At 48.8% G+C, this 141,509-nt stretch overlaps 4 protein-coding genes across 17 annotated transcripts in view; 2 read left to right on the plus strand and 2 right to left on the minus strand.

Moving 5' to 3' along the window:
- The first annotated feature begins 27,032 nt into the window (after positions 1-27,032).
- Positions 27,033-46,679, plus strand: CRBN (cereblon). 2 transcript variants are annotated; one of them, XM_079122200.1, is made up of 11 exons: positions 27,033-27,161; positions 30,875-30,987; positions 31,573-31,775; positions 32,544-32,693; positions 36,512-36,671; positions 43,358-43,420; positions 44,433-44,517; positions 44,912-45,027; positions 45,404-45,468; positions 45,816-45,947; positions 46,184-46,679. In XM_079122200.1, the coding sequence occupies exons 1-11, from the start codon at positions 27,095-27,097 to the stop codon at positions 46,362-46,364; spliced, it is 1,335 nt and encodes a 444-aa protein (XP_078978326.1). In that variant the 5' UTR covers positions 27,033-27,094; the 3' UTR covers positions 46,365-46,679. The 2 variants fall into 2 exon arrangements, with proteins under 2 accessions (XP_078978326.1, XP_078978327.1); XM_079122201.1 differs by having other exon boundaries at positions 27,072-27,161; positions 30,878-30,987.
- Positions 45,858-61,441, minus strand: TRNT1 (tRNA nucleotidyl transferase 1). 8 transcript variants are annotated; one of them, XR_013760854.1, is made up of 9 exons: positions 60,853-61,138; positions 60,336-60,511; positions 56,037-56,230; positions 53,258-53,396; positions 51,364-51,490; positions 49,045-49,238; positions 48,023-48,276; positions 47,617-47,904; positions 45,858-45,977 (listed from the first exon to the last, which is right to left on the minus strand). XR_013760854.1 is itself a non-coding variant. In XM_079122207.1 (9 exons), the coding sequence occupies exons 2-8, from the start codon at positions 60,481-60,483 to the stop codon at positions 47,652-47,654; spliced, it is 1,314 nt and encodes a 437-aa protein (XP_078978333.1). In that variant the 5' UTR covers positions 60,484-60,511; positions 60,853-61,138; the 3' UTR covers positions 45,858-45,977; positions 47,617-47,651. The 8 variants fall into 8 exon arrangements, 7 of the variants coding, with proteins under 7 accessions (XP_078978333.1, XP_078978329.1, XP_078978331.1 ...); XM_079122207.1 differs by having other exon boundaries at positions 47,617-47,909; XM_079122203.1 differs by lacking the exon at positions 45,858-45,977 and adding an exon at positions 61,210-61,389 and having other exon boundaries at positions 47,416-47,909; positions 60,853-61,007.
- A 13,888-nt stretch (positions 61,442-75,329) lies between these two features.
- IL5RA (interleukin 5 receptor subunit alpha) lies at positions 75,330-118,134 on the plus strand. Of its 2 annotated transcripts, XR_013760856.1 has the most exons (12): positions 75,330-75,517; positions 81,310-81,398; positions 83,713-83,858; positions 85,264-85,402; positions 87,481-87,631; positions 87,705-87,892; positions 90,673-90,818; positions 96,076-96,214; positions 110,863-110,959; positions 112,199-112,283; positions 114,079-115,051; positions 117,834-118,134. XR_013760856.1 is itself a non-coding variant. In XM_079122210.1 (11 exons), the coding sequence occupies exons 2-11, from the start codon at positions 81,326-81,328 to the stop codon at positions 114,163-114,165; spliced, it is 1,251 nt and encodes a 416-aa protein (XP_078978336.1). In that variant the 5' UTR covers positions 75,330-75,517; positions 81,310-81,325; the 3' UTR covers positions 114,166-115,605. The 2 variants fall into 2 exon arrangements, 1 of the variants encoding a protein (XP_078978336.1); XM_079122210.1 differs by lacking the exon at positions 117,834-118,134 and having other exon boundaries at positions 114,079-115,605.
- A 7,741-nt stretch (positions 118,135-125,875) lies between these two features.
- Positions 125,876-141,509, minus strand: part of LOC306650301 (contactin-4) — a 953,963-nt gene continuing 938,329 nt past the window's right edge. For all 5 annotated transcript variants that reach the window (XM_079122191.1, XM_079122188.1, XM_079122189.1 and 2 more), the window contains 5 exons: positions 140,421-140,533; positions 139,732-139,918; positions 139,191-139,303; positions 130,115-130,283; positions 125,876-128,058 (listed from right to left, as the gene is read on the minus strand). In XM_079122191.1, the coding sequence (XP_078978317.1) occupies positions 127,958-128,058; positions 130,115-130,283; positions 139,191-139,303; positions 139,732-139,918; positions 140,421-140,533 (683 nt within the window). In that variant the 3' untranslated portion in view covers positions 125,876-127,957. The remainder of the gene's footprint in view (positions 128,059-130,114; positions 130,284-139,190; positions 139,304-139,731; positions 139,919-140,420; positions 140,534-141,509) is intronic.

The following is a 141,509-nucleotide window of genomic DNA, read 5'->3' on the forward strand; positions in this document are numbered from 1 at the left end:
AACGAGGGAGCACAATTCCTGAATCCGGTGACGCAAGATTTAGCTTTTAGGGAGCTTCCAAACTGTCTTTCAGAGTGGCTGCCCTCTTTGCCTTTCCACTCACAACGGATGGGAGTTCCAGTTGCTCCGCAGCTTTTCACCTATGTCTAGTGTCTGAAGAAACTCCCTGCACTCAGCTCGCAGCTGGACACACCCTTACCAAGTGACATGGTGCTGGAAGTCTCTGCCTCCAGGGCCTGGGCTCAGGGTACCTGAGTCCCTCTCCTATTGTTCCTGTATCTGGTTCAATTTCAGAGTCGGGCACGTTAGGGGGAAGCACCTTCTCTCAGGGGTCCATCTGCTGTGGACACCAGGCCCTCACGGCCATCTCTCCCCATTTATCCATTCCCTGGGCTGGGGCTGGGGCTCAGTGGTGGAGCACTTGCCTAGCATGCGTGAGGCACTGAGTTTGATCCTCAGTGCCACATAAAAAAAGATAAATAAAATAAAGGTCCATCTACAGCTAAAAATAATTTGTAAAAACAGGACAAAGAAATCCATTCCCCTCAACTATTTTTGGAGGAAATTGGGCAGCATAGTTTGTTAAAGATTTTCTCCCTGGGTTTTTAAAATTGCCCAAGCTCTAGCCTGAAAGCTGACAATCGGACGCCGGTAGAACCCTGGAGGAAATTCGTTTGTAAAACCTGGATGATGGCAGACTTGGCTTCTTCCCTCCTGTGACCCTTTCCTTGCACAGCTGAGCTCAGTAGTTTTGAGGGCAGAAGACAACTTGATTTCCCTACCCATTGGTGGTTCCAGTCTGTCACTCGGATGCAAACAGATCTCAGGTCTTTGAGGGTCTTTCTTAGGTAACTAGCACTTCCTCACTCCTTCCTCTTCCCCAAGGAACCTGAACTCAAGGAATCCCTAGCAATCAAACCTCCAAGCTGTCATGCAATTACAGGGCTCCTCAGCCACCGGCTCAGAGTTGTTTTTAGCATCGTTTAGCTTTGCCGACTTCTGTGGAGAGGGTGGGGAGTCCTGGGGCTGCTTCCAGTCTCCTGGTCCCCATCGGTTGGGTTACCCCACCAGGCCCGGCACAGAGATGAGGCGGGTGAAAGGTTAGTGCCACCGTGATTTGGCATCAGGACCTTCTATATTTAGAGGAGGTTTGCAAGTTGGGGCATCTTTTCTATTGCTGGATATTTCCATGTCTTTCTTAGAGATTTCCCTCTAAGAAACTGCTGCATCCCAGGGACAGTTGTCTGGATCTGATCTCCTAGGATTCCCTCCCTCAGGCTCCAGAGCCAGACCACCATGGGAATTTGTATCATTCGTCATGAATAATGTACCCAAGTGACTGTACCTTTGCTAGCTCACTCAGAAGCAGGGACAATAATACTTCACAGGGCTCCAAGAAGGCTCTCAGGAACGAATCCATGTGACATGTTTAGAACGGAACTTGCCACACAGTCAGGAGTAACAAATGCTGTTATGGTCAGTATCACGCAGCAGCAGTTCAAAGGGGGTTTGCAGAAGTTCATCACCAAGGGCACGAATTCAGAGTCAGATCACAAGACAAAGGTGGGAGCTAGCTACAGAGAGTCCTGGCATACAGGCATGAGAAGTACACCGCAAGTTAAATACAGCGTAGTGGAAAGTGGAAAGACACTAAGCTCACCTTCAGGAGAACAGGGCTCTCTTCCCGATTGCTGTGTGTTCTAAAAAGTTGCAAGCCTCTCTGTTTTGCATTTGTACTCCCTCCCTACTTTTAAGACCATGTTTTTAATTCACTTCTTCAATCTGCCGGTTTAACATAACATAATATGATGTAATTTATTTACTGACATAAAGTAATTTATTTGCTCAAGTAAGTTTATTTATTGACATTTATTGAGCAGCTAGGAGTCCCAGACACTATAAAAGTGTGCCTTATTGCTAATATCACCCTTAAGGAGCTAAGTGAATGACAATGTTTCTACCAGCTGTGAGTCTTGGAATCAAAGTGTCAAAGAAGATTTTTTTCATATCTCCGAATGAGTCACAGCTGTGAGCACAGAGAAACAGCCAAGGCAACTCTATCCAGTAGAATGTTCTGGGGCGGAAATGTTCTGTGTCTACACTTTTACAAATACAGCCTCCAGCAAACTCTCAGTGCAGCCAGTGGAAATTAGCAGGTGAATGTTTCGTTTCACTTAACTTCGTATCTATTTTAAATGGGTCATACTTGGCTAGGGGCTGCCCCGTTGGCCAATTCAGAATTCTAGGACCGGGAACAGAAAGTGGTAGAGGCAGAAAAGAGGATTGTAGACCATAAAGTCTAATTTGAAGGATATCATTGGCCACTTAGAAAAAGCATATGTTTGACGGCAGATTTGTTATTTTACTGTTTTCGATATCCAACCTTGAAACTTGGATTTTTTTTTTTTTTTTGTACTGGAGATTGAACCCAGGAGGGACACTTTGCCACTGTACTACTGAGCTACGTCTCTAGTCCTTTTTATCTTTTAGTTAGAGACAGAGGCACACCAAGTTGCTTAGTGCCTCTCTGAATTGCCAAGGCTGGCCTCAAACTTGCAATCCTCCTGCCTCAGCCTCCCCAGTCACGGGGATGACAGGCGTATGCTACCACACTCAGCTGAAACTTGGGTATTTGTGATTTGTCTACAAGAGCATTCCAGCTTCAATTGCAAAAAGATTCATCCATCGCCTCATGTTAGCATAGAGTGGGGAATGACCTCAAACCTCTGTTCTTATGCAGAGAATAGCGATGTGTGTTTCATGAACAAAGAAGATCAAGGACTTATTAGAAACTGTCCACTCCTTGGTTCTTAAATCGGGTGCAACTCAAATGGCATTAAGTGCAAACACATGCATTTCTCTGTTGCGAGGATGCTGTGGTAGGTCTATGTGGAATAGATAATCCAGTGTCTTGAATTTTTCTTGAATTCTGTAAATTCTGTCAGTCAGACATTGCAGACTGCTGCCAAGAGTGAGCGGGCTTAGGAAATCGCTCAGTGAGCAGCTGGTGAGTATGTTTTTATGAAAACGCGTATATCCTGAGAACCGTGGCATGAGCAGAAAAGGTCTATGGATCAGAAGTCCATTCTCGTGTCAGACCTGGCTTTCTCCCAAGTTCTACAAGCTGGGTGAAATTCTGCTTCTGATCAGAGAGGCAGGTCAAGTTCAGAGTGCCAAAGAAGTCTGCCTGGATCTGAAACCTGCTTTTACCATTTTTGTCTGTGTGACTTTGGGCAACTTGCTGAACCTCTCTGTGCTTCAGTTTCTTCATTGCTTCTTTCTTGCTGGGTACCTAATTGACAGCGTAACCACAAGGATGTAAATAGTTAATGTAGAGAAAGCAAGCAGAGCAGCACCAGGTCTGCATTGTGGTTAGGTTCTCCTCCAGACCCAAAAATAAGGTGAGCATAGTGGGACATTAAGATTCTGTGACCACCATCCGTTCAGAATGACCAAAACCTGTTCATAGAGGAGAATGGTGGTTGGGTTGGATTGTGGAAGACCCTGAGTCTGCAGATGGAGAGGTTCTGCCCCATTTCAGGCTTTCGATGGAAGAAGATACAGAAGGTCAAGAAAGTCGCTGACCTCTCACTGCTTCTTCCGGTTTCTGGAAGCTTCCTGCATTCCTTGGCCGGAGGCCCCTTCTCTGCCTCTTGCCAGCCTCTTTTTCATTGTCTACTCTTCTTGTTCATGTGAATCCTCTAATGTCCTCTTATGAAGATCCTTAAGATTAGATTGGGGCCAGGCAGGTTATCTTGGGTGGTCTCTCATCTTGGGATAGGTGATTTAAGGCCGCCTGCCACATGGTGCACAGCTCCAGGGGCCAAGGAAGGGGTCTGCCCCCTCCCACAGGGATCCACACAGGTTATAAGCTACGGGAAGGGTCAAGAGTGTCTGGTCGGCCCCCTGGACGCCGCCGTTCCCAGGGAGTGGGGTTCTGGGCCAACTGGATGGACATCACCCGAGAACTTGCTAGAATCGTAGATCCTTAAACTCACCTTGGCCCTGCACAACGGGAAACTAGGGGAATGAGCTTGACTGTTTCTGCTGCTGTGACTCAAAGACCGACCGGAACAACTGTAGAGGAGGGAAAGTGTGTGGGGGCTGAGGGTTCAGAGGTCTCATTCACAGGCACCTGGCTGTGCTCCTCGGGGCTCAGGTGAGGCGGGACATCATGGCGGAAGAGCGTGGCAGAGGGAAGCAGGTCACATCACCGTGATGAGGAAGCAGAGAGACTCCACGGGCCAGATACAAAATAGGTACCCCAAACAAGCCCCCAGTGCCCCTCCTCCAGCCACCCCCCACCTGCCTGGGTTACCACTCGGTCAGTCCCACCCCGGCTCATTCACTGATTGGATGAAAGCTCTCACAACCCACTCGTTCCTCCTTCTTGCATTGTCTCCCATTTGCGCTTTTGGGGGACACCCCACCTCCAAACCATAACAGCGTCTACGCATCCTCGGTTCAGACAGGAGTGATCAAGGCCCATGTTGGAGAAGCAGCATCCTCAGGAAGATGTGGGGAGCCAAGGCCGATACTCTTCCATGCTCTCTGGTGCTGCTGACTTTCATTTATTCTTTAAAGAGCAATGTCACTAAGAGACCTGTACATTTTTGAAGGTTAAATGATCGTTTTTAATATCATTCTGGACTTAGCTTGTTGATTCCCACCGTGGTTCCAAGTGGGATGCAATAGATGGCCTCCCAAAGCCAGGGTTCCACCTAAATCGGTGAAGCATTATTCCTGAATTGGTTCCTCTCTCGCAAGTTTTGCAGCTGTGACAGAATCTGGTGGGGAGGGTCATGGAGGGCCGAGCCACCCCCTCCCCAGCTGTTCTACTGTCCCCTGTGCCTCTGACCCGCCTCCCCTGCCAGAGCCCCTCTGCACACATCCGTTAGGCGTCAACAGAAACTGCCTTGGAAGCAGTTGGGTCCAGCGTGTAAGCAGCAATTTCCAAAATTATAGAATGTTGGAAGCAGAAGAGGCGACCCAGAGCACGTTTCCAAGACCCTCATTTTACAGAGGGCCCAGAGGCCCAGGCAGGTCATGCCCAAGGTCACAGGCTGCACGTTTGGAAGTCAGGACTGGCTGCTTGTCGGGCAGACTCCACCGTGCCAAATGCAAGTAGGACTCGTTTCCAACCTGACCAAAGGCAGGTGAGTGTGCCCTGCTCGAGACTGAATCCTGGTTCCACAAGGCAAGGAGAATCGGTTCAGGAAATGCGAGGGTCGAGTTATTCGCTCTCCCGTCAGGGCAGAATGAAATTGGAATTTATCTGAAGCAGGTACAGAGCAAGAGTAGCCAGGAGAAAACTCTGGAGTTCTGAAGAATGAAAATCTGCTGAAGGTCAAGGTAAGACTTTTGGAAACGGAGATCCACCGTGGCAGGTGAGGTTTATGAAGCCAGCTGGGTGGGGAGGTGGGTGGGGCGGCCTGGGGAAGGGGTTGCTGGATTATGAAGCCAACGCTAGGAGCTCGTGAAATGGACTTAGAGGAAAGGAAATGACGAGAGAAGAGGCCACAGTGTCATAGAGAATCAGTCAGAGGCTGAGCGGGGATTTTCTTTCCTTTCCTGGAGAGGATGCCAGAGAAGAAGGTTTAGACAGAGAACCACAGGGTCACGCAGGTGGGGGCAGGAAGTGAAGGGAGTGGGGATCTAGAGAAAAAGTGGAGATCTGTGTCACTCATCTCTGACGTGTGAAAACCTAAGTGCAGGGCTCTTGGCTACAGGGCAAGGTATTTTTTTGTGGTTGTTTAATTGCTTAAATATTTAAATTTTTTTTTTTTTTTTTTTTTTTTTTTTTTGGTCTTGGAAGGAGGGGATAAGACTGCCCTAGTGGCAAATAGATTTTAGGAATTGGAGAAATTCAAGCGAACAGCATCTTTAGAAGTCAGACCATCTAAAAAGTTCTGCAAACACAAGTAGCTAGAATTGTTATAGAAAACTTTAGGGAAAATTTTTTTTTTATTTTTAAAAATGCAGTCGAGTGTTTTTAAAAGTGCCTTTCTTTCCTCATCTGCTTTCCTTTACCTCCTTCAGTAAGTGCAAAACACACAGACCGAATGTATGAGGCAGACCATGCCTGGAGGCACAGCGCCACCTTGTGGCCAGTGGCTATTTCTGCACCTGGCCTAAATCTCACTGAAATATAAGAATATCATGATATTTCATTACCCTCAAAGATTAAATAAAATATGAATTCTAATGCTCCGAATATTGACTATTTTGCAAAGTGTTAATGAACGGGATAGTTGTAAAATATTTATTGTGAAATAACGGGTGATTGAAAATATAGTAGATTTGAAAAATCCTCACCAGAATTGTATGCATAAACATGAGTTTGCAAATCTGGAAGCTTCCATGTGATCACAATTACGAAGCCTTTTGTTTTTCATCGAGCTAAAGTTGTTTCGCCTCATCCTTCTCTACATCGGCCCCTGCTCTTTTCCTTCAGATTACTGATGACAGCTTTCTGGTTCTGTGTCCCAGCCCCTATCCTCTGCTTTATTTTAGGATGTAGTAAATTTCATGGAATTAAGGATTGCTTTCAAGGCACTTTTAAAAACATTCAACTGCATTTTTTAAAATGCTTAGTATTGTTCCTGGCCTGTGGTAGATACTCGATAAACATTTGGCAAATGAATGTAACCGATGGAAATACTTAATAAGTTCTTAGGTTGGAAATGAGCATTTATAGGAGCAGGCAGATTAGAACAATCTCTCTGAAGCCATCTGACATTCGTTCAAGGAATTCGATGAAAGTGGTTGACATATACGTCTCTGGTACTTGGAGAAGCTGTAGATTTCAGGGCATGCTGCTAAAGCAAGGCCCTAGGAGAGGGTGGACTTTCTTCGGGGATAGGTCATTAGTCATAGAGAACCCTCTAGAAAAGGCCGGGTCTTCTGCAGGAATTTGGTGCCTTTCAGAGTCAACGCTCAACTCAGAACAGCTGGCAATCTGCATTGGGATGTTGCCAGATTTTGTACATCTATTTGAATTTGGCATTGTGTAGATTTTGAGTTTGGGTGACTTTGTTCAATTTACAAGGTGAGTATTTGGGCTCCTGAATGCTTATCAAAGGCTATGATATGTGAGTCTCTGCAAAAGAAGGTGCAGGTGATTGCAAAACTGCTCCAGTCTTTATGGGGGGGGTATGCTTCTGTGTGCTTTTCATCCCACCCCATGACCAACCCCTTGCTGGGGAGTCCATTGAACCATGGAGACAGCGTGAAAGGAGGGATCTACCTGCTGAATTGCTTTTATTTGTTACTATAGGTTCTGAAAGTTAATGGTATTTAAATCACTTGGAAGCAGAGCCCCTCCTTCTTCCTCGATAGATGCATAGGAGCTAAGAATCTGGTAATCGATATACTCGAACCACAGATCATGCTTTGTAAAACCTTGTTGTAACAACGAGGACTCTGTTTGATCACCAGTGTGTCCCGAGTGCTACTGATGCATGATACATATGTATTGAGTGACTTGTAGGTGTGGATGGTGGATGGGTGGTTGGGTGAGTGGATAGATGGGTGGATGGGTGGGTGGATGGATAGATGGGTGGATGGGTGGGTGTATGGATGGAAGGATGGGTGGATTGGTGAATGGGTGGGTAGATGGATAGTTGGATAGATGAATGTAAGGATGGGTGGATGGTGGGTAGATAAATGGATGGGTGGATGGATGATGGATAGATGGATTGATGGAAAGAAGGATGAGTGGATGGATAGATGGCAGGATGGGTGGGTGGATGGATGGATGGAAAGATGAATGAATGGATAGATGGCAGGATGGGTGGACGGGTGGATGAATGGATAGGTGGATGGGTGGATGGATGAATGGGTGGATAATTGGAAGGATGGGTGGGGTAGATGGGTGGGTAGGTGGAAAGATATGTAGATTCAGAAATTTAAAGAGGGAGTGAACAGGCATAGATGGTAGAACTATAAAGTGTCAGAGATCCAAAGATCCTTTGAACTTACTCTTGAATTTCTTTTCCACCTCCCCCGCACACTCACCTGATTTTGTGTGACCTTTATTTAAATACCATCTCCCTTTGGCAACAGAATAAATTTGTCACTTGGAATTCAACATGATCCTTTTGGAAAATGGCAAACCATCTTGACATTTCATCTACAAATCTTTTAACAAATTTCTGTTCTCATCTGAAACTATTCTTCCAAGTAGAATAGAGACTTCAAGCTGTGATTTTATAAAACAAAAAGCTGCTTTACGGTGAGGGACCAATGCGAGAAGCCACAGGGAATGGAGGAAAGGAGACAAGGGTCTGTGCCAAGAAATCTGAATGCTCAGGTTCTGTTGCTCACTGGCTATGTGACCTTAGACACTTAGCTGGACCTCAGTTTCTATATCTGTAAAGTGAGAGATTTAACCAACTTATTTCCAAAGCTCTGCATGTTATTGTATTATTTTGAAGCTTTAAATTTCCCTATGCTTCATGCTGGGATGTGAAAACCTGGCTTTCCTGAGGGGCTCCCTCATTTATATCACGGTGAATAGAATAGTGGGTCCCCCAAAGGTGTGCACATTCTAATCCCCGGAACTCATGGTTGTTTCCCTTAGGTAGCAAGAGGGACCTTGCAGAGGTGATCAGAACAAGAACCTTGAATGCAGAATCCTGGATTTTATAGATGGGCCTAATCTCATTACAAATCCTTAAAATCAGAGAACCTTTTCCAGCCGTGGTCAGTATGAGGCAGAGAGGAGTGAAAAAGAGACAGGGAGATGCAACCGTGGTAGCTTTGAAGATGGGGGAAGAGAGCCATGGACCAAGGAATGTGGGCAAGCAGTCGAAGCTAGATCAGGAAGGATAACGGGCTGTACCCAGAGTTCCCAGAAAGGACCACGGCCCAGTGAGACCCAGACTGGACTTGTGACTTCAGAGCTATAAGATAAGATATATGTAGCATTGACTCTTACAATGAATGGGTGGATAGATGGTAATTTATTATGATAGAAGTAGAAAACCAATGGACATGTCCTAGGAATATAGGATATAATCAGGAGTCTGACGCTTCACAGCTGACGGCCGAGGAAGACAAGGCCCGTCTCAAAAAGGCTCTATCAGGGACATTGGACCAGACCTCATACCCATCAGGGTCTTCAAATATAGACATTTTGACACCAACCTTTAAATAATACATTTTCATTGTGTGTTTTATATGTGTTCCTATCTACATGTGTGTATATGCCTATATACATACACATATATTGTCACATATATTCAGTGAGATGTTTCAGTGTTCCCAGAGAAGCCATTGAATGTTCTAAAAATGCAGTTGATGACTGCTAACCAATGCGTCTCACGCTAAGGTAGTCGTGGTGGTTAAACCCAGTATACACAGCATCGCCCTCTATAGCAAGTTGCCTTTGTAATGCAGCTGTGGATCAGAAAGGTAATGAGTCTGGGCTTGAGAAACTTGGAGGCTGAATGTAACATCTGGCTGCCCTTAAAATCGTAGAGGACAGGAGACCTTGCAATCTCTCCAGCTTCCTCCTCCGTTCTACAGACCGAGACTCAGAGGGCCAAGGACTGCTCCGAAACCACACTTGAAATGTTCTTTCAGTTACCAAAGTCCTTATCATCAAAAGGAAATAACAAACGGAAAGTGAACATATGTCACCGTGTCCCAGAATCTGAATTGCAGGAGCTTATCTCGAAAGTTAGCTTTTGTGGGCTGAGGACCAAACCAGGAAGTTGATCATGATTTCAGGAGGCAGCAGATGGAAGAGAAGGCTCCAGGAATATAGGACAGACATTTATCTAAGCTCTCAACTCACGGTGGCTGGTGGTACCCACATCTCAAAGCAATAAGTACAACCACTGCTTTCCAGTGATGCAGAATCCATTTTAGCCTCAGTGATCTGGATAATTTTGGTATTATCTCTGTTTCATTTGATCATCTAACCAATATTAATTGGGCACCATCTAGAGTGTTAGAGCTGAGAAATATATTAGGAACACCTAATTTATCCCCAGAGTTATACAAATGGAAACAACCCAAGAGGTTAAGGGCTATCCTGTTGGCAAAACCAATGTTTGAGCCACATGGATTGATTTGTAGGTACTGGTTCTCTTTCCTCTGCTCTCTGGAACCTGGATGATGCCTTTTTATGGAGATACCCAAGACCCTTGGAGACCTTTTTCAACTTTTTTCAAATCTCAGTCCCATGAACTACAGTGGTCCAACTGTCAGTGTGAAAGGATGCTTCCTGGATTCTGAGTTCAAGTCCCCCAGTAGAGGAACAAATGAACTTGTCATCAACTCTTTGTGAATAAGCAAAAAAAAAAAAAAAAAAAAAAATTCCACCTCTACGCCGAGCATACAGCTTTTTCAAGGAGACTGGAATAGAAAGCCATTCATTGGCCAGCCATCTGATATTCTTATCATCCATGGTATTCATGAAAGTCTCAGATTTCTCACTTTTCCTCCTTCTACAAAGTAATACCATATTAAGAGGTTGTCAGCAATTACCCAGACATTCAGTGTAATAGAGTTAACATTAGATAAAGATAGTCAACCTAACCTGAAGATATTGTTCAAATTCTTCAAACTTCAGGAGTTCCCTCGGAGAATTTCTTAGGTCTTCATTCCTGATTTCTTTAAATTTGCCCCAGAATGAAGAGGTGTAGTAAATGCATATCTGTCAAGTGCTCCAGCCTTAGGAAAATTCATTTCACTGTGGATATTTAGGGGACAGAGAGACTTTGGACTTCAGACATCTGCATTCTATGGGGATACTTGATATCTGTGCCCTTGCTAATTTAAAATCTCATTTTAGAAATGTACAACTAAGCAGAGTCGTGTTAAATGAGTACTGTACGTGAATTATCCATTTGCAAAGATTGATAATGCAATAAAGGGCTCTGAAAATATGAGTCATAAAATGTAATTTTTCTTTGATGATTCTGAATGCACTTTAAGATCGTGTAGTGCCTTGGAGTCATCCAAGAGCATATTATTTTCTAGTAGGTCATAGAACAAAAGAACTTCAGAATTGATGTTTTGGATCTTCCCATTAAAGGTCATTAACTGGATTTTGGCTAATTGCAGACCACAGTCAACTGGTGTGGTTCTGAGAACTCTGGGGTCGCATTTGGACTCCTTGGAAAAAGAGGGTGTGATTGATTAGCGATGTCTGTCACGGCAGGAGGAAGAACTAATGCAGGTACGACAGTTATTTGCTTTTCTGTAACAAATCCAACCTCTTCTGTTTTAAGGATGAGGAGCCTCAGGTGAAACAGAGTTGAAGGTTTTGCCAGAGTCAGTCAGCTGGTCTGCGATCAAGCTGGAATTGCCACGGCTCTTTCTACCATAGCTTGCTATCCCTACAAAGATCAATAACTTGCTGGAAATAGGAAATAGCCTAGCAGTTTCTTGGGAGTCTAAAAATTGTAGCAGAAAAAAAAAACAGCTAGGCAGAAAATATATTTGGATGGCAATATGCTTTACCTAGGAAATCGGTGACAATTCACTGAATCATTGAGAAGAATTTGAAGTCAATTTTCCTGTGAGGCACCGTGGAGTTTAAACTGTAATTATGGCTTTGAATTCATTTTTACACACTCAATAAATATGTTCAAATGTCTTCTCTATACAAGGTACCATTTTGCAGTTATAAGAATAGTAATAAGATCCTTTAGGGAAACATCCTGTCGAATGCACCCAGTGGGCATTTATGGAATACTCGCTAGTCAGACAGTGTAGCAGCCCTGGGGATTCAAACCCGAGTACCATCCTGTCTTAAAGGCCTGCGTAGCCTGGTTGGCAGTAGGTAGCAGCATAACCGACAGGTCAAACCAGGTGGTTTAGATGTATAGGAGAAGATAAAGGAACAAAAATAGATGCCATATCCTAAAGAAAGGAGGGGATAGTCAGGGAGAAATGGGCGATGTTTTCAAAATAAATGCTGGACAGAGATTGGGAACTTCATACTGTAAGTGTTTTAAAAGCTCTTCCTGAAGGAGAACACGTGTTCATAAAGGAAAACTTGCTCTGTGATTGATTCCACAATGACTGGTGTTACCACCCCCATGAAACCATCAACCGGGTCAAGAAACAGAACCTTACCCAGGACCCAGGACCCCTTGCCCCAGCCCACGGTTCACTACGATACTGACTTTTTGATTCCTGATTAGTTTTTGCAAGTGTCAGCTGTATATTGATGGAATCGCTTCATTGTGTTTTTATCTGGCTGCTTTTACTTCACGATATTTTGTCAAGAGTTATCCAGGTACTGAGGAGCTGTAATTTACCCATTATTACGAATGATTATCATCCTACTGTAGTAAACATACTTCAGCATCTTCATCCATTTGTTTCAGCCAAAAGACTTGACAAGAATGATTTTAGAGGAGGAGACGTTTATCTGTAGCTCATGGTTTCAGAGGTTTCAATGGACGGCAGCCTCCATTCCTCCAAGGTGAGACCCTACATCATGGTGGAAGAGGAAATCTGCTCAGGTCATGGAACCAGAAAGCAGAGAGACGGACGGAGACAGACACCAACAGAAACTCCCCTGATCCAGGACAGAATATATACCTGAAAGGTACGCCAATGGCCCACCTCCTCCAGACCCACCCCACCTGCCTACCGTCGCCACCCAGTTAATCCCTATCAGGGGATTAACACACTGATGAGGTTAAGATGCTCAGAACCCGATCATTTCTCCTCTGAACCTTCTCCCATGGTGTCACACGTGAGCTTTTGGGGGATGCCTTACTTCTGAAGCATAACATCATTCTATTGGATATACGTGTTCCTTTTGGATTGGGATGATACACATGGTACCTCTATAAACATTCTTGCACGTGCCTTTAAGTGCACACATTTCAATTGGGGCTATTCCTGGGATCATGACTGCCGGTTATGGGGTATCCAGGGGTTGCCATATAAGTAAGTCCCAACCGCTTTCCAAAGTGGTTATAACCAATGTATACTCAGAGCCTAGGAGAGTACCAGTTGTTCTACTCTTCATCCTTATTGGGTATTTCCAGTATTTTTAGTATTATTCAGTGTAGTAAGTATCTCAGTAGAGTTTTAAATAGCATTTCCCTGATAACCAAGGAAGCTGAACACCTTCTCGTTTGCTGGGCATTTGGATGTCCTTGTTAAGAAGTACCCATTCAAGTCTCTCACTGGATTCTCCCTTTGATGGTCTCGTTTCTTCTTTGTCGCTTCCTCCGTTAAATTGGAGTATATTCAGAGTAAGAACTTGTGTTCCTGAAAAGATACCACGAAAGAGTGCCTTAGTCAGGGTGAAGTTGAGATTGAGGACCTACCCTGGTTGTGTGATAAAGTTTAATACAAGAACTGTTCGGGAGATACAGAATTCCTAACTAGGTAAGTAAGAAGGTAAAATGAGAACAGGGAGATAGCGTTTTCTAGAAACATCTGCCACCTCCCTGGGCTGGAGGAACAGAGGGAAAGACTGATGTTATTAAACCTAGAGGCTCAGAGCAAGGGCCTGCGGAGCTGAAGCCTTCCTCTGAGGAAGGATGTTGGTCAGCTGGTCCCAGGTGTCTGGTGGAATGTGTGTAGTTTTGCAAATGTTGGAAACGCTGTCCCCTGGATTTGATCGCTTGTATGACAAACACGGTCTTGAAGACGGAAAAAGCATTGGAGAGGAGGCTGCAGCCTCCTTCTCCAGCAGCCTTCTAGTTTCCGTCCAGTACCTCCTGGCGGCCCCCAACATCAAAAGCCAGACTGGCAAGGGGTGGATAGGAACCCAGAGATGTGAGCTTAGATACTGTCCAGAGATCCAAAAAGTCAACCAAAGAATTAGAGATGTCCACCCAGCCCTGGGCGTGGATCTAGACCCGAGTCATGTTGAGCCATTAATAAGAAGTGAGTTTTGAGAGCATGCACTTACGTGTCCCCCATACACTCCCATTTCCTTTTAAGATATGAACCTTCTGGGCTTGGAGGTGGAGCTCGGTGGTTCAGTGCTCAACCTGTGCGAGGTGCCGGGTTCCACCCCAGCGCCCAAACCGAAAAAGGATGAGAAGTAGCATCACTCTTCCTGCAAAGATTTGAAAGTTGGAGAAACAGGCCAGAAGTTTAAGTAAGCTGTGAGGGTCATACAGCCAAGGGTAGAGCAGAAAATATTTCGGGTAAATCTTAACTCATTTTTATGATTACACTCAAATTCAAAAATAAAGAGGACTTACTGTTAAAATAAGCTGTAAGATATCAGAGTAGATGAGAAATAAAATTTAACTGCAGGTCTTTGGAGGCAAAGGAACTCTTACAGTAATCAATACTTTCTGGTCCTAATAGCTCATTAGAGATGTAGACGAGGACATCTACCTCTTTCTTCCGTTGTCTTCTATACTTATCTGCTTTTAGTTGGTCTTTCGGGGATGCTTGTCTCTGCGATGCAAAACCGCAGATGGTATCGATGTGGGTTGTTTGAGGTTGCATTTCCTGACTCGGGTTTGTGCTCCTTGGTCTTGCAGATGACCGGCATTTGGGGAGAGAACTATTTGGTGCTGTCCCTGGAATCAAAACCTACGCCCAGACCCTTCCCAGCCCAGCAGTCCCAGGAAAGGAAGGTTTCCAGTTCAGTCCTCACCCACGTGTGATTCATTGGCTGGACCCGAACTGCGTCCAGACCCCAGCATTTTCCTTCTGGAAGGTTGTTGCTGGACGTTCTCCTCAGCCAACCATGTGCAGAAAATCTGGGAACTCATTGGTTCTCTCGTGGCTGCTCCTGTAGGGTCAGCTGAAGACTTGATTTCCTTTAAGACAGAGCAGTGTGGCGATCTAGAATTAGAGGAAGGAGCTAAGATTTACGGGGCTCCCTCTAGTCTCAGATACATCCACTGCTTCCTAGTGGATGTCTCCTCATCCATCTCAGCAGAAATGCTGCTTGGCCTTGCCACCAGGTACCCATTTGCGATGCACATCTGATCACTTGACGTATGGCTTTGGGGAAGGTAAAAATTCTCTGTCTGGTCCACAAGGTGCTAATTACCCTGCCACCTCACTTGGACCACTTTTACGATCACAGCCTGACCTCTAGCTCCACTGGCTCCCTCCTGCCCCAGGGCTCTTGCATATGCTGATCCCACTGCACTTCCCCTCCCCCATCTGCTTTCCCTTTGTCGCTCCCAAAGGAATGTGTGTTGGCTTCTCTCCCCGGGCAGGTCAGCTCTTCCTCATTGGAGGCTTCTTGCTACCTGGACTGTCTATATAGCATTCATCATGTCTGACATGACATTTAATCAATGTCTGCTTTCCCCACCAGATGACAGGTTCTGGGAGAGGGCAGGTCACGTCTGCTTTGTGTCCACTATCTGCCCGTGTTACCTCATAGGACACTGGAGCATGGAAACTGTTTGAAAAGGGGTATGATGAAGGATTAATGACCTTACCCTTCATCCCTATGATCATGGCTGGCGGGATGCAGACAGCGACTCCTTTACCAGAGAACTGGCTGGATTATTCCACCGCAAGTCAATATTCTCACATTTTCGTTTATAAGCCTCTCTGGGTAGATCACACGTTGGTGGTCCCGGCTAGGGTAGCAACAGCACACACGAGGTCACCAGGGTCCCTGTATGAGCCCTTGTCTCAAAAAGTCCTAGGTGGGGCCCAGAGATCCACCTGCCTGGAACAAGCACCCAGGACTGTGAGTACCCATGAGTCAGCCCTGTCTGTTCCCTGTGCTCCATCCCCAGCAGACCACAAATTGTCCCTCGGAGTCTTTTTTCCATTTTAAGGCCTTTGTAGTCACCCTCTGCCTGGGTTCAGTTGGCTTCTGCTGCTGGAATAAATGAACCACCAGCCTGGTGGCTCAGAATGGCACAAACTCGTCACCTCACGGGGTGGAGCTCAGAAGCCCACCTCTGTGTCCGTGAGTCAGACGGTAAGGGGTCGGCGGGCCTGGGCTCCTCCCGGAGGTTCTGAGGAGAGCCCTTTCCAAGCCTGGTCCAGCTTCTAGAGGCTGCTGCGTGCCTTGGCTTCTTCCAGCCCTGTGTCTTCACCTCCCTCTCTGACTCTGACCCCACTGCGTCCTTATCGTAAGGATGCTTCAGGCTTGATGGAACCCCCTGAGACGGTGAAGGATAATGTCATCTCAAGTTTCTTAACTGAACACATCCGTGCAGTCCCTTTTGCCATGCGTTTTGGTTTGGATATGTGATGTCCCCCTAAAGTTCATGCCTGAGAAAATGCTAGAATTTTTAGAGGTGAATGATGAGATTATGAGAGGTGTGACCTGATTAGTGGATTAATCCACTGATGTGGATTAACTGGTCAGTAACTGTAGGTAGGTGGGGTGTAGTTGGGGGAGGTAGGTCACTGGGGGTGTGCCTTTGGGGGTTTATATTTTGTCCCTGGTGAACAGGGCTCTCTGCTTCCTGACTGCCCCGTGCTGAGCTGCTTTCCTCCACCAGACCCTTCCGCCATGATGTTCTGTCTCACCTTGGGCCCAGAGATGGGGAGTTGGCCTACCGTGGACTGAACATCTGAAACCGTGAGCCAAAATAAACTCCTTCTGCACATTGTTCTCGTGCTAACGGTGATAAGATGACGTGGAAGGTAACATTCACAAGTTTCTATGGTCTCTGGAGGACCATTGTTCACCCTACAAGGTGCCACAGACCCCACTCTATTATTCTTTCCTTTTTTTTCTAGGGAACACACACCTTTGTATTTGCCAAGGGTTACGTGAAATCCTCGTTCTGCTTCTTACTGGCAGTGGTATCGTGACTGCGTGGACAGAGGCCAGACTCTGGACATCAGTTCCTCCATCCTTTGTAAACCCCCAGGGCTACACTCTTCACTGAGCATGCAGGGGAGGGAGGCAGGTCCCTGCCCTCAGTGGCTGTTCTGCAGAGGTGGGGAAGTTCACTGAAAAAAATCATTTCAACATCAAGTGGCAAATACCTTAATTTCTTGGAAAAAGCAGGAAAGATTTCTGGCTAAAGGAACAATGGAAGTGAGTGAGGCAGGAATTATTTTATTTATTTATTTATTTTTTTTGCAGGAAAAGGGTTAAATGATAACCATGTTATGCTCTTTGTATTCATTGATTAGGTCGCTGCCTGCGGCATCGGGCCAATCTCTGTCATCAGCAAGATTTATGCTTGAGTGTTTCAGAATAATAAGTTCTTCACCTCGGTTTTTTCCGGCCCAAGTCTGGCAAAGAGCGAGCTGGTGGCCAGTGGCCTGGTGAATCCCAGGATGCTCTGCTCTTCTACTGACAGGCCTGATATAAATTTAAGGCAACAGTCTGTTGGCTTGATTGGAACATGGTGACTGTCCAGGCATCTCCAGCCACCACGGAGAGATTCCTGTCCACCAGGAAATGGCCATGAGATAAAGCTCAGGATACATCCAGCTGGATTCTAGTTTGTGACTCTCTGACTATCCAGACCCTGAGTCAGTGCAATGGAGCAACAGTACCAACTCTCTGCAACCTATGCACTGGTGTTGGTAGATCAGAAGATTCTGTGCAGAACGGGAGTGAGTGCAACAGCAATGAAGTTTCTGATAATGTCTGCTATGGTTCGGATATGAGGGGTCACCCAAAAGCTCACGTGTGAGGGACGGAAGAACATTCAGAGGAGAAGTGCGCAGGTGTCGAGAGGTGTAAGCTAGCCCTCCGCTGATACGGATTAAGTGGGTGGTGGCCGTTGGCAGGACAGGTGAAGCTGGAGGAAACAGGTCACAGGGGGCCTGTCTTGGAGGTTTCTATTTTGTCCCTGATGGATAGCACTCTCTGTGCTTGGTGCCCATGTCCTGGGCTGTTTTCTCTGCCATGCCCTCTGCCAGCATGTTCTGCCTCACTATGGGCCAGAGCTCTGGACTCCTTCCACTGTGGTCTGAGCCTCTGAAATCATGAACTAAAATAAACTTTTATAAGTGTTTTTTCCAGGTCTTTTGGTCAGAGCTCCATTAAAAACTGACTAAAACAGCATCAGTGAACCCATAAAATGATCCACCAAAGCAAATCTCAAGAGTTTCTCAGCTGGAGGAAGGAAGGCAAGAGAAGCCACAGTTAGAATCCAACCCACCTTCAGGAAGCACTGATACTGTTCAAGTCAAGAGCATCCTTCCAGAAGGCTGCGGAAATGCCTTTACTTTATGTTTGGAGTTTCTCAGTAGAAGCTTTGCAACATTGCAAAAGCATTAAGTGAGTACCAGACTTTTTTTTTTTTTTTTTTTTTTTTTTTTTTTCTTTTTTTTTTTTGGTGCTGGGGATCAAACCCAGGGCCTTGTGCTTGCAAGGCAAGCCCTCTACCAACTGAGCTATCTCCCCAGCCCCAGACTTCTTAACGAAATGTAATAGTAAAGCCTATAGCAAGCTGTAGTCCAGCCCTGATTTTATTTCATGAAAACCACGTTTGGGTTACTTGTCAAGAATGGGCTACAATGGCAGGCCTGCCATCCCGGTAACTTGGGAGGCTGAGGCAGGGGAGGATCATGAATGCAAAGCCAGCCTCACCAACTTAGTGAGGCTCTGTCTCTAAATCACAATATAAAAAAGGGCCGGGGATGTGGCTTGGTGGTTAAGTGCCCCTGGGTTCATTCTCTGGTACCAAAAATTTTTAAGAATTGGCCGCGGATCTATAGTAGCAGGAGAAATCTGGAGGTCGACCAAGATAGTGGTAGACAAGAATCAAGAAACTCAGCCATTAGGATGTGAATTTGGGAGCCTCAAATTTACAAAGTCATGGGGCAATGAAGGCTGGACCTCTCCCTTCTAAGGGGAAGTGACCTGTAATCAGAGAAAGCAGAGCTAATGAGGCAGGCCTCTCCAGATCACAGTGACATTCAACGGAAGAACACGTGCCAAGCAGGGATGTCAATTCTGGATCAGAACGAGTGTCAGACCAATGTTGGCTCACTCGTGAGTGACAGAGCCAGAAGTGAGTCTTCTGATTGAGAGGCAAATGCTCCTTCAGGCTGCCAGGAATCCCAAGCACAGTCCTGTGCTGTGTGACCACATGTTGGTCCATGGCGGGCCCCTTGTCTCCTGAGATTATAACGGAGCCAAACGTTTCCTGTGACCTACTGATGGAATGTCCTAGCACAATGCATTACATTACTCACATGTTTGTGGTGATAATGGAAGAGGTCAATACTGCCGGTTTAAAGTGAAGCATCTAAAGTAGGCACAGTACTTAATACTTGATAATGGGAACAAACAGGTATTACTGGTCTAATATTTACCATATGATGCTTTTTATGGCTGCTTTAGAATATATTTCATACATATGTATATATACAGAGATAGATGTAGATATCTAGATATCCAGATAGATAGATAGATAGATGATAAATAGATTAGATAGATAGATAGATGATAAATAGATTAGATAGATAGAGGACAGGTAGATAGATGATAGATTAGATAGATAAATAGATGATAGATGATAGATAAATAGATTAGATAGATAGATGACAGGTAGATAGATGATAGATAAATAGATTAGAAAGATGATAGGTAGACAGATGATAGATAAATAGATTAGATAGATACATTGGTAGATATCATAAATAGATAGATTAATAGATGACAGGTAGGTAGATAGATGATAGATGATAGGTAGATAGATGATAGATAGATATGTACATAATAGAGTTAACTGTGGCACAGCCTCAGGCATGTCTTTGAGGAGGGATTCTAGAAGAAGACCTTGTTATCATAGAAGATGAGGGCTCACTGTATATTCATTCCCCTGAAGAGCTTGCAGTGAGAGGACATGCGATGGAAGAGTCCCGGTGAGATCCTGACCCAGGTAAGCTGTGTGTTTGAGTGTTTACAGTTAACAAAGAAGAAAGCAGTTTAAGAAATTAAAAAGAATTGCAAAAAGTTAACAGAACAAAAATTTGAAAATGGTTTGTTCAACTGTGTGATGTATTTTAAACAGAGTGTTCGTATAAAAGAGTTTTAAGAGATTAAATAGTTCATCAGGTTAAAAAAAAAAAAGTTACAGTAAGCTAAGGCTAGTTTATGATTTAAGAAAGGAAACAGTGACGGGCGCAGTGGCGCATGCCTGTCATCCCAGTGGCTGGGGAGGCTGAGGCAGGAGGATCGCAAGTTCAAAGCCAGCCTCAGCAAAAGCGAGGTGCTAAGCAACTCAGTGAGACCCAGTCTGTAAATAAAATACAAAATAGGACTGGGGATGTGGCTCAGTGGTCGAGTGCCCCTGAGTTCAATCCTCAGTAACCAAAGAGAGAGAGAGAGAGAGGAGAATTGGTGTACATGTCGTGTGTCACGTTGGTGAAGTCCACTGCAGCGGCCAGTGACTCTGCAGACCTTCACATGCATGCTTTTCCTGCCCACCGACGCTCCCACAGGTACACCCAGTCCCGAGCGCTCCATTTGTCTGTAGTATTTTTTCAGTCCTTTGTGCCTTCTTGTCCTGTATTTAGGTACCCTAAGACACACAGGTCTCCTCCCACGTGGCAGCAGCCTGGGGGATTCAGTGTACTGATGTGGTCTGCACACTGCTAGTGTATTTAGAAGCAAGAGCCTCAACCGCATCACCTACAGGTCACGTGTACTGTGCCCCCTAGGTTTGTGGAGTTATGTTCTGTGAGGTTTACACAACAACAGAATCACGCAGTGATGCCCGGCTTGGTTGTATTTCTGCCATCGAGCAGCATGTGACTGGGTATTATTCCAGGCATCTTACCCGGGGGCAGATGTCACTAATGCAGTGAAAGCCCCCTCTTCCGCGGAGCATTCGCTGTCCCTTAAGTCAGGCTGGGCCCTCAGGTTCACTTTGGCCTGTGAAACATTAGTACAGGTTCTGTGTCCCCTTCGAAAGCCACGCTCAGGGCTGCAAGCTGTTTCATTCTGCCCTGGTAACCAGCAAAGGCAGAAGCAGACACCGATGGGGACACGCCCCAGGATGGAAGCAGCCGAAAGTGGTGACCCATCGGCCGGGAAGATGGTGTCAGGACAGTCGTTCAATCCTTAGCTGACTGGAGCCAAAAATACACACCTGTTGCCTGAATCCACTGCTATGTTGCTCTCACAGCAAAGCCTTGCATGTCCTGGATGTCGCGGACCCTTAGAAAGACCAAGAATACAAGACCCCGGAGGAGGACGTGGAAGTGACTGAGTGGACATTGTGGCTGCAGGTAAGAAGTGGCCCCAACCTCAGCTGCTTGGTGCTCCTCCTCTGCAGTATAGTGCGCTCCCTTGACCGGGGTGGGAACATCTCGTGGCCTTAGGAGAAGGCACTGGGTGAGTTCTGAGAACGTTTCTGGGGCACAAGCACAAAGACCAGGAATTGCCAAGATCTGGCACAATCTTCCCCACGTGACCTGTCAGGTCAGAGACGGAGGCCGTGGCGGGAAGTCACCATGCACCACATCACTAAGTATCGTCCAGTGATCACGTTCCACAATCAACCAACCTGCTTGGGACTCCTGGAGGCCCTGGGAGATCTGAAAATTTGACAGTAGCAAATAAAGATGATTTTTCAAAGTCCAGATTTTCCACCATATTGTTGAAATAGGAATGGGAGTCATTAATGAAAATCATCGACGTGTCGAAGGGGCTAGGAAATACTCTTACAACCCCTGGTTTTATGCCTGCTCACAGAGTAGGCGTATTTTTTTTTCCTTGCTTTTGGGCTTTTGGAAAGCGGACAAGATCCGTCTTTCACGTCCTTGTCCCTGGGATTTATAAGAGGAGATGATGAAGAACACATCGCTCAGCACCCACGGCCAGACCCCCGTGCTTGCCGGCCACAGGTCGGCTCGAAAAAAGCTACATTTTTTGGTGGGCTGCAGCTTTTCTTGATATATAGGTTGCCATAAAAATCTCTGAAAGATTTCTCTATGGGGACGATCTTGGGAAATCAACTTCTGAAGCCAAGAACATTAGAACCATGAATTAATTCTAAAGATCTTTTTTATGTTGGCTGCCACACAATTGGAATAGCTCTAAGAAACTTCATAAAAATGGCCACAAATGAATAAGAGCAAAAGGGGATTTAAAGATCTCTGGCCATGGCCCTCCATTCTCCAGCGGGGTGAATGTCAACATGAATCCTCAAGCAGAAGGCTGTCTAGGGCCCCATGGCCCACACCGTGCCCAGGGTCCTCTGTCACTCTGCGTGTGGGAGGGTCATGTAATCTACTGTTCAAATGGAGCAGGGTGGGTTTGAGGGGGTGCTCTGGTAATGATTATGCTGGTAGCTGGGGTGTCCTGGGCCAATCAGGGTCTCTGTCCACACTGAGAAGAAGCAGCAGATCCAGGCTGGTAACACGCTTTCTGGTTGGGGTCTCTGCCTGTTAGGGGCTGACCATGACTATCTAAATGCCCCATCTAATCAGTTGTTGAAGACTACTGTTCTCATGCAAAAAATCTGTGATCGCCAACTCTTCCTGTTTTTAAAAAAGAGGCTGAAAAAAAATCAATGTTTCTCTTACGTTCTTCTGTTGCTAATTGCTGGTGATCATTTCATTTGAAGATTCCAGATCCAGCAGAGACCGACGCATATCCTAACTTTAGCTAGCAGGTCACCAGTTTTTATATGATTATTAGCACCTATTTGGTATGCAAAATCATGGGCATCTTTGTACCAATTTCATGCATGCCTGTGATGTTCTTTGATGGTGACCAAGCTTCCTGTGACTCTCCTCTTTCCTAGTCCCCTTCTCCTCCTTTAATTAGGTCCCACTTCAACTTTTGTGTCAACTTTTTCTTTTTCTTCTAGGTTCCACATATGAGAGAAAGTACGTGATACTTATATTCCTGAGTCTGGTTTACTTCCCTGAACATGATGATCTCTAATTCCATCCATTGTTCTCCAAAGGACAGTGATCCATTCTTCTTTATGGGTGAATAATATTCCAGTGGAGATCTACCACATTTATGCAGTGGCAAATGTTAATGGGCATCTGGGTGGAGTCCCTGAGTTGACTATCATGAACATAATGGCTAATTAGGGGTGTACAGCTATGCCCACCATATGTTGACATATATACAGGTATACACCCAGGCATGGGACAGCTGGATCGTATCTGGTAGTTCTAGTTTTAGATTGTTGAGGAAGCTCCATAGTCATTTCCTCAATGGCTGTCCTAGTTTGCATTCCCAGCAACAGCACCGGTTTGTAAACTCTGTCTCACAGAGTAGTAGCTTTCTCAAAGAGGAAAGCACTCCCGGGACAATGGACGTCCATCAGTTGTCCATGCTTTGGATCCAAAGAGGAAATAATTGGAAGATTTATGATCTTGCCATGACTTTATCCATCGATGAATTTATCTATTCGAGACGCACTGACAGAATATGCTTACCGGTCAGTTTAGGTTTGCTGTTTGGAAAGTGCATTGCTTCTTTGAAAAACTGTGTTGGCTATTTAACATAGTGTGTCAGTCAGGGTTCCCTAGAGGAGCAGAACCCACAGGAAGTGTAATTATAAAGGGGATTTATTAGATTGGCTTCTACCACCAGAAACTGGAGGGTCCACAGTGGCCTCTGCAGCGGGAGAGCTGGAAGAACCAGCAGCTGCGCAGCCCAAGAGATGGAAGCCCCAGAACAAGAGGGATCAGCAGTGCTACCCTAGTCTGAGGCCAGACTAGGAAACTCCCTGGAGAATCACTGGCAGAGTCTGCTTTGGGAGAGTGAAGAAGCAAGAGTCCCATATCCTTGGAGCATGGAGGCAGAGATCAAGAACCCTGTTCCAGAAGAGCCGAGTTGCATCTGCCTCTGCTTCCTTGTTCTTCCAGCTTTGATCCATCCTATTGGGCAGTGCCACCCAGTGAGGGAGGGGCTCCACTCCAGTTGGCTATCCCACATGCCAATCATTTCCTAGACACGCCCTCATGGACACACCCAGAAGCCTCTTTATCTTCGGCCTCTCTTAATCCAGTCAAGCTGACAGTTCACAGTAACCATTTCAGATAGGTTGGTTGGTTTTGGCCATAAACCTAGGATAGATCTTCATCTCCACTCCATGTAAGAATAAGACAGAAATGTCTACCTTTGATCCTCAAGGAAAATGTGCAGAAGGTGCCCACCCCATGTCCTCTCAAGGTCCTCAGGTAGAACTGGGCCACTGGATGTCATTTGCTGTAAGGTAGCCTGGGGAAGGGGCCTGGGCCGGCCACGGGCTTGCAGGTGTCCTGGCCCCACGGGCTGGGCTCACCATCACCCCAAAGAAAACCAGATTCTTAGCAAAATGGAAGAGATGCATTAGTGTTTTATAGGAATGAAGTTGACAGACGTAGTCTGCCACCACTGTGCGTTCATTCATTCATTCCACAAATATTCTTTTGCTTACCTACCCAACGCCAGAACCTGTCTCTGGAAGCAGACGTTATGTTCTTGAGAGGATGGGGATGACACCATTATAAAGTGTCAGTCACATAGGATTTCAGAAGTTCACGATTGCTCTGAAGGAACATGGATCAGAGAATGAGGATAGCAAGCTATGGGACCGGGAACGGGGTCGCCATTTGATGCGGAGTAGTTTAGGAAGGGCTTCCTCAGGAGGGGCGTGTGATGGAACAGGGGAAGACACCTGAGAACCAGTCATGCAGATGTGGAGAAGACCAGCCTGGGCCAAAGGAAAGGGTGGTGCCAAGGCCCTGAGGCGGGAGAGGGCCCTAGTGGTGGCTGGGTACCACGAAAGCCAGGGCGGAGAGAGCTAGGGCCCCAGAGCGGAAGTGAAGTGCGGTCAGGTGTCTGTTGTTATGTCCGCTTCCTATCACTCGACCTCATCTCCAGTTTCCACCACCTCCCAACGGTGTCACCAACTGGGGCAACACAAGAGGCTTTGGGGGACATTCCAGATGCAAACTGTAGCCCTCTGCATCGTGAAGGCCAATGCAAGGATGTGTCTCTCTCGCAGTGAAACGGGGAGACCAGGAGAGGTACCGAGCAGGTCAGTCACATGACCTGATTTGTGCTTTTAGGGAATCGCTGATTTGTTGACCGTGAACTAGAGGGCAAGGGGTAGAAGCGGAGAAGGCAGTATTGAGGCTACTGCAACGATCCCAGCAAAAGATAATCACTTGCTTACTCCAGGGTGGGAGCATTCTTTAACATACTAAATATGTATACAGAGAGAAAATACATAAAGAGGGACACAAACATGCCTCTGTCCCAGTATCTGTTTCCCTTGTGGTGAGCGTCATGTAGAAGCCAGAAGTTGCAAGAGAGATTGACTTTTCCTTCTGTGTTTTCCTCATATTGTTCTTTAATTAGTAGCAAAGTTCATCCTTGAGCAGTGAAGCAGTGGCCTGTGAACATAAATGCTTCTTTGCGTCTCTGGTTTGCAGAATTCCTTATCAATGTGCACTGCATGCACGCGAAGAGAAACCTGAGGAATATCATGTGATACCTCGTTTGGGGAGAGAGTGGCTGAAATAAAAACAAATGGTAAGTGATCATATTTTGATTTTTGGTGTTAATAACCAGGGGTTAGCCCAGGAAAACTCCTGTAGCTCTGTTAGCTGGGTGATCATCTGTTCCGATCCCTAATGAGAGGTGGCTGGGAAGACGGGGGCGGGATACAGGAAGGAGAGAGCAGATGGGAATGTGCATGGACGGGAAAGAGGAGAACCGAGGGGCAGAGGGCAGCTCTGGTGACCCCGGAGGAAGGCCCCTGGGAGCTGGAGGGAGCCGCTGCTTTTCCAGCTGCATCCACTCACTCTCCTAGGCCTACAGCTGTCCTTCGTTGTCCCCAGAGCTCTTGACTGACCCAGGGTTCCAAGGGCAGGTCGACAGATGCCACCTCTGGGGAGGATTGCCAGAAAGTCACAGCTCCCTGGCTCAGGGGCCAGGTGCTGGTGTGGAGAAACTCCTGCCCCAGGTGGGCGCGGTTTGTTGAAATCGTCCCCAGGCTGTGGGGCTGAAGATGCTGCAGCATTGTGCGGGCGTGTGTGCGCCCACGTGCGTGTCCCCGGTGTCCCGCGCTCCCCCGCCGCCGTCGCACACACTCCTCGGCCTCTCTCTCACTGGTCGTGGCACATGTTCTCCGTCGCATTCTGGAACAGAAGCGCAGTTTATCAGACTAGGCACGGTCGCCCGAACGCCATCCGCTCTTTCAAGGACGCAGTGCGCGCAACGGTGAGGTCTGATCAGAAGCCGGGGATGCGGTCCTTCCTATTCCAGACGAGCTGACCAGGGGACGCGTGGGATGTCCTCTGGTGCGTTCCCGCCGCGGGATGGGCGCACTGAGAGCTGCGGCCGGGACTTGCCAAGGCCACCTTCCAGGAGGAAGGGCGCTCGGTGGAGAAGTCCTGGTCCCGGAGGTTTTCCGCTTGTTCCGGGAGGAAAGTTTTCTGGAAACCCGTCGTGAAGCCTCAGCTGCGCTAGTTTTCCCTGGAGCAAAGCTCTCATCCTCCAAGCGCCCGGTGACCTTTAGCGGTCGGTCTCCTGTCACCTCGGGATGTTCTTCCCTTGCTAAAAACCAGATGTTCCAAAGACAACAAGGAAATTTTGTCCCAGTTTTAAAAAGAAAAGTGACTTGACAGTCACCGTCCCGCGGTGTCGCGGAATCACCGTCGCTGTTCGCGCAGTCGAGTCCCTTGCTGCTCGTTTGTACTTCGTGGCGGTCGTGATGAGAAGGCCACCCTCCATGTCCCACGTTAGGCGCCCACCAGGCCTCGCTCTGTTCTGCATGCGCGTCGTTCAGAACGCTCGAGTCATTGCCGCCCATCTGAATCCCAGAGTGACGCGTGGAAACGGCTGAGCTGGTGGGAAGAAGGTGGCGGCGCTCTCCGAGCCGCTGACGCAGGTTCCGGGTCTTGACTTGGCTGTTCCTTAACAGCTGAAGGTCACGCTGCATCGACAGGTTTCTCTCTGTTCCCTGCCTCCGTTTAAGAAGCAGGCGGAGACTCGACAACGAGCCTCGGTGTCCCCACAAGTAAAAACGTGTCCGTGTCACAAGTCGGGACGGGGCTGGGAGCTGGCCGGGGCGCTCTGCACCGCGGTCCTGGAGCGGGGCGCACAGCGGGCTGCTCGGCGGTTCTTCCCGCTGGGGCCGCCAGAGGGCGCTGTGGCCCCGGCGCGCGGCGCGTCGGCGGCGGCGGCGGCGGCGCGGAACCTCCCCCGGCGGCTCCGCCCCGTCCCGGCCTGCTTTGCGGGTAAACAGACATGGCCGACGAGGAAGACCCACAGGACGCTGCGCACGACATGGGCAACCACCTGCCGCTCCTGCCTGGTAACTCCCGGCCCGGGGCGCGGCCGCGGGTGGGGGGCGACGCCCGGAGCCGCCGGCGGCTCGCGGGATCCGGGAAGGCGCGGGCCGCGCCGGGGGGCGACGAGCTGAGGCCTCGGCCGGCGACCGCGACCCGGTGCTCCGCTCCGGGCTCGGGCGCCCGCGGTGGCGGGTGAGGCGGCGGCGGGCGGGGGTCGCGCGCGGCCGGCCCGGCCTCGCGAAAGTGCCCCGGCGTCGGGGCCCGCCGGGACCGGCCCGCGGCTGCGTTTCTGTCCTCGGCGTCGGAGCTCGAGTGAGTGACAGCGGGCCGCGCTCCGCCGCGTCTGTCCGCACCTGCCGCCACCCAGGTCCCTCTGTAGGTGAGGACGTGTGGGCGGTGAGCCGAGTGCCTGGCCCAGGGTCGCACAGTTGCAGCGTCAGGACCGGGGGCTCGGCCGGTGGCCTCTGAGCCCCTCCGCCCAGGCAGCGCTCGGTGCGTGACCCTCCCGCGCGCAGAATGGGGTCCCCTTCGGTTTCCTCTGGACGGTAGGTTCTGTGCAAACGTAGGCCGGGGGTGTGTGTCGGAAGATTGCACGAGAAGAGAAGGAGCATATGCGTAGCCGAACAAAGCGTTCACGAAATGCTGCAGAGGAGACCTGCTGTGCCCAGGTGTGTCGGCCACTGGAGCACCGGCCCTTCGCTGCAAGCCAGGCAGCGTGTGGGTGCAAAGGGTCGGTGGTGCCTGGGGAGGTCTGCAATCCCGGCGAGCGTGTTGAGAGTACAACTAGCAGGGACTGTTGATTTAAGGCCACATAAAGCCATCTGGGGTCTTCACAGGGAGCAACTGCTCGGGTAGAAGGATTGGGGGAAAACCTTATGAGGTTAATCTGGAGTCTTATCCAGGTTGTGCAAGATAAGACTCAGGAGGTAGGTTGGCTCTAAGTTGTTGGTGAATCTGCATCTCCTGCCGGGGACTTTTCTTGTAGGTTGCTGAGAATCAGTCTCAGGTTTATCAGGTAGTTGGTTAAGGGAATCTGCGCTCAGAGTACGAATCGGTCTCACCTTATAGGAAGCCCTTTTTCTGTGAAAGAGAGCACGGTCAGAGTCAGTGGTTGAAATCAAGGTGTGTCAGCCTGCAACAGAAGAGCTGAGCTGGTTTTCCGCATCATCAGCCCCTGTCGCATGTGCCAAATCCAGCGTTTCAGGGAGAATGGCGAATAAAAGAGGGAGGATACTGGTGTTCTGTTGCATTCACATGGTGCTCCTGCCTGGGATGAGTCATCAGACTTCACCCCAGTGGCTCTGAACCGCCAGCGTGTGTTTTGGGGGGCGGGGGTAATTAAAAGTGAGAGGGCACAGGGTTGTACATATAGTGATACTGCTTTTCTAAATTACCTGCAGGTTTTATTTGTTGAGAAATATTGCATTTTCCTGAAATCTTGAGATATGAGTTGTTTTGAAAAGTAATCCATTTTGAATGCTAAGGAAATAGCTTAATAATTTGATATTGGAAGAGTTTATCCTGGAGGAAATATACATTGATAAAGAGTCAGTGGGGGAGGTAGATCTTAGGCACATTTATGAGCAAAGCCACTATAATACTTGGTCATTCTTTAGATGGTAGAAGTCAGAAGAGGTAAAATGCCAAATTAAGAAAGATATTCATTGCAGCCTTTAAGCCAATAGTTTTGTTTTAAACTTTATGTAGCACAGGAAGAGAGTGGGTCTCTCCACATGCCAAGTGAAAGCCACACTTTCAGAGATACAATTGATCTAATACAATTAGATTCAGAATAATTTTCTCATCACTTTAAAGATTCGTTGTTATCTCTTGGGAAAACTTTTGTGTTCTTAGTAAAAATATGAGTGTGGTATCAAAGCCCTGACTGCACACAAGTTGAAGTCAATGGTGTTGTCTTTGACAGAGCCTTAAATCTTTCAATTCATAGGAATAAATAAAAAGCCAATAGTTATCCTATTGTGAAACATTTCGTGTGAGGAACCCTATCTAAAGTGGTTTAAATAACGATTAGCACAGAGGAAAAAGTGGCTCCTTTTAATGACAATCTAAGTATTAAGAAGTTTTCGGGGGGCATTTTAAAATGCCTGAATTGTGAGGTCAGAAACGAGGTCCAGTACATCTTTATGCATCGTGGAAGCTAATATTTCCTGGTGTCGGCACCTTTGACGTATGGGGCCCAAGAATTCTCTCGGGTGTGCTTGCGTGTTAGGATTTCCTGAGCATCTACTCTAGGTCGCTAATAGGACTCTTCTAGAGTGACTACCTTAAATGTCTTCACATGTTTCCAAATATTTCCTAAGGGGCAGAATAAGTCCTGGCTGAGACTCCTGGGGCAGGAAGTGTGCCCACAGGTGGCATGAGAAGGCTGGAGTCCCGCTTCGTAGAATACCGTCCCCATCGGTAGTGTTGCTTTTTGTGACTTTAATCCCTGTCAACTGGTAGTATCCACTTTTAAAGAATATGGTTAGTTTACATAATTTAAAAAATGTGCCTGGAGAAAGCATTCTAGGTCATTTCCTTTAAAATGTGGAATCCTTCTTACCGGTGGTATTTGTAAATTTTAAAAGTATAGAGCAAAATTTGTATGATAGTGACTGCAAAAATTTTACCTCCATTTGAGCAAGTGAAAGGCAGGGAGGTAGGTGTGTTGTGGGAAAATGCTTTGAAATGTTTGCCAGGTTTTACTGAAGCCCCTTTTCCGTTTTAGCTAGCGGATCTTTATCTTTCTTGCTTGCCCTCTTCTTTTACATTGTCATGTAGGAACTATTTGGAGTTAGGAGTTTGAAAGAATTTTAGAGGTGGTCTTGTTGGAGTCTGTCATTTTCAGATGAGGAAGCTAGGTTTAGCAAGGTAGAATGCAGTGTTAATGGTGTTAGAAGTCATTAGTAGCAAGGGAGAAAATATCCTCTACAGGAGATTTTAAAATATTTTATGTAGATATTTCCTAAAAAGGCCCTGGATCTTAGTCCTTCACCTCTGAGGAGTAGGGTGGATGTAGTGATTTGCTTCCAGAGTACCACGTGAAAAGGAGGGCACAGCGACTCCATGTGGAGAGAGCCGACAGGCTTTACTGCAGGCAGGTGGGGGAGGCTAGCCTGGGGCAGGTGCGGTGTGCACCCCTGTGTGACGTGAAGCAGTACTTCATTCCCTCCTCCGTGCCACACGGGAACCTTAGACTGACTGCCAGAATTATATCAGATGAGTCCTAATTGAGGGATAGTCTACAAAACAAACCAAGTCAAGTCTGAGACAGCACCCCCACCTCCCAAGAGGAGGGTGAAGAGCCAGGACAGGTGATTGCAGTGTGGTGTTCTGGAGGGAAATCTGCAACCAAAAAACGAGATGAGTTGAATCTAGGAAATCCAAGTAAGCAGAGAGCTTAAGTAGTGGCACCAGCACAGCGTCATTGTCCCTTAGTGTGACACGTGGGTCATGACTGAAGTCGCCGACTGCAGGGGGAGACAGTGGTGGGCCCGTGGAAACAGTGTCCCGTATTCTCTAAGCCAGAAACTATGGCGAGATCAAAGAGTTGATATAAAAAGAAAACGGCAACAGAAGGTACCTCGTGGCTGCGTCTTTGCAGTCCCAGGGTGGCCGGCAAGTGCGTATGGCATTCAGGACCCTTTTATCTGGAAGGCATGATGTGTTTGAAAAGAAGTGAATTTAACATTTTGATGCATCTAATTCTTTTTCTTATCATATTGTATTTATGCAGCAGAAAGTGAAGAAGAAGATGAAATTGAAATGGAAGTTGAAGACCAGGACAGCAAAGAAGCCAAAAAACCAAACATCATCAATTTTGACACGAGTCTGCCAACCTCACACACAGTACGTAGCGCCGTCCCGGCTCTAGTACGGTAGACGCGCGTGTGTGTCTGTAGAGAACGTTCCTCGGAACGTCACTGCCCAGCCAGTGGGGATGGGTGGTGCGCGGTGGGCAAATCGTACAGCCTCGGCTTCGTTAGCAGCCTAGCACTCTGCTGAGAGTCTGTGAGCGGGCGACCATTCTCAGCAGAGAGACGGAGCCCTACCTTTCAGGCAGGTGCTGCTATTTCCCGGCATGGTCCTTGGAGGAGCCGTGTCCGCTTTTCAGTTTTGTTAGTAACGGAGCCATTAAGGAAGTGTCGCGTTGTGCTCGGTCCCCGCGGTGGGGAGGTGTTGTTTAACGTGGTAACGTTGGTGATCGTCATCTGGGGTATTTGGACATAGGGATGTTTGATGTTTTCATATATAATTAGTCATACATGGCAGCAGACTGCACTTGATTAATTGCACACGAATGGAGCTCAGCCTCGCGTTTCTCTGGTCACATGCGATGTGGAGTCACACCGTTGGTGGCTTCGCACGAGTGCACGGGGTGATGGTGTCTTCTCATCCCACGACTTCCGTGACCCTCGGTCTCGTTCTGAGCAGTACCTGGGCGCCGACATGGAGGAGTTCCACGGCAGGACTCTGCACGACGACGACAGCTGCCAGGTGATCCCGGTGCTCCCGCAGGTGATGATGATCCTGATTCCCGGGCAGACTTTACCTCTGCAGCTTTTTCGCCCTCAAGAAGTCAGCATGGTGCGGAACTTAATTCAGAAAGACAGAACCTTTGCCGTGCTTGCATACAGGTAAAGCGTCAGGCGAACTGGCCTCACTCGTACCTGTTTGAGTACTCACGGCCACAGTCAGTGTTGAGGATGGAGAATCATCTTGCACATCCAGGAGGGAGGGATGTGCAAAATGTTGTGAAGTAACATTTGAAATAGTGGAGTATATTGGTTATTTTCATTATCATCCAAGCCAGTGTAGGTTTTGGATGCTTTAAAATTTTTTGGTCATTAATATTTACTAGAAAACCTTTATAGAATGTAAGTTTCAAGAGTTGTGTTTATTTAAAGAGAAACAGGGTTTTTACATTGTAGCATTCAGGATCCGTTTTTCTTCTTTGGATCCGTTTTTCTTCTTTGGCTCCTTCAAAACGTGCTAAGCGTTGCCAGTACAGAGCGGCAGTACGTTAGGGCTGTACCCCGGAGTCGCCTGCCAAATGGCGGAACTGTGCTCCGGAGCTGGCAGGGCAGGCGGGAGCTTCCTCCCCCGGCACCGCGCTGCTAGCACGCACCAGAAGCGACAGTCGATGAAGCACAGGGATGGTTGGTTGGGGAAAGGAGAGTTTGGAGCCTGTGAGTCACTGGTGTGCGATTTTTCTCTAAAGCGTTCTAATTGTGCAAACCGAGCCTCCTTATGAGTCCCCTAGAGGATTTCTAAAATAAAGTCATATTGTCTTTGCAAGTGAGGGTCGATGACTGTATATCGTTGGCCCATATGAATGACTTTTGTCGACTTTGCGTGTTTAAATGCCAAATGTTAAAACTCTTCCTTAAAATTTCCCTTGGAAGTAACATACAGGAAAGGGAAGCACAGTTTGGAACAACGGCAGAGATATACGCGTACCGAGAAGAACAGGACTTTGGAATCGAAATCGTGAAAGTGAAAGCAATCGGGAGACAACGGTTCAAAGTCCTGGAGCTCAGAACGCAGTCAGATGGGTAAGAAATACCGTGTCTTAAAGCTGGGAACATCTTTTAATGGAGTGGTTTGCTCATTTTTATTTTTCATTCTGTTGTACTGGCTCTGCACAGTGTATAACATTTTAAGTAGTTTATTTTCTCCCTTCTGAAGTGTTTCCCAGTCAATTCCCACTTGGTGTCCATCAGAATCACCTGGGAAGTTCTTAAAATTGTAGATGCTTGGTTCCAACCTCATCTTCCATCCCGAGAGCGTTGTTAAGGCTGAGGTGAGGCCTCAGATTAAGGTTAAGATGTCCCCTGTGAATGTATCACCCAGAAACAGCGTCCACGGGAAAACTGACGAGTAAGTCCTTGTTTCAGTGCACGTTGTGAAGGTCACAAGTTCCCCGAGTGTCCCGTTCAGCAGGACTCATCGTAGTGTGGCTGCCACGGCGAGGGTTTGTCACAGAATCTAGAATTTCCACAGTTAGGTGACAGAGATGCTGTTCACCGTCATTGTCCTCTTATTAAGAAACAGCAAAGGAATTCAAACAACACGTTTGTCCTGACCGTTGGCTGTCGCGTGAAGGAGTGCATCTGCCCCGTGGCACGTGAATCCCGTGTGAAGGTTTGCACATCGAGGTTCCCGGGTCACACCGTGTCCTAGGGAATGGGTCTTGATGTCGGCCGGAGCTTTCAGATCTTTGTGTTGTACGTGGAATATTCCGAAGGTGAAGGTGTTGTGGGTTATTTGTGGTTTTGTTTTAAAAACAATGTGAGCCGTGTGAGGTCAAGAACTTGTCTGCTTTGTTTACACACTGGACGTTCATAAACATTGAATTATGACTCTGCAGATGCCTCAGGCAGGCTTTTGGGACCAGAGGTGGTGTTGAGGAACGTGGGATGAGCGGCCAGAGTCTGTGCTCATGGCCGTTACCTCGTCATCCCGCCGTCACCGGGTCGCGAGGGAATGGTGACCCAGGCCCAGGGATGTTCTGTATGTAGGACTGAGTGTCATGTGAAGGAGTGAAAGAATGGTCTCCCGAGGGTCCAGCATTGTGGTGACTAGCCATTTGTTTTGTAATTGCGGATTTTGCTAAAGGTTCCATTTTTAATGTTCTTACGAGGCACATACTTACAATTTTTTCTTTTTCTTTTATTTTTTTAACCTCTGAACACTGTTTTCCAAAAAGCCTCAGGGAGATGGAGTAGGGAGCAAGTGTATTTCTCAGTAGATCGACCTCTGTGTTGGATTGCGGAGAGCTCTTTGAACACAAGATGGCAGCAGGTGCTCAGTGGACGGGGTCCAGGACCGTGACTGGTTCTGTTGAGGGCACCCTCACCGTGCAGGGACTGGAAGAGGCTTGGAAAGGGCGCCTCCGCTACAGTGTTCCACGGAGCTCCTCCACGGGGCCTCTCAAAAACCGGTCTGCCGCGTAGCACGGAGGGCTCGTGCGGGGTGAGACGTCTGGTCTTGCTGACCCGCTCCACTGACCGCTCTCCCTGAAGATGGTGACAGGCAAGATCCCCTTGAGGGGACATGGTGCTGTCTCCCTCTTTTGAGATAAGGGAGCCAGGTGTTGGAGAAGTTCAGTGACATGTCTAAAGTTCAGTGATGTGTCTCCTGGCTGGTTCTAGGCCCCCGACGCCCCGACTGGTGCTCTTTCTGTGATTCTAAAATTTCTCCAGGGCACATTGGAGACTCAGGCTAGTTTCCTTTTTCCCAGGCAAGCACGTAAGATTGATTTGTCTTTTATCTAAATGATAAACCTCACATATAAAAAGTAGGCTGCTGCTTTCTGCCACTAAATTCAATGTTTATTTATTTGTTGGATCTTTTCTGAACAAATGAACCTTTTCCTTTATTAATAAACACAAAGAAGGGAGTCAGTGAATCACTGCAGAACTCTTCAGAACTTATCAGAGTGGGATTAATACTGTGTCGAAGTTAGACCAGAATAGCTCCTGACTGTCATAACTGAGAGGAGTGAATCTGCATGGAAAACGGTCCGTACTCTAAATGTTTTAATCGAAAATGCAGAAATGTATAGTCATGTCGGTTTTGATGGAGAGACTTGGTATTTTCTTTGAAATGCGTTTGCCAGGGAGAGATGGCCTCAGACTTCTTTGTGGTTTCTGTGTTTAGTTTATACTTCTGGCTTTTCTAGTTTGTACTTCTGGTTTTTAAGAGGGATTTTGAGGGTGGTCAGTCCCCAGGTAATTGGATGTAAAAACCATTCAGATTTGTGCAGTGTTTTCCTACTACTGCGGTTGCATGTAGTTATATTGGAAGCCTTTTATTTTTAAGTTTTCATATTCATGGAGGTGATTTTATTTTTGTTTTCAAATTTCATTTGTTTTTATAACATTTATGTGAATCACGTTGCCATAGCATAGAACAGATGCCACCGGCAGGTTGGGAAGCAATACTCCCTCAGGGTAAAACACACTCAGCGGTGGGAGCACAGCAGGGAGCGGCCTTGGGCAGGCATGCGGAACCAGGAGGACAAGGGCAGCCCACAGTCTCTGGCTTCAGAGGAGGGGTTGCTGAGGTCACGTCTAAGCTGGTTTCACAGTCTGAATGCGTTTGTCAGAGTGAAAACGTAAAGTCTTTTATAATATTTGGGTGAAGCACGATTCTTAATTCCAGTATTTCTGACCTTCAGAGTCAGATTTCGATAAGCTTCCCAAGGATGGTATACGACTTTATGAATAAGATAACGAGCGAGGAGCTGTGTCGCATCATTAGGGCGACTCGGGAGGCTGAGGTTGGAGGAAGCTGAGTTTTAGGCCAGCTGTGCGTGGCACCTTAGTGAGACCTCATCTTGAAAAAGTTAAAGGACCAGGGATGTCGTTGAGTGGTAAAGCTCCCCCATTTCCAGTCCCCGGCATGCACACAGTCACTCACACACTCACCACAAACACACATTGAAACCCAGATCATCATGTCCACCCCCTCATCCGAGCACTGGGACCCGGAATCAAACCAGTTTCTGGGTTCAGGTCAGCTGTAGTTCTGGGGATTAAACAGGACAAATTTTAACATTCCCCAAAGGTTTTTTAAGATAAAAGTTGTATTTTAGTGAGCGTGGTAAGGCGGACCTGAAGTTGGTAGAATGAGCATGTATTTAGGTTGAAGTGGGTATTTTGAGATGTCCTTAGCTATTTCACGTAACCACTGAGAAGTACCAGATCCTACTCAGAGCAGATGACTACTTGAAGTCTCAGCCGGAGCGGAGACTGTGTGTTTGATGTCATCTTGAAACAAAATGGTTCCAGTCCTTGCTCCTAGCGACGCACGCTCATCTTTAACCCGCCTCAGGAGGGGTCTAGGGACAGCCTCTGTGCATCAGTGGGCGACAGATGAGTGGAAGACTGACACTTAGCAGCAGCACGTGACGTGAGGAAGCCTGATGGCGAGTGTGAAAGGTGACACAGTGGGGGTGTTGTTTCTCTGCGGCCACCTTAGGTTTCTGAGAATGGGAGAAGGGCGGCACGTGGACGCGCGGAGCCCGTGTCGCAGCGTTCTCCGTTCCTACGCGCCCTCCCTCGGTGAGAAAGGCCCGCACGGAGTGGGCGGTGCAGGCCGGGTGCCTGCGCCATAGGGCGCTTGCCGCAGGCACGGAGGTGAGCCGCGGGCGGGCGGGCGTCTGTGGCCGTGCAGACGCCCCTGTGCATCGCGGTCGGAGTGAAGCCGCGCACCCTGGGACGCGCGTGGTCAGAGTGCTGCGTTAGAAGACGGCTGTCTGACGCCGGCCTGCAGGAGCGGTGTTCGGCGGGGCTGGAAAGGCCGGCGTCTAGAGCCTGGTGTGAGCCGCCGCTCTCCAAGTGAGCACGGGCTCGCTTCTCTGTTTCAGAATCCAGCAGGCCAAAGTGCAGATCCTGCCCGAGTGCGTGCTGCCCTCCACCATGTCGGCCGTCCAGCTGGAGTCCCTCAACAAGTGCCAGGTGTTCCCTTGCAAGCCCGTCTCCTGGCAGGACCAGTACTCGTGTAAGTGGTGGCAGAAGTACCAGAAGGTGAGAGGCCGGCTCTTCGCACACCCTAACCCGCTCAGACCCTCGCTTTCGCCTGTGCGGCTGCCGCGCCTCCAGCCCTCCTGGGAGGCTCCCGGAGGAGCCTGGGCCAGCGGCGGGAGGCCGCGGGTGCGGGCGCGCTTGCTGGAGATGGCGGTGGAGGCGGCCGCCCGAGGCTGCAGGTCGCCTTCGGCTCTTGAGCCGCAAGGGAGGGAGAGGGTCCTCGGGGGCCCGAGTCCCGCGGCCCCGCCGGCTCGGGTGGACCTGGAACGAGGAGGCTGCGCCCCTCTGGAGAGGCGGCCTGGAGGGCCCCAGGGCGGGCCGCGGTGTGGGAGCCGAGGCCGCAGGGCTGTCCCGGTCTCCAGAGAGCCTGCCAGCCGCCCTCACCCAGCACCGCCCAGGCTTGGGTGATGGGGACGTGTCCCGTGTGACGCGAGGAGCGCGGACGTTCACGCCCAGGCCTGCGTGTGGCCTGCGACGACCTGCAGCGCCCTCTTGGCAGCTCCTCCGGCTTTCAGAGCGCCCTGGCCTTGTGACTGGCGTCGGGCTGCCGTGGTGGGAGGTGTCAGGTGAGAGTCCCCAGATGTGAACGCAGTGCTCGCACCAGACGCCCGGACCACTGTCGGACGACCTCCAAAGTCACGTCCGTGCGGTGACGAGGTCGGCCGGCTGCGCGCCGGGCTGCCTCCCGGTAGCCGCCCGCCGCGCGTCGGAGCGAGGAGCGTGCGCGGGTCCCCTGAGCGGCGGCTCCTGGCGCGGCCGTGGGAACTGAGGCTGGTCAAAGCCCTGAATTGGCCTTGGTTCCCGGCGCAGGCGGCCGCGATCGTGTGAGCGCCTGCAGGGTGCGCGAAGGGGTCCATCCCACCTGTGGCGTCTTTTGACCCCGACCCTGAATCTCACGGAAGTAGATGTGATGGCGTTTTAGAGTTTGATTTCTGTGCCCATCGCGGATTAGAGTCCCCGTTCTGTGACCGAAGCCCCTCGGCACCTCAAAGTGAAGTCAGCTTGCACTGCAGCCAGGCCCTCGCTGGGCAGCGACGGGGAGGAAAGGCGGACCCTAGGTCCGGTTTGGGGGAGGGCCGTCTGACCTTCCCCGTGGCGACCTTCCCCGTGGCGTCCGTCCCCGTGGGTCCTGGCGTGTATCTTTTGGCATCACCAGGGGCTTAAACGGAGGGCGTGGAAGTTGAGGAGATGTGAGGGTGCTTGTCCTGTGTATTTGGGGGTTTTAAGGGGGCCCCTCGTGAAACGGACTGGGGTTTCGACATTTGGGATCTGGTGACGGGGTCAAGAAGAGAGACGTTTGTGGACCCCGGGGGCCTGCAGAGCGTTCCCTTGAGAGACCTCTCAGCTCCTCCATCGCATCAGGAGGCAGCGTCTGGCCCGTGGAGCAGGCCCGCGGGTGCCACAGGTGCGACAGTGTGCCGTGCCCGCTGCACCTGTAGCTGGGCGCCCGCTCACCTGGACGCACGCCGGTCTGCGTGCCCGCGCAGACCTAGGCTTCTCTCTCTCCAAGTTCCATCCGCATCCCAGGGTGATGCGGGCGGTGCGTGTGAGTCATCTCTGCCTCCGAGGAGTTCCGGTGCTGAGGGTCTCGAGAGGCTTACGATGCTAACTGGCCTTCCTCAATTTTGCGAGAAGAGGAGGAGGACCGGGTGTGGTCTCCCTGACACGTGCTTGGGTGAACCAGGATGTCTGCACATCCTGTCTTCATGTGCTGCTGAAAACCCAGCATCCCAAATGATGGGAAGATAGTAGTGGAGCCTTCCCTTCTAACGGGAGCATTGACAGAAGGGCGTGGTGGCTCCCAGGACACTGGAGTGGAGCTGCGTGAGCAGGAGTCCACCTCCGACCCTTCCGCCTGAGGCCTTGCCGGGGTGGGGGCTCTGACGCTCCTTTCCCAGGGCAGCCCATTTCCTGACGCGGTAGGTCTACCGTAGGGACGTCCACGTTTAGAGGCGGCGTCGTTAACCCGTTGGGAACACGACCTGTCTGTAAGCTACTTTCTACTCGACGGGCCGTGCGCTCCTTCGTGTAGAGGCTCGATGCACTGATGGGAGAGAGCCAGGCGTGAGGTGCGCAGAGTTCAGCCCTGGAGTCACTGGGTAAACGCAGGCGGCGAGGGAGGCGCAGACTCCCGGTCACGGGCCCGTCGTGGGGACGGGAGGAGCTGGGCACTGAATCGGGCGGCGCCTGCAGAAGGGAGGTCCCTCGCAAGGCACTCAGTGTCCTAGAGTGGACGAAGACAGATGCAGGTATTGGTGACCTTATTCCATGTGAAAGGATGGGGTTCTCTGGATCTTCTTGCTACCTAGAGGACTCTGTGGAGACGCCTTCATGTCCGTCTCCAGAGTACCGCAGTTTTCTTTATAAATCTGCACAGGAGGCTGTCGTGTGGCAGCACTGTAACCTAGGAGACCCGTCCCTGTTGATGAGGTGTGCGGGTAGTGTCTTGAACGGATGTCTTTTTGTATGTCTGGTAAATTTTGAGGAGTGGCATGAGTGGGCTTCGGGGTAGGTGCTTTTGTAACGGTGACAGTTTCAAAGTACCTCACCAGGGAGACTGGCACCCAGGTGCGCTCTACTCATTTGTACTACAGATTCACAGATAGCACCAGATCTGGAATTTGCCGACCGGCTAGTGGAGTGTACTCTGTCGTTGGAGATCGAAGGTGAAGGTGAACAAGAGGGAGGTGTAGCATTCTGCCTCAGAAAAGTTTGCATTAGCAGTTTTCTAGTGACCGGTTGGCATCTGCCAGTGTTAATGACCTTCATAATCTCTGTAACTGATGAGTTCCAAACGTTTTCTTAGTTTGTTCTGTGTGCCAGGTTTGCTGTGAGTGCTCTATTGTATCATTTTTATTGAAGCAGTAGACTGTTTTAAGAGTGTCTGTATTTACGTGAGTCTTTCAGGTAGAGGAACGCCTCTGTGGTTTCCTGTTCCGTGCTGTGCAGCTGTCTTCTCTGTGTTCTTCATGTACCAACTGTACCTGTTGCACACAGACGTCATTTCTGTCCTGTCTGCAGCTTCTGAAAAGCTCTCTTCTGTCCCACTGATAAACTAATCTCTGCCAGTCAGTCGGCAGTGTCCCCGGCACGCGTCTTATGTACGTGTGCAGGACTGTCTGAATCTGCCCTTGGGTGAAGTCTCAGGAGTCCAGGTGTATTTCCAGGTAGGAATTTGGTAAATGAAGAAGAGAAGCAGAGAGCTGGTAATTTCTGCTGTGGATAAAGTATATTTTTATGTTGCTGATGGTGACAGGTTTTGAAAAAATGAACAAGTCGGTGCCTTTGATCACTGGACTGCTGAGGTTGGGGTCTTCCGTGTGGGCTTTTGCTCTGTCCTTCGTTGTCATTGCACCTGAGGTCTCACTGGGTAAGAGTGTTAGGTTTTGGTCATTGTGTGTCGTTGGGAGCTAAGCTGAAGCCATAGCTGTGAGGCCCGAAGGAGGCTCTGCAGGCAGAAGTCTCCTCGCGCCGGCTCTCGGTGGAGAGGCCCAGTGCTGCGGCGAAGAAGACTCCAGGGAGGACTGGTCACTTTTATGTGTGTAAACTCTCTGGCTGGCACTGAAACTTTTTGGGACTCGTTTGCAGAGTGTATCACGGTGCTGGCTTTCTTGAAGAGGCGCTACGATGTAGTAGTGTCACCCGGATGTGAGACAGCAGTGTCTCTCATTGGCGCAGATATGCGGAGGGGCCTCAGAAATCTAAGAATGTCCCAGACCTCCGTTGTGGCCACTGCTGTGCAAAAGATAGCTAATGTTTTCTGGTGTCATTCTCTTCCTGTTGCGTAATGAAGTGTATATATAAAATGTACCAGATATCCTGTGATGCATGTTTGGGTGGTTTGTAAGTAGAGCTTGTAGAATCTGTCAGTGTGACCAAGATAAAGAACCCCGGAGGACCGTCCCGCTGTGGAAAGCGGAAGTGAGAGGCTGGATCGTATGTGGCTTCCTCACGGGTGACTGGTGAATGGCAGCGTGTTGGCGGCATGTCGGAGATGCGTCAGTATGAGGCCCGGGGCTTCTCGGGTTTACCGCGTGTGCACAGGTCGCGCTGTGCTGCGCCACTCGGGGCGTTCTTCCTTAAACATGGAGATGGTACCAGCTGGAGCCCCGTGGTGTTCCTAAGGCACACAGGTTCTTTCCACAGTGTTAATGGTTGACACTGCGGCAGAGTATTTGATTCCTTGCCGTTATCGGTGGTTTGTTTTTTCGTTCCTTCTCGTCGTTGTGGTGCAGTAGTTCTCAGCCTTAGATACTCTGTCCAGCAGAGGATAGCTCAGTGGAGAGGCTTCCTGTGCCAGTCACTGCCCACGCACATGCTAGGCGGCCTTTCTGGATCATCCGTAGGTGGCCTCCAAGGTAAGGAGGACTGAGGTGAGCTGAGTGTTCGTTCATTGAAGAACTTACCGGTGGCAGTGGTAGCACGTGGCGTTTCACGGTAAGCTGACGCTGTGTGACGATGCGGTTCCTAGCACACCTGATGGGGGAGCATCATGTGCATCGAGAGCTGTCTCCCAGGTGAATACTGCACTGTAACACGTGCCCTGTGACAGTGGACAGGCCATTTAGAGTACTGTGCAACAGAGCAGCACTTTGTCCATAGCTAGGGTAAGATCGTCGGGTGAGCAGTAGGCGTGAGCTGAAGAGCGCGGCACGGCTGCCGCTAAGTCTCCTGGGCGCTTTCAGTGCGCAATGTGGACCATCCTCTCCGTCGAACTGATTCCTGAGGTCTCGTGGCTGTAGGAGCAGGACCGTTGTGTGGTGAAGCGCCCCCGGACTTTTCCGATTCTGTTAGAGGTCTTTGTGATCCTGTCTTTACCAGTTTCACGTGGCAGGCTGTGTATGAAAACATTGTAGTTTTGGTGACAGTGGACATGTACATAGAAGGGTTAATTTTTTTTTTTTTGGGGGGTGGTGCTGGGGATGGAACCCAGGGCCTTGTGCTTACAAAGCAAGCCCTCTACCGACTGAGCTCTCCCCAGCCCCCTGTTTGGTTTTGTGTGTTTCTATTTTGTCCTGTTGAGAGATAAAGGTGGCCTTTTTTCATATTCCGTGGGTTCAGTGTGCTTTCGTGCACATGCTGCAGTCCTCCTTCCTGTGAAGTTTGCACTGTCATTTCCTGAAGTTGACGTTGTCGTGTTTGCTGTGACAGTGCGATGGCAGCGTGCCCTGTAGTAGGTATAGTTTGTCATTTCCTGAAGTTGACGTTGTCGTGTTTGCTGTGACAGTGTGGTGGCAGCGTGCCCTGTAGTAGGCACAGTTTTGTGTCCTATAGAACATGTACCTGTCTTGCTGAAGCCTTTTGGTTGTCTTTATGATTTTGAGGTTTAAGTTATGAATCTAAATCCCAACTGTATTGGTATTCTGGTGAATGTATTCCTTGAGGGCTATTGATTATCATCGAGGGAAATTGTACAGTAGTTGAAGTGGAAGTCACCTTTTCAAGTGGATTAAGGTTTGTTCTGTTAGGACTTAAAACGTAGTGTGTCGCAGGAGGTATACCATGGGGTTCTGCTGTCCCTCTGTGGTCAGAGAAGAGGCCAGCAAGTTTCCGGTCTGGGGCGCACTTGCTCCTCCTCCGGCGCCTCTTTTGTAGTGTACTTTGTCACTCAGCAGAGGCCCTGGCACTTTTTACACGACAACAGATTGAATCGTCTTTGAGTCTCAGTGCACGTGCCGGATGAGTGCGAGGCTGCAGGAAGGCAGCGGCGGGCTCTTAGGGGGAGTGCACACCGTTCTCAGCCTCCCTCGGAATGCACACGTGCCGTCTCTGACGTTTCCGTGGGCGATGGGCCATGACCGTGACGCAGCTTCTTTGGGATGGTATCGCCCGACGGCTGTGGTCGGGGCACGTTAGCGTGTATCGCCTGTGGGGATGGGGACGTCAACACATCTCAGCCAGAGTCTCTGTGTCGTGTCCGGAGTGGATTTATAAGGAGTGAGGCTCAGGGCCTAAGGGTGTAAAGAAAATGACTTTGTGTCCCGATTCAATGTGTGTGTTGTTGGGAAAGTGGAAAAGTTTTTAAAGGGTCACCAGGTGGTCCAGCGAAATGGCACCGAGTTTGTGTCCATGTGTCCGTGTGAGTGAAGGCAGGTGGATGTAGCACATAGTGCTGGCCCCATCCTCAGTCAGCCACCGCTCACTGTCCCGCCGCCTGGGCAAGTTCCACGCCTGCGTGGTTGGGCCCTGACTGGTGTCCGCGTGTATTTTCTTGTCTACTGTATGGTTCCTGTACCTTTTCTGTGTAGACACCTGTATGTACACAGGTCCTAAAGTCTGTAAGAGTCATCTGCAGCATTCAGTGTGGCTACCTGCCGGACACTTGTGTGGTCTGTGAGGAATAGGCCGCGCCATGGAGGCCAGGTGTGCGGGAACCGTCTCGGTGCGTGTGGGCACGTGTTGCACAATGAGGACTCTGTCAAGGGACGCTTTCGTCAGAAACTGTTGTAGCGAGGCACAGGCACACGGGCATGTTTGCGGTAGCAATGAGGATCCAGCTGTGGTGCGTGTTTGAGGGGCAGCAAGTACCACAGTCAGACCAGAGAATCATGTGTGATAGGAGTGTCACAGAAATAGTTAGCACAGTGGACAAACTTTTTTAGGCCAAAATCCTAGGGTGCTTTTTTATCAGAGGTGTTTTAATTTGTACTTATAAGTTGTATTAAGTGGCTTCTTTCTGTTTTCAGAGAAAGTTTCATTGTGCGAACCTGACGTCGTGGCCTCGCTGGCTGTACTCTCTGTATGACGCCGTAAGTACCTCATGCGAGACTCCTCACAGTGGTCACTGAAGGGAAGCCTGTAAGCTAGCGAGTTCTCAGACTGATGCCGTGTAATGCCTGTGAGGTCAAAGTGGCCAAAGCAGCCAGGGGCCATAGGTAATGAGGGACGTCCTGTCCACATAATGGAACTGTTAGTGGCTTGTAATGGAAGGGCAAGCTATTTAGAAACCTTAGGGTCCATTCCACATGGAAGTTTATTTTGGGTAGGTGTCAGTCCCGTGTAGAAAACTGAAATGTTCTGAAACTGCGTTTAGGTCTTTTTCTCGGAGGCAGCTTGTCTTTTGACCGCTCAGGTAGTGCCTGACCTATGCACGGCGCTCCTGCCCCTTGAAGTGTGATACCGGGCAGTGCTATGTTATCTCTATCATAAAAGAAGTTTGGAAGAGGCGATGGGTGGCTCAGCATGAAGGGTCTGAGTTTTTGTCTCCTGGGGTGGTTTTAGAGTCCCGTTTTGATTGCTTACTCAAGGATCTGGGGCACAGTATTTTCCTGAGGTATCTATAGTGTGCTGTTAGTAATAGGTACTATGTGTACTTTGATGAACATATCTCAGTCATTTCCGTTCATGAATAGCTTGGCCCACAAATCTAAAGTCTTTCGAAAAGCCAAGTAGGTTTTTATGACAGTGGAACAAGCCAGTTGGAATTTTCCTTGTGCTGCTTTGGAGCCACTGTGGTACAAGGGTGTTTTGTGTTTTTGGTGCAAGCCGTAAGTGGGCATCAGAGGCCACAGGACTCACTCAGGTGAGTTGGAGACGGCTTTGTGGAAACTGGCAGCAGAGGGGCACCCCCAGGCGTATGAAATGACGTGGTGGGTCATTCTGTGACTAAGAAAACACGAGACGCTCAAAGTGGGGCTCGAGCCCCTGAGCTCTTACCACAGTAGAGAGCAGATGGGTTTCAGGGGTGCGGGGAAGATGACAGCGCTTGCTAGTCAGTAATGCTGCGCAAGTTTTATTATGGCCACTTGTATTTTACACCAGGAGACTTTAATGGACAGAATTAAGAAACAGCTACGGGAGTGGGATGAAAATCTGAAAGATGATTCTCTTCCTTCAAATCCAATAGGTAAGAAGGTAGTTAGCTTCTTTTCTGTGGTCTGTGATGTGTTCTTGACCCAAGCTTTCTGGCTGACTCAAAAATCTAAGTGTGTTGTGTAAGTGTCAAAAGAGTACATATTTAACAGGGCGCCTCTCATCTTGTGAATGCCAGTGTCGTAGGAAGCTTCTTGCACAGAGACCATGGCAGCAGGTTGCTCTCCCGAGCGCTCCTCTGGCTTAGGGTGCCCAGCAGGGGCTGTCTTTGCTGTGGGAGTGCGCAGACATCGCCTAGCAGATGCTGCCTTTTAGAATAGAACTGTGAACATGTCGTGGGGAGTGCTGTGGCGGGAAGGGTCATTTCTGACTGAGGACGTAGTCGGAATCGTCCGTGTAAATCCCAAAAGTCCTGTCCTGTGTTGAAGATTTTTCCTACAGAGTGGCTGCCTGTCTTCCCATTGACGACGTGTTAAGGATTCAGCTCCTTAAGATTGGCAGTGCCATCCAGCGGCTTCGGTGCGAGTTGGACATCATGAACAAAGTGAGTAGGGTGATAGTGTTGGACCGGGCGGCTGTGTTCTCTGTATGTACGATGTCTCGGTGACGGCAAGGCCAGACTGGGGCACCGTCAGGGTTTACGTGTGAAGCGTTTTCACTGCAGAGTGTGCACAAGGCCGTGGTGCCTCTGGGTGTTCAGGCAAGATTTGCACCGTGAGCTGCAGGCATTACACAGCGTGGAGGGCAAGTGTGTGTCAAACCTGAGTACAAGTACATGACGATTGGGGTGGTCGTGCAGTGTGTCACTTCTTGTCTGGTTCTGAGTTAAGCTTGTGGTTAGGTTGGCTTTCTTACTGCGATCACTGCATGACAAGGAATGCGATTTTATTTCACTGAGCATTTTTTTCTGTACTTTCTAGTGTACTTCGCTGTGCTGTAAACAGTGTCAAGAAACAGAGATCACAACCAAAAATGAAATTTTCAGGTATGGTGTTTAGTGTATCTGTGATGTAAATTGATCGTATATGAACATATTTTGTTTACCCTTCAGCAAAGTACACTACATAAATAAATCACTAGTGACGATTGGCGTGAGAGGAAACGGGGATTATACGCACTGAAGTAGGAGAGCTGTACTCCTTTCCCTATATTTCTGGGAAATGTCAGGAGGTGTGTGGCGGGAATGAAAACCTCAGTTGCATCATGCTGTGAGCAGGATACCTGAGGTGTTGGTGCAGTGACTGACTCAATCAGCTGGTTTATTAAGAAGGGTAGGTTTTTGTCTGCTGCGTGCATTTTCTAAATCTTTTGGTGTGTCCCTTTGCCTTTCAGCTTATCCTTATGTGGGCCGATGGCCGCGTACGTGAATCCTCACGGGTATGTGCATGAGACACTGACTGTGTACAAAGCTAGCAACCTGAACCTGATAGGGCGGCCCTCGACGGAACACAGCTGGTTTCCTGGGTAATGTAGTTGTTGCTCTTCTTGCTGCACCTGAATGGGGTAAAAAAATTGTGTAGGGGTCTGAGCAGGACCGTATTGAAATAGGGGACTTTAGGGGGAAAAAAAAAAATGAAGCAGTGGCATTTGCTTTACTCAGGAAATGTTAGTGTTGGTTCTTACATCTGGCTCTGGAGACTTTTTCAGACTCGTGTTAAAATGGGGTGTACTTTGGCTAAGAGCTGTCTTCCTCTTTGTAGGTATGCCTGGACCATCGCACAGTGTAAGATCTGCGCGAGTCACATCGGATGGAAATTCACAGCCACCAAAAAAGACATGTCACCGCAAAAATTTTGGGGCTTAACTCGATCAGCTCTTTTGCCCACTATCCCAGACACTGATGATGAATTGAGCCCCGACAAAGTCATACTCTGCTTGTAAAGAGGAGGTAGGGGAACAGGAAAGCAACCAATTAATTGGCATTCTCATATCTGCTTTGGAAATTAATGCACACAACGTATCATCACTTAACAGCACCTGTGTATGGCGGACTGCTCACTCATGCCCACCGTGGGTTGTGGAAGTGTATGTGCAGTGAGTCCTGTGAACACCATTCTGGCAACAGTGTTCACCAACGGGGAAAGCAGTGACCGTGTATATTATTGTAAAAGGCATTTGTTCCTTTCAATTTTCTGTAGCTTCTGATTTGTACATTTTGAAAATATTAAAATTACCCACCTTTAGTCTCAAAAAGACTTTTTGTCATGAAGTGGTATTCAATTTTATTGTCTTTGATTCTGTGGAGGGGCAGGATGTTAAACAGTAACTGCCCACATTTCAATCGCATTATTCCCACAACTGCACTAAATGCAAAGCCCCCAAAAATCATACCTGTACCAAATCAATTAAGTGGAAAAATAACTCAGTATAATATACTTGCAAACTAGACTGCATCAGCAAAATGTAGGTAGCATAAAAATTCATTACACATGACAACTACCATTACAGTATTATTCCATAACATACAGTCCTCACCCTGAGATATAGGCTGTGCACTTTGGTATTCAAATTTTATGACCTCTATTAACGTTTTCTATAAATATTCGATACTCACCAAGATCAAAACTCGCTCCTACACTGTGAACACACTTCCTGTCATAGAAAGGAATATCAGGACCAAACACAGCCGCAGAAATAGATGTGTCACTATGTACCTGATCACCCCGTGAAAACAGACTTCAAACCGTTCAGGCGCACACACCAAAGGAGAAAAGGAACATCGCTCTCCAGCATGTGCAGCATCACCCTACTGCCGTGTGCACACCACCACGTGGTATTTGTACAAAAATGTAGATCGAGCTCCAAGGCACTGATCAACATTCACCTTCACAGGAAATGAGCCACTACTCAAAGCAGCGCACTTATCTTCTAGGCAGACCTTAGAATTCTCCTCTGAGAAAACTACCAGGCTCTAAGATAAATACAAGTAGTGTCCAACAAAGAAATAAGATTTTTATTTCCTGAACACAAATCAACCTTACTTGCAAAAAAATTCAAAGACACACTGATACAAATCTAATCGAGAGGACACACACTTCCTATTAGTGCCTGAAACACAGTTTTTGTCAGCATAGCCCATTCAGTTGGCTCGAAAGCAGGCGTCACCTTTTCTGGAGGGAAACGAGATACAAACCGGCTCTACCGACCGCGCCCGGGCAGCCGGCTCCCTCATCGGTCTTCCGTCTTCCTTATGTGACTTAAAAGCTCCTCCTTCTCCATCCGGTAACCACTCTTCTTCCACTGTTCACGCAACTGCTGCAGCAGAGCCCCGATCTCCTTTCCCGAAGAAATGCCCACCTTCCTGATGTCGTGGCCACTGACGGGAAAGGGGGGAATCGACCACCGCTGCATCTCCCGCAGCAGACGGTGCTCGCCTTGGTACTTCAGCAGCTCGCACACGCGGGCCACGACATCGGGCTCCCTAGACTGAGCACAAGACACGCGTTAGGTCCCGCCATGCGCCCCGCATGCTCTCATTCACATAAGCACAGTCTAAATGCGTCTCTTGTGCTCCTGAGGCTGGCGGGCGCCACACTTACATCGATGACGAAGTCCTGATACGGTCGCAGTGGCTCCGAGCCGTCCGCCGATTTCGTGAGGTCTTTCCTGTTTTTAACCAGAAACAAGCCAAGGTTCTTCTCCTCTTTAGAAATCTTCAACCTCAGATCCAGCTTTGTGACATCGTCCTGTCCTTTGAACAGGGAGGCCAGCAGGGTCATCGGCTTCGGTGAGAAACCCTCGACGTACCCACAGACCCTGTCGAACTCCTCCAGACTCGCCTTAGCGGGTAAGCCTGTGGGACGACACCAGCTCTCACCTCCGTGAACCGCGGGAAAGCCCTCCTACCCCGCGGGCCACGCTTGGCACACAGAGCCGCCCCTCACGGCACTCGTGGACGGTCGAGAGCCATCTTCGCTCCCCTCCCCTGTAAAACCCAGTAAGAGCCCGAGGTTGTTCCCTTTCCTTCCCCGGCTCTACCTGGGGAGTCCACAGCCACAGGTTTCCAGACTCCTGGCTTCCCGCCCCCCTGTCAGGACCCGGCCCCACGTGGTCACTCTCCATATGGCGTTCACACTCCCTCACTGACGCACCACGCGATCCCCCCTTCCGGATGAGCACTGTAACATGTAGTGAGCCACAGGTGGGCCGGGCCGCCAGAACCAGAGCGGTTACTTCCGAGTCCCTTTTTTCAATCAGATGGTCACTCAGGAAGCAGAGCCTCGTGGTGCCCAGCTGGCTCAGAGGCCACTAGGAGCTGGTCCCCGATGTCGACAAAACTGGCCTTCCCCAAAGTTTATCTCTGGTTACTTTTATTAATGGACCGTTTCTCTACGGACAACTCTGGGGCCGAATGAGTGAACACGTTTTTCCCGTAGGAAGAGACAATTCACTGCACAAATGCAAACATGGGGGCTGGGGTTCACTGGCAGAGCACTCGCCTGGAATGCAAGAGGCACTGGGTTTCATCCCCAGAACCACAAAAATGAAACACCTACCACGACGTAAATGCATGTACGTACATATATGAAACAAATTCACACGCTGCACAGCTTGCTCTCACCTATGTAAGGAGCCACGTCAAGATCGTAGACGAGGTGAATCAAATGATTCACATGGTTACCGGTAAGGATTTTCTTCAGTTCCACCCAGATCCTCTCTCCCGATATGCCACCCAAGCCTTTAGCGTTCTCTGCGATGGCTTCCAGCGTCTCGGGATCATGCTCACCGGGTTTGTCTACAATTCTGCCATAAAACCTGTAAAAGAAAGTCCCCGGCGTATCACCTGCACACGTACACGTCCTCGGCTAAGTAAGTTTTCCGTTTTTACCAGTGGTATTCCATTCACCCATTCATTAGAAAGAACACACAGAATCGTCTGACCAGTATTCTACCAGAGGAAAAGACCCAAGGACTAAACTGTCTGAGGGTTGGCCAAAAAAAACACCGAGGCCTCGCTTCGCTTGTAGTCACTGGCCGAGAGGCTGAGAAGGGCCACGCAGCGCCTGACACTTAACACACAGCACCTGGTGAGGGCGCCTTTCCCAGCCTGGATGCAAGAGAGGAGCAGTGTGCTCCTCATGGCCCACCCGCCCACACACGCAGCTGCTTCAGGGGACACCTAGCTGCAGACTCCGCACACTATCACAGCATCTCGCGCCACAAGCCTTTGGGCCTATGTCCTTCTACAACTCAGTCTCAATACCATGCTCCATAAACACAGCTTAATCTGCATCCCGTTTGCTCTGCTCTTCTTGTACACACACACTGCTTGCAAATATTCAAGTTCTGAGAGTTCTCACTTATCGATAAATAGGATCTGACACTGAACCCAAGAGTAATTCCTGACAGGCAAACGATAAACACACCGACCTATCAGATAACCGGGCATGATACATTTTACACAAGGCCAGAGTCTGAGGCTCTGAATCGCTGCTGCATAAGCACCAAGAGTGCAGACGTCGACAGAATGGGAAAAATCACTGCTGACGACACCTGACAGGGCTGATACTCAAGACACATCGACAGGTCCAAAAACTCTGCAGCCAAACCCAAAACTAACCTGACACAAAAATGAGCATCAGAACTAAACAGACCTTTCTCAAAACACGTGAGGCCAACCAGCCTCAGATACGATAGCAGGTGACTTCACTCCACCAAACCAACCCACTATCTAAAACGACACAGGGCCATGAGTGTCAGAGAGCATGCGCTCCAAAGGGTGCGTGCTACCAGTGTGAATGCGACTAGACACACCCAATACGCCCAATAACGAGGCACAGGGTCCTCAGAACACTACCAGGAGCTACCACGTGACCACGGAGTCCCAGTGCCAGATATGTGAAAGGTCACCAAACATCGAGTCAGTCACGGGCATGCCAACGTCAGCCTCGGGACTACTCACAAGAGCACCTACCGACACACGGTGCACAAACACAGGGTGGCACTACTTAGAACACCCTTTGGCCATAAGAAAGGGTGAGATGTTCTCATTTGGGGTTAAGCCAGGATGCAGTTAGACCTCTTCAGGTCACGCGACATAAGCCCGGCGCAGAAAGACCAGCACTCCTGACCTCGCTCACACCATCTTCAAGCACAATCTGCAGTAGAAAGGTGCCACCGAGGCCGGGAAGACCAGGCCAGGAGGAGTGGCGGCAGCACTCTGAGCGGCACAGGAAGATCTGCCGCGCGACCCCACGGCGGGTGATGACGGCAACGATAAGGCACTGCACACTCCAGAGCTGGGAGGTGGTCATCTGAACACTTTCTCCACAAATAGGGACCATTCATGCATGCACACACGCATGATACGACTGAAACACGACACGGGCTCCCGTGTGGGGAGCATCACGTGGTAATGCACACTTTCTATTTCTCTGGATCAGTTAAAAAACGTTAATTCTTATAAACTGAAACTCACTGCTAAACACAAAACCATTCACTCATTTTACACTTACCAGGCTGACACCAACTCGCACACCGGGATTTCTACTGCTCACACACAGGATTCTCTCCCCAGGGCCACCTTGTGCTAAGGTGCCAGAACTTTCCCAAAGCACCGAGGACCACTCGCACCGTACGCGCAGCACAGTGCCTGGTCCGCGAGAAGCGTGCGCCCAGGAGGTGAGTGACAGAACATTCAGCCCCAAGGAAGATGACCACTTCAGAAAAGGACACAGCTGCCACACGGCACGGGCACGAGGGCGAGAGCGTGACACGGAGCATCTGAGCGCCATCGCACTCCTCATTCCCGGGCGGGCAAGCTGTCACTGCACACCGGTGGCACTTCCTGTACCCGCCTGACCGCGTCCCACACGACCACAAATGTACTGGGCCGTGAAAACCCACATGAGATTCACTATCAAATAAGAAAAAGTCTCACCTGAAATACCTTAAAATTCGCAGATAATCTTCTTGTATTCTCCGTTTAGCCTGGCCAACAAATCTCACTTTCTTATTTTTTAAATCCTCGTAGCCGTTAAAGTAATCGAATAAGGTACCATCAAAACCTGTTCAGAAATAGAAACTCATTATTAGCAAGAGTTTAAAAGCACATAATCAGATCTAAACTATTGCACAAAGTAAAAATCAGCTCAAACACATTGCAAATAGTAACTACTCAACATATTTCAAAGTTTAAAAATTAAAGTACAGATAACACTACAATTCCTACATATCACTACCACAACGCCCTGCCTGGGCCACCCCAGGAGGCCTCACTAGGCAACCTTCCTCTGAATTCTGAGGTAATCTGGTATTCGTCCCTAAAACTGGCGTGAACAAAAACCCCATTAATGCCATCACATTCACCTAACCTAAAGACAAAAACCAGAACAATGACCTAATATAACATACCCCTGAAAGCCTTACGTGTGGGGGGACACTCATCCTGGCTACCCTGAGATGTTCACACCTCCCAGGCCAGATCTCCATCCCAGGCAAACAGACAACCGGTCACCCTGGGGACTCAAAATACTAACAAAACAAACACTTAAAAGATCCACCAACCAGGGCGGGTGCTCCTGGCACCGTGGCACTGGGGACAGGAGGCACTGCCACCACTTCTGAAAACTGCCTGCTGACCCAGTTCCGCTTGACCTCCGTGGCTCTGGTGCTCCCCAAAGCAAGGACCCCTGCGAGCTCAGACTTTACGCTGAACTCTTCTCAAGCTGTTTCCGCTCCGAAAGGAACCTGTTTAATGAACGCGGCACATTTCGAAAGCTCCAGATTAAAAACTAAAAAAAATTAAAAAGCAAACCTGGGCTACAAGGTGAGGATTCGAGAGAATCGCCATCAGTGACGGCTCAGTTCTGTTCTTACAACAGAATAAGAACAGTGGCTGGGAACAGCACTTCTAGAGTCACGCTGCTTCAGTTTAGAGTCCAAATTCTGTCACTCTCAAGCTGTGCGACTCTGTTCAAGTACCCCGAGTTCAATACCCAGCAGTTACCCGCTTCAGAGAGTCGTCAGAGGCACAGAACCCACGTAACAAGGTTCCAGTACTACGTGGCCCACCATTTCGGGGTTCAACGACCTTCTCCAACTGTGGTTGTGAGATCAGCATTCACTTCAGCGAGCACACGACCAAGCTGCGGTACTGGGCGCAGTCGTGACAAGAAAGGAACCCACGACGCTCCCGTCCCGGGACAGGGCACGCGCACCACCTGGGCTCCCGGGCCGCACGGTCCACGCCGGGCAGAGCTGGGGTCACGTCTCAGCCCTCTGACGGGCAGTCTCCTGAGCTGCCGAGACTGCCCATCTGTCAGGCGGGGACCCACTGGACGAGATTTCCTTCGAGTTTCATGAGAGGAAAGCGCATCAGGAGCCCACAGGCTGCCTAGACCCAAAGGGCCTAGAAAGGGCATCTGTCGCCACGAGATCCCAGGCTCCGGCCTGCCACGCCTTCGCGGAGCCCAAGCGGCTCTCACCGTGACTGACGTGCGCACACGTGACGACGTCGCACCGGCGCAAAGCCAGCCCGTCTGACCACGCCCCTTACCACCGGACGGCGCGGCCGCCGCCAAGCCGCAGCGCTAGGCCTCCGAGGGCTCGGCGTGCGCTCCGGACAGAAGCCACTGCGGTCCGTGCCCAGTTGGCACCGGGAAGACCGCAGGCGCCTCGCCCAAAGAGGACGCGGGGCGGGCCGGGCTCCTACGCCGCCAGACGTGGCGGGAAGCCCACGGACCGGCCCGCGGCCGCTCGGCTCTCCATAGCCCAAAACCCAGCCTGTCCTCTCGGGTGCCGGCGCCCAGCCACGCGCCCGCCGCGCGCCTCACCTAGGAACATGGAGTTCACGGTGAGGTCCCTGCGCTCGGCGTCCTTCTGCCAGTCGGTGGTGAACTCGACCTCGGCGTGCCTGCCGTCGGTGACCACGTCCACCCGCAGCGTCGTGATCTCGAAGTTTTCTTCGTGAAGCTGCAAAACCAAGCACAGCTCTCAGTCGGTTCTCGGGCCGACGGGCCACGCTTTCCCTCAGCCGGTCCTCGCGGCCCGCTGGCCAGCTCGCCCTGAAATCCAGGGACCGGCCCTGCCCACGCGGACCCCAGAGTGGCGAGACCACGCCGTCCCCGGCACGCCGCCGCGATCCGCCCGCCCTCCAAGGAGAAGGCCCACCGACGCGCGGAGGCCACTGGTGCGGGCCGCGCCATCCGGGTACGAGGAGAGCCAGCGAGGACCCAGGTCTGGGGAGACCGACGGGACAGGCAGAGGACGTGCCGAGGAGCAGGGTCCCCAGCAACTAGAGGACGCCAAGGAAAGGAGATCGGCGCACCCGCGACGGGAACCGAAGTCGGGAGAGAGACGCCCGCGCCGAGGGCATCGCTCAGGGCAGCACGGCGCCCGCTCCGCCGTAGGGACTCACGTGGCTGCTGCGCACGTGCAGACGCCGACGTGAATAAGCCTAGCACAGGACGGGCCACGCTGCACGAGGACACTGAACGGGCGCAGGAGCGTACCCCCTTCACACTCGCCTACGCTGCACTTGTTATAGACTATATTCCTTTTACCAACGTGTGGGAAAAAATTAACCGGGCGCGGTGGCACACACCTGTAATCCCAGCGGCTGGGGAGGCTGAGCCGGGAGGATCACAAGTTCAAAGCCAGCCTCCATGATATAGTGGGGCCCTAAGCAGCTTAGTGAAACCCTGTCTCAAAATCCAATTCAAGAAAAGGGCTGGGGATGTGGCTCAGCGGTTAGGTGCCCCAGGGTTCAATTCCTGTCCAAAACAGAAAAAAAAAAAAAAAAAGCTGTAAAAAAGCCTCCTCCAGCATATCCTGCAGAAAGCCCGGTCACCACAGAGGATGACAGCTGCGGGTGTCACTGCCCCCAAGGACCTTCCAGTGGCCCACACGTGAAGGAGGAAGACAGTGATGGTCCTGACCCTGCAGAAGCCTCAGCTACTGTCCCCATTTAATACAAATGTTTTCATACCTGTAGGGTTTCCTCAGGTTCTCACCCGCTCGGAGGAGGAGATAAACCAAGACACATCCCCACAAAGGATCCAGAAAACAATGTGCCTCGTTTAAAAAAAAAAAAAAAATTTAAGGAATTAAAAAAAAAAAAAAAAAAAGCCTCTAATGTAAAAAACTGGTAGAACAGAATAGAAACAGACTACTTTTATTCAGGTATACAATCTTTGGGTTTTCACCTACAAACTATTTCAAGAGTCAAAAAAATTTAACAAACCTGCCTGGCATCAAATTTCTCAGAAAACATTCCCAATAAGTAGTGCACGATTATATATCAAGAAAGACCTCTTAAAACTGAAAGCCACAAAAGTTGCAAATATAATTCAAAGAATGTGAGAACAAATGAAAACATTCCCATGAAAGTAAGAAACACAAAACATAAGGACAGAGAAATAGAGGATCAAACTTAAGGCAGATCAGCAGCACCACTTCCACCACCCCACCTCACATCCAGAGGAAAGACACTCCTCCAAGGAGAGGACCCGGCACAAAGGCCGTGAGGTGACAAAGCGAACGAGGAAGGCCCACTAAGTGCCCTACACAATGAAAGACAAAAATCTCTGGGTGGAAAACACCAGAGATGGAAAGATGGCAAAGTCATCAAACAGGAACAAACAAAACATCCATGTTTGCAGCAAAGGAGAAATCTACTGGGCTCAGTGGAAACTAGAAGACAACTCATGACATTTCAGAGAGAAAAACATTCCCAGCTAGAATTTCCAGGGCAACTATGTCACAAAACCAGTACAGGGGTTAAACACAAATGTTTCCATACGCGTAGGGTTTCCTACGCCTGCTCGGAGGAGGAGGGGATAAACCAAGAGACATCCCCACGCAGGATCCAGAAAACAAGAGTTCTACCACAAAAGGGGCTTCCCAGAACAAGTCCTGACACGATGTGTTGCACTCCATTTGAGAAGAACTTCCAGCTCTGCAGTCGGCACCGCGCGTGGAGCACGGAAAGCTGGGCAGAAGAAAACGCTACCACCAGGACTGGGCTGTGGCTCGGTGGCAGAGCGCCTGCCTCGCACGTGCGAGGCGCTGGGTTCAGTCTCACCACCACATATAACTAACTAACTAAGATAAAGTTCTCAGCATCTAACAAAAATATTTTTAAAAAGAAAGAAAACGCTACTACTGCAGGAAAAACTAAAACTTGCCAAAAACAAACACGCAGGTATGCTCCAGCTGTGCACAACAGGAGGCATGAACGCAAACCCCAGATACTGAGTTAATTAAAACCTGATCTGAACACACTGGTAGGTGGGGAAGGAAAACCACACGCCTGCTGTTCAGAAGGGGTGTGGCAGGAAGCCAGTCGTGCTCCACAGAGGTGGTCAGGGTCAGTCTTCAAAAGGCACAATCTGAACACACACTGCAGCTCGCAGGCTTGTCTTTTACCTACACGCTACTTCCTACACTGGGGCTGTACTCCTTTGACTCACAAGCCGGCTGGAGGTCGGCCTCAGACTCGGCCGCACACGACTCGGCGTCGGGCGTGGGACACGGACGGTCACCCTAGGCCTTCGCTCACCCGCCTGGTCGACTACGAACCACACCTAGAGGAACGCGCCGGCCGCCGCTCACCCGCGCAGTGACGGTCCCGTGCTTCTCCCCTTTGTTGTTGATGGTGCGGACGCCGGCCGCCTGGAACAGCGCCTTCATCTGGGCGGGCGTGGCGGTGGTGGCGAAGTCCACGTCCTGCGGCTGGACGCCGCTCAGCAGGTCCCGCACGGCGCCGCCCGCTATCCTCAGCTCGTGCTTCTCTCTGGCGAACAGCTCTGCAACGACAAAGGCCGCACGTCCGCCAGCTTTCTCGCGGGCGGAGCGACGGGGCTTCTTCGGGGCGGTAGGGATCACGCGCGGCTCTTCCAAGAGAAAAGCGACGACGGGGCCCAGAGAAGCCTGCTGCCTACAGCAGAGCCCACGCGGAAGCGGGCCGGTGTCGCCGCGCCCCCCGACCAGGAGCAGCCCGCCTCCCCTGGGCTCATGCGCACGTAGGACCCCCGGCTCCGCGCTCCTCCTCCCGAGTGCCTGCACGACACTGTCCCGTCTGGCTCCGGCACTCGGGTTATGAACGCTCAGGAGCACCTGCGTGCGCTCTGCAGCCCACTCCCACCTGTGTTCCAGGTGAGGCCGCAGGGGCGCCGCCACGACAGACGACCCGTGAGCCCCGCCACGGCCCTGCCGGGACGCTGCCGCAAGCCAGCGGGCGGCCGGCCTTCGGCAGAGCAGCTCCAGAACCACGGAGAGCCTCTGAGCGCGTGACCGACAAGGGCAAGACGCTAGCAAGGGGCCGAGCGGACGGGACTGCCCGAGGGCTCGCCTGCGGCAGCACCCGAGTCACACGCGCTCCTCCTCCTGGAGACACGGAGGGCGCCGCGAGGCTGCTTCCTTACACGTCTCAGAACGACGGCGGGACCGGCTCCTCGAGCGAGTCCTCCGCAGAGCCCTCCGCGCTGCAGCTCGCGCCCCGGGCAGCTGGCGAGAGCTCGCCGGCCTGCGCACCCAGCGCACCCACGCCGCCGCCCTTCCTTGGAGTCGCGCGGGCCTCCCTCTTCGCCGGCACCCCGGGGACGGCCCCTGCGCCCCTGTCGGGCTGCGCACTTCGCGTTCCCGCCGAGGCCCCTCATAGGAGCCCGGGCCCGCGTCGCAGCACAAGCACCTGCTCTCCGGTGTCCCAGGCTTCACGTGCGCAGCCCCGACACACTCGCCAGCGAAAGGCGCCCCGCTGCGCCCTCTCCCCGCACGGCCCGCGCCTGCCCTGCGAGGGCAGCAGTCCCGCGGAAGGGCCCTCACGTCCCTCCCCGCCTCCACCGCCACAGCTCCCGGCCCCAGCACCGCCCTCCTCCCGCCGAGGCACAGGGGCTTCCCCGGCCGGTCCGTCCGCGTCTCGCCTCCCGCTTTGCCTCACGCCGTCCCGACGCTTCCTTTTTTTTTCACGGGGGTCACTCACTCAACACCTGCCAACTTCCTCGTCCACTCGGGGACTGCCCGCCCGACGCCCGGGCCCACGACACACGCCACGAAGACATCTCGGTCACGCGTGCGTGAAAACACGGTGCCTGACCCCTGCGGCGCCACAGCCTCGGACACGGTGCCTTCTTCTAAAGGGCCGTCCCGACCGCGGAGTCGGAGTCGGGAGAACAGGGAGGAAAGAGGGCAGGAAGAGGGGAAATCACCCTGGGACGCGAATCTCAACTAATTATATTCCGTGCCTCTACAATTTTATGTGCAACTAAAAAGCACCAATAAAAAGGAAAAAAATTAACACAATTGAACAAAGCACATTCATCTGTCTGTGGAACAGCAGTCATAAGAATTACAGCAAAGGAACGATTTCACGTTAACCCAAAACAGTAGGAACTATCAAACTTAGATTCCTTTACTCCTCAAATCCTAGCACTTTCAGTCTCACAGAACCAGGGACACTTTCAACACCCCAAAATCCTCTGCACGCTACACACGTGCTCAGCAAAAACCACACCTGATGCAATCACGTTTCCTTGCAAGCGCACACCTTCAACTCGCCCACTGCTCCAACTGCCACACCTGGAAGGAGACTGTTAATTATTCTGCTCACAACACTCAAGACCACACACAGTGTATCACTGCCTATTTTTAAATATTCATTTCTAATCAAGTTGTCCTGAACTTAGTCCCTTTCTGATTTTGAATTCTGAGTGCTGGGGTGGGGTGAGGGCAGTCAGCAGGAGGGACGAGCCCCGCGTGGCATGACCATCGCTACCAGAAACGCCATCTGTGCCAACAGCCTCCCAACGTCAACAACGCTCACTGTTCCCACCGTCCCAAGGGCTAACACCAGGACTTTGTGCAGTCACTCAACGAGGACCAGGAACCTCAGGCGAGCGACGAAGCATGTCCGGGTGAGCACACAAGCCACGCAGCTCAGGCAAAACTCCCCTGATTTACAGACCCAGCCTCAGCTCCAGCCACTAGTCTTATACAGCTGTAATGAAGCAGCAGGAAAACCGAAATATACGAAATGACCTGACAAACGAGAAAAGTCCTATACTACGTGACCGCAGCACACTAACCCAGCCTCCCCCCGCCCCCATGATTCTGACAACTGAAAACTAATTTTTCGTAAGGCAACGTGGCTACTAGGATTTGAGAACTGTTACAAACCCATTTAAACTGCACACATCAACACCAGGTAGCCACAAAGGCTGTGCATGCTTTTGTGTGTTTTGTTTTCATTCACATGGGACATTACACCTTACCAAGGCACTCAAGGCTTTACAAAGGAGCAAAGATGAAATACAGTGATTCACTACTTTCCCCCTGTTCAACAGTGCTCTGAAACAGGGCGTTCCTGCCACTTCTATCATGGTCTACAACTTGCCCAAATCCTCATCCACCATCTTTCAAGTGCAGACCCTGGAAGTAACCACTGTCTTTTACTATTTAGGTTCCAACTCCCATAGCGCTTAATTTCCTAGGGTGGAGAAAATTTAGAACTCAAACTCAGGTTCAGTAACTCAAACGCAACTCTTAAAAGATGTTCAAAAATTCACAGCAATCAATAGCTGAAACCTGGTTTCCGAAAAAAGTGCACCATGAGCAGCGTGAGGCCACTGAGAGAATTTCTGCAATTGAGAATGAAAAAATGGGGGCTGGAAGTGCACGTCAAGACAGCTCTCAATGAGCCCGATATCGCACCTTTGGATCAGTGCTGTTCACACATCAACCGTCGGCTACTGGAGGGTTCTGAGCACTTGAATGCGAGGATCTGAATGGAGACGTGCCAATAACAAGTCTTACTAGAACACGCAATAAATACCTCACTAATTTGTATAAAACTTCATACTGAAATGACAGAATTTCACCTGTAGTGCATAAAATATGACATACTGAAAATGATTACTAAAATTATTTTCTTTTTGCCTTTCAATACGGCTAACAGGAAAGCTGCTGTTATGGATAGGTTAATACACTTCCACTGGACCAAGAGTATCTCTCGTTTTTCACTCAACCTGATTAAATCACACCGAAGCCATCAGCATAACCACACAAATTCAAGCCCTCTACTTCAAGACCACCTGAAGAACATAAAAGAAACAAACACTTCCAGATCATTTACCTCTCAAATGTACCTAAAAATAAACCATCCGTTTCAAAAATAACAAAGAAATCTTCAGAATAGGAATACTAATTTTAAAGCTATGGTTCTTCTACCCTCTATTCATCAGAATTAAGTCTGTGAAGTTCAAAAAAAAAAAAAAAACAGGTCTCATTCTCCTCCCTGGGGGTACTGAGCTGGAACGGAGGCTGAGGGTGGAATCCCAACATCCACTTTTGAAAGTACCCCAAGTGAATCTCACCAGCAGTGTCGACATCAAGTAGATGCTGCTGTAACCGGACACTTAGCTAAAGCCATCTTCTGTGTTCCTCCTAGATTAATTTTGTATGTGCACAAATGAAATTAATTTCTACTTCCTTCTGCCTTCAGTTCTCTCACAAGGCTATTAAATGCAGGAAGGAAACAGAGCTTCACTGTTTACAAAACCAAGCTCTGACATCTGGGCCACACAAGATTAAATCCAGCCCTCCACTTTAACAACAGAGACAAAGCACCTCACATTCCTTAGCATACTACCTCCCCCAGGTGAAAAGGAAATGCCAGTCAGGACTCATCCCATAATGTGTGGCAATAGGATACCTGGCATCGTTCAGCAGGTCAGGTGTTTACTGGGGTCAACCTCTCCTGCCTTCTAATGAACTGGCTGCAGTTTTGGATTACCCACAAGGAAGCCTTTTTGTCACGACCTCAACGACGACAAAAACATCTGTTGGCTACAAAGCCGGCCACGCTGTGCTTCTCCACTGACACAGGCAGCAAGAAAAGGCAGCCTCATCTCTCACCTGTCAGACTCTTCAATCCTTCCGTGAAAAGGGACTGGAATTCTGGGGACTGTAACTTCATCGTAAAGAAGCACCGCTTCAGAAGGCACCGTCTGCTCCAGCTGCAGCTCAGTAGCGGCCTGTGCCGAGCGCAGAGGTGCCTGAGCATCTGGAGAGAGGAGTCACCAGGCGCGCGTCTGCAAGGGAAACGCGCAGGCACGCCAGTGAACTTCAAAGACAGCACCGAGACGCCCTGCTGGGGTTATCAGCCGTGGGAGATTCCTCCCCGATCCAAATGAGAGGGAGGCCCTGCGGCCACCGGAGGGACCCCTGCTTCTGAGCTTGCGGCTCTCGGGTTCTGGCGTCCTGAAGCCCCGCCATGCTCGCGGGCCACGTTGCACTGATGCAATCTCTCCCGAGAGGCGGGCTTGGGGTTAGCGAGCGAGGGGTAGAGCTCCAGAAAACCGGAAGCCTTGCCAGAAGAGCAGGTCTCCCCCCAACACGTCAGGGTCACCTGTCGCCTTCACCCAAGCTGCACCTGAAACTCTGAGACTCGGGGATGGTTCCTCGGAAGCGACAAACGGCTCTCGTTTTCACTCCTTCCCTCGCCGCGTGCCGCCTGCGCGGCTTCCTCTGCACCCCCGCCCTCCCCAGGAGGCGGGCCCCCGCGGCGGCCCCTCACGTGACCCCGACCTACCGGACCGCAGGGGTCCAGCTCGGTTCCCAGGAAAGCGGGGGCCGACAAGCGGCGTTTCCCACCGGGGGCGAGTCCCGCGCACCGGGCCACGTGCGGAGACTTGCACTTCCCCTCGACTCAGAAAACCCCCTGGACCCGGGCGGTGACACCTGTTGCCGGGACCCCGCCCCCTGCGCGGGCAGACGGGGCGACACACACCTCCGCGACCCGGCCGTGTGCAAGGGACAGCCGGGACGGGGCAGGGTCGCGACCGCCACGCTGCGGCCCTGCAGCCCCGTGCGGGGTGAGGCCTCTCGCCGCACGTCGCTCCCGCCGCCCCCAGGACCCGGCCGAGGCCTTCTGGGCGGGCGCGACACCCCACAGAACCCCCGTCCCCGCGCTTACCGGCCCGCGCCTCCGCTCCACAAGCACTTCCGGGAAGGTGGAGGCAGTGACGTCACGACGCACGAGTGCGGGCAGCGAATGGGAAGCCGCGGAAGGACTGGGCGGGGCGGGGCCTACGCTCTCGCGGCTCCTGGAAGTCTCGCGGGACCACGGGGCTTGCACAGCTGCTCGTAATTGCGCAGACAGCTTGCAAAGGCAGGTGCGGAGTTTCAAAGGCGCTCGATCTAGGCGCAAGCTCTCCGGTCCTTTGAAATTATCTTCCCAGCCGCTTTGTGTAACCATTGACTGCCTGGACTAGAGGCTACGCGGCTGCGAGGTCAAGAATCTGGATTTGATCCACTCCTTTTTAAAAGGCACAAAAATTGCAGAGTGGCAGATGCACGGCAGCACAGCCATTAAGCCCTTAACATCAGGGTGTGGGGTAGGCTTCATACAACCCTAAGGTACTTAACTTTCCCGGGACTGTTCCAAGAACAAATCCGTATGCCATGGTATTTCCGTGGGTTATTATCACTGGCTCTCTTGTCTTCAGGGAGTGTTGAGTATCCTGATTTTGGAAACAAAAGTCTATCTTTCCAAGTTGACTGACATTCGGGGACACAGCCTTGATTCAGTCTAAAACCTTAAGGGACCAAGGAAAGCCCCAATCCCTCTTGGGGTTTTCTCTCCCACGTCTCCCTGCTGTCGCTCTAGCCAAACAGGACAATTTTGTGCTCACCGATGTGACAACTGGATGAAATGGGCAGGTTCTATTGAAAAAGAGAACGTACAACTGAAATAGGACAGAAATTTAAATCCGAATAGCCCTTTAGCATGTTAAAAAACTTGAATTTTGTTCAACGAACTTATTACAAAGATAATTCCAGGCCCAGATGGTTTCCATGGTAAAACCCTTAAGGAAGAAATAACACCCAATTTTACACAAAATTTGTTCACAACGTGGAGAAAACACTTTCCTTCTCATCTTAAGGCCAGCATTTTTTTTTTATTGGTACTAAAGCCTTTACTGTAATAAACCAAATATATTTACAATTTATACAAATGTTTAACCTTCAACAAAAATACAAAAAAACATTTCACAAGATGCAAAACCAGGAAACAAGTTCATTGGAGACACCACTGCTCTACAAAGGACAGAACCCAAGATGAAGTGCAAGGACAGAAAGGAAATCTCACACTCAGGCCAGGTGTGGGTGACAGATCCCCCAGCAGGAAGAGAACAGGCTGCAGCTCAGGTCAGCAGATTCCATTCCTCAGTCCTACGCCCCTTCGCCCCTCTGTCCAGGTGGTCTCCGTGCTCCATTTGGTCTAGGTAGGTGACCTTCTGTTGATGGGGTTGTTGCCTCCTCTTTGTAGACAAAGTAGTTCTGTGTCAAGGTTTGGAAACAGATCTCTGTGTGTGTGTGTGTGTGTGTGTGTGTGTGTGTGTTTTCTTTTAAAGTTATAATTTTTCTATTTCTACAAATTCAAAACATTTTGGCCCAATTCAACTATAAACCGTTAAACCACGTATTTTCAGTAGATGACTTCATAGACTGTGGCCTTCTTGTCCCCTGAGCCAGTGACAATGTACTTATCATCCACAGAGATGTCATAGTTAAGCACTGAAGAGGACTCTTTGGACTGGAATATACTGGCTCTGTAAGGGGTCCACCAAGCATTGAGGAGGTTGTCTTTTCCAGTACTCACGAACCACTTACCACAATAAGCAAATCTGAGGGACAGCACACAGCTTTCATGGACATGCAGCTGCTACTTGTCAGGCTTGTTCACATGCAGCACTTCCACGTTGCTGCTCTCCATGCCCACAGCCAGCCACTCCCCAGCTGGGCAGTATCCCAGGGAGATCTGTGAGGTGAAGTCACGCTGCTGCAGCTGCCGCCCCTCGTGCAGGTCCCAGGACCTGACTGTGTTGTCCAAATCGCCTGTCCAGAGCTTGGTGCCATCATTAGAAATGTCAATACAGCTGGCTCCGTCTGTGTGGCCCTGGAATTGCCTCACAAGTGTCTGATTAGGAGCGCAAATGTGAAATAAATATTACAAAAATTAATTTACAGACTACTAGCCCACATCAACATAGAAACGAAATTAAAATATGAACAAACTGACCGCAAAAATATAGAAAGAGAACTCATCGTTGTCAGTCTGGGTTTATTCCAAATTTAGAGAAGGCTAACTGGATTTGATGTTCAAAAACAAATCGATGTGACTCACCAAACTAACAGACTAAAAAGGAACTTATATGATCATCCCAACAGAGGCAGAAAAAGCACTAAATATTCAATACCCATCCTTATAAAAACTGCCCAAAAATTTAGTTTACAAGGGATTTCCTCAAGATTCTAAAGAAAACCTGTGAAAAAAAGTACAGCTAATATCAGACTTAATGTTAGAATTTTAATCACTTTCCCCCTAATTTCAGGAACAAGACAAATGTCCTACTCACCACTTATGTTCAACCTATGACTACTAAAGAAGGTTGAAAGTGTAATTCATCACCATTTACAAAAAAGAAAAAGAAAAAGAAGTTAAATACATGGAAAAACTGACCATCTCTCCATATAGACTTGAAGGTTTATACAGAAACTATACATAAGACACAACAAAGAAACTACTAAGACTAATAAGTATATTTAGCACAATCTCAAGATAGACAGTTAACCTACAAAAACAAATTCTACTTTATACTAGCAGCAAAAAATTATATATATTGGAACTTAAATATGATACTGCTTAAATTCTCTATGGACACTAGGTAGCAGTAAATCTAACAGAAGCTATACCCTGTGGAAACCAAGCATATGTACAGATGTTCGACATCATCACTAAGGAAACCACAAAGAGGCACCATTAGAAATCTATTAGAATGTTTAAAATCCCAAAACCTGACATCAAACACTGATAAGGTAGTAGAACTCTCATACACTGGTGGTATAACCACACATTTAACAGCAGCTTTAGAAAAGACTTTTTAGTAGTTCATGGTACATTTAACTTATGCCTCAGCAGACCTACTCCTAGATATCTACCTGAAACAAAAACTTATATTGACCTTAAAAAGGATATTTGAATGCTTCTAGCTGTATTCATAATTTCCCAAGGCTAGAAATAAGCCAAATTTTCTCCCAGCAGATGAATGCATAAGCAAACTGGAATGTGGGATACTACTTGGCAATTAAAAAGGACAAACTACTGATTCATACAACAACATCTCTCTCTTGTTATGAAAGCCAGATTCCAGAAACTAATATGATTGGTATGGCATCTTGAATAAGCAAAGGCTATAGAGACAGAAAAATTGTCATAGCCAGGGAATGGAGACGGGAGCAGTTCAGGACAAAGGAACTTTCCCAAGTTAGGAAGAGGGGCTGACAGAATTTTTCTGTAGCTTAATTTGGTGGTGATCACACAAGTACGTGGGTTTGTTAAAATGCACACAACAGTACGCTAAGAAGAGTGAACTTTCCCTTACGTAAATTATACCCCAAAATAACCTGACCCTAAAATCAATTACATTTTTGCATACAAGCAAAAAAATATATAAAATTTTTAAACTGTGCTTAAAAAGGCTCTCAAGAAATGCTTATTCAAATTAATTCAATTATTGGAGTATTCATATATGAAAGTGGAACAAAGAGCTTTGGGACTATTCAATTAAAGGATAAAATAATTCTGTGGACACAATGCCCAGCTGAAAACCCCAGGGGATTGTGAGACCGACCAAAGTCACCCAGATCCTCCCTCCTCCCCACAAGATGCTTACTACGGTCTCCTCATGAGGACCAGGAATTTCAAACTGGGTCATTCATCCTACAAGATGGGACTTTGACAACTAAGGGAAATAAAACCTGACTTGCAAAGGAACTGGCGTTTGCTATACAGAAATCCCACTTCTCTCTGGGTCTGCACCTTACACCCAAAAGTCACCCTCCTGGAAGGAGGACTGCTGCACTTGTACTGTTCTCTCCAAACTCCATCCGAATATTTTTCACTTCAAAGGCACCCAGAGATTAAAAAGGAAAAAGGAGACTAAAAACACCTTTCTGGGCCCGGCATGGTGGAACAAGCCTGTAATACCAGCGGCTTGGGAGGCTGAGGCAGGAGGTTCACGAGTTCAAAGCCAGCCTCAGCAGCTTAGTGACCCTACACAATTGGGCAAGACGCTGTGTCAAAATGAAATATAAAAAGGGCTGGGGATGTGGCTCAGGGGTTAAGCACTCCTGGGTTCAATCCCTGCTTCCAAAACCAAACAAAAAAAAAAGAATAAAACACCCTTTGAGTCTTGATCAATGGTTGATTTGAGTGTACTTCTGTACTTGCTGCAGAGTCCCGCAAAGATCTTCCATTCTTCTTCAGTCTAGACCAGATCTTAGATCCAGGGTCTTCTGGTTCCTCTAAGATCTGCTGTGTTTTGGGAAACAATTCACTTCTGTGCGCTAGAGAGAGAGACCAGGTGCAGCAGAGCCGTGTCTGTAACACACTGTACTGCATCCCTCGTCTCTCCACCTTCCTTCGGGGCTCATGATGGCCCCATGGCCTGGGTGATACGTGGCCGTGGGGCTGTGCCCGTCTGAACCCTGTTTGGATGGGTACCGGGCATTTTCTTTGCATTGGCTTGCACCATATGAACAGACACCCAGCGAGGTATTCCGCAGAGCAGGAAACGGGGGTGGAAGAGGTTAATTTGCCTAAGGTCACCTACAGTGTAAGGGACAGTGACTCAAAACCACTACTGAGTGAAGGTGTAGGTCAGTGATAGAGCAAGAGAAAAATCGAGGTCTGGAATAAATACAAGAAAAAAAGAAAAGAAAAATAAGCCCCCTCTGATTCCCAAAAAAAACCTGGAGAAGCCCGCTCTGAGGACCAGATCGGACAGGGCTCCGCACTTGACCTTAAGATGGCTGAATTTAGATCTCACTAGAATGAGACCTTGAAGGTTTTTAAAAAGAGGAGTTTTCCCAACTCTGCTGTGTTTCCCAAGATTGCTGCACACAGGAGCTGGAGGCCTGGTGGGGAGGCTGGGGCCATCGTCCTGAGAAGGGCAGGCCAGGACGGAGGCAGCAGAGGGGAGAGAAGGGAGTGGAGTCTGGCATAAAACTGAAAGTTGCTGAAGATGGAGAGGAGAGAGGAAAGCCCAGGTAACCCCTGCACTGATGTCCCACGGCTGCTGGGACTGTTGAGAATAAGGTGACATCTGTACAGCCATGTTGCATGAACAAGCCATTTCGGGAACTGGCCCGTAAAACCTCTTCCCAGCGAAGGGCGCACAGGTGCTACCCTCAAGAGCCAATACAGGACAAACAGGACGTACTGGGCCCCCGGGGTTTATCAAGGCTGTTAAGAGATGTCTGTCCGAGACATGGGCAGCTGCCCGGAAACCTTATCTATCAAGGACAGGGGAGGGGGCCTGGCCTGACTCATCTCCTGCCCAGTTCACCCCCTCCCTCCTCCCTTCTTCCTCCAGGACCTTCAGTTTTGGCGGGACCCAATGAGATTCAAATAAATTGGCAGGACCCAACCAAAAGAGAACAAATGTTCAGTTGTTCCAATGTTAACCAATAATGTACAGGTCTTTGTATGTGAATGTTCAGGAATTTCTTTTTTTTTTTTTTTGGGTGCTGGGGATCAAACCCAGGGCCTTATGCTTACAAGGCAAGCACTCTACCAACTGAGCTATCTCCCCAGCCCCAGGAATTTCTTAAGTAGAGTGCTTTCTCATCCCTTGGGGCTGCTCCCCACTCAGCCATGGTAGTGGTCTGAGGGGCTGGTTGCGGTCCAGGCTTGAGCTTGCAATAGAACCTCGTTGTGTGATTTGCATTGCCGTGTGTGTACTTTGACTCTCTGGGGATCAGTAGATATTGAACCCCAATAGGACCAATCGCCACAAATGCAGCATAAAGTTATGTCAATTTGTGGTGTCACAGTTATGAGGTCAGGACTCTAAAATGGGTTCTTTGTGGAGGCTCCTGGGGCATCTGCCTTTTCCAGGTTCTAGAGGCTACCCCGCTCCATCTCCAGAGCCCACAGCGAACATCTTCAGCCCTCTGGGACTCCTGTTACCCTCTTACAAGGAGCTGGGGGACAGCATCAGTCCCACCCGGCAACTCCAGGGAAACCTCCTCCAGGAGAGAACCTCACCTTAATCCGGTGTGCCACGTCAGTCAGCAGGTTCCAGGGTTCTGGCGATCAGTGCCCAGACATCTCTGGCAGCTTTCAATTCAGCCTCCTCAAACCTCCAAGTGTGCCTTAGAAATTAGGTGGACGAGCTGGGCACGGTGGCCCACGCCTGTCATCCCAGCGGCTGGGGAGGCCGAAGCAGGAGGATCGTGAGTTCAAAGCCAGACTCAGCAAAAGCGAGGCTCTGAGCAACTCAGTGAGACCCTGTCTCTAAATAAGATACAAAGTAGGGCTGGGGATGTGGCTCAGTGGTCGAGTGCCTGTAAATTCAATCCCTGGTACCCAAAAAAAGAAATGAGGTGGATGGGACATGTTACCCACAACAACACTAACTGCATCTGCCTCGATGCTGAACCCCTTCTCTATTTCCCCCCTTCCTGGGTTTTAGGGAAGTGGTTTGATTTCAAGTTAAAAACCCACGGCTGAGTGGGAGCTCAGCTTAGAGCCGCCTGCCCAGACCCGAGGCCGGCCTTCGCTCCAGGACCTCGCCCTTCCCCCTCAGCCTCCTCCATCTACCACGCTTCCAGGGAGCATTTGCATTTTAAAATAGGACAGAGAAAGGAGAAAAATACTTTTCATTAAGCCAGAAATGAATAATGATAGCATTTCGCCCCCTTGGGGGAGATATTTGAAGTGCCATTTAGATAAATCAAATAAAGCATAATGATGACCTCATTTGAATTTTCTACCAGGGGTTGTCTTGCCGCCCCTCCCCGCTCTCCCCAGCCTTTTCTTTGTAAAGGATGCAAAGTAATTTATTGAGAAGAACAAGCTCCGTGTCAGGAGTGTGCGCTCTTCGTTTGAAACAACAAAAAGTACCTGTTGGAAGCCAAAGTCATTTGCTAGTTTTGTTCTCATAAAAGTTTAATAGAAGCCAACTAAAGTTTAAGATCTCCCAGAGGACAAATAAAGATATTTCTTGGCAAATGTAGACTCGCAATTTTCGTCGGAGCTGGGGGATTTTACACACAAATGCAATTTTATTTTACATTTAAAAGAGGTAAGTAAATAGACAAATCAATTTTAGCTGCTCTGAAACTTCATACTGGGTCGTTAATTTTAAAAGATGGGACTTCGATAATGGTGAAAAGAACAGAGGCCCAAGGGTAAAAGACTGAGCATAATCACCTTCAAAATTCTGAATCATCAGCAACCTCAGATCAGAACCAAGAAGTGTCTACATTCAGCTTCTAGGACATGGTCTCCACCATGTTATTTACTTTTAAGTAGAGGTTCATGTAAAATTCCCTGTCGCATCAACAGAAATCCTCTTCTGTCCCTAACATAGGACAGCCTGCTCTGTGTGCTGGGTACTGGGAAAAAGTGCTCAGAGAACCAAGCTAGGTGAAGACCTGCCCTCCAGTCCATCTCAGATTCAAGCCGTGAGACCTGGGGGGGGCACAGGAGAGAAGAACATCCCAGTCCCCACAGTAGGGAGGTACGATAAAGGTCAGCAGGTGAGAGCACACTCCGGGCAGAGAAAGGGCCCTGGGCGAGGTCCCCAGGTAGCAGAGGACAGCAGACCTAATGTGCAGTAATAGGGCGTTTCTCAAGAGGCACCTCTCACCCACGGCCACCAAATAACAGTCACCCCAAGCGAACCACTTGTCATGGTGTTTCTGAAGGGTCATGGAGAAGGATATTCCTACCAGACGGCTCCCCAAGAGGTACGGTGTGGCACGAAGAGGGAGGGAGACTGGCCAAACATGAAACCTCCCCCTGCAGAGCATCCTCTCCCAGCAACGGTGGTCCCCAGGGAAAAGGAGACTCCATCCCTTCCCGGGCCTTCCCGGCCTCTCCACCAGAAGCCAGCGTGCACCCTCCCAGCCGGGTGCACCTGGAAGGAGGGAGGCAGACCCTGCAGCCCTGGGCCCTGGACTCACCGGTCCCCGCTGCAGATGAGGCCTGAAAGGGGACACGTAGACAGACTGTGAAGCTCCAGGTGACGTGGGTCCAGAGGAAGGAGACAGCAGGGACTGCCGAGGTGTGAGCCCTTCCCGGTGACAGTGACTCTCAACCTTCACACAACCGCTTTCCCGAGGTAAAGTTCTAACTGTCGCACCCAGGTCCTGGCACGTCCACAGTGTCCCATGAAACTCTAAAATCCAGACTTTCTGTGACCAGGGCCAGCTCCACGCCCAGAAAACGGGCCCTCCTGGGCCTGATCCATGGACCTCGCTGCAGAATAAAGGAAAGCTGGCTGATCCGGGGTCTGCTCCCATCTCCCGCCTCCGTCACGTGTGGGCCATGAGCTTACACTTTCTCTTAAAACAACTAGCACAATTCCAGGATCAAGGTTTTGCCCTCTGAGTACTGTGAACGTGGGAAGCGTCACAAACAAGCCGTGCGGGCTGTGTAAATTCTCTAAGCCCCAGTTTCCTCATCTGTAAAGCAGGTTTATGGGGTTCCCAGAGGATGTGTACAAAGCAGTCAACCCTCCCAGCCCTCACTAGGTCCTCTCTTCGCTGAAGCAGGGTATGGTGACACATTAAGAAAGTCAGTTTAACAGGGTCATTCTTTGATTTTTTAAAAATTACTTTTGGAGGGTGGGTACCAGAGATTGAATCCAGGGACGTTTACGGAACAACATCCCCAGCCCTTTTTATTTTTTAATTTTCAGATGGAGTCTCACTAGGTTTCTGAGGGCCTCGCCCAGTGAGTAAGCTGGCCTCGAACTTGTGATCCTCCTGCCTCGGCCTCGAGTCACCAGGATTACAGGTGTGCAACACCATAGTAGTTGGGTTCATCCGACTACAGTACATGCATGGACTTTGATTTTAACTCCCATTTTTGTTGTTGTTGGTTTTTTTTTTTTTTTTTTTTTTTTTTTTTTTTTTTTTAATACATTCTGGTTGATTTCCTACATATGACTTCCAGTGCAAAGACTTGGTTGCTACATAAAGAACTGGAAAAGAATGGGTCAAAAATGGCACTAACATTGTCACAGTCTGAAGACAAGTTTTCGAGTCATCTTAAAGGTGATCCGTGGCTTTTCATGGCACGTGGTAAATCCACGTATTGATTTTAATCTTGGATTTTTCTAATAGCTACCCAACACTCTGATTAAATCTAGTCAGGGCATCATTCTAGTATTTTTATGGTAGTTTTATTGAGATATCATTCACCTGTCACCATTTACCTAAGGTATGTAACTCCGTGCTTTTACGATGCTCACGGAGCCGGTAACCACCACCACGATCGAAATAAAATATTTTCCTCACCCCAAAAGAAGCCTCACACCCCCACACACTCATTTCCCATGTTCTACACCCGCCAGGGTTCTCCCTCCAACCACAACCCTAGGCGACCACTAGTATGTTTTTCTACATTAGTCTGATCTGGACACTTCATGGAAGTGGTATTCTGCAATGTGTCCTCTTTTCTAATTTCACTGAGCTGCATATTTTCAAAGTCCATCCATGTTGTATCGTGCCAGCAATTTGATCCCCAGGTAAATACCTGCCCAAGAGAGCTGAAAACATAGGTCCACATGCACATTCACATCTGAAGCCCGGCACTGTGGTGCACACCTAGAATCCCAGTGACTCGGGAGGCTGAGGCAGGAGGATCACAAGTTCAAAGCCAGCCTCGGCAGCTTAGCGAGACCCTATGAGACTCAGCAACGCCCTGTCTCAAAATGAAAAAGAAAAAGGGCTGGGGATGTGGCTTGGTGGTCAGCTGTCTCTGGTACCAAAAAAACAAAACAAAACAAAAAAAAAATGTATTTGTTCATAGTAGGACTTTTAATAGCCAAGAAGGGGAAATGACTCAAATGTAATTCCTTTGGGTCGCTGAACAGCCTTCCATGGCATGAACCTCAGTCGTCAAAGAACAGCAAAGTTGTTCTCGCTCCTTGCCTCTAGCTTCTATCAATATTCACATATCATTTTTTGGACGTACGTTTTCAATTCTCTTGGGTGGGTCTTTGCCTAGGAATGTAATTGCTGGATCATACTCAGACTCTATGCTTATCCTTCTGGAGAAATGCCTGGTTATTTTCCAAAGTAACTACACCATTTTATAAGCCCAGCTCACGGCAGAGGAAGATTCCAGTTGCTCCACATCCTCACCAACACTTGATACTGCCTGTCCATATTTTAGCCACTCTGGGGCTGTGAAATGTTTCTCCCTGTGGTTTTGAATGGACATCCTTGATGGCTAATGACGTTGAGTGGCTTCTCATGGTCACATTGTTTGGAAATAACTGTGTTCCGATCCTGTGTCCATTTTTAAACTGGGTTATTAGTCTTTATATTGTTGGGTTATAAGTGTTCTTTATATAGTCTAGGAACAAACCCTTTCTCAAATCCATATTTGAAAATATTTTTCCCATTTTATAAGCTACCTTTTTATCTTCTTCATAGAATCCTTGGAAACTTCTTAGTGAAATGCCTTTTATCTATATTTTCTGTTGCTGTTCTTTGGTATCTTATTTTTAAAAGCAGCCTCATCCAAGGTTATGAAGATTCATACCTATTTGTTCTTCCAGGAATTTTATCATTTCAACTCTTTTAGGTCTTTTCTCACTTTTAAGTTAATTTTTTCTATATGTCATGAGGCAAAGTTTCCATAACATTTCTTGCACATACAGCATCTGCCGGGAAACTGATCTTCGCCCTGTTGAATGAACTCGGCACCCTCACCAAAAATCAATTGGCCGTACATGTGAAAGTTTATTTCTGGATTCTCGGTTCTACTCTGTGTCTCTAGTATTTTTAAAATTACCATTTTATTCCCACCTTCGTATGGAATGAAACATTTCTATATAGAGAAGCACAGGGATAAAATTAAAGACACATGAATTCTGCAGCAGTAGAACAACTATTGGTCGCAATGCTTCACTCATACAAATCTGTCCCTTTACCGTTGGCCCTTCTCAGGTTGGGCAGAGTGTACTTTGGGCTTGGGCAGCTGACCCTGGGTTTGACCATGCCATTTGCTAGGTGCCTGTGCAGTTGATTTTCCTGTTTGCACCTTGGCTACCACCATGAAAAGAATATGCTCTGAGTAGATGCTGGTTCCCAATGATGGGCAGATGCTTAGAACAAACCTGATCCCACTCTGTAATCTGGAGCCCAACCCAAGGTAGACCAGACCCCAGTCAAAACTCGGACATGCAGGTGAGAATCAAATCCTTATTGTTTACACAGATGAGCTTGTGGTTGTTTTTGTAGCAAAACCTGACTAATACACCTACCATTTACATACAGCCTCTCCTGTCTTAGCATCTAACCAAAACTGAGATTTTGAAAAAGAATGATGTGCATTTGTACTTTCCTGTTCATTTAATACTTTTCTTTAATGCCAGAGTTCTTGAAAAACACCCTTCTTCATATCCATGTATTGCAACATTAGAAGTTACATCCCAGACCAGCATGGTGACACACACCTGTAATCCCAGCGACTCAAGAGGCTGAGACGGGAGGATCACAAGTTGGAGGCCAGCCTTAGCAACTTACCAAGACCCTATCTCAAAATTTTTAAAAAACTCAGAAATACAGAACCCCAGGTTTGATCCCCAGTACCAAGAAAATAAACTTATATCCTTCTCTTAATCATTCTTATATTAATTTGACTCTTACAAGTAAAGCTGTTACAGTGAATTTCACTCTCTTTTGTATAAATCTTGGTCTACATTTCAAGTTTTTTCCACAGAGAAGTTGAGACCTTTAATAAGCTCAGTGAACCAGACTTTGCAGGGAGTGCAGCCCCTTTCCAAGTTATCACTGTTTGGATTTTTACCTATGGCATTTGGCTAAACCCAGGCAAGATGGATTTCACTTTATGAAAAACCACTTTGGGGAAATCTTCCGGCATGTTCCGTCGCAATCTCTTTGGACGTGGACGTTGTATTCTAAAGAATGAAAGGAATGCCATCAAAAATAAACTGCACAATTTCCTGCTTGTTTTCCATGACTCTTAGGAAAACAGGGAGGAGAAACGCACGAGCATGTGATTTTTAAATTTTTTTTGGCATAGTTGGTACTGGATCACACGCCTGGGCGAGCATCGGCCAGGGGAGCAGCCAGTCCCCAGAGTTCTGTAACTCTGAGAGCACCTGCACGTGCACAGCTGCATTCAGCAAACACGGACTGCAGAAGAGTAAAAACTACAGCGAGCATTCACGCAGCCCACGGTACTGCCCGCGCAGTGACTAATAAGTATTTTAAGCCTCTTTAGTGACCAACGTTCTACGACCAAACTTAGATAAATAGGGCTTCAAAGGCAGGTGGTTGATACCCTATCTTCACTTTTCTGGGCCCGTCTTCACACGGAGTTGGATCTCTCTGTCCTTTTACTGCCCCTTTCCCCAAGGAAAGTCACTTTTTGCAGGTCATCTAACAATGGTTGATCTGGTTTCATTTGGGGGCAACTGCCCAAACGGTGACCTTGGCAACCCCGGGAGCACACACCCATGGTGCTCTCGCCGGACACACGAGGAGCCCGGTGGAAGTTTCCTGCAGTGGGCTCTCTGTTGATCCTCTCATTGGGGAAACGCTGGTCTAACCTAGGCGATCTGCTCCCGCATCTGCTCTCTGCTCCACGCTTCTCCTGGGTTGTGTAAGGCCACCACACACGTCCCCAGGGCTAAGCCTGAAGCCCTGCACGGATAATGCGCCCAGCACCATTCTGATCTGGTCAGCCCTACCCTAAGACACATTTTTTTTTTTTTTACACAATTTTTTAAACTTTACTTATTTATGTTTTTATGTGGTGCTGAGGCTCGAACCCAGTGCCTCTCACATGCTAGGTGAGCACTCTATCACTGAGCCACCACCCCAGCCCCTAAGTCACATTTTATTTATTTATTTATTTATTTTTGCGGTGCTGGGGATTGAACCCAGGGCCTTATACTTGTGAGGCAAGCACTCTACCAACTGAGCTATATCCCCAGCCCCCTAAGTCACATTTTTAACAGAAGGCAGCTCTACTAGCTGCTGACTCTGAAATTCCCTAGAAGCCAACAAAAGAAAAATAGCAGGCTGGGGTGGTAGCTCAGTGGTAGAGCGCTTGCCTGGCACATGTGAGGCCCTGGGTTCGAATCTCAGCACCACATATAAATCAAGAAATAAAGATCCTTCAACAATAACAAAAAATTTTGTTTTTGTTTTTTTAAATGGAACAAAGGGAAAAAAATCCAAGTTGGTTTGCTTACATGGAAACAAGACCTGCTACCAAGACAGAGGAGGGCCAAGGGATTGCCCGATGACTGAGAATTGCCCCTCAGGCTCAGAACGAGGGGCTGTTCTTATTCCTCAGACTCTACCGCTTGTCCAGTCATATGCCTGGTTTTGAACAGGAGATGAGAAACACTAACTACTCCAGCTGATGAAGCACATTAAAAAAACAAACAAACAAACAAATGCATAGGCTGGGGTCGTAGCTCAGTGGTAGAGCGCTTGCCTGGCACGGGTGAGGCACTGGGTTTGACCCTCAGCACCACATATAAATAAGTAAATAAAATAAAGGTCGATCAACAACTAATAAAAAGATTTTTTTTTAAGTGCAAAGCTTTAGAGGGTCTGGAGAAGATTCGATTACCTGGTGGCCACCAGCAAAAGTTAATTTCAACTCCCAAAGAGAGCTAACCATCTCCCAAAGTGGGTCATGGTGCAGACGAGACAGTTATCAGATAGTGGCTATCCGGACTTGGGAGATGCTTTTGATTGACAGCGGGGTGACCATTGGCAGTGCAAGGCTCACCCACTCTCGTCCTCTTTCCACTCCCTCCTCTGTATTTGCTTAGTGAAGGTGGACTGCCCTTCCACCACGGAGGAGACTGCCTGCCAGCTTGTAACGGTACAGCTGTTATGACATAGTCAAGAACCCTCTCAAAGTCAAGTGCACTGGCAGATAAGGCTCATTCTCCATGCCCGGCTGCCACCTGACTGCCCGGCCACTGCACTTCTCAGGAAGCGGTCACCAGAAGCCTGACTCATCCCAGGTGAGCAGATTAACGCCTCTTCCTATGACATGGGCTGTACCAGAGAGACCTGGGCACCACCTCCTAATCATTTCACGATAGGCAGGGGAGAAGGAAAGTGAGAAGTAAGGATTGATAAAGGTATGAATATCTTTAAAATAAAACAAAAACCCTTTAGAACTTTTCTCAGGAAGGACAGAATTAATGATGTTCCCAGATGTGAACTGGGCAGGTTCTGGCCAGAGTCTGCTTTTTTCCCTTTATGCATGGCTTAAGTAACCCATGTGCTGATCCACGCTGGGGTGAGTCCTGTTATAATGCTCACGATTCTGTTGAGACTTCAGATAAATATGAGGCATCTGTTTTCCACTGCTCCAGATAGATGCTTGATGGGATTAAATCTAGACCATTTATGCAGCCAAAATTTCTTAGAAAATACATGAGTTTTGAAAACACGGTAAAGAGTGCAATAAAAATATCTGGGTGAGGAAGTGTCAGGGTTAATTTTAAAAGTTGCAAATTAAGACCCAGTAGCAAAAAGGAACTGATGTTATCGTCTCTAACAAGGGCCTGTCGCTTTTTGTTTCTGCTGGAGGTGTTTGGATTTCCAAATATGTCTTATCTAAAATGTTCAGAGAGTCGCCAAGATCTCTCATTGGCTTTGTGTTCACTTAGTTAATTTACCCAAAGCAAGGAAAATATATTTCCATGTGGATAGAAGACATGCATGGGGCTGTGACTCAGTGCTGGAGCGCTTGCCTGGCACGTGTGAGGCACTGGGTTCCATCCTCAGCACCACATAAAGATGAATAAATAAAATAAGGATGTTGTATCCATCTTCAACTAAAAAAAGAAAGAAAGAAAGAAAAAAAGAAGACATGCATGGAGAAAACAAAGGAAGAAGAATGAAGGAAGGCAATAGATAGAAAAGAGAAACTAGACTTTTTAAATACTCCATGGGCCTAAAATTCTGAATGCATGCAAAGTGACTATGTTTCATAGTTAGACTTCAGTGATGCATTGGATATTCAATTCCAATGAACTACACTGAGCATTTCATTACCTGGTAGGATTTCTAGATTTCTACCTCATGTGAATACTTCCTCTTTCATTGTTATTCAAAAAGCAGTTAATCTTGTAAATGTTAAAAGTTTCCCGAAATCAAGTCCCCTGATGTGGTTACATCACTTGAATTGCTGCTGGAGAATTTTTAAGCCAGGGACCCAGGGGCCGGGGCTTGTTCCAGGCACCCTGTTCCGTCCCACTGCTGAGCTTCCTGTCCCCCTGGTTGATGTCGGCACACATGTCCTGGCTCCTCAGGGCTGCGTATTGATTCACCTCTGCTGTACCCAGAGCCAGGCACAAGGACCAGCTGCCCCACGCCCGGCCCCATGCGGGGTGCTGGGGTCGCCACCATTAGCACAGACACAACCAACGGGGTCCTTGGTTTCTACTGTCAGCCTGGTTTTGAGGAGTGTGGGTGGACAGGGGTGCCCAGGGATGCAGGATGATCAGTCACATCATGTGGGATTGCAGAGAATCCATCTACCTGTCAGAATATTGGTAGCAAATTGTCCCAACACGCAGGGTGGCGGTATCCCCTCCACTTAGACAGACAGGAGCTTCTGTGTGTGTGGCCACAGTGGGAACCCGTGAATGGTATGTTAGGACTATCTCAGAAAATTAACCAGAAGTTCACGAGGGTAAAACAAAACCCAACTAATAACCGCCTGAACCGTCCTTGTTAGACGTTTTATTTCTAGGGATGTGCCCAGCTTTTCTCTGGGGGCGAGTGCATTAGACCCAGCTGAATATGTCCCTTGGTTTATTACATTCATTCCTTTTCCCTAAAAAAAAAAAAAAAAATGGATTATATTACTGACTGCAAGATAAAAGTGGAAGTCAAGGCCTTACAGAGTCTAACAGGGCATGAATCCTGCCACTGAGGTTGAGCCCGGAATTAGATGTCACTACAGCTAACTCAAAAAGGCTCTAAAAATGGGGTACAAAACCAACTTTGGTTGTAATGCTTTTTTTTTGTAATGGTTTCTCTGCTCCGGGCAGAGAAAATAATCAAGACACAAAAAAGGGGAAAGATTCTGTGACCCTGGCTGATTCTCCAGAACACCGGGGAAGTCCATGGCCCAGGGTTAACACCTGACTCAACTTTCTAGAAACATCTGTCCGGCAAGAGATGTTTTCTTTCTCATTTCATCGCCCACCGGAAGAGAGATTGGTGAGGGCACTCGAGGAATCGCAGGTTGATTCAACTACATACGAGTCACTCGCACAAGTAGCCCCTAAGCCTCTCCTCAAGATCGAGCGTGGATTCCTGAGTGACCGTAGGTAGGCAACCTGGGTCTGCTTCATCCTGTTGAATCTGTGGCCTTTTTCTATTTCATTAGTGACTTTTGTAGTAAGAGCAATGACTTCAGCATCCTCATGGGTAATTGTTTCCTGTTGGATTTTTACTGACAGCCAGGACACCATGTATTAGCACTCTGAGGTTATATACGTGTGCGTAAAAATACAACTGGCAGATTCGCTCTATTCTTGCACGGTGATTAAGACGGTGTATTTTGGGATTAAAGAGATGGCCCAGGGAGATTTGAGTCTCTGCCTTCCTCCCCTCTCCCGGCCTGGATGACTGCTCTGCAGGGGACCAGAAGTTTGAAGGGGCGACAGCTAGGGGTGCTTCCATAGAACAGAGCAGAGACTGGGTGAGATTCCAAGAAAATGTGGGGATTCACAGGCCCAGTCTCCAGGAAAGCTCAGCCTGTCTGAAATCCATCGGCACTTCCAGATTCGTTCTTCGTGGTCATCTTTAGACTCTTGATTGAGTAAACTGTAGCCCAACGGGACAATTGATTTTCTTTCCACAGTATTATCTACTTGAATAGAAAATAGCACCATGAGATGCAAATTTTTTTTGCAAAAAACTTGATTATCAAAAAAGGTTTGAATGATGAAATTTGAAAAACAATTCTAACTGCATATAACGACAGGGCAAATTCTAGGGGAGAGTTCTCGCTTATGTAAAATATTCCATTATCTCCCCGCTGAGAAATTCAACCAATGTAATGGCAAAAAATAAACAGATTTTTCTTATTTTTACATGTCTGGTCCTAACAGACCTCTGACTTGACCGGTTAGTAAAAGTCACTAGGGGATGTTAATTTTGCCATTATTTTTTTTCCCCTGATCTGGAATTCCTATTAATGAAATAAGTGCAGTTAGATTGTATTTGATATCATTTCAGGAAACGCTGGCATCTTAAGACATCACTTGCACAATCTGAAGAGGAAGCTCTCTTTGTTGTTCAAAAGGACACTTTATCTTTTCTGCTCAGGCTCAGTAGATTGCTAACACTTCCCTTTGACTCAAGAAAATATGCACTTGCTGAAAATTTGAAAAAATATTAAAATGTGTGCTTTGGTTTCATTGTTGCTGTTGGTTGAAAACATCATTCACTACTTGCTGTGGTTGTCAGTAAAAGAAACGAGATTATTTCTGTCCAAACTGACATGATTCTGATGAGCAAGGCTTCAGTTTATTTGAAAAAGGACTTTATGGTTTTGATGCTATTTCTTTCTTACCATTGTGACCTTTTTCTAATTTCATTAGTTACTCATGTAGTAATAGCGGTAACTTCAGCAGTAACTTAGTTAAGCAGAAGGAAAAAACCAAGAGGTTTGAGCTATTTTCTGAACTTAGCTATTTAGTCAGGATTTCCCCCTCTCTGGTTCTACTAAAGTAATATTTGGAAAATATCAAGCTATTAAAATGAAATTTTAAACCTAGAACTGTTAAGTCATTCTAATTAGTACCGTGGAGCTTAGATTTTGTTGTTGGAGGATTCTAGAGGGGGCTCAAGTTCACGACTTGGCGGTGACTTGTTCTTTGACACATTATTCAGTTGTTCAGACTCATTTCCTTTGTAGGTAGGAATGAGATCTATGGAAGTACTTTCTAGATAATAGATAATAACCATAGATGTCATGCACTGAATCACCGGGGCAGCAGGAAGGACAGCTGTGGGAGGATTGTTTGAGGATGTCTCCTAGGAGAAATTCCTATGCAGAGAGAAGCCCGAGATTTATTTTTCTTTAATGTTTTCTAATTAGTTATGCATGACAGTAGAATGCCTTTTGATACATCATACATAAACAGTATAACTTCTCATTCTTCTGGTTGTACATGATGTAGAATCACACCATTTATGTAGTCATACATACACACAGGGTGATAAGGTCTGATTCATTCTACTATCATTCCTAAACCCATACCCCACCCCTCCCTTCACTTCCCTCTGTCTAATCTAAAGTACCTCTGTTCTTCCCTAGCACCCCCCTCATTGTGAATTAACATATCAGAGAGAACATTCAGCCTTTGGTTTTTTGGGATTGGCTTACTTCACTTAGTATGATATTCTCTAGCTCCATCCATTTACCTACAAAGGCCATAATTTCATTCTTCTTAATGATTGAGTAGTATTCCATTTTGTATATATACCACATTTCCTTTATCCATTCATCTGTTGAAGGGCACCTAGATTGGTTCCATAGCTTAGCTATTGTAAATTGAGCTATTATAAACATTGATTGTGTAACTACAGCATGCTGATTTTAAGTCCTTTGGGTATAAACCGGGGAGTGGTATAGCTGGGTTAAATGGTGGTTCCATTCCAAGCTTTCTTTTTCTTTCTTTCTTTCTTTTTTTTTTTTTTTTTTTGCGGTGCTGGGGATCGAACCCAGGGCCCTGTGCTCGTAAGGCAAGCACTCTACCAACTGAGCTATTTCCCCAGCCCCCATTCCAAGTTTTCTGAGGAATCTCCACACTGCTTTCCAGAGTGGTTGCACCAATCCACAGTCCCACCAGCAATGGATGCGTGTGCCTGTTTCCCACATCCTCGCCAACACTTATTGTTGCTTGTGTTCTCGAAGATATTTCTAATGCGCAGTTTCCAGCAACAGATGCTCCTGTCTGCTCTTTGCCCTGTGCAACAGGACGCTCAGGCTTTCCCGCCTTCTCACACCGAGTGATGGTAACTTTTCCAACTGCAGATTCACTCTCATCGTTCATTTGTCTCAAGTAGGTATGAACATTGCTGGAGATGGAAGCCAGGGCCTGGTGCACTATAAATACCCACTCTGCCACCCAGTTACCACCCCTAGCCTGTGGCTTATACTCAAATACTCCTGGTGATGTTTATGTCTGCTGCTAACTGTGCCTAGCACCTCCCTCACGGGGAGGCCTGCTCTGGTCGCCGTCTCTCTTCTGTTTGCGTTCCTCTCTGGAGTGCTCTGTGCATCCTCCAGCTCACCCCTTAGAAAAGAATCCCTGTGCTCCTACAAATCTAAACCGGGCCAGGTGTTTGGTCTTCCGCTCTTGATTTACATGTCATTCTGCTTCTCAGACTCTGGAGAGCCAAAGAGCAAATTCTAGTGTCTTTGTATTCCTAGCCTGTGGAAGATACACCTCACGGCCAGGCACGGTAGCATGCGCCGATGATCTCGGCAGCTTGGGAGGCTGAGGCAGGAGGATCACGAGTTCCGAGCCAGCCTTAGCAACTTAGCGAGGCCCTGAGCAACTCAATGAGACCCTGTCTCTAAATAAAATACTAAAAAGGGCTGGGGATGTGGCTCAGTGATAAAGCACCCCTGGGTTCAAACCCCGGTACCAAAAAAAAAAAAAATGCAGGTCACAAATGCTTGTTAAATTTCAAATGCCCACATGTTACTTTAGAAAGGGGCTGTCACTGTTTCTCAGAAATGCCAGCGGGACGCTCTCTAACATCCCCTTGCTCTCTGCAGGATCTGACTGCCCGTCATGGTTGCTGAACTCCTGATTCTTTGGGGGGCCACGGTGATACTGCAGGCCGACCTACTTCCTGCCCCAAAGTGTAAGGACCTTGGATTCAACTTAGTCATGTGTATTTTTTTAATTTTTTAAAAATTATCAACTCAGTAGTGTTTATTTTTAAAAATAAGTACATTATAAGACGGATAGCATGATTTCCCCCTAGGTAAACCCACAGTTAGGATATTTTATAAAAGAAAAAACCGGAATACTCACTCTTTGAATACACTCTGTTTTAAAAAAGTAGCCTTGGCAGAAATGAAACCTTAGGCTGCCGTGGAAAATTCAGTCCCAAGTGTGTGTGTGGACATGCGGCTGGCCCTGCTGGTCACAGGCAGAATGTCCTCCCACGAGGAGTACTGGTCAGAGAGCTCAAGGAAATAGCAACAGACTTCTGTTTTGTTAGGAAGCTTGTTGATGGGTGTCTCAGTCAGCTATTTCTCTGCTGTGACTAAGAGATCTGACCAGCACAATTGTAGAGGAGGAAAGGTTGATTCTAGGGCTCAGGGTTTCAGAGGTCTCAGTCCATAGAAGGCTGGCTTTATTCCTCGGGGCTCCAGGTGAGGCTGGACATCATGGCGGGAGAGCATGGCAGAGGGAAGCAGCTGACATCATCAGGAAGCAGAGAGAGAGACTCCACTCTCCAGATACAAATATATACCCAAAGCCATGCCCCATTCCCACCTCCTCCAGCCACACCTACCACTTCAGTCAATCCCATCAGGGATCAATCCACTGATTGGGTTAAGACTCTCCCAACCCAATCATTTCTCCTCTGAACCTTCCTGCATGGTCTCCCATGTGAGCTTCTGGGGGACACCTCACTGCCACACCATAACAACGGGTTTGGTGTGAGAACAGAGTTAAAGAAAGGAAAGCTGCCCCATAGACCTTTTTATGAGCGACAGTGCTCTGCCCGTATTGTCCAAAGAAGTGGCTGCCATCCCTGTGTGACTACTGAGCCCTTGAAGTATGCAGAGTGTGACTAAGGTAATGAAGACTCGGCTTGACTTTCATTTAAACTGATACAACAACAGTGACTGGGACAATCTAGGCTGAGCCCTGGAAACCCTGATGTAGCAGGGGTGGGTACAGAGTTTCGGAAGACTCTTCAAGGTCAATGAAAAATCCCAACACGTCAGTCAGTGAACCAAGAAGGTTCTGGCTGGGTGCAGTGGCACACGCCTGTCTTGCAAGTGGCTGGGGAGGCTGAGGCAGGAGGATGGCAAGTTCAAAGCCAGCCTCGGCAAGAGTGAGGTGCTCAGCAACTCAGCGAAGACCCTGTCTCTAAATAAAATACAAAATAGGGTTGGGGATGTGGCTCAGTGGTTGAGTGCCCCTGAGTTCAATCCCTGGTACCAAAAAAAAAAGGGGGGGGGGTATTTTTTAATGGCATGTACAGTATTAGCCTAATTTTGGTTAAAAAAAAAATAGTTGTATAAATACATGCTCAGAAAAAAATGTATAGTGACTATATAATGTTAATGTCATTCTTAATGATAGAATTGCAGATTTAAAAAAAATTTTGTTCCAATAACTTTACTATTTTTTTTACATGGTGCTGAGGATCGAACCCAGTGCCTCACACGTGCAAGGCAAGCGCTCCACCACTGAGCCCCAGCCCCAGCCCTTAATGTCATTCTTAATGGTAGGACTGTAGGAGATTTTTATTTTCTTCCTCTAGGTCATCTTTACAAAACTCATTTGACTTTGTCATTAAATAATTTTTTTTTTTTTTAAAGCCAAGGCCAAGAGTGGTTCATGAAGGGGGGAAAAAAAAGCTGTTTTCTATAAATGATCTAAATAATCATGGTCACAAACACATTTGACTGTGACTCCTATTAGGAAATAAACACACTTTCTACATCATGATCACACATACAAATAAATATATCGGTACCTTTACACAATGGAAACGAGAGATTCACAAAGAAACTCTTAGTCTTACTATGTTTGATGTGCCCTGTTATTTTCTATTCTGGTATTTTCTATTCTGTATTTCTTCCTTATCTCAAAAAAAAAAAAAAAATGCTGGTCACAACCCAATAAATTCTTATTGCCACCCATTAATGGATAATGGCCCTCGGTTTAAAAACTACGGTTATAATAAATGATGTTGAAAAATATTCATATTTCAATAAAAACCATGTCCATGGTATAGGTAGACGCTTGGGAAAAGTCAAGAAAAGAGAATGAGTAGGAAACAATTTTAAAGAAGCCTTTCAACAATTATTTTAGTACCATACATCTTAACGCTCATAACAAAACACTTCACTGGACCATAAAATAGTTTTAGATACTTGGAAGGACTGTTTGTGTCCAACCCAACACCGTGTTGCTTTCTATTCTTTCCACAGTGTCCCTTCTGCCACCTGTGAATTTCACCATTGAAGTCACCGGTTTAGCTCAAGTCCTTTTACGCTGGGAACCAAACCCTGAACAAGAGCCCAGGCTCGCTAACCTGGAATATCACGTGAAAATCAACGCCCCGCAGCCTGACGACGTAAATATCCCCTCTCCTGCCACTATTGCTATTTAGAGTAAATACTGATCTTAGCTGCATTTTTTAGAGTTTGACTGTATTTTTTAATCAAATGAATTTTTTTATTGTAAACAAATGGGATACATGTTGTTTCTCTATTTGTACATGGAGTCAAGGCATATCATTTGTGTAATCATAAATTTACATAGGGTAATGTTGTTTGATTCATTCTGTTATTTTCCCTTCCCCCCTCCCCTCCCACCCCTCTTTTCCCTCTATACAGTCCTTCCTTCCTCCATTCTTACCACCCTCCTTAACCCTAACCCTAAACCTAACCCTAACCCTAACCCTAATGCTAACCCCTCCCACCCCCCATTATATGTCCTCATCCGCTTATCAGTGAGCTCATTCGTCCTTTAGTTTTTTGAGATTGGCTTATCTCACTTAGCATGATATTCTCCAATTTCATCCATTTGCCTGAAAATGCCATAATTTTATCATTCTTCACGGTGGAATAATATTCCATTGTATATATATGCCACAGTTTCTTTATCCATTCATCAACTGAAGGGCATCTAGGTTGGTTCCACAATCTGGCTATGGTGAATTGAGCAGCTATGAACATTGATGTAGCTGTTCATTGCTTCTCAATTCACCATAGCCAGATTGTGGAACCAACCAAATTAAATTTTAATTTAAAAAAAAAAAAAAAAGGAGAGAGAGAGAGAGAGAATTACTCAATTCCCTATCGGCAGTGACCACTGAAAGCTGAGAACTAGTAACCGGTTCACATTGAAAAGCAAAAGCAGCACATGATATTTTACCTTGGGGATCATTTCTTGCCACAAGAAATAACACGTACGTTCAGTAACTTTTTAAGCATGACTAAGTGGGTAATGGTCTCATGCTTGTTCCACAAGGTCAAAAAGAGCCCAAGGCGGCAGCCTCCCACATGGGAAGGCAGGTGGGAAGTCAGAGAAATCAGGTTCAAGGCCCGCTCACGGCACCCTGATGTTGTCACCTGCACCAAGCGGGTGGCTTCTGGGAGCCTCAGGTTGACTTCCGGGCTCGGTGAGCGCACCTGCTAGCGACCAGTGTGCCCTGAAGTCACAGGAAGGCAGAAGTGGTTTCTGTGAATTGCTCTGCAGCCGACATGGAAAGCTAGAGGATTCCTCTTCCTTTGGAGAGGAGGCTGACCCTAGAGTTCCCAAGGGAACTTCAACCCTAAGCCGACTTGAACCTCAGTGGTAGCATTTGGATTTCATAAGAGGTATACGTCCATGGACCACCATTATTATAATTTTTTTTTTTAATGTTTTCTCTCCAAACTCTCTCTGTCTCGCATGTGGGCCGTTTGGAAGGTGACAGAAAGGCACCTGTGATAAGCAGTCGTGATTCTAAGGCTTCCTGTGGGTTTCATTTGCAGTACGAGACCGGGATCACGCAGAGCACCTTTGCGGTCCCCCTCCACCAAGGCCTCTCGGCAAGTGTGCAGACCATCCTGCAGGGCGGGCCTTTCCCGCTGGCCAGCAGCTGGGTCTCTGCAGAACTTCCAGCCCCACCAGGTAAAGGAAGCTCCTCAAAGTCCAGCTTCATATTCCAGACTTTGCAAAACTGGGAAAGAGAAAACCTAACCACTGAGCCACCACCCCGGCCCTGTGTGCACCATTTGTTCAGCGCTGGGATTGAACCCAGGGCCTCGTGCATGGCAGGCAAGCACACGCTCACTGAACCACACCCCCAGGCCCACGAGATAATGTGAAAAGGACTTTCTTTGGTCAGTCTCCTATCTCTAACTTGTCCACAGATAACAAGAGGCCCTCCCCCCAACCCCCTCCCTCTGCCTCTTCAAAGACACTGGTTGACAGATGCTGATAAAAATAATCTGCCATCAAGGTTCCCGCTTTGGTGAAGCCCTTCCCGGGCCCCAGCTTCTTTGCCTTCCCTGAGCAACTGTAAGGCCAGAGTTTCCCACCGTGTTCTGAAGAACAGCACGGGATATGGGGAGGAGAGAGACAGAAACGAAAAGGAGGCTTTCCACTCAGATCATTTTGGGGAATCCTGGGTGAAAACACAAAGGGGTTTCATTTTCATTTCAGGAATTCAGGGATGTGGCTCAGTGGTAGAGTGCTTGCCTGGTATGTAGGATCAGATCCTGCTCTGAACCGAACAGATGCTTCACAAAAGAATAAAAATGGTCAACAAATATAGGGGGGAAAAGATCAACATCTCCAGCAATTACAGAAATGCAAATTAAAACTACACTGAGATTTTCATCTCACTCCAGTCAGAATGGCAATGATCAAGGATACAAGGAACAATAAACGTTGCTGAGGATGTGGGGAAAGGGTACACTTGTACATTGCTGGTGGGACTCCAAATTAGTGCAACCACTCTGGAAAGCAGTATGGAGATTCCTAAGAAAAGTTGGAATGGAACCACTATGACCCAGTTATCCCACTCCTTGGTTTATATCCAAAGTAAAAGATGGAGACGGTTGGCAAGTCACCGGAGAAGTCCGCTTTATTACAAGATGAGGCTTACATATATACTCTTGGGGCTTCCGGGTTAAGGGAGAAAGTGACGTGTGGGTTTCTGATTGGTCCGGCTTGCTGCCGGCGGGAAAATAGGTGGCGGGAAGCCGAGACTTATGGGAAGAAGAAGCCGCTCAGGGGCCATCTTTGGTGTGGATCGGACTGCATATGGAACTTAAAATCAGCATACTACAGAGACACAGTCGCATCAATGTTTATAGCAGGTCAATCATAATAGCTAAACTATGGAACCAACCTAGGCGCCCTTCGACAGATGAATGGTTAAAGAAGATGTGGTATATATGCACAATGGAATACTATGCAGTCATAAAGAATAATGAAATGATGGCATTTGGTGATAAATGGATGGACCTGGAGATCATCATGCTAAGTGAAATAAGCCAATCCATAAAAAACAAAAGGCCAAAAGTTCTAATATGTGGAATGCTGACTCACAATAAAGGGGATGAATAGAAGTTCATTGGATTAAACAAAGGGGAATGAAGGGAGGGGAGGGGGGATGGGAATAGGAAAGACAGAATGAATGGAACATAACTTTGCTGTGTTCAGATATGAATACACAACCAGTTAAACTCCACATCATGTACAACCACAAGAATGGGATCCTAATTAGAATAAGTTATACTCCATGCAAGTATAATATGTCAAAATATCCTCTACTAGGAACTATATGACTCTAGGTTGGAAAGGGGCACTGGAGACCCCACCCCTCTCATTTACAGTTGGAGAATCTGAGGTCCAGAAGTAGTAAGGGTGGAAGTCTCACAGCTAGTAATGGACACATTGGATGGGGACCCTGAGGTTGCTGGACGCTGATCTCTGAATGGCGACATGCAGGATGCTCTGCAGCTTGCTGCTCCGAACAGCCCTGCACCCCCAGTCAGCTGGGCAGGCTGGGCAAGGCAGAGCCCCCGGGCTCTTTCTGGGCTCTTTCTGGCTTCACCCCTCTAGGAAGGCGGCTCTTTGCAAATGCTGTTTCTATTCATAGGTGAAGGTGGTGGCTTTCTGTTGTTCAAAAGAGGTCGCACGATTCGAAAGCATGGCTGCAATATTCAGTATTCATGGCGCTCGCTCTCTCTGCCGCCCAGGGTCTCCGGGAACCTCGGTCACGAATTTAACTTGCATCACAAACACGGTGGCGGGTCCCACGCACCGAAGGCCCTACCAAGTCTCCCTCCGCTGCAGCTGGCGGGCCGGCGCGGCCGCTCCCGGGGACACTCAGTACTCCCTCTACTACAGGTGAGCTCCTCTCTTTACCCGTGCAAATGTCCCTTTCCTCTGGCCTTAGAAGACTCACCAGGGTCCCGTTTAGGTACGGCCCTTGGACGGAGGAGTGCCGAGAATACAGCACGGATGAGACCCGCCGAAACACCGCCTGCTGGTTTCCCAGGACGTCCATCAGTAGCAAGGGGCACGACTGGCTGGCGGTGCGGGTTAACGGGTCCAGCAGGCGAGCGGCCATCAGACCCCTGGACCGGCTCTTTGCGGTGCAGGCCATCGGTAAGACGGCCGCTGCCGGGGCTGCAGAAGCCACCCAGCTGCAGCCTCCACCGCACAGGGCTGGGCCCCTTCTGTGATCCCTGGGAAGCACTGGGGCGGAGTCGTCCGTGTGAGCCGCTGAAAAGTTCGGGCTGGGTCTCTTTTGTGCGACAGGGAGCTGTCCTGGCCGTGGGAGGGGGTTTGGGTGCAGCCCCGGTACCGCTCAGGAGGTGCTGGGATCCGGTCTGGGTCACGATGGGGTCCTTATACGCCCCACCCAGACCGCCAAGGCGAGCTTAGAAAGCAAGTTTTACTTAAGAAAGAGGCAGGGACAGCAGACTTCTCCAGAGAGAGGAGCCCCGCAGCTGGGAGACCAGGGGAGTGGGTGTGTCCGGCTCTTTTATAGACCCCCGGCCCCCCACTGTCCCTTTCTTCTCCTTGAACGTGCCTAAGGGCAGGAAGGAACAGGAGCACAGGTGGTAAATCCTTAGCAACAGAGGACATGGGATTCCAAACCCAAAGTTTAGCTATCAGCAATCCTTCTTTTTTATTTGTACCCAGAATTCAACCCAAGGGTGCTTAACCACTGAGTCCCTCCACCAGCCCTTTTAATTTTTCATTTTGAGACGGGGGTCTCACTAAGTTGCTTAGGGCCTCCCCAAGTTGCCGAGGCTGGCTTTGAACTTGCGATTCTCCTGCCTGGACCTCCCAATCCCCCTGGGATGACAGGCGTGGCTCACCACTCCGGGTCCATCATTGCCTCTTCTGTGATCACCAGCCCTCATCTCCTGACCCCCACCATTCGTGACCCACCGGGACTGCCTGACCTTCACCCTGGCCTCTGTTTGTTGAGGAAATGTGATATTTCCTGTCCCCGAAGGTCCGGCGGGGCTGCAGGCAGATGGCTTTGCCTCGGCACAGTGGGTTCATTGTACAGAACCATTCTCCTAACCTCGGTCTCTCCTAACCTCGGTTCCACCATCCTCCGTCTGTCCCCTAACACCAAGAGTAGCCCTGCTTCTCCACCCTTCTCCCCGCTCTCTGGGTCATGACTAAAGAACGTCCCAGACTTTGCCAAAATTTCCCTCAGAGGGCGAACATTCTGCCAGTGAGAATCTCTGCACTAGGAAACTGGACTCACCGCCCAAGGGCACCGATTAGCTCCACCCAGAGCACTTCCCAGCCCTTACCCCACAGCGTGGTCCCCGCTGTCCAAAGGCCTCCAGGTCTCCCAGGCTGAGCCCCCCATGGCCCACGCGTTCCTGTTGATGGCCCACTTGTGGGCATTCCCCAGTCAGCATGTGTCCACCCTTGGCGGGCAGTTCTCAGCTCAAAACCCGCTCCTGGTGCGTCTGCTTAATGCTCTGCACAAGCTGCCTCCCCTCATCCTACAACTTGGGTGGACAGAGGTCACTGGGAACCTTTCGCATAGCATCCTGGTCACTAATCACTAACCTGAGACTTCAGTGGTGGGGTGCTTATCCGCAGGAGCTAGGGAGCCCCCCAGCCTGGACTTGAATCCAGATCAGTGACTGGGACAAGCTCACGCGTCCTCTGCACTTTAGTCTTCTTATATCAAAACCAGGCATATGTGATGACTTCCTGCCAGGTTTCTGTGACAACGCGGTGTTGATAATTATTGAGGACTTAGAACCAGTACCTGGCATAAATGTTCCATGAATACACAAAATTTATATTTTCCAAGGGCACGATTCGGTTTGTGAGACCCCCAACATCAAACAGAGTAGAACTCTGTTCAAAGAGTGGAAGCCTTTGCTATTCTCTTCAATAGTGTATTTCCGATGCAACCTAAAAAGGTCACTTTTATGAAAATAGGCAGTGAAAGACTCTGACAGAGACCTATAGGAAACAAATGATAAAGTCAAAATGGTTACAACTTGCTGCAGATTATAGGAATTTATTTTATGATCAAGTCCTAGGATTTACGGAAAGAAACAAGTACTTTCTTGGTTGAGAACTTTCTGTTTAGGGATGGCCGATGTTGAAGCCACTGGATCCCAGTCTTAGCGTGTCCCTGTGATCTGTTAACTGGGAGATCTCAGTCATTAATCTAGGACAAGGACAGACACTTAGAAGTACTTTCCATGAACCTTACACAGCCATAAAACAACCAGCGACATCCAAGGAGAGGGGACTTCAGCCTGTTCATTTAACACACAAGGACTCTGAAGCTTCCTGCTTGTTCCCCCCACAAAGCACAACAGCAAAAACCAAAGCCCAGGAAGGGACGTTGATTTGTCCAGGGCCACAGACCTGCTGCCAAGTGGAAGCAGGATGTGGTGGCAGGTCCGGGACAGAGCCTGGTTTAGCTTGAGCTTGGTGTAACTCAGAAGGTAGCTGACGGGGAGTAAGGATTCATCTGTGCCATTCAGTCGGTAGTAATCTCTACAGTTCACAAGGAGGGTCTCTCCTTCACAGCCTATGGAAGTCCCCAGCTTCCTGTGGCTTGAGATGAGGTGACTGATTAGATCTAATGGTAAAGCCGGGTGCCGTGGTGCATGCCTGCCATCCCAGCGGCTCGGGAGGCTGAGACAGGAGGATAGCAAGTTCAGGGCCAGCCTCAGCAACAGCAAGGTGCTAAGCAACTCAGTGAGACCCTGTCTCTAAATAAAACACAAAATAGGGCTGGGGATGTGGCTCAGAGGTCAAGTGCCTCTGGGTTCAATCCACAATCACCCCCCAGAAAAAGATCTAATGGTAAATCCCGATGCCTGGAGAGGTGTGGGTGGATTGGAGCTCATTGGCCCTGGTCACCACTGACCTCTCCTCCTCTAACTCAGCTCAAGCAAATCCGCCAGCCAACGTCACCGCCCAGATTCAAGGAACTCATCTCTCCATCCAATGGGACAAACCATTTTCTGCCTTCCCGCACCACTGCTTTGATTATGAAGTGAAGATTTACAACACCAAGAAGGATTATTTGCAGGTAATTCTTCAGAGGGTTCCGATAGTCCGTGTCAGATATTCATTTTATAAACATAAGACATTCTTTTCTCCATGGACCGCCCTGGTAGTAGTTGGGTTTGAACAAGATCCACTAAATCCACCCAGGTATTATGGAAATACGCCAAACTTTCTGAGCCTTTTGTTCTGAAAGGACGTGCTTAGAACCAAAGATCACACCGGGGGTCAGAGAAAACCTCCTGGGTAGCGTAGGGGAAAATGCAAAATGTCCCAGCTGCTGTTGAAAACAGAAAGCTCAGTGTTCCCAGACCCACCCACAGAATCGCTCTAAGAGTCGACCGTTCCAATGGCTGGACATGCAAACAGGCAGAAAGAGAATTTCAGAACAGGGTCTCAAAGAGACGTTTCCACATCCACGATCATGGCTGTGCTGTTCACAACTGCCAAAAGCCAGAAGCAACCCAAGCACCAGGGATGGATGAGGGCATCCACCAGAGGTGCTACCTACGTACCCTGGAATATGTCACTCGGCCTGTATCGTTTCTTTCTTTCTTTATTTATTTTGGGGACAATCCAGGATTGAACCCAGGGGTGCTTAACCACTGAGCCACATCCCCAGCCCTTTTTTTACATTTTATTTAAAGACAGGGTCTCGCCAAGTGGCTTAGGGCCTCCCCTAACTTGCAGTCCTCCTGCCTCAGCCTCCCGAGTTTTGCTGGGATGACAGGCGTGCGCCACCGCGCTTGGCTGTTACTCGGCCTTTAGAAGAAAGGACACTGGCAGGTGCTCACGCGTGGATGAACACTGAGGATGTGGTGTAAGGGAACGAGTCACCCTGAGAAGGACAAAGAACTGTGTGACTCGACTCCTGGGAGCACCCAGCGTGCTCAGGCTCTGAGAACAGACTGGAGCTGTTGCTCACGATTCCACGCGAGCTGGTCCCCGGAGCCACGCTCCCACCCAGAGGGACAGTCGCCGCCCGTGACAATGTGTTACCGCCTGCAGCAACAATTGCACGGATATTTATCGGAGGTGGACTGGAAACTGAGCTACTTGTACTATCTTTCTCTTTAGTGGGCTGCTTTCTTGCTTGTTTGCTTGTTTACAGAGGACAAAGGAAATGAGGTTTACTTGCTTTGAGAGGAGAGAGAGAAAGAGAGAGAGGCTTTGCCTAAAGAAAAAGAGAGACTTTGCTTAAGAGAGAGACTACACTTTCAGAGATCTATATATTCTTAGTTCTGCTGCTTCTTCTTAAAGGTGCATCCTACATCCTGCATCCTTCACTCTACTATCTAGAAGTGTGGCTTTACTTCTCCATTCTGCAGTCTGCAACCTGTGTTCTGCCATCATTCAGAGGTGCTGCTTAACCGTTGCTTATCCTCTTTGCTAGCTGCTTATCCGGTTATCCCCAGTGCTTCCTATAGGTGTGTCTTATATACCTAAGGCAGCCAATCAGCTTAGGATTAGCACAATTGAAGCACACCCCTCTGTGCCAATCAAGAAAGAATGAGGAATATCTGTTGACCACTAGCACAAAGGAGACATTAACTAATCAGGCAAAAGTAGATCACGCTGTGTTAACATTAATTATGCGCCACCTCTTAGCTCAATGCCAGCCACCATCTTAGGGTTACCCAAACATGTCTTCTGCAAGGGACAGTCGTGCGAGATGAAGAGCGCGGGAAGATCGACTGTATTTAAAACTGCCGACCTGTACGCTTTAAAATGCTGCAGATGGTCAATTTATATTGAATGTATTTTACCACACTTTCAAAAACATAGCAGGGTAGAGTGGCACGTGCCCATCATCCCAGCTCCTCGGGCAGGGCCGGGAGGCTGAGGCAGGAGGATCGAAACTTCGAGGCCAGCCTGGGCAACACAACTAGATCCCACCTCAGAAAAATAATAAAACAAAATAAAACCCCACCTCGTTAGAAACTGCCAACACTTCTTGAGGATAAATCAAGCGTCCAGCTTTATCATGTCACCCTCTCTTCCTGGGGAGAGGAAAGGCCAGGTCAAAGACATGAAATGCCCAGCCCGGAGTCACCACGCTAGAGGGAAACGGCAGAGCCAGGCTCTGTGCCTGTCTCGCTGAGAAGAGAAGACGTGAGTGCAAAGCCACAAGGTCCCATCCATATCTGCACTGAGGCTTGGTGGGGCGGGATGTGAAGGTTAACAAGGCCCCGATTCTGCTCCGGCAGGGCCTCGCCTCTGGGGGCGCCACAGAAAGGAACTGAAGGCGAGTCAGCGCCTGCCTGGGCACGGCAGAGGGGCACTCGTGTGGCTGCAGTCGGGATCTGCTGGGAAGCAGCCAGAGGCGGGTGGGACACGAGCCCCAGGATCCTGGGCTCAGAGGCCAGGACCACGTCCCCACGTCCCAGTGCCAAGTTGCTACAGCGTGCTCTGCATTTCCGTGCTCACCTCTCTGTGGACCAGGGACCGTCAGGAACCAGTTGTCCAGCAGGGCTGGCAGGAAAAGGAAGCCCTTATAGGCTCGAGAGCGCGCGGCTCCTTAGCCGAGTGGAGGCCATTCAGGTGGCCTGGACCGGAGGCTGGCTCTGCCGTGCTACTTCCTGTGTACACTGCGACTTCTCCTGGAATGGCTCTGTAGGGGTTTATTACTTCATTTCATTTTATTTTGGTGCCATGCATGGAACCCAGGGGTGATTTACCACTGAGTCCCATCTCCAGCCCTTTTTTATATTTTCTTTAGACACCAGGTCGCACTAAGTTGCTTGGGGCCAACCTAAGTTGCTTTGAACTTGCGATCCTCCTGCCTCAGCCTCCCCAATCATTAGGAATTACTGGCATACACCCCTACACCAACTTGGCAGAATTTTTTTTTAAAAAAAGCACAGAAGGGTTCTGCATGATAGAGAAATAGGGCCACATTTGCTGAGAAGAATAATAATTTTGGTAATAATTTAAAAGCTGGATATGGGTAGGGAGGAGCCACATGGACACAGGATACTCCTTAGTGGCTACTGCAGTGGTCCAAGCCGAAATAGGCAGTGGTCAGGGGACAGCAGTGAGGGAGGGAGGGACACATCCAGGGAGTACGTAAGAGGCAGGTGTCAGAGATACAGCTCTGATTTAGGATGGTAGTAACACTGATAAGCCAGTAGAGGAAAAGCAGAAGGCCCATCTGCGAGAAGATAGTCTCACTTTAATGCTAAATAATCTGCATTATCTAGAATTGCTAAATTGCCTGCAGCAAAGTCCTATTTACTGAGCATATATTAAATCACGTAAAACGATTGTTGATGTAGGTCTAAAGCTGGTTAAATGTTGCAATTTTCTCACGTCCTTAGACTTGGGCTTAACAAAAATGATTCTCCTTAATGATGCCTGGCTTCGGTGCTGTTATCCCATTTTATGGATGAAGCAACTGAGGCTCAGAGAGGTCAAGGAACCTGCCCTGCGGTCAGCTGGAGGAGGAGCCAGGCCTGCCCACCTTTGGTTCAAGGTCACGGCTCTGTGCCTCTCATCCCCAGCCCTGGCTCTGCTCTGGCAAGACATTCCTGTATATGGAGGATCTGCAAGCGTTTTTGTAAAGGGCTTTTACATTTTTCTGTCAAAATTACCCAGCTCTGCCACTGTAGAATGCAAGCAGCCACACACAATATACAAACAAATGGGTGAGCCTGGTTCCCATAATGCATCATTTGTGGACACTGAAATTTCTTTTTTTTTTTTATTGTAAACAAATGGGATACATGTTGTTTCTCTGTACATGGAGTAAAGGCATACCATTTGTGTAATCATAAATTTAGATAGGGTAATGTTGTTTGATTCATTCTATTATTTTTCCCTTCCCCCCACCCCTCCCACCCCTCTTTTCCCTCTATACAGTCCTTCCTTCCTCCATTCTTGCCCCCCTCCCACCCCTCATTACGTGTCATCATCCACTTATCAGTGAGATCATTCGTCCTTTGGTTTTTTGAGATTGGGTTATCTCACTTAGCATGATATTCTCCAATTTCATCCATTTGCCTGCAAATGCCATAATTTTATCATTCTTTATGGCTGAGTAATATACCATTGTATATATATGCCAGTTTCTTTATCCATTCATCAATTGAAGGACATCTAGGCTGGACACTGAAATTTCAATTCCGTGTGATTGTCATGTCTCGTGAAACGTGACTCCTCTTTTTGTATTTTTCAACTGCCCAACCAGCGCAGCCGAACTCTGGCGTCTGGCGAAGGGGGATTGGAAAATAGAGATTCACAGACACGGATCTTGAAGATGAAGCTGTGATCGGGTGGAGCCTGCTCTCTGATGGAGATGCAGATCTCAAGAGTTGTGCCAGCAATCTTTGTTTATATATGTCTCTCTATCAAAAGACTATGCAACCATTATTCTTTGTATTCAGGAAAGTTCCAGGAACCAGGACATCTATGTAGCTTTTCCACAGTTGCAATCCACAGTTACAATGTTAGGAGCTTTGTGTGGCTCTGGAGAAAGTCCATTGTTTAAAGTTACCGTTAAAAGCAGGCAGAAACCAGAGAAACAGAACTGGTGAAATATGGTGGTTGTCCAGCTTGAGACTTCCTCCCTTCCCAGGAGCTGTGTGCCTGAGATCAAGGTCAGAGCTGAGAGGACTCTTGCTCAGAGCCTCCTCATGCAGGGCATTGCCACAGCAGCTGAGCCTCCTGTGCCCTTGCACAGGAACATTCCCAGGCACCTGGCATGCCACAGCCATGAGGTCACCAGAGACCCTGGATCTCAGTCACCGCTCTCCACATTCAACCACTTAAAAATACCTAACCCACTGAGTGAGGTAGGGCACACCTGAAATCCCAGTGGCTTGGGAGGCTGAGGCAGGAGGATCACAAGTTGGAGGCCAGCCTCAGCAAATTAGAGAGACCCTAAGAGAGACAGGGAGACCCTGTCTCAAAACTAACAATTAAAAAAAGGCTTGGATAGGGCTCAGCAGCTAAGCACCTGTGGGTTCAGTCCACAGTACCAAAAAACAAACAAAAACCTGGGCCATTCAAAATCAGGTAGCAGGAGTTTGCAGGCACCAGCTCTATTTGATGGCTCAGGAAGGTGACTTCAGGACACAGAAGGACAAGGCGAGGGAGCTTATGCAGACTGACGAGGCTACTCTGGTCTTTGCACCTGAGACATGCGTTGTGCCGCACTGGATCACCTGGCCCTTGCGACGCAGGACCAGCAGGTTTCAATGCCTTTCCCAATGGAATCGCTTTGCTCTGTAGGCCGCCGGAAGCCAGGGCTTTCGGGACTCTCAGACGGCTTTCTTCCCGTGCAGATGGAGAGGATCTCCAGCAACGCCTTCCTCTCCGTGGTTGACGCCGTCTCCGAGTACTCGGTGCAAGTCAGAGCGGCCGTGAGCGCCGCCTGCAGAGCCGCGGGGCTCTGGAGCCCCTGGAGCCGACCTGTCTACGTGGGTGAGTCTCCCGTGCTCCAGAGCGGCCGCCTGGCGCTTGGCGTCGACCCAGAACTTGGGGACAGGTGGGTCCCGGAATGGTTTTGCAATTCGGGCCACCTGGTCTTCCTGTATAATACCGCCCGCTCAGCCAGAAGGGGGGTTTCCAGAAGCCAGCCAAGGTCAAGTGGGCGACCTTGCCACCAACCTGAGCGCTTCTCCGGACTTCTACCTGTCGCTTGGGTTTTCTTCCTCCTAGAATTCCCTCTTCCTCCTGCTATCGGGATTTTTAAACGCTTTAAGCTCATGGGCGATTCACAAGCTGTTCAGAGAAGATCCTGACTTCCTCTTACACAGTTTACCCCCAGGACAGTGCTGTGCAAAACTGCAGTGCAAAGACAACCCACCTATCTTGTTCGGAGTCCCTGGGGTTTCTTTTGTTTTTTAGTTTCTTTTTTTGGAAGTGCTGAGAGTGAACCCAGGGCCTTGTGCTTGCGAGAGGCAAGCGCTCTACCAACTGAGCTACATCTGCAGCCCAGGTCTGCCGGCTTTCTACGCACTCATTTGTGTGTTGGGTCTTAAGCAGTTCCAGCAACACCCCCAGCCCAGCCCCTGCCTTTTTTTTTTTTTTTTTGGTACTGGGGATTGACTCCAGGGATGCTCTATCACTGAGCCACATCCCCAGTCCTTTTTATTTATTTTTTTAAAATTTTTATCTTCATTTTTATTTATTTATTTATTTATTTTACGGTGCTGGGGATTGAACCCAGGGCTTTGTGCTTGAGAGGCAAGCACTCTACCAACTGAGCTATCTCCCCAGCCCCCCTTTTTATTTTTTGAAACAAGGTCTCACTAAGTTGTTTAGGGCCTTGCTCAAGTTATTCAGGCCGGCCTCCAACTTGCAATCCTCCTGCCTCAGCCTCCAAGCTACGGGGATTAGAGACAGGCACCCCTGGGCCAGGCTCCTCTGGCCAGTTTTATAACCACACACCTCTCTCTCTCTCTCTCTCTCTCTCTCTCTCTCTCTCTCTCTCTCTCTCTCTCTCTCTCCCTCCCTCCCTCCCTCCACCATTCCCAGCCCCTGGCAACCACTGATCTGCTCTCCAGCTCTGTGGTGTTCCTACACCTGCTTCTGAATTCATACTTTGGCTCCTTTTCTTAAAAATGATTCTGAGGGGCTGGGGAGATAGCTCAGCTGGTAGAGTGCTTGCCTTGCAAGCACAAGGCCCTGAGTTCGATCCCCAGTACCGCAAAAAAAAAAAAAAAAAAAGATTCTGAAACTGAGTAATCTCCGGGGCCCATGAAACCTAGACCCACCCCTGAGCCTTCCGCCTGATGGATGGAAGACCTAAAGGTCTGGGTATCTCCTAAGCACCCGTGTTGTTCTGTAGTGGTGAGCAAAATGACCACCTTGTCCGTTAGTGAGATCTTTGAAAGGTCGCGGGTACCAGACGGTGGCCCTGGGTGAAGGCCCTGTTCCCAGGCCCCCCGTCAGACAGCAATCTGACGTGTGCCGTGACTCGGAGGCAGAAGCGCAGGCTCTGTGTTGGCCCCGGCCTGGGCACCTCGGCAGGGGAACGCAGGACTCCACGGGAGACAGGTCAGTTAGAGTAGCAGCTGCGAGGTCCTGCGTGCCGGCCACACCGTGCAGCCTGGGGAGGTGACCAGCGTGGCTGAATGCCCAGGCCCGAGGGAGCCAGGAGGGCGCAGGGAACCTCGGGTCTCCTGCTGGAAGCCCGGGTTGAACACCCAGCACCGGCACTCGCTGGCTTCCTCCGTGTCCCGGGACACGCTTGCCTCTCTGCAGGACATGGGCAGCGACGGCGGCCTGTCTGCCTCACTGCGTCGTGTGAAATACAGCAACTGAGCAGGTTACAGGAGTGGGGAGTCACTGGCCAAGTGTTGTGCTATAGGACTCTCTGCGTGATCGCGATTGATTCTATTGACCAGCCTACTTGGCAGGGTGAGGAGATGCAAAGTTGAGGTCACTTGCTTACCTGCAAGTGACAGAAATGGGGGTCAGCCCTAGGCTGAGGCAGGCACCCCAACGCTCGGCGCTCTGGCACTGTGTGACAACGTCCCTCAAGGTGCCAGGTGCTGAACACATTAAGGACCTATGTCAGACACTCTTAGCTGACTCTGGGATCGTGGCTGCTCATGGCCTGGCTCATTATCCCACGGGGTATTTCATTGCCATTGCAAGAGTGGACTTAAGACTTCTCTCAGGGACGTGCAAAAATCTGCTAGAAGATTTTTACAGGCAGTAGTGCATGCCTGTAATCCCACTGGCTTGAGAGGCTGAGGCAGGAGGATCACAAGTTTGAGGCCAGTCTCGGCAACTGAGTGAGAGACTATCTCAAATTAAAAAAAAAAAAAAAGGGGGGGGGGGCTGGGGATGTGGCTCTGTGGTTAAGCACCTCTGGATTCAAACCCTGGTCTCCCCCATTCCTCAAAAATATCTGCTATGGGGCTGGGGAGATTGCTCAGTTGGTAAAGGCCCTGGGTTCGATCCCCAGCACTGCAAAAAAAGAAAAAAAAAAAAATCTGCTATGTATTTCGTTAACTTTGTAGAGTGGGTCTTCAGGAAATGCTTAGGCAGTGGCCCATCAGGCCATGGGAATGTGCGTCAGATCTGAGGCCTAGCCCGTAGACGTCCATGATAGACAGGGAGAGAGGAGAAACGTCCTGGGAAATGTTCTGAGTCTGAAAATAGGTTGCTCATGCTAACTTGCTGGGTCTCCAGAGGGGAACGGAGCCCTCTCCAGTTGTGCAGTACACAACACACACGACCTTACTTGATGGCCCTGACATCACTCCAGGACTCAGAGCTGGCAGGAGCCTTTCGGAGGAGAAGGAACTGAAAGCAGAGTCAGAGGAACTGAGAAAGTACCAGAACACCTGCTGCATGATTCTGCAGAGGCCAACCCCCCTCCGCTCCCCTCCTTCCCGGGGTTGACCTAACTAAGCTGACCCCGCACACACAGGGACTTCCCGCAACACAGACGAAACTCACTCTGAGCCCAGAGAGAGAAACAAATAGACGAACCATTAATCAGCATGAGGGAATTTTTAACGAGATTATTTATTTTGTCAAATGCCCGTGGTGGAAGCTTCACTCTTATGATTTGAATTCAGAGGATTTCCATTTTTTAAATCTTTCACGTCATTTCCCAGGGGCAAAACTCAGGGGCCCTGTGGAGATTTCTGAGCACCTTCCGACGCTTCCATAGACGCTGCTTCAGATTTTATTTTTAATGCAGTTTTAATGTAGTTTGGAACCTACGAGGTGAGAAAGAAGCCTCAGAGCCATCGGGAGATGGCCACCGTCCAGCTGCAGGACCCCAGTTAGACCGCAGGTAGGACTTTGTGAGTCGAGTGCTCAGAGGCCGCTTACCGGACGGTGTTAAGGAGGATTCTGAGGCTGAACTTGGCTCCGAGGGAGCGGTGATCTCCTGCCACCACTGCAGGGGACAGAGCAGGGCTGCGCCTGTCCAACCTGGCCCCGCCTGGCCTCGGTCTTCTCTGCCCTTAAGATGTGAGTGCTGGGGTCCTGGTGCCTCACCCGCCATGAAACCGCTGAGCGAGTTGCGAGTTTATTTCAAGCTGGTTTTTAATTATCACTCACTCTCCACTTGAGAGCCCCGTCCCCGTTATCACTTCCTAAGGAACAGCTTCCCAGTCGGGATCCGGGCTCCTGATGACCCCCACCCCGCGGGTGTCCCCCGTTGCTGGGATCGCTGGCCAGTCCCACTCCATCTCCTGCCGCCCGTGTCCTGAGAATGAGCCGATTCATAGGAGCGCTCACCTCATGGAGCCCTCCTTTCTGGAATTTTCTCCCCGGGCAGCGTGGGATCGTTAGTGAGTCTCATCAGGGCAGACTTTTTGTTTGCATCAAGATGATGAGTGAACAGATCGGAAGTCCCAGCCCCTCGGGGACGTTCTGCCCGGCTCTTCCCGACCCCTTGAGGATGCAGCCATGGTGACGCTCGGCTTGCCGTCTTCCCGGCCACTCGGAGCAGCATCCGTCCGCCCTGGCCTCCCTGGGTCCGCCGCCTCCTTTCTCTCTCCCAGGTCCAACTCAGAGGTCACCCCTTCCTTGGACATGAAGTCCACCTCCTCTAGTTTCCTGAAGGTAAGGAAATGGAGGCCCAGAGATATGAACTGACTCAGCTGCTGTCCAAGGGCCAGGAAACGGCTCTTAAGGTTTCCTTGCCTCAAAATGGTGGCCTCGGAGCCAATTAGCACAGGAGAGGCCATTAGCTCATTAACCTGCTATTGCCCAAGGTCGTTTCATAAGGAATGAGGCCGCAGGCAAGGGTGGTGACAGACAGGGTGCCGGTCACTCTGATTGACAAGATCCCTGGTGGTCAAGAGGCCCACAGGCTGGTCAGCTTTTGGCCAGCACCCGGGCGCTCTCGGCCTGCCCTGGAGGCGGCCCTGCAGCCCAGGACGCCCAGAGCAGGCACGTGTGGGTTTTGTTTCTCAAAGACGCAGTTTCTCCTCATCCTCCGCCTTATCAGCCGCCCTTCCTCGGCCGCCGCTCCGTCTTATCTTAAGAAGTGGAACTTCCTGATTTGTACAGGTCTTTCTCCTTTTTGCTCTTTGAGTTCCGGATTCTTCTGTTCCCTGCTGGCCTTTGCCGTCTCCTGCGGAGGGAGAGCTCAGCTTCCTGACTCGGGTCTGGGTGCAGCTTTTTGTCTCCTGAGGTCCACATCCTCCCTTCCCCCTACTGTTCCAGGTGCGCACATGCCGGGCGTGCAGCATGCGATGATGAGGATAAACGTCCCCATGGTTCCTCCTGCCTGGCGGGAGGAGCGTGGCCCTGTGGATTCCCAGCTGTGTCCTCGCTCAGGCTCAGCTCTACCTCCCAGGGATAGGTGGGACCCACAATTACGGGAATCACCCCCCAAGCGAGGAGGGCTTTGTCTGGACCTTGCTGAGGACAGTGCCTGACAGTCAGGGCCTATGGGAGGGTGGTCCCAGGCACCAGTGAAAAATCACTTTTCAAAAAGTTTCCTTCAGAGCTGGGCAAGGTGGCACACGCCTGTCATCCCAGCAGGTCGGGAGGCTGAGGCAGGAGGATTGCAAGTTGGAGGCCAGCCTCAGCAACTTATTAGGCCCTAGGAAACTCAGGAAGACCCTGTCTCTAAATAAAAGATAAAAAGGGCTGCAGATGCGGCTCAGTGGTTAAGCGCCTCTGGGTTCAATCCCCAGTACCCACCACCCCAAAAAAAGTCCCTTTGGGCTTGAGTTGTGTGGCACTGGCCCTCATGGAGCAGGGCCACACCTGGACCACTGGGACCATGATTGACAGGGGCCTCTGCCTTCAGGGGGCATCTCCTTCAGCATCCAGATGTGTCGCCACAGGACGTGGTTTGAGCTGCAGGGGGGGTTCTCAAGAGTTGGGTGACACACTGAGTCTGTGAGGACCTAAGGAAACAGGTGGAGGCAGGAAACAGGCGTGACCTGTGGGCACAGTGGCTGGGATGGAGACAAAGCCACCCGGGCAGCACCAGGAGATGGAACTACGGTGCTTAACCACTGAGCAACACCCCCAGCCCTTTTAAAAATATTTTATTTACAGACAGGGTCTCGCTGAGTGGTTGAGGCTGGCTTTGCACTCTTGATCCTCCTGCCTCAGCCTCGCGAGCTGCTGGGAGACACCGGTGCCTTTATAATCAACTGGGTGTTCCTGGCTGGAGTGAGGACACCAGCTCTCTCTCTCTGGGCCCGCGGGGTTCTCCAGCTTAGAGGACAGAGTCCCCGCGAGGCCATCGAACATGGGTACAGCCTTGGCTTTGTGCGGGGCAGGGCTCCCCAGGCCCTGGAGCGCTGCCCTGGCCCCCTGGCGTCTCCACCTGCTTCCCTGTCCTTCCTTCTCTCTGCCGGGACCTTCCTGATGGGGACGGGCAGCTGAAGGGGAAGCAGGGCAGGAGGGCCCCTCTCCGCTCTCTCCCGGCCTCCCCCGCCCCATGCTGCAAACTCAAAGGCCTCCCTGCTTCATGGGCCCTCTGAATGGAGGCGGGGATAAAACGCTGCTGGAGAGGCGAAACCGGGGACCGCGGAGCACGTGAAGACCCCGCTGGGGGCCGAGCCGGCCACGCCTGTGACTCCGAGTTGGGCCTGGTCGGGGTTCTGGCGGGGCCGGCGCTGCGTGGTTCTGCGAGGCCGCCTCCTTGCCTCCCGGCCCCTGTGGGTTCCGGCTGCTCAGACCCGCCTGGCTGCGCCCCTTTCGATCCCCGTGGAGGGGAGGCCCGCTGCCCCAGGGGGCCAGCAGGGAGTTGGCAGCCTGTCCCCAAGTGCCAGGACGAGGCCGCCCCTCCTGAATCTAAGGTCTGCCTCGTGATGGGGCTGCCCCACGCCAGGAGGGGACGCACGGAGAGAGGCCAGACGCCCTGCCGGGCACGCTGGCCCAGTGCTGCTGGCGCCCCCGTGCAAACGTGCAAACTTCTCAATGACGCAGATGAGGGAGATGCCCAAGGCCCTCGGCGAGGACGCGGGGGCCGGGCCTGCAGCCCAGGACAGGGCTGGCCCCTGGTCTCTGTGCTATGATCCCTCTGGCCCTGGGCCGAGTCCAGGGAGGGACACTGAGGAAGACGGGGGTGCTCAGGCAGCAGGGCCGGGCTGCGGAAGGGGGTGGCCTGCCAGCTCTTGGCCTGCGCAGCCTCCATCCCGGGAGGTCCCTGACCCCTCCAGCTCCTCTGGCCTGGCTCTCCCCGTCCCCCGTTCTCCACGGGGCTCCCCGGATGCAGATCCTGGCAGCCTAAGGCCGTCCTGCCGTCCGCCCTGGCTCCTCCTGCGGCCGCCCCTGCGTCCTTCCTCCCTCTCCTCAGCTCCCTATGCTCTGCAGCTTTTGAGGATTGGAGGGCACGCCAATCCTGCTTCGAGGATTTGGGGGCATTTCCTTGAGGCCCGAGTTCTGACACTACGTGACCCCAGTTAGGAAGTCAGTGAATACGCGCTGAGCGCCTACTGTATGGACACCGCACTGTGCCACGTGCTCTTCCTCTATTCCCTCCTTATTCCCGTTTTCTTCAACTTTTCTTCTATTTTTAAAATTTTTTATAACATTTTTTCCATATATGTATATAGGTAATAATGTCTCTCAATTTACCGTCGGTCCCATCCCCACCTGCCCCACACCTCTCCGTCCTCCCCTTTGTACAATCCAAAGTTCCTTCATCCTTCCCTACCACCCCACACTATGGACCAGCATCCGCTTATCAGAGAAAACATTCGGCCTTCAGTTTTTTGGGATTGGCTTATTTTACTTGGAATGATATTCTCCAACTCCATCCATTTACCTGCAGATGCCATCATTTCATTCTTCATGACTGATTAATATTCCATTGTGGATACGTACCATAGCTTATCCATTCCTCTGTTGAAGGGCATCTCGTTTTGCTATTGTGAATTGAGCTGCGGCTGTGTCACTGTAGTATGCTGACTTTAAGTCCTTTGGGAATGGACCGAGGAGTGGGACAGCTGGGTCAGATGGTGGTTCTATTCCAAGTTTTCTGAGCAATCTCCATACTGCTTTGCGGAGTGGCTGCACCTATTTGCAACTCCACCAGCAATGTAGGAGTGTGCCTTTTCCCCACATCCATTATCTCCATTTCCAAAGCAAAAAATAGGCTGACCCCCTGGTCATCCACCTCCCTTGCAAGAGGCGGGACCAGGATGAAGCCCCTGCACCCACTTTGGATTGCTGACCGCACCCCTGCAGCTGGTCCCAGGCCAGGGAGCCCTAGGCGCAGAGCTGCAGAAGGCGCGGAGCGGCAGAAGGCGTGTGGCCTGTTGCCCCTCGGGGACGCCTGCGGGGAAGGCAGCTCCACAGCAGCTCCCCTTTGGATGGTCCCCAGCACAGCCCTCCTAGGGGTAACGCAGACAAACAGGGTTCCCACTGAGTCACACGTGCAAAGGCCCCGGGCTCTAGTCTCCATGGTCTCTCCAGATTTTAGTTCACTTGAACGGTTTCTCCAGCTGACATGCCGTGTGCCTCCGATGGGGTCTTGGCCTCTGTGCTCTGTCCACTCAGGCTGCGCTGCCCCTACTTTCTAGGGGGTGCCAGATGTAGTCCTGCTCCAGCACGTGAGGCACAGCTGCCTTACAGAGCTCAGGCACCCAGGGGAAGGCCACCGGAAGCTCAGCTCTTTGAACCCTGCACCCGGGATTAGCATATTGAAGTTCTGTCAATCACCCAGCCCTCTGGGTGCCTTTTGAACTTCTCAGAAAACCTGCTGGTTTAAAAAAAAAAAAAAAAAAAAAAAAAAAAACCCAAACACACTCAGCAGGGCTTTATTTCAAGAGTCCCATCAATTTACTAATTAACTCCTTCCCCTGGAAACCTATTGCTGAGTCAGATTCCACATCAATATCGGAGTGTGGAAAGTTCAAGCTCATGGGGACAATGTAAGGGGAAGCAGGCCTTCAAATCCCATGTGCCTCCTGAGAGGAGGGTCTCAACTGCAGATGACAGGATTCCAGAGCAAGAGGGGCAGTGGCTGGAGAGGCTCCCAGGCCCGCCTGAGCCAGAGCGGGCACTGCACTGGTCCAAGCCTGGGCACTTTCGGGCCTCTGGGTGGCTGCCTCGGACCCACTCCAGCCCTAAGACCCAGAACAACACAATTTCATTCAGTTGCATTATCTGCAAAGTCAATGGGCTGAGGTGTCAAATATAAAGGAAATTGAGGCCTCAGAAACCAGACAGCTTGGGCTGGGGTGGTGGCTCGGTGGGAGAGCGCTTGCCTGGCACGCGTGAGGCACGGGGTTCCATCCTCAGCACCGCGTTAATAAATAAAGGCACTGAGTCCACCTACAACTAAAATAGAAAAAAAGAGAGAAAGAGAGAGAGAAAGACACCAGACAGCTGGGTTGCCCAAATGCTCTAAGCTGGCCGTGTGGGCAGAGTGTCCAGGAACCGAATGCACAGCCCAGAGGGCTGCTGTCCCCCTGGACGGGCTGTCCAACTCCCTCTTCCCAGAACCCTTGACATAAACACAAGGCGGTGCCCATCCACGTTTTAAAAGGAAACCTCTGTGGCTGCCATTTAAATGGCAGGCAGGGTATTGTCCTTCAGTCAGAGAAAAGATTCAAATGACCTGGAGACTGTTGCAGTGCTGGGGTGAGACCCAGGAACCTGGGCATGAAGTATTTCTGTCTTAGAAGAACAAAAAAAGTCCCCAAGGCCAAAGACTCCAGAATTCAAAGTAAGGATGTGAGTTAGGGATTTAGGATAAAGAGAAAGACTGAAGGGCTGGGGAGATAGCCCAGTGGGTAGAGCGCTTGCCTCGCAAGCACGAGGCCCTGGGTTCGATCCCCAGCACCGCAAAGAAATGCTTAAAGGGAACACCCACCAGCCATCCCGGCCCCTGCCCTTGTAGAGGGAGGGAAATCGGCAGGTGAAGGGAAAACTGGTGTGAAATTGTGGGGCGCCATCCGGGACCCCCTGCTGTCCTGCCTGGATGCAGCCCCTCTGTGAGCAGTGGACCCCAGCCCGAGCCAGGGCTGCTCCTTCTCCAGACAGCCCGCCTTCCCCCCAGTGCGGATCTACTAGCCTCTGCCTTTGTCTGGCTGGGGCTGACATCGTTTCTGTCACGTGTGTCAGGATCGCTGGTGGCCCTGCGGGTCCTGAGCCGAGTTCCCCCCTGTCCCCTGGGTACTCCTCGGACCCTTCTCTGGAGACACCTGCTCTCCCGTGACATGCGTAAAGGGCTCTCCCAACTCTGAGGCGACTGAAGTTCCTAATCAGCAAAGCCACAGTCCCCGCACACTTTAACTTCTTTATTGATAGTTAACTTGCTTATTTATAGGTCCTGGTTCTCAATTCTTTTCACATTCATTAAAAAAAACAAACAAACAAACAAAAAAACTGGACAGAAGGCATTTCCACTTGGCACTGACTTTACCGCCAGCACCTTTGTTCTCTGCGGTGAAGCCGGGCTGGCTGTGTTCTTGGGGGTATCTTCTGTCCCTTCTGCCTGGGTATAACCACGGCAGACCTCAGGCCAGCAGTGAGTTCTTTCAACTCACTTGCCAAACTCCCTCCACCTGCTCTCCAGGAGCCTGGTACCTTGCATGCATTGATGACTTTTTTTTTTTTTTTTTTTTTTTTGAGGACATGACATGAAATCAGTGGCCTCTATATTTTTTTTGTGAATTCAGGGAGAATCTTTGCTTATCAAAATGGGAGCTGAACCGAATAACCAGAGAGTGGTTTAACTGAAAAAGATTTCTGTAATCATGGTCAGAAGACAACGGTGCTATTATCAGGCCTTGACGTACCAGGCTACGGGGTATTACGCAATGCAAGCCACAAATGTGACTGTGTGTGTGTATGTGTGACCCTGATAACGTTTACAACACTGCTTGTTCTTTCTACGGGACCCGAACGTTCTGTCTGCTTAACCTGGTTGTAAACGGGTTAACTCTTCTTGACTGACACGCTTGGTACAGAATGTGCGTCCATGTGCCTGAGTCTAGCATCTCTAGATAGGCTCATTAGGGTACTTGCATAATAAGGAAGAAGGGAAAAGTTAATTTTGAGAGATGGGGAAAAAGTGCAAGCTGAATTATTTTTCAGACAATAAGAGTGGGAAATATTGGGGCTGGGGATAGAGCTCAGTGGGTAGCGTGCATGCCTCACAAACACAAGGCCCTGGGTTCGATCCCCAGCCACACACACACACACACACACACAGTGGGAAACAGAGTGAGACAGGATGGGACGTGCCAATATAAATTCGCCCCAGTTGCTCCTCAGCTATGAGCAAGGTCCTGTTTGCCAAGGAGCTCCGTCTGCAGAACTGCATGCCAATCCTGCAACTGCCGAGCATCAGTGGGATTTAGAAAAGTTAAAGGTGTGCCTCTCTGAGCAGGTTCTCCCCCATTTTAAAAAACCAAGGCTAATACCTGGTGGTAACAGACAGGACATTTCAAAATTAAAGCTTTTTTCCCCAATAGGATAGCTACAGGTTGTTTCAGAAAGCAGTTCAGTCCCTCTTAGAGCCCAGGAAACAAGAAGAGCCAAGTTGGCAAAGCAGCTGCCTTCCGTTAGAGAAGCGCCTGAGGGTTCAGGGAGGCCCAGCAGTGAGGATGTGAACAGCACAGGGCTCCCCTGCAGTGAAGTACACACAGAGACGAGGCTCCGGAGAGTCCCGGGTGACCAGGAAATGCCTGGAAGATGCCAAGTGAAGCCGTGGCACACGCAGCCTGCCCTGGACTTTGTGGGCGGGCGGAACGGGGTCTGTGTGTCCTGGGTGTGAATCCTGCCGCCCAGTGACTAGCTGGGGCTCGCAGCTGACTGAACTCTGCCTGCCTCTGCTTCTGTTTCTCTATCTGTGCAGACAGGCTCCTGGGAGCCACCTGCAAGCTGTGGTCGCCATCAGAAGTAAGTCAGGAGCGTACATTAAGCCCTCAGCACCAAGAGTGTCCCGTAAAAAATTAGCTCCTCGGGCTGGGGAGGTGGCTCAGGGGTAGAGCGCTTGCCTGGCCTGGGTGAGGCCCTGGGTTCGATCCTCGGCACCACATATAAATAAAAAAATTAAATAAAGGTCCATTGACACCTAAGAAAATATTAAAAAAAGAAAAGCAGGATTTTTTTTTTTTTAGCAATCTTTTTTTTCTTTAATTTAGTTAACTATATGCCAGCAATATATACACAGATATGATTCAACTATACAATCAGATGCAAATTAAACTTTACAAATATTGTAGATCTATATATTTTAATATGGAAACATGTTCAAACAGAGTAAGAGGTGATTATATTTGCATTAAAAAATTCACCTGTGTCAAGAGCAAGATCCTTTGTGCACTCTCTAGTGCCTGGTGCTTCTCTTGCACTTTCTGTGGTTACTTTTTAGAATGCCCCTGCCAATGTGAGTCTCACTTCCAGTCTTTGTCCCTACAGTGATGGATTCTTACTGAGATTTGGGACTGAGGATTTTTATTTTCATTATTTAAGTTTTTGCTGCAACCTGGAAACTTTAATAGGGACAATGCTCTTCTTGCCTGTGGTCAGTTCTGTTCAAGGTCCAAGGACATGAAGTGGCGATACCCTGGATGGAAATGAGGGGCATTAGCAAAGGGATGGGCTTGGGCGGGGTCTGAAGGACCCCAGGTTTCAACCGCCTTGGTTTCGAAAGGAAACCAAGGCCCAGAATGATCGCCGTCTAACAGGCTGGGCCTGCCTGGGTTAGATGCAAGCATCCCGGTCTTGCATGGGGTGCACACCGAGGGAGGGAGGGAGGGGCAAGAGCTGTGCAGAGTGGGACACAGCTGGCTTCCGGGGGGCTGGGGGGCTTGGGGGGGCGGGGACTGCAATGGGGGAGGGGTATAGGAAGTAGTTCTAAGTAGTTCTGATGCAGTCTTGGTTGTGGCTCTTCTCAGTTTTGCAAAACCCTCAAGTGTGTTTCATCTGTGGGCGGTTTTGGATCTAGACCTGGAGCTAGGGCCAGGAGGAAAGGCCTGGGAGAGGGGTTCATGGAATTAAAAGACGAGGCCCTGATGAACAGCCGTTCCAAAGTTCAAAGACGAGAGAGCAGGGGCAGATACCCACGGGTCACGGGAGGAGCCTGCTGCGGGGAGGGCTGCCTGCAAGGGAAAAGGGGGGAAGGAACTTGGAGCTGCAGAACCACAGTTTCTGTTTCAAGGAGGACGCGATCTTAGACAGTCTGAAGTTCAGGAAGGAGGTCAGGAAGAAATGACTGGGGAGAAGAAACCCAGAATCTTTTGGCTTTGGCTGTCTAGGAGGTCACCCGTGATGGGCAGCAGTTTCAGAGTTGGGCAAATGAAGCAGACGGAACCCTTCATTCAGGAGACTAGATTCGAGAGAAAGGAAGAAGTCTGCAAGGTTTGGGGAGCTGGCCGAACAAAGCCAGGACTTGTTCAAGACCAGGCCTCTCCAAATATTTGAAGGCAGAAGGGAAGGGAGGCAGGAGATGAAGGCTTTGGGGAAGGAGAAGACGAACCTCAGTCAGAGTCGTCAGAATCCATCAAAGCAGGAGATGTGGTGGGGCAGGACTCAGGGCGCTGAATCTCAAGACACTGCTCCCTCTTGGCACTTGAATTTTTTTTGGTACTGAAGATTGAACTCGGGGGCACTCGACCACTGAGCCACATTCCCAGCCCTATTTGGTATTTTATTTAGGGACAGGGTCTCCCTGAGTTGCTTAGCACCTCACTTTTGCTGAGGCTGGCTTTGAACTCATGATCCTCCTGCCTCAGCCTCCCAAGCTGCTTGGATGACAGGCATGTGCCACTGCACCCAGCTGCACTTGAATTTCTCTCTTCTCTCTCTCTCTTCTTTTTTCTTTCTTTCATTCTTTCTGGTTTTAAGTCTTCTGGAGTTTGGGGAAGTCTTAGTGTATTTACAAGGCCTGGAATTTTCCACCTCTATGCATTTCTCAATTTAAATGGCAAACTGAGGACTAGAACCTTCTCCGTGGGCACTCTGAGCTTCCCATACCCCGGCACAGGTGTGGTGAAATTGCGTGTTGTCAGTTACTTCCTGCAGTTCTTCCCTGGTGGGCCCAGCTGTTTGCTTAACCCCTGTGCCCCAGGACCTTGGACAGTGCCCCAAACATCAGAGCAGCCTCCTGACTACTTGTTAAATGGATGGGTGAAGGAGTAGTCAGTTGCCCCCACAGAAAGGAGCCTGCTGTGTCCAGGGAGCTAACCCAGGGTTTACATTATTCTCTGTAAGTGCAGCAGGTGCTTTGGCAAGCACGCAACTCCTCTGCCCCGCCTTTATTTTCTGTACGGGGGATTGAACCTGGGGCTGCTCTACCACTGAGTTTCAGGCACAGCTTTCTTTTCTAAGACAGGATCTTGCTAAGTTGCTGAGCCTGGCCTCAAACTCATCATCCTCCTGCCTCAGCCCCTTAGCCACCAGGGTTACAGTGTGCCCCACTGCACCTGGCTAAGCACATTATATCTTTAAATACCATTTCGGGAAGCGCATGGGTATTTCTCGAATGCATTCCCAGTACCTAACCAAAAGAAAAGAAAAGAAAAAAACTACAAAAAATCATACACTGAACCCCAATCACTGAAGCCCATGGAAGTGTCTGTCCCTTGCATGTGAGTGAGTAACAAATTTAGATGCAGCATCAGAGGTATGCAAGATACTTACTGCACTGACCAGTAAGTATCTTCTACTTTCCTATCTGTGAAATGGGCATATTGGTAAGGGGAGATTTGGGGATCATGTAGATCATAAAGCACTCAGAAAAGAGTCTGCGATCATTATGTGAACTACCAATATTTTCTCAGATGAGTTCAGTGTTCAACTTTGTCAAAATACTTTTCCTGTCACACAATTAGTTTATCAGCAGGCACCTGTCTTTTGGGCATTTCCATCTAAAAAATCTTACTCCAGATGTAGCTGCGATCCAGGAGCTAGGTGACAGTACCCTGGAATGGGCTCCCTGAGTCCTTGCCAAACGAATCAAGAATGCTTTAAGATTACAAGCCGCCTCACTGCCAGAATTTCATTTCAGCCTCTCAGCAACTTCAGGGAATGATGTCATCATCTCCGGCTCAGGAAGGTCAAGCCACTTGCCCAGGGCGACCCAGCACTTGCTGATGCTCTCAGCCTCGATCTTACTTTTTTTTAATCTGCCCCCGATCCCAACAGTGATCTCTTTCTCTCTTTTCTCCCCCCATCAGGAAGCGAGGAGAGGAAGCCTCTGATGGAATGGGTCCTCATCCTGCTCACGGTGGCCATCTGCGTCGCCCTGTTAACCTGCTCCCTCCTCTGCAGCACGTAGGTGTGCTTCTTGCTAGCTGCTTCCAGCTGGGGGCCAAGCCTAGGCTTTCCGTCCTGCTATGCATCCCTTAGATGGAGGGTTCTTGTCATCAGGCCAAATTGACAGCATTTTTCTTCCTGGGTGGCCTTTCTGAGGTCAGCAGAGACCAAATGGAAAACGAGACACACTGGCAGGCAGTGCTCAGACCTCGGACAGACCCCTGGTGGCCCTCAGCCAATGCACACCCTCTCGGGTTCCTCGACCTGTTCATTTCTGTGCTGGTTTGACCTTGGCATTCCTGTCCCCCTCCCCCACCCCCATTCACTGCTTACGGGTCTCTGATAACCCACGGAGTCCCACATTTTCAATTCTGTGAATATGTCGATGAATTGGACACAGGTACAATTAAACCGACTGGAGATATACATGTGTGTATATATTCAGATGCTCTTGTTGCTCACCTATTACTTCTCCAAAGAACAGAGCTCTGGATACACATCATTTCAGAGGTATGAGCCTCCACAGTGAAGGGCTGACTCCTCCCTTCCATCCCCTGGCCCCCAGGGCCTGAGGCTTCTTAGGTCCCGCACAGAAGCACTCTCCATCCTGGCTGAGCCCTCCGAGGCTCAACGACCTGTTGTCTCAAGCCTCTCCCGACTCAGATAATGAACTTCCTATTAAAGAGCGTCATGAGCCTAAATGTTCTGTCCACATGACACCTGTGGCTGGGTGCCGGGCGAATGGCAGGCCAGAGGGAGGGAGAAGCAAGCAGCAAAGCCCATGAGTCAGCCGTGGAGGACGCCATACCGCCTCTCTCCTGGACCTCTCAGAAGCCGCTCACAGCCCTGCAGCACCCTGGGGTCTGCGACTAGTGTTACGATGCAGGCCTCTGGAAGTCTGGATCGGCAACGGGTTTCGTTTTTGAGGGTGTACTAGGGATTGAACCCAGGGATGCTCAACCACTGAGCCACATCCCCAGCCCTTTTGTGAGTTTTATTAGAGACAGGGTCTCACTCAGTTGCTTAGGGCCTTGGTAAGTGGCCGAGGCTGGCTTTGAACTCATGATCCTCCTGCCTCAGCCTCCCAAGCTGCTGGGATGACAGGCGTGCGCCACTGCGCCCAGCCGGGATCAGCAAAGATTTGGAGCTTATCCAACAGCCAGTCCTGGGACTAACTAGGTCAACGCTCGGCGTAGACATTGAGGGACAAGAGAGATGCCCAAGCTCAACCGGCTCCTTCCTTTACTCTGTTTCCAGATGTCACCTATGGGCCAGGTTGTTTCCACCCGTTCCAGCACCGAAAAGTAACATCAAAGACCTCCTGGTGACTGCCCACTGCGAGGTAATACTGACCGTTCTCGAGCTGCGTCACGGGGGCCCAGGGTGGAGCCCCTGGGGAGGGTCGCGGGGCCTCCGTTTTCTCTGCTCTAAGGCAGGGTTCCCCCCCCGCCCAGGCCAGGAGATGGTCGCCTGGCTGGTTCTTTGGCTGGTTTTGGTTGGACATGTTCATTCCTGTCTCACTGAGGCCCCCATTCAGTGAAGAGCACCCTGGTCAGCCCAAACCAGCTGTCCACCCTTCTCTTCCTGAACCGGCAGGGGCCTGGGTGAGACTGTCCAGGGTCTGCTAAGGTTTTCAGACTCCACCCGAGTACCCTGGTTGCCACTAAAGAATTTCCAAGGGAGACTTTCATTCCTTATCAGAAAAAGCCACAGAGAAGGCAGATGACTTCACATGCAGAGTCCTATCCCCATTCGGAGCAAGTGGACTTAATGGAACAGTCACTCACCTGTGGCTATCAGATCTTTTTAAATCTCTCTCTCTCTCTCTCTCTCTCTCTCTCTCTCTCTATATATATATATATATATATATATATATATAGCTTTAGTTGTTGATGGACCTTTATTTTATTCACCTATTTATATGTGGTGCTGAGACTCGAACCCAGGACCTCACACACGCCAGACAAGAGCTCTACCACTTAGCCACAACCGCAGTCCATAATCTCTCCAGTGTCGCTTGCTGCAAACCTCCTCTCCCCAGTGCATTTCTTGATGTCTTTGTCATAAACCAGTTTCCTCTGCATGGGTGGCTCTCTTGCTGGACTCTATCTTTGGTTTCCCGGATCAAGGCAAAGCCATACTGTGATGATTTTGCTTGATGATAAATTTTGAGGGTCAGGACTTCAAAAGTCACTTGATTTCTATGATTTTTTTAGTTATATAAAACCTCCAAAGTCATTTTGATATTCTTTTTCAAGGACACAATTTTAGAGCCAGCCTGTCATAAAAAAAAAAAAAAAAAAAAAAAAAAACTGGAATTTTGAGTCAGATTGTGTCAAATTATAGATTTATTTGGGAGAAAAATGGCTTCTTAACAGTACTGACTCTTCCAATCTCTAAACAGAACATCTCACTCCATGTATTTAGGTTTTCTTTCATTTCTTTTTTCTTTTTTTTTTTTTGCACCAGGGATTGAACCCAGGTGTTTAACCACTGAGCCACGTTGTCAGCCCTTTTTATTTTTCATTTTGAGACAGGGTCTTGCTAAGTTGCTTAGGGCCTCCCTCAGTTGCTGAGGCTGGCCTTCAACTTTCCATCCTCGTGCTTCAGCCTCCCGAGCTGCTGGGATGAGTGGGGTGCACCCCTGCACCCGGTGTGATTTCCTTCCATTTCTATCGACTGTTTTGTGCTTTTCAGTGAATAATGGCTGTACTTTGTCAAATTTATCCTCAAATCGGGTGGTTGTTTAGACCAGAGGTCTGCAAACTTTTCCTATCGAGGCAGATAATAATTACTTGCATATAATAATAATGCCACCATCACATAAAAGCATCCACAGGAAATGTGCCCATGAAGGAGCGTGGCTGGGGTGTACTGCATGCTTAGTGTGTAGAGATCTGGGGCTCAAATCCCAGCACCAAAGCAACAAAAGCTGAGCAGCCCTTTGACTTAGTCACAAATGTACAGAATCCTGCTGCCGTGCAAAGGGCTGAGGCGAGATAGCGTTCTACTTTGTTTCCGTATTTTCTTCAACATTCACTATTGTTATTTTGTTAAAAATCACTTACATTATAAAGAATTCAAAGAGATGAGGTGTTTGCTAAGAGTCATCTAAGGAGGGATGTTTTCTTTTGCAGAAGTTGAGTCCCAGCACAACAGAAACTGAAGTCATAAGTTTTGTGGAAGAGCCTGAATTTGAGATCTTGGAAAATTCCGTGTTCTGACTCCATGGAGCATTCTCAGAAGGACTCACACCAGGTCTCAGCCGGCAACGAGAATAGGGACTGCTGTTTCTTGGCTAAGAGGTGTTTGGAACCTATGGAGCAGGGCCCAGTGGCACACACCGATAATCCCAGCAGCTTGGGAGGCCGAGGCAGGAGGACCCAAGTTTGAGGCCAGCCTCAGCAAATAAGTGAGGCCCTAAGCAATTCAGCAAGATCCTGTCTCTAATAAAACATGAAAAGGGCCGAGGTTGTGGCTCAGTGGTTAAGCTCCCCTGGGTTCAATCTGTAGTACCACAAAAAAAAAAAAAAAAAAAAAAAAAAATTCCAGAACATTCCGCTGAGTTGTAAGACTGATACATGTAGGCACACACGTCTCTAAATATGTGGGTGCTTCACGGAAATCTCCTCACTCCCAGCACCGAGGAACTCGAGCATGCTCCGTGACTTTCCCCCGCACACCTGCCCACCTCTGCAGCCAGCCCAAGTGCCCCCAGACTTTTCCCACAGGAGACTTTCTAAGACCGACGTCCAACGTGCTTACTTCCGGCGGTGCCGGATTGGCTGCTGAAGCTGCCGGTACCAACACTCAGCTGAAATCCCAGGAAGAGAACGCGGGGCAGCAGCCTGGCCTAGATGGTGAACCTGGATTCAGGGGAACATCTTTCCTACCCCAAGTGGGAGCTGTGGCTGGTTTTCTTTGGGTTTTTCTTCTTTTTTTTTTTAATTCTTTTTGCGCAAGGAGCACGCGTGTGTCTGTGATAGACGGCAAAACAGACCGGCTCCAGCTGCGCTGGCCTGCTCCAGGAAGCACATTAGAAAACATGAGGAACGAAGACATCACCCTGCTCAAGGGTGGCCTTCACGTTCTGGAAACACACCGAGAAGGGTTCGCACGCAGAGTTCTGCTGGAGGGAATCCCCAGGTGGAGGGAGAACTTCCTGGGGAGAGCTTTGCTGCTCAAGGTTCCAAAGCAACTTGTGGTCAGGTGGTGAGAGTCCCACCCTAGGGACCATCGCACTAAGCCTGGCGATCTGTGTAGAGAGCTCTCAACATCTTCACCGGACTGGGGTCCCTGCGATGGAGGCAGGTAGAACCAGGTACAGCAGGGCAGAGAGGGTGCAGGGGGACCCAGGACCAGAAGGAACCCGCATGCTGCTGGTTCCACGTGGCCTTGGGTCAGAAGGCCGGAGACAGGGAGAGAAGGTAACAGTACTCAGTCCCCAACAGGGCACACCCTGGCTTGCCTTCTGGAGTTGGAACAGTCACCTTGGGTCCTACAGTGCGCCTGCCATGGACTTCCAGGGACTCTTTTCCTGATTAACCTACAACCACCCCCCGAGCAGAGAGCTCAGCTCGGGAAAACGGCAGAAGAGTCGAGAGAGCTGTCGGCTCCTGCTCCTTTCCCAAGGCTGCCCGGTACTCCGCACCTCCTCCCTCTAACCTGGGCGAGCCTGCCTTTTCCTAGGGTCACCTGTATCTCTGCTCCCTTGGAAATTCGCACTCACAGAGCTTCAGAGAGATGGCACAGTGAGGAGCTGAACGTCAGGCCCAGGGAACCCCAGTGATGGGGAAGAGCCTGCCAGGGGAAAGCAGAGGCCGGCTTTGGGAGCAGGAGCAGGAAGGCCAGGCCTAGGGACATGTGGCAGTCCTTGGCCAAGTGTTTGCTCCCCCATCTGACCCAGGATCTCCAGGAAGGTGTCCAGAAAACTATTTTAATGAACACCTTCCATCGGGTGTTGTCCATTTCAGTAAGCGTCAGTCAGGCGTGGTGGGGCACGCCTGTCATGCCATTGACTTGGGAGGCTGAGGCAGGAGGATGGCAAATTCAAGACCAGCCTCATCAATTGTCTCAAAATAAAAAGGGCAAAGAATGAAGCTCGGTGGTAGAGCATCCCTGGGTCCAATCACTAGTACTACAACAAATAAACAAAGCATCAGAGTCACCATAGGGCCCCTGAGACCTCAGTGACTGGGCCCCATCCTCAGATCTGAAGGATCTGGAACAGGGCCTGACAATTTGCCTCGCTAGCAAGGTCCCAGGTACCGCTCACGCTTGCTGGTCTCTGGACCACACTTTGAGATCCACTGCCCTGGGTGAGTCTTAGGCCTCACCTAAGTTGAAAGTCAACTGCAGAAGGAAAGATCCGCCCCACACCTCCCAGCTTAGAGCTCCCTGTCTGGTCTCTTTCAAACCAGAACCTGGAAACCTATTATTCTGGAAAGCGCTTGCTTCCGCCGAGGAGGCTGCACCAGGAAGGGTGGCCTCCGCGGGGCCTCCCTGGTGGACTGTGAACTTCTGCCTCCTTCTTGGCTTCTGGGAATCAGGGTCATGGTCCTGGGACCCACGTCCAACACCACCTGTGAGGTAGGTTAGTTATCCAAGAACAGGTGGGTACAGGGAAAGGACAAGGGAGGACAGACAGCAGGCCTAAGGACCGAGAAGCATCCAGGAGCCGTAAAACGGAAACTGTGGGGAACCTTACCGGAAGAAGCAAGCCCGGGAAATGAGACCTGAATGCCTACCCTTCCCCAGGCTGAGGAACTGTCATCCCTGCAGGGCATTATTAAAATCCTGGGACCCTAACTCAAACAGGAGAGTATCAGACAAGCGGGGGCTGGTGCATCAAGACCCCAGACAGCTAATTCTCACCCCTCAGGGGCACTGTGGCTTCAGATAAGTGCCACCATTAGCTCTGGCAAAGAACTGTGTCACAACCACCCTGTCAATCAGGGTGCCCAGGCCCTCACAGAGGACGTTGCAGGGGGCTAATCAACCAGTGTAGGCGAGACAGGAAATGACAGCAAGAGAAAGGACTCAGTTGCTGTAAACACCCCAGCCCCGTGGGCGCTAGAGGCGGCCTCTCCGGCTCCGTAGCCACCTCCTCTGTGAAGCCTGCAGAAGCAGAGCTGGTGGACGCTGTCTCTGGAGTCTCCTCCGGGGCCTCCCTGCCAGCCTCCAATCTGGTACACTGGAGGAGACCCTCGGCCGAGGGGCTGCTCCCCACTAGAGTGAGCACTAAGCACATGTGTGCAGGACAAACGCATCCTCCTTACCTGAAGTTTCTAGAACAGTGCCTCTTCAGAAGCATACACGCGGGTTGGACCTTCTTTACCCCTCTCTCGACTCTGGCACTGCACCTTGCACATATTTAGAATTCAACAGTCTTTGGCAGAAATCCAGGCCTCCAATATCACGGACAGGAGGATAAGTCCCTAACGAGAAAGCAACGGGGAGTACGTAGCTGGCCTGATCACTGGGCCACTGTGGCCTGGACTCTTCTTGCCGATATGAAGTTGCTGTGTGTACCCTACTGTACATCCCAGGTGCTAGTGACACACACCCGGAACCCAGCAGCTGCCGAGGCAGGACGATCACAAGGTCAAAGTCAGCCTCAGCAACTAGGCGAGGCCTTAAGTAACTTAGCAAGACCCTGTCTCTAAATGAAACATTTTTTAAAACGGGCTGGGGATGTGGCCCAGTGGTTAAGTGCCTCTGAGTTCAATCCCCAATACAAGAAAAAGGAATTGCTGTCTAAGAGGGGTCAGACTTCAGCAGCGGCTAGCTCTGTGGCCTACGATGTTCTTACTGTATCCGGGGTCCTCTCTACGCCCCTTGCTGCTTATTTTTAAAAGGACATTTTCTTTTTCCATCTTCTCTCTCCCCGCAGCCTAACAAGATTAGGGAGACAGTGTGAGCTGCTTTCCCCCTAGTTAACTGTCCTTGAACACGCTCCCCACAGGAAGGCGGTACTTCCCAGAGGATCTAAGAAGTGAGTATCAGACACACCATCGGGGTACCCGGGACCCCCCACCAGAGCACACCTGAAATGCCACCCTTGAGGAGCTCCTTTAAAATCCCCCTGGGCCCCCTGATGGGCAGAATCACAGCCTCGGGGACAGGAGTCCCCTGGGTTTCTCCCTTGCTAGCAAAAGCAATAAAACTTCTTTCTCCTTTCTCTTAAAGCCACGCCCTCATTATTAAACTGGCGTGAACGGGCATTGGGGACAAGGACCGAGTCTTTGGTCACATCACTAGCCTTGTCATGGCAAATTAGAGTTTGAACATTCACTTCTGGGAAAACACCATCGTCCACAGGTTGATGTAAACTGAGGTACCATTGTGACCGTCCCTGCCACCGACAGCGCGGGGGAGAGACACCTTCCTCCTGCATCCTTTACAGTTGCAGGATTGGAACAAACCCTGGGGCTCTCTCCACAACCCTCTGCCAGGATTTGCACCCAGCCCCTCTCCTTGACTTTGAAATTGGCTGTGCATCACAGCAGGAGTGTGGGGAGAGGGGAGGCTGAAATTCAGGGCTGCCAGCGGCTCAAGCACTTGAGCCTCATTGAAATGCCCGGGCCTCAAGCTATTTATGCAGCCCAGGGAAGAATCCACGTGGGCAGAGACCATCCTGATTAAAAAACCCAAACATTTTCATGGTGAGACTTGTATTTGTCAGGACCGTCTGTTAGTAGAATAAACCTCAGGTGCTAATTTGTTAGAGGAAAAAGTCTCTCTGGAAATGAGAAGAGAGAACTGAAAACACTCTTAACTAGGGGCAAAGGTGAAAAGCTTAATAAGAACAGGACTTAATGTTAGCTTAAGGATCTCGGTGACAATGGGTCTGTAGCCACCTCTGTCTCTACTCCCTATAAATTGAGTTCCAGGATGCAGACTCCTCTAGAATTTCATATGGAACTACAATCTTATTTTCTCTCTGCTCAAGGTAATAGCTAGGAATGTAAATGTGGTTCAGAATGAGAAACGTTTCACATACATGACAGGGAATTGTCTGAGCCTGCAAATTGAAAAGGGGTATTTTTCTGTTTTTTTCCTCCCTTGGTTATGCACATTGTTGTCTGACCTCTTAGCTAGGACTGGTGCAGTAGTCTGACCTGAACTGGCCTCCTTCAGTATTTTCTTTCTGTTAAAGACGTGTCTGCCTGTATCACTTCATCCAAAACCGTTAAGGAAAAGAACCACCTTCAAATTAAACCTTTTGAGGAAAAGTCCACCATGACTTGGCATCTCAGGAGCCTCCAAACACATTCCCAAAAATACCACCTGTATTCTGAGAGCTTATTTTGCAAGCACCATGCTTCCCTTCCTGAAAAGAAAAAGGCTTTCCAACCATTTTCCCCCTCTTAGTGACTTATCTGCTAAGCCTCTGCTTAGCCACCAAGAAGTTTCCTGTTGGCAACAGGAGTCCCTAATTCAGCAGGGTCTCTTCTGCTTCGTTCAGTCACCAAGCTCTTCAAAAACCTTGCATCTCAGTGTGAACACGCTGAGCTCTGATTTACCCTGATGTACTGCGGGCAGCCCTGAGTAAGAACCTGCTGCTGGTTGAGCTCAGCCCAAAGGAAAAGGAAGCGCATTTCTTAAATGTCCACCAGGTTAGAAAACCTGCATTCAACTTAGACACTAAGGAAGTGGAGCAGGTAGACGCCCTAATTACAGCTGTGCAGTTATAGCAGCGATGAGATCATCACAGAGCTTCAAATAATGAATTAACAAGAACTCACGGTTGGCATGTTGCTCGGCTCAGAACCGCCTTCTCTGACCTCCGCAGACAGACTCACCTGCGCTCTGGGCACCTGCGCACTCGCGCTCTGGTGCACCTGGCTCCTCTCCTGCGCGCCCCAGTGCCACGCGCCTGGCAGGTGTAGCCGGTTGCAACGCAAAGTAGCCCTTGTGCATTTATGTTAAAGTTCCAACAAGCTTTTTTTTCCCCCCCAACTTGAAGGTGTATGATTAGGTTTATTTCCTTTATTAAAATTAAAAGCAAAGATTTGTCCTCACAGGGAGGGAAAAAAAAATAACAAAGAGTACACACACCTGGGGTGGAGCCCTCGGAGGAAAGAAATCAACCATCAAGCGCAGGTGTTGGGTGCGAGGGTCCACAAGCTTCCTAAAGGGCTGGGTGGTAAATATTCTCGGCGTGGAAGACCACATGGTTTCTGTGGCACGTACTTCAGCAATTATGGCCCCAAAGCAGGGTAGGAGCCAATTAACTCGATTGTCTTCTCATCTTTAGTTAAAAAAAAAAGTGGCCAATGAGTGAGATTTGGCAGGTGGACCGTGTTCATCTCCACATAGATGCCAACACCTCAAAATCTGTCACCTTTGAGTGTGTGGTTCCTTTGTGTGTTTTTGGAAAAGCAACCCGATTTGAGAAAATAAATAAAAATCATTCCACGGTGGGGGAATCAAGGGTGAAAACAATGACAAAAAAATTGTTTTCCTTGGGTGTTAAGTTGATTTTGCAAGAGACACGGGTCCAATCTTTCTGCTCATACTTTTATCTGTTCACACATTCTCACACTGTATTTCAAATCCGTGTCTCTCTCTGTGTCTACACTGAACCATGGGAGGAAGCCCTAATCCTATTGATCCCCACGTTGTGAACCACTGAATACAGGAGGAGTAATTGGGCAAATTCAAATGCTAGTTATTTGGTCTCATATATTTGATCTTAAAGACAGATAAACAGTGCATCTTCTGCATAATATTCCAACTAAGCTGTACTACGGCTTATGCCTTCAGTAACAAGCCCATTTTTATAACCTTTCAAAATATTTCTAGAATTTTCCACACTACCCTCCCTTCCCTTCAAAGGTTTTTTTTTTTTTTTTTTGGTACTAGGGATTGAACCCAGGGGTGCTTACCCACTGAGCCACATCCCCAAGACTTTTTGTGTGTATTTTATTTAGAGACAGGCCCTCGCTGAGTTGCTTAGGGCCCTGATGAGTTGTTGAGGCTGGCTTTGAACTCTCGATCCTCCTGCCTCAGCCTCCTCCCCAGGTGAGCACCACCATGCCCCACCCCCAACTCCCTTGCCATGTCATCTGCACCTTTGTTCTGGAAGCATCTTTTGTTTTAATTCTCTCTGTTCTAAGAGGAATCTCAGAGCCCTCACCCATTCCCCTCATCCAAAAACAGGAGAAAGGAGAGTCCAATAAATGAAACAGAGCTCAAGATGGCAAAACCTCACGCTGCACCCTCAGACCATCCACCTCAAGAGCTCGGCATGACCCCTGGATATTAGATAAGAAATCAATGACTTCAGCAGGGGTGCACGTCCTCCTTCCTTTATAAAATCACAAAATTAGCAAATAGGAGGGCCAGGACCAGTTTCATTTGAATTTCAGGTAAACATTGCACAGGACATCGTTATACTAAAAAAGCCTACATTTAAAAAAATCTGAATTCCAAGTTTCACTGCGCTTTTCATATTTATTTGGTCAATCCCAAACTTGCAGAATAACCTGAGTTTGCAAAACCAGCTCTAAGTCACTTGGAGTCAAATACGACAAACAAGCAGAAAACACAGTTTGTAGTCAAAGACAGAGAAGCAGCCTGGCTAGTCCACTTCAGAGAAGAAAATCACTACACCCAAGTGACTGAGTCTTCTTGGCAGAACTACTACACCTGGATTCACAGCCCAGCCCCCATTTCCTTCCTTCCTTCCTTCCTTCCTTCCTTCCTTCCTTCCTTCCTTCCTTCCTTCCTTCCTTCCTTCCTTCCTTCCTTCCCTCCCTCCCTCCCTCCCTCCCTCCCTCCCTCCCTGGTAGCGGAACCCAGGGCCTCCTGCATTCTGAGCTAGCACTGAGCTACATTCCCAACCCTTTTGTAGTTTTTCTTTTGAGACACGGTCTTGCTAAGTTGCTGAGCTAGCCTCCAACTTAAGGAGCCTCCAGTCTCAGCCTCCTGAAATTACAGGTGTGCACCACTGTACCCAGAACCTTGTCACTTTTGAACAACTTGTATATGAGTTCCTTGAAAAGCTCACCATGGCCTGCCCTTCCTGTTGCTATGTGGGCATTAGTCTGTCTGTCTGTGGTTTATTTAGGTGTCATTCATCCATAGAAATAAAAATCTAGTGTCTGGAGGATTCTCTGGAGCCAATCTGCCAGCATCTGAATTTCTGGCCTCAGCTCGGTTGTCAACTGGAACACATCTTTGAACCTCTTGGGCTGGGTTTTTCCGTGCATCAAGCAGGAATAATAAACACTAACCAAGTCACCAGGTTGATTTGCACAGACATCTGAGTGCCACATAGTTCCTGTGTGCCTATATTACTGACTGGTGCAGGGAGGACAGCCAGCGGCCCCTGGCTGAACAGCCAAACCCACTCCAAGGACCTTACCCTCTCCTGCTCCTGTGACGGCTGAGCCCTGGACCTCCCTTGCTCTGAACTTCTTGCCCCGACACCCCACCTTCCCACCTCACTGTTCGCCCCTTGCCTGCTCAATGAAAGGCATTGTCCTCTAGTTCAACTTCAGGGTCTAGTTCCTTATTCTGTCTTGTCTTTTCTCTCAGTAAATATTTACATCTAGGTGTCGCAATGTACTGACGCATTTCAAAATCGAGTCCTGACTTCCTACCTACCTATGTTGCTTTGGGCTTCTGATATCACCTGTTTGTTTCTATTTCATAAATAAAAAAGAAGGAACCAAACCTGCATCTCTCATTGAGTGGAGTAAAGGACACTTTGACAACTATGAAGATAAATTAAGGATACCACTATTTGTTTGTTAAGATATATGAATTCCCTGGCTAGTTTATGCTATTCATAACAGTTGGTAAGAATACGAAGAGAACCCCAGCTTAGAGACATTGGGTGTATCACACTTAATCACATTGATACTTAAGTACTTGAGACTTGCAATTCCGGACTTTCAGATCTATCATGCCTTTGACCTTTTTTTTTTTTTTTTTTTAAAGCATTCTCTCTGTGATCTGTATTATTATTATTATTAGAGCTCGGTCAATCTACAACTGGCTGTAACTGGTGGGCAGAAAGAACAGAGGCCCATTTTTCTTGAGCTGTGAGCTCTGTTGAGTATTGCAGTTTACACTTGAGTGGCAGGTTGGAATATTTCATCTGCACGGTCCATTGCACACAAGGGAAAGGGGCTTCCTTCCAGAATGGGCAGCCTGACTCATGTGGCATAACTATATCCCCACAGAGGGCTCAGGAAATCATAAGACATGGCATCAGATACTCTCCTCCCTCGAACTGCACAAACGAGAGCCGTTTAAACTCTAGGCACAGGAATGACTAACAGGAGCAGGTAATGACTGTTCACAGTGGAATTCAGAAAACCAACGGGTCAATACTGACTGGGGAAATGGAAGAAGCGTTTGTGGGAAAGCTGGCATCTGAATGAGACTCTTACTGCTAACTTCTTTTACATCATTATTAATGCCGATATTTAATTTAGAACATAGTCTTATATTTAAATTATTGAATAGTATATTCAATAATTCAATAGTATATTATATTAAGAACTGATCATATTTAAATGAATGGATGTACTCATTTTGGGGAAGGGACGCATCCACATTTACATCTGTGGTTTTTGTTATGTTTCTAGAGAAAAACAACTGATTTATAACACACAATCAGTAATATTTGAAGAACTGGGTATTTAGAGCTTTACGAATTTATCTCACCTAACAAGTAGTGATAACCAGAATGTGTTCCCAGGCTGTCAGACTCCAGAATCCATAATCTTAGCCACTATATTACAGGTTCTCTTTGCTAGGCTCTTGTGCCTGGTATTTTGTGATGAGATAATTTTGAATAAGTCCATAACTTGATGATAAATTCTTTATTTTAAAGGCTTACCTCTCAAATCACTATGGTTGGCCAGATAACTTTTTTTTTTTAATAGCCAGATCACTATACAGCAGAATACAGTCTTTCTTTTTTTTTCTTTTCTTTTCTTCCTTCCTTCTGTTCTCTTTCTTTCTCTCCCTCCTTTTTTTCTCTTTCCTTCCTTCCTTTCTTTCCCCCTTCCTCCCTCTTCTCTCTCTCTCTCTCTCTCTTTTCTTTCACACAGTGGTGCTCAGCCACCAAGCTACATCCTCAGCCTTTTAAATTTCTTACATTTTGCAACAGAGTCTTGCTAAGTTCCCCAGGCTGGCCTCGAACTTGTGATCCTCCTGCCTCAGCCTCCTGAGTAGCAGGGATTACAGGTGTGTGTCATGATGCCCCACAAAATAGAGTCAAGTCTTGCTGCTCTGTGCTCATGGGGAGGAACAATAATGCTGTAATCCAGTCTGGTACAAAAGTCACCTGGTGGTCGATTACATTGAATCACGTGACACCTAGTGCCTAATTATGTACCATTTGCAGGCTTTCCTAACCCAGCCTTTTCTGAGTCTATTTCGGTAAGGCAGAGCTGGTGAGACAGGGAAAAGGTTAGTTGGGATTTCACTTGCCTTCTGCCAGCCACACTTGGGACAGCAGGGATAACTCGGTCATTCTGCCTGGGCACCTCCCCGCTCCTAGGCTGGAGGAGGTCAGGGCTTACCTGTGACACCAAGGGCATCCTACACCTGTTCTGCCCACATGGAGGGCGGCTGGTTTGTACTGGGGCCCGAGGGCTCTAAATAGCTAGATGTACTGGGAGAATCCAGCCAGCTGTCAGAATAGACCGTCCTTTTGGAGAGTTCAGTCACAGGCGGATTACACTCGGGAGAGAAGATAAGAACCGAAAAGGTCAAGTAAGCAAAGCGAATTTTCCCAGTGTACCTCAAAAAACAAACCCTCAGGGAGTGACAGATTCTATCTGAGAGTATTTCTTAGGTGGAGGGCCTGGGGCACCCCCTTGAAAGTCAGTTGTTCAGAACCATCGAGCCTCTATTTGCCCACCTTCTAGAAACATCATTTCAGTTTCCTTTACCAAACTACCCTCCGGATAAGTGCAGGCTCAGTGTGATCAAGGTGCTCTGGCTGTGTGATCCAAATTGATCAGAGACTTTCTGAAGAACTTGGATATTGAGCAGAGTGGGGTCCAACCCAGAAAGCTGATTCTCCCCCACGACCGCTCACCAACAACTCTGTGAGCAACTTGGCAAAGTTCCCGCAGTCTGAGGCCTCAGAGCGGCCTGGTTCCTAGGCTCCCCAAGGCTTGGTCCTTCCGTGTTTCCTGGTCTCATGTGATCTGACCTGTCTGCTAATCGGTTTCCTTCTGTTTGCTGACGTTGGCAGGGTTGTTTCTGTTGCTTGCAACCAGGGGACCTCTACCTGCCTCGACCACAGATGCCAACAAATCACACACGTTCGGGGGCAGGTACCTGTGGGGAGCTTCCTAGAACATCTTCAGCCCCAGCAGACTCAGCCGATCCAGCGGCTGAAGCTGAGAGGTGGAAGGAGCTTGTGAGAAGCCAGACCTTCCAACACCGCGTGGCACACCACCAGAGTCACGCCACTGTCCTCTCTGGTCGGTTGGCTGTGGCACGCAGGCAGGCAGGCAACTGATGCGAATGCTACGTCAAAGACCCCTTCGGTGGATTCATCAATGAGTATTTATTGCAAGGCACTGTGCTAGGCACTCTGGAGAGTACATGGGAGAAAGACCCACACCCCTGCCCTCAAGGAGCTTACAATCTAGTCGGGAAGACAGGTGTACATACAAGGGAAAGTCAGTAACAATACAGGCGTTGGCGGAAATCCGAGATAACAGTACAAGAGCTTTCCAAAAAGCAGAAGGGTTGCAAATTCAGGATTGGCATGTGGGTGGGCTTCACAGATGAGCTGGAGCCAGAGCTACCCTGGGATGGTTGAGATCTGGGGAGGAGGATGAGGGGAAGGGATGAGCATGGGACCAAAAGGCACAGAGGTGAGACCAAGCAGGGCTGAGGACCAGGGAGGGCTCAGAGAGGCTGGATCCAGAGTTGAGCTGATTTAGATGAGGCCACTGGAGGAAGGGACAGCAGATGCACTTAGATTAAAGCTACAAAAGACTTTAGCTCATCAAGAGGAAATGTTCAAGTCTGATCTTCAGGACATTTCTTGGTGGATTTTAACCGTCTCACCTTCCAAGGAGGATGTGAAATGGTGTCTCCAGGGTTGTCAATCGGTAAGGGACAACGCTGGGTTGTCTATCTTTGGGTCACGGCCAGAGACTTTTGAGTCCCTCTCTGATCCCAGATTAAGACTAGCACAAAGGTGAGCTAACAGATTCCCTGACAGGCAGGCAGGAAAAATGCTCCCAACAGACAAGAATCTTTACAAATGACAGAATATTTATTAACAATACCTTTTAAAAAAAGATTACATATGCTAGATCACTGGTTAATATCATTTACACTGGGGGGGGGTGGGAACTACCTGGGGTGCCATTTTTTTAATTCGTTTTATGATTTTGTTGATTTTTTTTTTGCATGTGATTTTAAATTTTATTTTATTTGAACAGAGAAGTAACCATATCAAACTAAGAAAGGAACACAGCTTGAAATACTGACAATATATATATATATATATATTTTTTTTTTTTTCCCAGTTACCTGATTTTTACACAAGTGGACTCCTGATCGTGACTCTCTTGGATCACTGTAACTAGAAGTTGAAAAGTTTAACTTGTATTCTTGGTAAACAAAACCGATCAATGACAGGCAAATTTTGAGAGATCTCTGAGAAAGAAGAGAAGGCGGCAGTGTGTTTACAAGTCAAAGTTTTTATAGAAAATTTCATTAGCTTTTATAGTACCATTCCACGAGTGCCCGTTTACAAAACCTCTCCCATTATAACAAATAGCTCTTTTGATAAGAATATGATTTTGCTGATATTGTCATTTTCCAACGTGTGATTTTGAGACTTAGAAGGTAAAGCTCATAAAGCAACCCGGCTAGCTACTGCAAAGCAAGAGCATCATCAAGATACCAGACAGTTGTACTAAAGATCTTTTATAGAGTCATATGAAAAATTCGTTGCAGCAATTATTTTGCTGGAACAGGAGAAATCTTCCAAACTGCATAAATGACTGTGATTCAAAACAAGGGCTCTATTATTACACAGAGAGACATAGCATATGTAAGAAATTGCGCAAAGAAATTATGAAACCATTGATGGAGAATTGACATCTTCTTTTAAAATTTACATTCCAAAAAGATACATGGAAAGATAGTAAAATTATTATTATTATTTTTATCCTTTGAAAAGACTTGGCTGACTATAGTAACTTTGGGTCTATGTTACTACAGGCTATGCAAGTTCAAATTTGATGTCTAAGATAATGCTACTACGAAGACAAGGTTAACTTAGTTGAGTGAAAAGAAAAGTCTTAACCATACGATGATAAATTCAGGGGTGAGAATATTGTACAAGATGCCTCTGGGCCAAAAAGTTTAGCTTTTGAGATCTGCAACCATTCCTGAAACCATCTCAAGTTCTGTTGAACAACAAAACTCACACTGGGGGCAAGAAACCGTATGATACGTGTCAAGAGGACTTGATTCAATGCATTAACCATTCAGAGAGTAATTTATGTACAGCAGCCTTGGTTTCAGAGACCAAGTCGTTTTGCCACTAGAGCCTTGTAAAACTGTACAAGTAATTTGCAATGTATTTACCAAGATGAGTTTCCAACTCTGTCTTTAAAGGAAGTATTTTCAAATCATAATTGTATGGTTGTGTTGCTCATAGCATTTTACAGCAGAGGAAAAAATTAATATCTACATTATATGTTAACTTTAAAAAATTCTATAAAACACTAAATATATAATAAAAAATATGCATATAAGGACATGTAAACTGCTTTGGTAACATCATATTACAGATGTCTTCAGTGCATTGCAGAGTTTCCAAAGAAACTTCAGACAAAGCTAGATTTGCTTTGAGGAAGTACTGTATAATGCCATTCCTAAAGAAGCAAAAAACATTTTTTTTTTCCAGTAATAAGATGTACTCGAACAACAATATTACTTAGTACTGGGTGTCTTCAAAACAACTAGCTAAATGTTGCTTATAGTATAAACAGCAAGTCCTTGCGAGAACTTTCGTCATAAACTAGATCTGGCTGTGAGGGAGATCATGATGGTGCTGATGGCTGACAGGGTACATGCGTTCGAAGTGGAAGCCCCAGATCCTCGAGCGTAGGAATCTGCAAAGAGAGAAGGGATCCACTCAGCAGGCCTTCCCCCCAGCAAGGTCACTCCAGGGGACGGAGAGGCCGCGGGCTTCACCAAGTGAAAAAGGATCTCCAGTGCCTCTGTCATCCCTGTCACTACCTGGCTATCAACCTGGGAGCAGGTGCCAGGAATTCCCTGCAAGTCTGTTGTAAAATAAGGCCATCAATGTGTAAGGTGGGAAGAAATTTCTTCTCTTTCTTTGCTTCTTCTTTTTTGGTACCAGGAATCAAACCCAGGGATGCTTAACCACAGAGCCACATCCCCAGCCCTTTTTATTTATTTATTTTTATTTAGAGACAGGGTCTTGCTCGGTTGCTGAGGGTCTTGCTCAGTTGCTGAGGCTGGCTTTGAACTTAGCAATTGCAATATTACCGGTTTGACCAAAAAAAAAAAAAAAAAATCACCACTCCCTTTTGATCTGTACCTTGGTGCTGGGTGCTGATCAAAATGACATTTAAATCTTACAAAAACCTCTCCCAAGAGGTTAGTGACTCCACTGAATGGTTGTGGGATCTGGGGACCAAAGAGGTAATACCGTGTCTAAGATTGCCTGGTTATCGAACAGCAGAATTGGGAATCAAAATACGACCCCTTTCTCCAAACAAAGTAATCGCAATCTTTTTTAAAAATTTTCCTGATGGGTCCTTGCAGTGATAAGAAAGCATGTGGTTAGATTTTAACACAGTGAGATAAGCGAACCCCTGATCTTGTGTTTCCGTGGCCCGGAGGTTACACCTACCTCTCAACAAAAACCTGGCTTCCTTTAAACCAAAGCTAGAGATCTTGTTTGCTGAAGTCTATACTCAATCACCCTAGGTTAATTTATTTTCTATTTTATTTTTATTTTTGCGATCCTAGGGATTGAACCCACCGCCTCCTGTGTGCTAAGCAAGCACTCCAGCATTGAGCTCATTCCTGGCCTCCCTCCCTTGGGTTTTTGAAACACAATGGAATGCAAAAATAATGCAAAAATAAAGCTGTCATTAAACCCCATAAGGAACCACACCTAGGTTCCTGAGCTTGGCTCTTGGGGAGCCTCAGCTTTATACCAAAGTCCTTTACTATTAGCAAACACTTACTAAATCTAAACTAAACAAAACACATGTCAGAGGAAAGGTAAAACGGCCAGTGAGCTTTTCCTCTCCTGATTTGAGGTGCCCAAATCTTGTAAGGGCGATTAAAATCGCTTCATGGAGACTTAACTGTTATTTGGTGCCCGTAAGACATAATAGGTCATTGGTTAAACGTATGGACCCTGAGCAGAGGGACACTCAGAGCTAAAACTCAGGACACTATGGTGAGGATTTTCCTTTATGATTTAAAATACCACCTCTCCACTGGTGGCTTGGAAATCTACAGCCTGCAGTGAACCCCTGATCTCCAGGCTGCTAAATCCAAAGGCTGGTGACAATCTACACTGGATATCCAACAGCAATCTTTCTTCTGTATTGTGATAAAATACACAAAGCAGAAAAGTGACCACTGTAACCAGTTTAAAGCGTACAAAGCAGTGCCTTTAGCTGAAGTCCCCTTTGGCCAGCATCACTATTTCTAGAAATTTCTCATCACCCCAGATGGAAACCCAATGTCTTTTTTTTTTTTTTTTTTTTTTTTTTTTGCGGTGCTGGGGATTGAACCCAGGGCCTTGTGCTTGCGAGGCAGGCACTCTACCAACTGAGCTATATCCCCAGTCCCCCCAATGTCTATTAAACCGCTGCCCCTCCCGGCCAGCCACCACCAACCTGGACCCTGACTTCCGTCTCTACAATTCTACAGAATTGAATGCATTTGCTCACAACACATAAAAAGAACATGAACACATAAAAAATAAACTTAGAGCAGTCTCACGCATTCTGTTCAATGGGTTTGAAAATGCTCTTAAGGATGTGCGGCCCTATGTATTTGTGCCCTGACACACACCCGTCCAGCATCAAGAGTGTTCAGTTTAAAATGTTTTCAGATAAAGACACTGAATTACACGGTTTCACGGGAGACTACATGCTACCGTCTTTGGAGGAAGATGCTTACTTGATATCTTTGGAATTCGGATTTGTTCGCTGCTGCTTCCGTCTCCTCCGTCACTGAATGGCTTGATCTCTATTATGTAATCCTCATCGAAAGGTAGAGAAAGCTCTACGGATGTCTTATTTGTCTCGATGACAGATGTGCTGCTTTGTCTGTTCCATCTGTACAAGACCTGCCGGTACAGAAAGAACAGGTGTCACCTGGCTGTCCTCACAAAGACCCCCGAGATGGGGTATGCATCTGCTTCCACCTGCAGTACCAGTGAAACACAGAGACCGTCACCCCTCTGGTCTCCCTTCTCTAACCTGTAAGATGGGGACAATAGCCCACCTCTCTGGGTATTTCCAAGATTGCACAGGGAGGACCTGGCTCCAAGGAAGAAATAGCACCTCTGAAGCCTTAATGGGAATGAGACATTTGCGGCAGGGACCACAGCCCAAGAGACACCTGGCAGATGACCGTTCTCATGAATTACAGAGGAGGGGCATCTCAGCTCAGGGAGATTTTGGAACGAGAAAGCCAACAGTCTTCCCCCAACCTAGGACCCCCTTTCACCATGCTATGTGGAGAAAAGGCATCACTGTCACTCGGGAAACATCTGTGACATGCAAATAGCTCTGGGATTGAACCCCCTTTTTTTCCGGGTCCCCCTGCCCAGGGTTTTGAGTTTGGAGATGAGGTGTCCCCCACAGCTCCTGTTAATACAGGAATATTCAGAGGTGAATGATTAGGTTATGGTAGCCATGACCCAACGCGTCCACGCTGGGGAATGGACTGGCGGGGTGGTGACTCTAGGCAGGGGGCGCGGCTGCAGGAGCTGGTCACTGGGGTGTGCCCTGGGGGGTGCATCTTCCTGAGGCATCTCCCCTCCCGCTTCCTGCTGCCCTGAGCTGAGCAGCTTCCCTCTCTACACCCTTCTGCCAGGGTGGGCTGCCTCACCTTGGGCCCAGAGCAATCCAGGTGGCTGTCTATGCACTGAGGCGCCTGAAACCGTGAGCCCCAAATAAACTTTCCCTGCTCTAAGGTGCTCTCATCAGGTGATGTGGTCACGGCGACGAGAGGGAGAGCTCCCTAGAGCAGGCTGTGACTTATTTGGTGAGGTGGCTAGAGAGCACCCCTGGACACACCTTCACCTGCCTGCGACTGCCGGCTCTGATCAGCAGCACACCCACCAGGGCCGGGACAGGAAGGCCTGGGAGAGGGGAAGGCCTGGAAGACGGGTCTAACTTTTTCTATTCAGCAAGGATCATGTTGGTCCCTGTCCTGAAAGTGCTTCGGAGGTCCAGAGGCACTTCATCAACAGCACCAGGTTTAATGGTCACTACAGTCCTCCAAGACGGCCACTGCAACTCCTTTTCACAGAAGGGGAAATCGAGGCAGAGAGATCCCATGGAGCTGGCCAGCGGCAGGGTGAGGATTCCTAAACCCACGCTCTGAGGCTGCTCCGGCCCACCCTCTGCAGTCTCCCACGACGGTGACGAGATAGGGCCACTTCAGGTGGGGGGTGCTCTCAGCTCTGACATGCCGCTCTGGGCAAGTGTGGGTACTGATGTTTCAGACCTGGATGCTCAGCCGGGGTGGGGGGTGACCTCACACTGAGGCACTGCACTGCCTGCAGACGGTTTTGGTGGCCACAACAGGTGCTACTGGCGGAGGAGGTAGAGACCAGGGATGCAGCCGACAGTCCCACAGTGGAGGAGGAGCCAGGCCAACGTCTGAATAGGAAAGAGGTGAGACCGTGATCCAGGTCCGCACCAGCTGCCTGAGTGAGACCCCACAGAGGTCAAGAAAATAAGATAGAATGCATAGATACAGGAGGGATTCGAACCTAGGATGCTCTTCTGCTGAGCTACATCCCCAGAACCTTTTCATTTCTGATTTTGAGACAGGGTTTCACTAAGTAGCAGAGGTTGGCCTTGAACTTGAGATCCTCCTGCTTCAGCCTCCCGAGTGGCTGGGACTTGTTTAAAAACAAGATCCTCTGATAACATCAAAACGGGAAGGGCATCGTGGGCTACGTTAGTGGCTCTCAAATTGGAGCCTACATCAGAATTACCTGGAGAACTCATAAAACAAAGACTGCAGGGGCCCCTTCCCAGAGTCTCCCGAGCAGACCTGGGCTGGGGTCTGAACACTGGCAGTTCTAAGAAGCTCTCGGCTAATACCAATGCTGCTGGGCCAGGGGTCCCGCTCTGAGACCCACAGACTGGCTCCTCTTTTCCCCAAGACCCCCTACACATGCTGAGTGGTCGAGGGTAGAGACAGAAGGTCACTTTTCTATCTCAAGACCAAACCAAACTTAAGTGAAATGCATAAAAATATCCTTAAAATCATTTGGTTCCCATTTGTTCCCTGGCATTTTGTCACCGTAAATCCTGTCTCTCTAATACAAGGTAGAAACGCAATTTCCTTAAGGTGGAAAGATTCATAAGCACCCCACCCCCCTCCCACCCCGGAGCATCATTTGTACCCGGCTCGGCATCCCTTGCTAACGATCAAGCTCCAATAAATCCGCAGGCACATCCAGGAGTGTCAAAGCTTCTCAAAGCAGCCCTTCAGGAGAATGGGCTTGCTGATGGGATGCAAGGTCACATCTGGCTTGGAGGAATAAATTGCTTCTGTGATTTACCTCGGGTCCTTGCAACCGCTCAGAGAATTCAACTCGTTTCAGATATAAATCCAGAAGAAACATTTCCAGGAAAAGAGCAGACCTCTTATCAGCCCTGCTTCTCAATCTTGCAATATTAGGGACCGTGGCAAAACCTTAAAAAAGGACCTGAAAAACCTTTATTTACACCAAACTCTTGGTTCAGCTGATGGGTTTGAAGGCTGTCTTTGAATTCACTAAGGGAGACAGGGAGAAGGTGTGGGTTTGCAGGAATAAGGATAATAATAGCCAGCAATGACTGTTTCTACTACGGGACGTCGGATAGATTCTTAATGTTTAGGTAGATGACCACGCGAAGCAGACACTGTGACTCTGATTCCAGACATGAGCACTGAGACTTGGAGATGTCAATCAACTGCCCAATTTCAGGTATTCTATTATAGCAGCACAAACACGCTCGTCTCCCTTCCTGTCTGGCAACAATTGGAGCTGAGAAGTCATTGCCACCCTGGATAGTCACAGACTCTGCAGGCTGCTGGAGACTCCAAAACTTGCCACTTGGTTAGGTTGGCACCTGTGACCTCAGGACCTTTGCACCTCCTGTCTGCTGTACTTGGAATGCTTTCCCAGAGAGCTGCCAGGGACGCTCCTCCTTTCTTTCAAGGTCCAATTGAAATGCCACTTCCAGAGTGACTTTTCTTGGTCTTTATATAAAATATGAAGTCTCTCCTGTTTGTGCCCTGGCTCTCTCCAGTGTCCCACCCTGATTAATTTTTCTTTGCAGGACTTTATTAGCAATTGCTCTATTCTGACAGTAGAATGTCCAGTGACTGAAGTCCCTGTTGCCCATGATGCTGTGTTCTGACCCCAGGTCTCTGACATCTTAGCTCGGTGACTTCGGCACAGTTCTTTCTCTGTAAAATGAGGGCACTAAATTCTAGAAAGGGAATTTCCCCCTGAATGGGTTATTATGAAGTTAAGATGGCTCAGAAGAGTGCTTCGCGCAGGTCTTTATGATATTCGTTAAAAGGAGACGTGACCTGCTTATGTCACCTGCCTGGTTCTGCTGGCAGTTTAATTTGCCACACCGAGACCAGAGGTCCTCCCGGTTAACTCAGGTGTCATAAATAAGGCACCTTGAAGACTTGTGCCGACAGAATGTTCTGGGACTCAGAGAGTCTAGAGTCAACTTCTGCTATTCAGACTCCCGCCCATGCAGAGATCTCAGGGCCGTAGACAGTTTAGTCAAAGAGGAAAAAAAAAGAAAAAAGAAAAAAAGAAAAGAAAAAACAAGCCCATATCCCAACACCTTCAGGGTTTAGGACGAAAACTGAATTAGGGAAAGGTTAAGTTTAATATAAAAACCTTTTAGAGGAGGAGCTGTGGATTGAACCCAGGGCCTCGCACATGGCAGGCAAGGACTTCACCACCGAGCCACATCCCCAGCCTGGCAATACAATAGCTATTTATTATTATTATTTTTTCCTAACTTTTACAGACTATATTTGATTCATTGAATAGCTATTTTTAATGAGTCAAACTCTCTATCAAAGATCAATTCTTCCCACTGCCATCAGACCCACACTTTATTCAGCCTATAAAAACGGTATCCGGTGGGTTTCCTGAGATCTCATCTCTCACACACACAAGTGTCCGGTGGCAATCATACAGCGTCTGCTCCGGCTGCAGTGAGATGCCTTGCCATGTACCTCAGGAAGTCTAAAAACCTGCCTTCTCTTGTCCCAGCCTCAAAAGAAGGGGGATATCGAGTGGGAGAGCAGAGGCTCAGCATGTGTCCCCTATGACCGTCTGTTCTGACCTCTGTCTTTCCTGGGCTGTCCCTGCCTGAGGTTTCTACAGCCTTTCCCACACTGGACATTCACATCAGCGACACTTGCTTCAACACAAACTTCCCCACACGCAGGCGCCTTTGTGCAGTCTTGGATCTAGAAGTCACAGTGAACTAGCACAAAACCATTTTTGGAAAAAAACCGTCTGGACCCAGCAGCTGGGTTATGGGACGGAGTCTGCCGCTCAGGATGGAAGCAATCCCAGGATGGAAGCTCTCTGGTCTTTGTTCCTCTGCTTATGCTGTTTCTATCAACACAAAAATAGTCTCCCCCAACCCTACGCCAAGCCCACAGATCACTTCTGGGAGGTCAAACGCCCCTTTGTTGGTGGAGACCTGTTTTATTCCCCGACACACCCTGCGTGAGGCTGTGCTACTCAAACGAATCTTCCCTGTGTATATTAAAGCCTCGGCTGAGGTCATAAATTCAAGAAGGGCTTTCTCGAAAAGATGTTACCCAGAGAGGAGAGTTTCTGAGAGGGAGCAGGTGTACCAAGAAGTGCCAACTAAATAATAATCGTGACTCGATTTTTCTTCCAAAAATGTCTATGATCTTTTAGGCCCAGTTCACTGCAGCAAACTGCAGTGTCTATGGATCCCCGGCCCCTGGTAATTCCAAGCCCTCCAAGCCACTGAGCTCAAGGGACTTTAGTTTCCACATCTGTAGAAGGTGGGGTGGATGGTCCTAGGTCTGGCGAGCATTTTGCCTGGTTGCTCCCTGCCCATCAATTTCATTTTGGCACCAGCCTGAGAAGGAGCTTAGGCGTGGAACTTCTCAGTTCCTGGGGACCCGGTGGCTCTCTGCCTTTTTAACACTACTTTTCCCACCTGTTCTAAAGGGTATAAGGGAAAGCCAGGAGGAAGAACTAACCTCTGTCATTACTATGATTTTTCATTCTCTTCCTTGGTTTGGTTAAATCATTTACTTTTCTTTGTTGTGGTGATTAAGGTCAAGATCATCTTCCCAGTTAGCCTGGTCAGAACTCCAAAGTTGCAAAGGTCTTCCTTCCTTCCTTCCTTCCTCCTTTCCTTCCTTCCTTTCTTTCTTCCTTTTTTTTTTTTTTTATATCTACTCTTTCCACATTCATCTTCCAGCCTAGACCAACCCCATGTCTCTTTGGTCATCGATAAAACCGATCCTAGAAATGATATCACATGATTTCACACCAAGAGGAGTAAGGAGATGAGATGTCTCTCATGACCGAAGTGAAGGTAGTCTTGGTGGGAGGAGCAATGGAGACAGATGATGATCCAGTCACTCTTGGGAAGCCCACAGTTAGGGGATTCACAAGCCACCAACTAATGACAATCGTCCAAAGAGGATGGTAAGTACTTCAAAAAATCTGGTAAAGAACACTGTGGCTGGGTGTGGTGGCACATGCCTGTAATACCAGCAACTTGGGAGGCTGAGGCAGGAGGATCACAAGTTCAAAGCCAGCCTCAGCAACTGAGCAAAGCCCTCAGCAATTTAGTGAGATCCTGTCTCAAAATAAAAAATAAAAATGGACTGGGGATGTGGCTTAGAGGTAAAGTGCCCCTAGATCCAATTCCCCAAACTCCCCCCAAAACAAACAAACAAACAAAAACCCCCAATCCCTCCACTCTGACCAGCAGGAAGGCTTCTAAGCTCAGAGCTGAAGAATGAGCCCCTGGTTAAGGATGTCTGGGGCAAGAGTCACAGGGATAGAGAACAGATATGCAAAGGGTCAGAGAAAAAATGAACATACTAGCAATTTCTCCTTAACAAAAAAAGAAAATGCAGTCCCAGAGAGTTTAAGTGATTTACCTAAAGTCACACAGCCAAGAGAGAGCCAAGCGATGGGTGTCCTATCGCTCTCTGCTACTAGGTGACCCTCCCAAAAGAATCTGGATTTGGGGGATTGGAGGGGTGTGCTGGGGATTGAATCCAGGGTCTTCTGTATGCTCGACCACTGAGCTGCCATGACTGTACCCCAGCCCCCAGAGTTTGCTTTTGCAAAAGGATTCCATAAAAAGGTTTGCAGATGAGGTCATATTCTGCTATGATGGGACTCCAAGTCACTGTGCCATAAGGAGGAAGGAAATATAGTCCCTACCAGGCAGGGTCTTCCCAGGCCTTCTCTAGTCCCACTTTCCAAGATTCTCCCACCCCCATGTCAACACCCAGTGCAGGTTCCGTAAGCAGGTCCAACAGCATGACCTGATTTTCGATCTGTATAAAAACATGACAGGCCACCAGCCTGGGGGCTTAACGCAGCCTGCACACCCCTTTCACTTGATCAGCACCACAATGGCGATATTTTTGTTGTTAAAAAGCAAAACAAAACAAAATTCGAGGAGTTGGCAACATTTTGAAATTGAAATAGAGGAGAATCCATTTTTCCCCCTACTGTTTTTCTCAAGTCGGCAATAACTGGGCACCGTGTCTCCTGTTCCTCAAGGTGACACAGGCAGGAACGGCCTGCAGCTCCTCCCTTCTGATAGCAAGACGCTCTCTTTAGCTGGCGGTAGCCTCCCTCCAGCTGGCCTCTGCCATTTACATCGTCGAGGGGGAAGGTCTTGGCAATGCTTTTTCATTTACTGAGTCATCCATGAAAGAGGATTTTGCAAGACCCCAGAAAATTTTGACTTCCAAGCTCTCCGACTTGAAAAAAAAAAAAAAATCAAAATCGTTGGTTTGGGGTCATAATTTTCCTTTGATAATGGAAACCCTGGGCTACTTCATTTAAAGCTGACTGGCAAAATGGGCAAAAGAACTACCTTTTCTTTTCAGGAATTCATAGGAAACCACTAGAGGCCAAGAGCACACCGTCAATATAGCCCGGATGTTCATGGCTTCTTAAAAACCCTTTTAAAAGTCACTTCCTCATGACGTTCCTGGACTAGAGAGGAAATGGAATAGAACATAATTTATATCTCCTCCCTGTATTTCCTGTTCTCACGTCTCACCGTGCGGGAAGACAGCTGATGCTTATTTCCAGTGACAGAGAATGCTCTGCCTCTCTTTGCACTAAGTCCCTTTTTGAAGAGCTTTGTCCGTTAAAAAGGAAAACGGAGTCAAAATTTATCTCCATGGAGTTTGCATTCATTGGCCATAGTTTAAAACTTCCTCGGAACTTTCTGGAACAATTAGACTCGTTATTCCTGATGACAGCCCTTTGGATATTGGAAGTGGGCATCATGCTCCTGGGGATTTTTAAATTTTTATTTATTTATTTATTTTACCCAACTAAGTATCCTCAGTTCCTTCCTTCATTCCTCAGGGAATGTGTCCAAGCCTGACGATGGGCCACAGTCTTCCCAGTGCATCCTCTGGTCTAGAAACAGGGCTGCCCCCGATTCCTTCTCCCCCGCACATGGATTCTAGTCCTTACATCAAAGGGTAGAGTCCAGTTCCCCTCTCTCTGACTGACAGCTGGATTCTCGGTGGCCATTTTCAGTCTTAGATTTTAAAGTCCTGGGCAGCTTTACCTTTTTTCCTCCTGGAAGCCAGAAACCAGGCCAGGGGTCTGACTATCTGGAGATGGCCGTACTCTGAGGAATCCCGAGCCGCCCACAGGGAGAGGCCTCACCAGATAGGGACCCACCCATTGACAGGGAGCAGCCTGAAGTGTGCCAGGAACACCTTAGCCAGTCCAGGCCTGGGGAGGGCCCACTCAGGCCCGGCCCGGATTTCAGAACCACGAAAACTGTACACGGTGGTTGTTTTAGCCCCTGGTTTTGGGGAAGCTTATCAGGAGACAAGAGGAAGCCGCATCCAGGTCAAGACTTCTTCTGGTTGTGGTAACAAAGCTACATCCATTTTCTTCTTCTTCTTTTTTTCCTCTAAACAACTTTTCTAAAAATGTCTGTTTTTCTAAATAGATGAAGTTTCCTAGCTACAGACACCCATGAGCAGAAGTGAGTAACCAGGAGTAACATTGGGAAGTTGCTCTTTTTGATTTAATGGTACGGCTGAGACAGAAACAAAGCAGCTGGTGAGAAATGTTGAAGAATGCTTCTTCAGGACCCCTAACCAGCCTTCCTCCACCAGCCTGGAACCATGGCTGATGTGTGCTGCCTGAGATTAATGGGTTAGGTGGCACTCGGGCTTGGCTCAGTGTCTCCCAAAGGTCTGTGTGCTAAAGCCGCGGTCCTCAGCCTGTGGTAGTATTGAGAGGTGGTGGAAATTTTAAGAGGTGGGACTTAATGGAAGGTTTTACATCATTGGGGGTGTTCTCTTAGAGGGACCCTGGGACCCTGGTCTCTTCCTCTCTCTCTCTGCTTCTCAGCTGCCCTGATGATAGCTTGCTTTACCACGATGGCTGCCTTGCCCCAGGCCCTAAAGCCACAGGGTCATCTATCTACAGACTGAAAGCTCTAAAACATTGAGCTGAAATAAACCTTTTCTCTTTATAGGCAGATTATCTTGGGTGTTTGTTACAGTATTGGAAAACTGACTAACACAGGTCATTATCTAAGTCCTGACCAATTGTTAGGGAACATTTATAAAACTTAGCCCAAACCTCTCTGGGGCAGAGATTCTAAAGGGGCCAGGAAAGCATCCTCAGGCAAAATGAGAACGTGGACGGTATGATTCACAGAAGGACACTGTCACCATTTAACAGCAGAATTAGGTGCCTTTGCCACAAGAAATTACCCACTTTGTATCCTTTTACTTCCGACTCATTATCCAGGGCCTTCACTTGATCCCAATTCAGGATAATTTTGGAGTCCGATGAATTCCATATGATGTTTCCGGGAGGTTGGCTGGGTGCTATAAAAAAATTAAGATATACGAAGTCACAGATTATTAAATCTCAATGGATTCTGAGGAATATTTCCTCACCGGAATTTGAGAGTGCAGGCAATTTAATGGGCTATTGCACTAATATGTGTCTTCAAGGTCACTGAAATCTGACGAGATACGGCTTTGCAAATGGAAAAGGATTCAGTTGGTCGCCTAACATTTATAGCTAAAAGAAGTAGCCCTTCCCAGGGAGGAGAAAAACATTTATCTTTCTGTCCTCTGGAGCAATGAATTTGGCATGGTGTTCTGAAAGGTTCAGTTAGAATGCTGAGGTGAATCTGAAGCCACTTAATGATACCAATTAGTATGCAAATGATCAGAGGTGGAGAAAGGGAACGAACCCGAGACAGGTTTGATGAAGCCCCCAAAATATTTCTGAGCGAGTTAGTTCTTACGTGGCTTTCTGGTGGTGACATTGACCGTGGCGCTGGAGGGGCCCGTCCCAGCGGAATTATACGCCTTGACGGCCAAGTGATACAGCGCGCTGCCCTTTAAATTGGTGATTTTGGTCGAGGTCTGATTGCCCACAGTTCGTATTTTTCTAGCATTTTCTTCCTTGTCATCATGTCTCCAATATTTAACCTGAGAAGATACAAAGACAGACGCCGGAAATCAGACACGGGGGACATTCCCAAGGTTATCGGGGAATCTTTTTTATTTTAATGCAGATTCTTACACTAGAGTTCATTTTCTATAGCGATTCACAAGCAGAGCTTTGCATGTTCTGAGACGTTACGCACAAAAGTAAGAAAGCCCCCTTTTTTGTCTTTGGCGTCTTACTGAGAACCCCTGCTGGTTGTTCCTGCCTTTTCCCGGTCTTGGGCTGAGCCCAAGGGATGCTGGGCAGATCAGGTCTGAGTTCATAAATGCTTAAAAGTGCGTGAGTCTCGGAACATCCCACTAGAGTATCCCAAGGACAGAGGACAGACTCCCATCTGAATATTTAGTGCTTCCATGAATGGTCAACCAGAAGCCAGGTCCCTAAAACAGAGAGCTATGAATGGAAATGGAGGTTGCTTCCCAACACAGTGGGTCCTGGAGACCCCCCCTGAGGGATCCGGACCCAGGCACACACTCGGCCTACCTCATAACCTTCGATCCGCCCTCTATCCTTCTCCAGCGGGGAGGCCCAGAAGACTTCGATATCAGTAGCAGAAAGACTTCTGGCGAAGATGCTGGCTGGTGGTTTGCTGGGTTCTGGAGAGGAAGGACATAAAACCTATGACTCTATCAGCTGTATCAGCCCAAGTTTCTACACATGGAGTGCATTTTAAGGTGCAAAGAATCCAGGGTTACAGAGGTGTCCTGAATGATGTCAGCCACACCCTCATTCTGCAGAGAAGCAGCAATTACCACGCAGAGGTGGTGGTAGTGCAATCACTCAAAGTCTCTGGTTCCCAGTTTGAAGGTGAGTGGTACGGAAGTAGTCCAGAGCCAGTGGGTTTTCATAGCTAGCAATTCCTTCAACATAGAACTTCTTTCTTTTTTTCTTTTTGGTACTGGGGATTGAGACCAGGGCTGCTTATCCACTGAGCCACAATCCCAGCCTATCTTTATTTTGAGACAGCAGCTCACTAGGTTGCTTAGGGCTTCCTAAGTGGCTGAGGCTGGCTTTGAACTCGTGATCCTCCTGCCTCAGCCTCCCAAGCCCCTGGGATGACAGGCATGCGCCACCACGCCTGGTTAGAACTTTCTTAATTAACACTTGACATAGGAAGTAGTTCTAGTCAGTGGATTATGAAAACATGAAAGAAAAGGGAAAAAAAAAAAAAAGAGTCAACTGACTTTACTAAAACTCCAGAGCACTGAACTCTAGTTTAGTTCCATGCTGAGATCTCCATCATCTTGGACAAGATTTAGCCAAGGTTTATCCAAGTTATTTGTGTCCTCAGCTGCAAAGGACAGCTGGACCAACTGTTCCCCGAATTTCAGTTATTTTTGCTAGATTTCATCCTATGTACCATTTGTATAGGATTTGTTTTCCCTTTGAATGGTTTTTTGAAAGAAAAATCTAGTTTAGTCATGTCCTAAGTAATAATATTCATGAACTCTTACATTTGATGGGATAGCTCTATATTTTCCTAATGCAACTCAAATCGATACTTGCCTCTTGGATACTTTTAAAAGTTCATGGGGTGTCCCTTACAGTCATCTTATGTACCCCCACCCGAAT

This window comes from Sciurus vulgaris (genome assembly GCF_902686455.1).
Source record: "Sciurus vulgaris genome assembly, chromosome: 19".
NCBI lineage: Eukaryota > Metazoa > Chordata > Mammalia > Rodentia > Sciuridae > Sciurus > Sciurus vulgaris.

Coding starts and splice junctions, on each gene's coding strand:
- CRBN (XM_079122200.1), top strand. CDS start 27,095: ATGGCCGACGAGGAAGACCCACAGGACGCTGCGCACGACATGGGCAAC. Junction 27,162..30,874: donor CCACCTGCCGCTCCTGCCTG/GTAACTCCCGGC, acceptor GTATTTATGCAG/CAGAAAGTGAAGAAGAAGAT. Junction 31,776..32,543: donor TTTGCCGTGCTTGCATACAG/GTAAAGCGTCAG, acceptor TTCCCTTGGAAG/TAACATACAGGAAAGGGAAG.
- TRNT1 (XM_079122207.1), bottom strand. CDS start 60,483: ATGCTCAGGCACCTCTGCGCTCGGCACAGGCCGCTACTGAGCTGCAGC. Junction 56,231..60,335: donor AGGATTGAAGAGTCTGACAG/GTGAGAGATGAG, acceptor TTGTCGTTGCAG/AGCTGTTCGCCAGAGAGAAG. Junction 51,491..53,257: donor CGTGAACTCCATGTTCCTAG/GTGAGGCGCGCG, acceptor ATTTCTGAACAG/GTTTTGATGGTACCTTATTC.
- IL5RA (XM_079122210.1), top strand. CDS start 81,326: ATGGTTGCTGAACTCCTGATTCTTTGGGGGGCCACGGTGATACTGCAG. Junction 81,399..83,712: donor CCTACTTCCTGCCCCAAAGT/GTAAGGACCTTG, acceptor TTCTTTCCACAG/TGTCCCTTCTGCCACCTGTG. Junction 96,215..110,862: donor GAGCCGACCTGTCTACGTGG/GTGAGTCTCCCG, acceptor TCCCCCCATCAG/GAAGCGAGGAGAGGAAGCCT.